This window comes from Mobula birostris, chromosome 14 (genome assembly GCF_030028105.1).
Source record: "Mobula birostris isolate sMobBir1 chromosome 14, sMobBir1.hap1, whole genome shotgun sequence".
NCBI lineage: Eukaryota > Metazoa > Chordata > Chondrichthyes > Myliobatiformes > Myliobatidae > Mobula > Mobula birostris.
Genome location: NC_092383.1, coordinates 53,620,885 through 53,742,780, shown reverse-complemented (window position 1 = coordinate 53,742,780; position 121,896 = coordinate 53,620,885). Strand labels below are relative to the sequence as shown.

General features: G+C 41.3%; 2 protein-coding genes across 5 annotated transcripts in view; both read right to left on the bottom strand.

Annotated features, from left to right (window-relative positions):
* Positions 1-359: 359 nt before the first annotated feature.
* LOC140209905 (zinc finger protein 76-like) lies at positions 360-94,721 on the bottom strand. 4 transcript variants are annotated; one of them, XM_072278561.1, is made up of 15 exons: positions 94,597-94,720; positions 64,697-64,782; positions 62,326-62,406; positions 60,789-60,869; positions 44,100-44,299; positions 42,355-42,429; positions 40,152-40,268; positions 29,559-29,634; positions 26,679-26,804; positions 21,762-21,941; positions 19,574-19,804; positions 16,931-17,082; positions 16,362-16,526; positions 14,834-14,968; positions 360-946 (listed from the first exon to the last, which is right to left on the bottom strand). In XM_072278561.1, the coding sequence occupies exons 2-15, from the start codon at positions 64,767-64,769 to the stop codon at positions 842-844; spliced, it is 1,797 nt and encodes a 598-aa protein (XP_072134662.1). In that variant the 5' UTR covers positions 64,770-64,782; positions 94,597-94,720; the 3' UTR covers positions 360-841. The 4 variants fall into 4 exon arrangements, with proteins under 4 accessions (XP_072134662.1, XP_072134663.1, XP_072134665.1 ...); XM_072278562.1 differs by lacking the exon at positions 94,597-94,720 and adding an exon at positions 85,436-85,532; XM_072278564.1 differs by lacking the exon at positions 60,789-60,869 and having other exon boundaries at positions 94,597-94,721.
* A 22,275-nt stretch (positions 94,722-116,996) lies between these two features.
* The window catches only part of LOC140209904 (signal peptide, CUB and EGF-like domain-containing protein 3), a 373,983-nt gene continuing 369,083 nt past the window's right edge, over positions 116,997-121,896 (bottom strand). Inside the window, exon 22 of the mRNA XM_072278560.1 lies at positions 116,997-121,896. This exon is cut by the window's right edge and continues 204 nt beyond it. The gene's annotated coding sequence lies outside the window, so the exon portion shown is untranslated.

Sequence of the window (121,896 nt, the reverse complement as noted above, 5' to 3'; positions counted from 1 at the left end):
GAGCTCACGGCAACAACTTTGAAGATGTGTAACTAAGCACTGGTCCAATGCCTTTTCTTACACAATGGCAACTTGCCCTACAAGCAGGTGTGCCCTTGATTGGTGATTTAATTGTTTCCTGATTGTACATCAGAAGTCTGGGTGCAATTCATGCAAAACAAAGACTTTTAAGTCACCAAAACCATACCACCAGAATTGGCACACTAGTATGGACAATGGCATTACTACAGGCAAGAAAATTTCATGAATGAGAACTTATAGCAGCAGATATCTAATCAAAGCCAATAACAATTCACTACATGTTACTTAACACATGGTTAAAAAACAACATTTAAATTATAAGCAACAACAAAGCAGTTTTTGAAATTTATTTTCATTTACACATATACAGATTTATATAGCATCATCTTAGATTTCAAAATGCAGCGTACACATTCCAAAAATGTCACTGATTGCCATTACTAGGTCCAGCCTGATGCCAGTCCCAACTTTGCATGGAAACCAACCCTACACCAGTTTCAGTAAACATTTTATCTTCAATAAAAAGCAAAACTATGGAAATTTCAATAAAACTATACTTTATACTGTACAAGTGAATCTGAAAGCTTATCAGTCAGCACAGCAGCTCTAAAATTCCTTTAGATCATAAAACCCTTACCATATTGTGTAAAATCACCTGAGTTGAGATCAACATACGCACAGTAAATTATTAGTCCTGAGAACAGACTGATTTAGTCTGAGTAGTTTCTGTTTGGCTCCCAGGGTTTTACTGGACAGTACGAGATACCAAGTCACAGTTTATACATTCCTGTGTGTGGCACTTGTTTCTTGGTCCTCACTGTTATTGGCCATTATCAGTCATCGCTGTATCTTGTGTCATTCCGTCATGTTGAATTGCTGCTGTGGCCATGCCAATAGCTTCCTCCAAAGTCTGCTGTTCCTCCAGCTAGAAACAAAAAAAGACAGGATGACCACAAAAATCAGGTGAGATAAGGGAGTTAGTTTCTGGTGATTTAGTTAGTACCATATTGTTTAAAATCACAACCAAAGTGATGATAGACACAGCAAATTATTAGCCCTAAGAATAGACTGATTTAATGTGTGAGTTGTTTATGGTTGGCCCCCAGGATTTTACTGGACAAGACTAGGTAGCAACACACACTCATTGGCCACTTTATTAGGTACAGCTGTACACCTGCTCATTCATGCAACTATCCAATCAGTCAATCATGTGGCAACAACTCAATGCATAAAAGCATCCAGACATGGTCAAAAGGTTCAGACCAAACATCAGAATGAGGAAGTAATGTGATCCAAGTGGCTTTGACAGTAGAATAATTGTTGGTGCCAGAAGGGATGGTTTGATTATCTCAGAACCTTCTGATCTCTTGGGATTTTCATGCCCGACTGTCTCTGGAGTTCAGAGAACGGTGTGAAAAACAAAAACAGTGGCAGTTCTGTGGGTGAGAGAAGTCAGAGGAGAATGGCCAGACTGGTTCAGGCTGACAGGAAGGTGACCAGTAACTCAAATAACCACATGTTACAGCAGTGGTGTGCCAAAGAGCACCTCTGAAAGAGCAACACGTTGAACCTGAAGTGAATGGGCTACAGCAGCAGAAAGCCACGGACAAACACTCAGTGATCACTTTATTGGGTATAGGGGGCACTTAATAAAGTAGCCACTGAGTGGAGATTACCCAAGCAGTGCAATCAGAACATTAAAAATGACCTCAGATAGAGTACTGTAACACCACATCAAAAGAGATATCACCAGAGAAAGAATCCCAAGGAGATTTATGGGGCTTTATTCTTTGGAACAAAAACTGATGGAGGGTTTAAATGCACAAATGATACAAGAAGGTTTGTAAACTGAAAAGACCAGCAAATGGAAGCTTTGGTGGAAGGATTAGCAAGGAATTGATTTAAAAAAAACACTAAATGAGTGCTGGAAGTCTGAAAAATATCAATTCCTGAAAGGAGGGGAGAATGGAACATGGAAGAAATGGAAGGAGGAGGGCAGCAGAGGCAGGTGAAAAAGAGAAGGGATGAAAGGATAACCAGAATGGGAAATGGAAAAAATAGAGAGAAAGGGGAGAGAGGAACATGCAAGGAAACATACTATTTTAGATCTGGTTCTGTACAATGAAACAGGTAAAATTAATGATCTTGTATTAGGGATCCTCTTGGAAAGTGTGATCACAGTATGATTGAATTTCTCATACAAATGGAGGGTGCAATAGTTTGATTTAGAACCAGCGTATTATGCCTAAACAAAGGAGACTACAACTGAATGAGAGAAGAGTTGGCTAGGGTAGACTGGGGACACAGACTATAGGGCAAAACAGTTGAAGAACAGTGGAAAACTTTCAAAGAGACTTTTCACAGTGCTGAACAAAAATATAATCCAGTTTAAAGCAAGGACATAAGGGTGTGGAGAGCCAGACTTGGTTAACAAAGGAAATAAAGGAAGGCATCAAACTAAAAGCTTATCCATACAAAGTTGGCAGGTTAGTGAGAAACCAGAAGATTGGGAAAAACTTAAAAAGCAACAGAACCACTAAGGAAGCAATATGGAAGACAGATTTTGAAAGTAAATTTGCACAAAATCTAAAAACAAAAAGTACCAGTATTTATAATTATATAAAGCAGAAAAGGGTGGCCAAGGTGATCACAGATCCCTTGGAAAAATGAAAAGGGAAAATTAATATTCCACAAAAGGCCAAGGCTTTGAATATCATTTTTTGTTGTTGTGTGAAGGACACATCTAACATGTCAAAGAGAGATGTTATGGATGCGGTGTGAGGTGAGGGCTTTGATTCAATTGCTATCATTAAAGAGGTATTGCTGAGAGAACTAGCAGACCTAAAGGTAAATAAGTCCCCCGGTCCTAAAGGAAAGTATCCCAGGAGACTGGAAATAATAATGTTATAGAGGAGGCGTTTGTGATAATTTACCAAAATTGTCTGGACTCTGATCAAATCCTGGCATATTGGAAGACAGTGAATATCTCACTACTATTTAATAAAGTACGTAGGCAAAAGGCAGGTAACCATAGTCCAGTTAAATTAATGTCTCTAGTCAGGAAAATACTTGAAGCTATCTCTTAGGGAAGAATTTCGAGACATCTGGATCAAAGTTGTTCCATCAGGCAGGCATAGCATGGATTCAGGAAGGGCAAGCCCTGTTTGACAAATTTACCAGAATTCTTTGAGGATCTAAAAAGTGCCGTAAATAGAGGGGGACAGGCAGGTGGTGGATATTTCCATAAGGCATTCAGTAAGGTGCTGCATAAAATATATATCCATAAGATAAGGATGCATGAAGTTGTGCTCAACAAACTCAAAATGCTGTGGGAGGGGAAGGCACAGATCACGTTTCCGGCCAAAACTCTTCATTCAGTCCTGATGAAAAGACTCAGCCCAAAACGTCAACCGCTTATTCCCCTCCACAGATGCTGCTTGACTTGCTGAGTTCCTCCAGTATTTTCTGTGTGTTGCTCAAGAGTTCCAACACGTGTAAAATCCCTTGTGTTTATGGAGTTGGGATAATGTATCGGCATGGATAGGAGATTGGTTAACTAAATGAAGGCAGAGAATTTGGATAAGTGATTGGGAATCCGTAGTGAGCAGAGTACCAGCAGGGATCAGTGCTGGACCCACAAATATTCACAATATATATTAACCATTTGGAAAAGGGAACCGGGTGCAGTGCATCAAAGTTTGCCAATTATGCTAAATGGAGTGGAAAAGCAAATTATGCAGAGGAAGTTGAGAGCCTGTAGAGAGATATAGTTAAGTTAGCAGAGTCTGTACAGTGATATAGTTAAGTTAGCAGAGTCTGTAGAGAGATATAGTTAAGTGAGTGGACAGGCGATGGCAGATGGAGTACAATACTGTCCACTTTGGAAAGAAAAATAGAAGATCAGATTATTATTTAAATGGTGAAAGATTGCACTGTGCTGCTGTGCAGAGAGATTTAGTAGTTGCGCATGGATCACAAAAGGTTGGTTTGCAAGTGTAACGGATTAACAAGAAGACAAATACAATGCTGTCCTTTATTCAACACACACAAAATACTGGAGGAACTCAGCAGGCCAAGCAGGATCTACGGAAAAAAGTACAGTTAACGTTTCAGGCTGTAACCCTTCAGTAGAACTGGAGAAAAAAAAAGGTGACGAGTAGATTTGAAAGGTGGGGGGGCTGAGGGGAAAGAGAAACACAAGGTGATAGGTGAAACCCGGAGGGGGAGGGATAAATTAAAGAGCTGGGAAGTTGATTGGTGAAAGAGACGAAGGCCATGGAAGAAAGAAAAAGGGGGAAGGAGCACCAGAAGGAGGAGATGAGCTGAGAGAGGGAATAAGGGATGGGAAATGGAGAAGGGGAGGCGTTGAGGGTCATTACTGGAAGTTTGAGAAATCGACGTTCATACCATCAGGTTGGAGGCTACCCAAATGGAATAGAAGGTGTTGTTCCTCCAACCTAAGTGTGGCCTTATCCTGACAGTGGAGGAGGCCATGGATGGACATATTGGAATGGAAATAGGAAGTGGAATTAAAATGGGTGGCCACTGGGAGATCCCGCTTGTTCTGGCGGATGGAGCATAGATGGTCGGCGAAGCGGTCTCCCAGTCTATGTCGGGTCTCACCGATGTACAGGAGGCCACATTAGGAGCACTGGACACAGTATATGACCCCAACAGACTCACAGATGAAGTGTCACCTCACCTGGAAGGACTATTCAGGGCCCTGGATGGTAGTGAGGAGGAGGTGTAGGAGCAGGTTTAGCACTTGTTCCGCTTGCAAGAATAAGTGCCAGAAGGGAGATCAGTGGGAAGGATGAATGGAAAAGAGTATCACGTAGGGAGTGATCCCTACAGATAGCAGAAAGTTGGAAAGATGTGTTTGGTGGTGGGATCCAGCTGGAGGTGGTGGAAATTTTGGAGAATTATGTGCTGGACACAGAGGCTGGTGGGGTGGTGGGAGGATGGGGTGAGAGCAGACGTATGTGAAATGGAAGAGATGCAGTTGAGGGCAGCGGTGATGGTGAGGAAGAGAAGCCCCTTTCTTTGAAAAAGGAGGACATCATTCTAGAATGAAAAGCCTCATCCTACAAGAAGTAGGGTTGGACGAGGTAGCTGTGAGAGTCCGTGGGTTTGCAATAGATATCAGTAGATAAGCTGTCTCCGGAGACAGAAACAGTGAGATTGATAAAGGGAAGGGAGGTGTCGGAAATGGATCAGGTGAATTTGAGGGTAGGGTGGAAGTTGGAGGCAAGGTGGATGAAGTTGACAGGTTCAGCATGGATGCAGGAAGCAGCAGCAATGATGTAGCGTAGGTAAAGTGCAGGGCGGTCACCGGTGTAGGCCTGGGTCACAGACTGTTCCAGGTGGCTGACAAACAGGCAGGCGTAGCTGGGACCTATGAGAGTGCCCATGGCTACCCTTTTCATCCGAAGGAAGTGGGAGTAGCCAAAGGAAAAATTATTGAGTGTGAGCACAAGTTCCGCTAGGCGTTGGAGAGAGGTAGTGAAGGGGAATTGGTTAGGTCTGGTGTCCAGAAAAAAACAGAGAGCTTTGAGGCCTTCCTGGTGGGGGATGGAGGCGTTTTGGGACTGGGTATCTGTAGTAAAAATAGGATGACAGGGACCAGGGAACTTGAAATCCTTGAAAAGACCAAGAGCATGTGAAGTGTCAGGGATGTAGGCAGAAAGGGACTGAACTGTGGGTGGGGGGGGGTGGGGTAAAACAGAGTCGAGGTATGCCGATACGAGTTCAGTGGGGCAGGAACAAGCTGAAACAATGTGTCTACTTGGACAAGTGGGTTTGAGGATCTTGGGCAGGAGGTAGAAATGGGAGGTGCAGCATGTGGGAACTATGATGTTGGTGGTGGTGGATGGGAGATCCCCAGAGTCAATAAGGTTGGTGATGGTGTGGGAGACAATGGCCTGGTGCTCCTTTGTGGGGTTCATTTCTAGAGGGATTGAATTTAAGAAGAGGAAGATTATGCTGTAACTGTACAGGATACTGTGCAGTTGTAGCATAACTACCCTGCTCGCTCTTGTGTCTTATGATACTGGTGAGGCTGCACCTGCAGTACTGCATGCAGTTCTGGTCTCCTTACTTTGCCTGGGACCAAACTCACTGGAATTCAGAAGAATGAAAGTGTATCTTGAATAAATCTAAAAAAAAATCATGAAAGGGCAAGATAAGATAGAGACAGGAAAGTTGTTTCTACTGGTAGGTGAGAATGGAATAAGGGGAGAGAGCCACTAGATAAGGGAGTAGATTTAGGACGGAGATGAGGAGGGAACTGCTTTTACCAGAGAGTGGTGAATCTGTAAAATTCTCTACCCAGGGAAGGAGGAGACACTAGCTTATTAAATATACTTAAAACACAGTTGGACAGACTTTTGCATAGCAGGTGAATTAGAACACTGGGGAAATAGGCAGGTAAGTGGAGCAGAGTTCACAGCCACAGCAGCCATGACCTTATTGAACGGTGGAGCAGGCTTGACAGGACAGATGTTCTACTCCTGTTCTATCTCTTATGTCCCTATAACTTCTCTTTTCTGATTGATTTACCTTATCTTACATTCACCCAACTAAGAGTAGTAACAGTAGTTGATGTATTTTCATTATCCTGCTTGAAGCAAACGCAACAAAGGTGAATGCAATTGAGTCATCATGTGACTGGATTGTTAAACACTATTGGCTTTGAATGTAACTCCACTACAATTTCAAATGGAGCTTACAGCTACTGGGCTTTGTTATCAAATCTCATTTAAGTATACTTGAGATGTTCTCAAAATAGTTAGTTCTTATATGTAAGAGTCAGATTCGCAATGGTCAACGTAAATCAATAGATATGAAAACTGTAAGTCAACAACCAGGACTCTCGCTCTGAGTTTGGCTTTGTGGCTCAAAAGGGAAGTGAGGTGGGGGGGAGGAAGAGGAGAGCGGTGGTGATAGGAGATTCAATAGTGAGGGAACAGACAGAAGATTCTGTGGACGTGAAAGAGACACCCAAATCGTATGTTGCCTCCCAGGTGACAGGGTCAGGGATGTCTCAGATCAGGTCCACAGGGAGGGTGAGTAGCCAGAAGTTGTAGTACATATTGATACCAATGACATAGCTAGCAAAAAGGATGAGGTCCTGAAGCGCAAATATAGGGAGCTAGGTAGGAAGCTAAAAAGCAGGAGCTAAGTGTAGTAATCTCAATTGCTGCCTGTTCTACATGGCAGTGAGAGTAAGAATAGGATGATTTGCCAGGTGAATGTGCGGCTGAAAAGTTGGTACAGGGTTTCAAATCTGTGGATCATTGGGATCTCTTCTGGGGAAAGTACGACCTGGACAAAAGGGATGGGTTACACCTGAACCCCACGGGGACCAATATCCCATGTGCAGGTTTGGGAGAGCAGTTGGGCATGGTTCAAAATATGCTGCAGGGGGATGAGAACTAGAGAGATAGGTTGAAGGATGGAGCGCTTGGTGTAAAGGTAGATGCAACATATATACAGACTGTGAGGAAGTGGATTGGGAATTAATGCAGTCAGTTGGATGGGTTAAAATATGTCTACTTTAATGCACAAAGTATCAGGAATAAGGGTGATAAACTTAGAGCATGGATGAATTACGATGTTGTGGCCACTACAGAGATTCAGCTGTCACAAGGGCAGGAGAGGCTGCTGGATGTTCTAAAGGGACTGGAAGGGAGGTAAGAGAGGAGGGGACTGGCAATGCTAATTAGGGATAGTATCACATCTGCAGAAAGGGAGGATGTTGTGTAGAGATCAGAATCAGAATCAGGCTGAATATCACTGGCATATGTCGTAAAATTTGTTGTTTTGTGGGTGCAGTGCATAATAATATAAACTATAAATCACAATTTTATATATATAAATAAATTAAATGAATTGTGCAAAAAGAGGGTTAGAAAAAAAGAAAACAGTTGTGAGGTAGTGTACATGAGTTCATTGGCCATTTGGAAATCTGATTGCGGAGGGGAAGAAGCTGTTCCTGAAACATTGAGTGTGTGTCTTCAGGCTCCTGTGGCTCCTCCGTGATGGAGCCAGTGTGTGTGGAAGTCAGAAACAGGAAGGGAACAGGGACTCTATTGGGAGAACTCTATAGACCTCCCAATAGCAATAAAGACACTGAGGAACAGATCAGTCGGCAGGTTTTAGAAAGGTGCAAAAATAACAGGGTTACTGATCATCATGGGTTTCTTAAAATAAATCATGGTGACTTCAACTTCCCTGATTGGCACTTCCTCAGTGCAAAAGGTTTATATGGGGCAGAATTTGTTAGGTGTGTCCAGGAAGGATTCCTGACTCAATACAAGGACAGGCCAACTAACTGGATCTAGTACTAAGAATTGAACCTGATCAGGTGACAGATCTCTCAGTGGGTGAGCATTTCAGAGGTAGTGACCACAACTAACTGACCTTTGGACATAGCTTTGGAGCAAAGAGTACAGGAAATTATTTAATTGGGGGAGATCAAACTATGATGCTACTGGGCAGGAACTTGGGAGTGTAAATTGGGAAAAGATGCTCTCAGGGAAATGCACAATGGAAATGTGGAGGTTGTTTAAGGAGCACTAGCATGGGGTTCTGAATAGGTTTGTCCCTTTGAGGCAGGGAAAGTGAAGGAACCATGAGATGTGGATCACTTAGTAGAAAATCATATTGAACATTTACAAAGGAAGGATCAAACAAGGCTCTTGAAATTTATAAGGAAGTGAGGAGGGAGCTCAGGAGAGCTACAGGGGGACATGAGAAAACCTTGGCGAGTAGGGTTAAGGAAAATTCCAAGGCATTCTACACATAGGTGAAGAACAGGAGAATGATTAGGGTGAGGATAGGGCTGCTCAAGAAGAAAAGAGGAAAGGGGTCTGGAGTCGGAGGAGGTAGCAGAGGTCCTTAACGAATACATTGTGTCAGTATTTAACCAGCGAGAAGAATTTGGATGAATGTGAGGTCAGTGTAGAACATGCTGGAACATGTCAAGCTTAAGAAAAAGGATGTGCAGGAACATTTGAAATACATCAGGATAGATAGGTTCCTGGGACTAGATGGGATATACCCCAGGTTACTGTGCAAAGTGTGGGAAGAGACTGATATGTCTTTGGCGATGACCTTTGCATCCTGACTGGTCACAGGAGTAGTACCAGAAGATTGGAGATGGTAAATATTATTCCTTTATTCAAGAAAGGTAATAGGCATAATCCTAGAAATTATAGACTGGTGAGTTTTACATTAGTGGAGGGCAAATTATTAGAGAGGATTCTTAGAGACAGGAATGAGCATTTGGAGAAGCATAGTGTGATATGGAATGGTCAGCATGGCTTTGTGAGAGACAGGTCATGCCCCACAAGAATGATTGAATTCTTCAAGGAAAGGACACAACAAAATGAAGATAGAGCAGTGGATGTGGTGATTATGGATTTTAATGAGGCATTCAATAGGGTTCCCCATGGTAGGTTCATTCAGAAAGTGAGGAAGCATGGCATCAAAGGAAACTTGGCTGCATGGGTTCAGAAACAAGAGAAAATCTGCAGATGCTGGATGCAACACACACAAAATGCTGGAGGAACTCAGCAGGCCAGGCAGCATCTATGGAAAAAAGTACAGTTGATGTTTCAGGCCAAAACCTTTCAAAGCACCGGGTGATAGGTGAAACCTACAGGGGGAGGGATGAAGTAAAGAGCTGGGAAGTTGATTGGTTAAAGAGACAGAAGGCCATGGAAGAAAGGGGGAGGAGCACCAGATGGAGGTGATGGGTGGGCAAGGAGGTAAGGTGATGAGGGGAAAAGGGGATGTGAAGGGGGGGCATTACCAGAAGTCTGAGAAATTGACCCTAAGTGTGGCCTCATCATGACAGTGGAGGAAGCCATGGATGGACATATCAGAATGGAAATGGGAAATGGAATTTAAATGGGTGACCACTGGGAGATCCTGCTTGTTCTGGTGGACGGAGCGTAGATGCTCGGCAAAGCGGTCTCCCAATCTATGTTAAGTCTCAGCAGTATACAGGGGGTCACACTGACCCCAACAGACTCACAGGTGAAGTATCGTCTCACCTAGAAGGATTGTTTAGGGCCCTGAATCGCACCAGGAAATTGCTGGAGCCTTAGCAGAGATACTTACATCATCCTTAGCAACAGGTGAGGTACCAGAGGATTGGAGGATAGCCAATGAAATTATAGCCCGGTGAGCCTGACATCAGTAGTGGGAAAGTTATTGGAAGGTATTCTGAGGGACCGGATATACTGTATAAGTATTTGGATAGACATGGACTGATTAAGAATAGTCAGCATGGCTTCGAGCATGATAGTTCGTGTCTAACCAATCTTATAGAGTTTTTCAATGAAGTTACCAGGCAAGTCGATGAAGGCAAGGCAGTGGATGTTGTCTAGATGGATTTCAGCAAGGCATTTGACAAGGAGCCACATTGGAGGCTGGACAAAAAGGTTCAGTCACTCAACATTCACAATGAAGTAGTAAATTGGATTAGACATTGGCTTTGTGGGACACACAAGAGCGTGGTAGTAGATGGTTGCCCCTCTAACTGGAGGCCTGTGACTAGTGATATGCCACAGGGATAGGTGCTGGGTCCTTTGTTGTTTGTCAACTATATCAATGATCTCAGTGATAATATGGTTAACTGGATCAGCAAATTTGCGGATGGCAGCAAGATTGGGAACGTAGTGGACAGCAAGGAAGACTATTATACCTTGTAGTGGAATCTGGATCAGCTGGAAAAATGGCAGATGGAATTTAATGCAGACAAGTATATTTCCGTAGGACCAACCAGGGTAGGAATTACACAGTGAATGGTAGGGCACTGAGGAGTGTGGTAGAACAAAGCGATGTGGGAATTCAGGTCCATAATTCATTGGAAATAGCAGCACAGGTAGATAGGGTTGCGAAGCAAGCCTCTGGCACATTGGCCGTTGTAAATCTAAGTACTAAGTACAGGAGATGGGGTTTTATGTTGACATTGGTGAGGCCTAATTTGGATTTTGCATGCAGTTTTGGTCACCTATCTACAGAACAGATGTAAATAAGATTGAAAGAGTACAGAGAAAACTTACAAGGATGTTGCCAGGTCTGGAAGATCTGAGTTATAAGGAAAGATTGAATAGGTTAGGAGGGTATTCTTTGGGATGTAGAGGATTGAGAGGAAAATTGATAGAGGTATACAAAATGATGAGGGGTATAAACAGGGTTAATAGTAGCATTGAGGTTGGGTGGGACTACAACCAGTGGTCATGGGTTAAGGGTGAAAGGTGAAAAGCTTAAGGGGAACATGAGCGTCCTGAGTATGTGGAACGAGCTGCCAGCACAAGGTGCATGTAAGCTCAATTTCAATGCTTAAGAGAAGTTTGGATAGACACGTAGATGGTAGGGATATGGAGGGCTATGGTCCCGGTGCAGGTCGATGGGAATAGGCAGCTTAAATGGTTCAGCGTGAACTAGATGGGCCAAAAGGCCTGTTTCTGTGCTGTACTTTCCTATGATAGAATGACTCTAGGACAGGATGCAGAGCTGGGCTGAGAAGTGGCAGATGGCGTTCAATCTTGAAAAATGTGAAGAAATACACTTTGGAAGGTCGAACTTGAAAGCAGAGTACAAGGTTAATGACAGGATTCTTAGCAGTGTAGAAGAACAGGGGGATCTAGGCATGCACAACAAAGATCCCTCAAAGATGCCACACAAGTTGATAGGGTGGTTAAGAAGGTGTATGGTGTGTTAGCCTTCATTAGTTGGGGGACTTGTTCAAGAGCCTTAAGGTAATGTAGCAGCTCTATAAAACCACACTTAAGGTCGTTCAGTTCTGATCGCCTCATTATAGAAGAGATGTGGAGACTTTAGAGAGTGCAGAGGAAATTTATCTCGGTGCTGCCTGGTTTAGAGAACGCATATCTTATAAGGAGAGGTTGAGCAAGATAGGGCTTTTCTCTTTAAAGCATTAGAGGATGAGAGGTGACCTGACAGAGGTGCACAAGATGATAAGAGGCATAGATAGAGTGGGTGCTCAGCACCTTTTTCTCAGGGAGCCAATGGATAATACAAGAAGACACCATTTTAAGGAATTGGAGGGAAGTATAGGGAGATATTAGGACAAGCAACACACATAGAAGCTGCTGGTGAACGCAGCAGGCCAGGCAGCATCTCTAGGAAGAGGTGCAGTCGACGTTTCAGGCCAAGACCCTTCGTCAGGACTAACTGAAGGAAGAGTGAGTAAGAGATTTGAAAGTTGGAGGGGGAGGGGAAGATCCAAAATGAAAGGAGAAGACAGGAGGGGGAGGGATGGAGCCAAGAGCTGGATAGGTCATAGGCAAAAGGGATACGAGAGGATCATGGGACAGGAGGTCCAGGAAGAAAGACAACGGGGCGGGGGGACCCAGAGGATGGGCAAGGGGTATATTCAGAGGGACAGAGGGAGAAAAAGGAGAGTGAGAGAAAGAATGTGTGTATAAAAATAAGTAACAGATGGGGTACGAGGGGGAGGTGGGGCATTAGCAGAAGTTAGAGAAGTCGATGTTCATGCCATCAGGTTGGAGGCTACCCAGACGGAATATAAGGTGTTGTTCCTCCAACCTGAGTGTGGCTTCATCTTTACAGTAGAGGAGGCCGTGGATAGACATGTCAGAATGGGAATGGGATGTGGAATTAAAATGTGTGGCCACTGGGAGAACCTGCTTTCTCTGACGGACAGAGCGTAGGTGTTCAGCAAAGCGGTCTCCCAGTCTGCGTCGGGTCTCGCCAATATATAAAAGGCCACATCAGGAGCACCGGACGCAGTATATCACCCCAGCCGACTCACAGGTGAAGTGTTGCCTCACCTGGAAGGACTGTTTGGGGCCCTGAATGGTGGTAAGGGAGGAAGTGTAAGGGCATGTGTAGCACTTGTTCCGCTTACACGGATAAGTGCCAGGAGGGAGATCAGTGGGGAGGGATGTGGGGGACGAATGGACAAGGGAGTTGCGTAGGGAGCGATCCCTGCGGAATGCAGGGGGGGGGAGGGAAAGATGTGGTTAGTGGTGGGATCCCGTTGGAGGTGGTGGAAGTTACGGAAAATTATTTGTTGGACCCGGAGGCTGGTGGGGTGGTAGGTGAGGACCAGGGGAACCCTATTCCTAGTGGGGTGGCGGGAGGATGGAGTGAGAGCAGATGTACGTGAAATGGGGGAGATGCGTTTAAGAGCAGAGTTGATAGTGGAGGAAGGGAAGCCCCTTTCTTTAAAAAAGGAAGACATCTCCCTCCTCCTAGAATGAAAAGCCTCATCCTGAGAGCAGATGCGGCGGAGATGGAGGAATTGCGAGAAGGGGATGGCATTTTTGCAAGAGACAGGGTGAGAAGAGGAATAGTCCAGATAGCTGTGAGAGTCAGTAGGCTTTTAGTAGACATCAGTGGATAAGCTGTCTCCAGAGACAGAGACAGAAAGATCTATAGAAAGGGGAGAGAGGTGTCGGAAATGGACCAGGTAAACTTGAGGGCAGGGTGAAAGTTGGAGGCAAAGTTAATAAAGTCAACGAGCTCTGCATGCGTGCAGGAAGCAGCACCAATGCAGTCGTCGATGTAGCGAAGGAAAAGTGGGGGACAGATACCAGAATAGGCACGGAACATAGATTGTTCCATAAAGCCAACAAAAAGGCAGGCATAGCTAGGACCCATACGGGTGCCCATAGCTACACCTTTAGTTTGGAGGAAGTGAGAGGAGCCAAAGGAGAAATTATTAAGAGTAAGGACTAATTCCGCTAGACGGAGCAGAGTGGTGGTAGAAGGGAACTGATTAGGTCTGGAATCCAAAAAGAAGCGTAGAGCTTTGAGACCTTGCTGATGGGGGATGGAAGTATATAGGGACTGGACATCCATGGTGAAAATAAAGCGGTGGGGGCCAGGGAACTTAAAATCATCGAAAAGTTTAAAAGCGTGAGAAGTGTCATGAACATAGGTAGGAAGGGATTGAACAAGGGGGGATAAAACCGTGTCGAGGTATGCAGAAACAAATTCAGTGGGGCAGGAGCAAGCTGAGACAATCGGTCAGCCAGGACAGGCAGGTTTGTGGATCTTGGGTAGGAGGTAGAAACGGGAAGTGCGAGGTGTGTGAACTATAAGGTTGGTAGCAGTGGATGGGAGATCACCTGAGCGGATAAAGTCGGTGATGGTGTGGGAGACAATGGCCTGGTGCTCCTTAGTGGGGTCACGATCGAGGGGTAAGTAAGAGGAGGTATCCGCGAGTTGTCGCTGTGCCTCGGCAAGGTAGAGGTCAGTACGTCAGACTACAACAGCACCCCACTTATCGGCGGGTTTAATAATAAGGTTAGGATTAGTGCGGAGATATTTGGAGTAGGTTTGTTTAACATCAAGAGTGGTAAGTGCAAGGAACGCACTGCCAGTGGTGGTGGTAGAGACAGATACATTAGGGACAGGGATTTAGGAAAGTGGTGGACTACGTGGGAGAAAAGAGTTAGTTTGATCTTGAAGTAGGTTAAAATGGGAGAGAAGAGTTAGTTTGATCTTCAAGTAGGTGAAAAGGTCGGCACAACTTTAGGGGCCAAAGAGCCTGTACTGGTCTAAGCTCACCATTACCCCTGGGGTGAAGGAACAAACTTTTCTTGGAACTTTCCTATTAAATATGAACAAATACAGTCAAAAGAAAGCAATACCTTGGAGAGTACCACAACAGTACTAAAAATACACGGCCTCAGCAATGAACTAACTGGATAAAATAAGCTTCCGATGCCTTTATTTGTTTTTTTTTCCCACGTTTTTTTGGTCTTGAATACAGAAACCATATCCAGGTTGAAACATCAAAGTTACCCACCTGTACTGCTATCTGGGTGCCATTAGCAGTAGCTACTAATGCTACTTGCTGATGGTGCTGCACCACTTCTGCCGCATGAAGAGCTGCCAAAGCAGAGTCTCCGGTTACCATCCCATCTGATGTCACTATGGCAACCTGGCAAAACAAAGTTTAAAAATAAAAGTAAGTGAAGGCTGGCTTATATATAAACATTATCAAACCACTAGTCTCATTTCATTCTATAGAATTTTATTGCATAAATTGTCAACCTAGAATCTTAAAACCAATTATAAATAATTAATATGTAAAGAGGAAAATATTGTATTGTGACATTGTCATACTTCTTCCCTTATTTATGTATTTATTTATTTAAGCAGTACAGCAAATAAGCATGCAATGCTATCCATGAATATTATGTCAGGACTGTAAGAGCTGAGCATGAAATACACCTATTTAGTTTAGGTAATGTTCCTCATCATTCGATCACAACACCTTTAAAACTCTTTGCTAATGGTAGGACAAAGGGTTTTCACCAGAAAATCCACCAGCTATTCCCACCCAGACGTAGAGTGAACCACCCATTTGTTTGCTGATACATTATTTTCCTAATTTAAATGTTAATGACAATTTAGAAAATTCCAAATATGTTAGCAACAAATTACTTTGATTCTAAAAAGTTAAATCTTTCTGAGACTGACATTAGTGACAATCTCTTCTTTCATACAACTTTCTGTAACATTTCTTTGTAACACCATGTTTTTGCTTTCATGTTGCTTCACTAAAATGTTAATCCAAAATCATTTTTAATTTTTAAATTGATTATAAATATCGACAATTTTTTCAACTCTAGTGGGGAAAAATGGAGAAGCACATTAAGCAAAAAATGAAGTTGAAGTATACAAGAAAGTTTCTAATGAGTGTTGCAAAACAGGAAAGAAAAATGTTGAAAGTATAGAGAGAAGAAATTTCAGAACCTGGGGCTTTATTACCTAAAGGCACAGCCTCCACAGCGGTGAATAAATCTGAGGATGACCTAAAGACTACAAATAGAGGTGAGCTCATATTTTTGAGGATTGTACCCTTTGAGGTGTATCCAGAGACCACAGAAAAATCTGAAAACAAGAGCAAAAGTAGTCCTCTTGGTGAGTTGCTAACTTAAAATACTAACTGTATTTCTCTCACCACAGATCCTGGCCGATCTGCTGAGTATCTCCAGCACTTTGTTTGGATTAAGAATATTAAATTCAAGTGGTTGTTTAACAGGAAGGACTAAGTGGACACGTTCATGGGATGCTGCAAGTTATTGATGATTTCAAGTTTACAAAGAATTGAAAGAAACATTCAAACTAGGAAGCATTGGAATTGGCAAGCCTGGAAGTAAGAAAGGTGAATGACTATTTCAGCAACAGACAAACTGACACAGGAGTAGAATCAAGCAGCTACAGGGACAGTATTAGGAATTATTGTTGATGGTGCATTTAATTACAAAATATATTTTGAACATTTCTGATTATCTGCATTTTAATGGATGATGTAATGCATGACATACCTGCTGTGTTTCAGTACCATCTGCTGTCACCATGGTAACTGTATGAGCACCTGGTGATCCTGTGAGGTCACCTTCATGTGTGGGTACAGCAATTGTAGTACCATCCTGAGTTACCATGGTGATAGCTGTTCCCAGAGCCTGCAAGTCTTCATGCGATAGACTAACCTGCAATTAACAATGTTATTCTTTTAGGAAAATCTGGGATTGGTTACTGCAAAGTAATAAAAAAAAAATCCAAATTTAAAAAAAACAAATGAGTTTACAATGGTTCCATAAAGTAGGATTAATCACTGGGTATTCAGAGGGTTGATAACAACAGAAAGAGTATTTTAAAATTCATTTGTCTTCCATATTGATTCTGACAACAAATTAACCTACTAACACACACAAAATGCTGGACGAACTCAGTAGGCCAGGCAGCATCTATGGGAAAGAGTACAGTCGACGTTTCGGGCCGAGTCCCTGCTGACCTGCTGAGTTCCTCCAGCATTTTGGGTGTGTTGCTTGGATTTCCAGCGTCTGCAGATTTGCTCTTGTTTGTGATATTAAAGCTAAAAGCTTTCTCTTACCTGCTGAGTTCCATCCTGCGATATAAGTGCTACCTGAGATCCCAAACCATCTTGGGTTACCATGGTAACCTGGGTAGGAATTCCACCATCACCTTCCACACCCGACAGGTATGCAATACGCGACCTTTTCAATGGAGGTTCTACAACAGTGGCTAAGAATGAAATATACAGGATTAGAGCACCATTCAGCACAAATTCAAATAAAGCACGTCTCATGAGGGCATACATTCAAAACGTATTTAAAGATCATGGCTAGAGCCATCGAACATGGAAACAAACACTTTGGCCTGACTTGTCCATGCCAATTGAGATGTGCGTCTACACTGAAGGATGTAAATTCCATATATTTGATCAGATACTTTCACTTTCCTTCAGAGAGAGTTTGATCTTTTTATTTGAATGGAACCAAATTTCAGGAGCTGATTACAATATTTTATTAGAAGTGGCTGAGGACCCAACACCATTATCTTACACGAGACATAACTAGGGGCTGGTACTAAGCAAATTAGTTATATTAGCTTTAAAATAGATAATTTTCACCTTTTCTTTAAGACTTCTCAGCATCGTTATTTTTCTCTGTTACGCTCTACGGACTTGCCCTATGCGTGATTTACCTGGCCAACATTAGCCCTACACATGACATTACACTACATCCCATTTGATTCCATTAAATGATAACTGCCAGCTGCATCTTCCTTATGCTGGATTTGAAATTATGCCATCCATATTATCTAAATACTAAAGGCAATGAACAGCAGCAGTCCTAACATGATCCCAGAAACAACACCATGTAGGACCACTTCTATTAATACCAACTTCCTGCTTTGAAGGTCATCAGTTTTAAACAACATAGAAGTCTATTCTTCAATCCCTCTTTTGATTATGTGCAATACCTTGTTGAAAATTTCTGAAAATGCATGTGTGCAGATCCCCAGAATTTATGTCTCTCTATATTTTCAATTCCTTGGGCAGTGTCTCATGATCCCAGATTTCTGGCAGCCTCTGCAACCTCCATAACTGATCTCCAAAGCTTTTCTATGTTGAACTGCTTATCTCTTTCTCATGTCACAACTCTCCCTATCTCTCCGTCTCTGTTGAGTATGCATGAGCCTGCAAGAAAGGTGGAACTTTATCCACAATACCACTTGGTGCTTCAAGCCTGGAAAGGATTACACTTTCTAAACAATTTTAAAAGCCTTACTGCACACTTGTGCACAGCCATTATCAGAGACAAGGTGTAATCCTTCGAACACGTTATACAACAAAGAAACAGGTTCTTTGGCTCACCATGTACCCATTCACACTAATCCTACACTAACCCCAATTTATTCTCCTCAAATTCCAATCGATCTCCCCAAATTCTACCACTCACCTAGACGAGAGACAAATCCAGTGGCCAATTAACCTATTAACACCCACACCTGACGAAGATGGAAGCATCCGTAGGAAGCTCATGTAGTCAAGTGGAGAATATTCAGGATCAGAGTCAGGTTTGGTATTACTGTTTTATCCAATGTGAAATCTGTTGTTTTGCGGCAGCTGTACAGTGAGAAGTCACACTCAAACTCCATATGAGCACTAGAGATCAGTATTGAAACTGGAAGACTGGAGCTACAAGAGTGCAGCACCATCACACCCCTAACACTGACAACCCTTCATCAGAGCCAAGCACAGGTCTCACAGGTAACAACAACAATCGGGAATATTTATATTCACCATGAATGTATGGATAACACAAGTCTAGATATTTCAGAAGTGCTTAACACTCAAATTCAAGTTCAAGCTTAATGTCATGCAATCATACACATGTATACAGCCAATGAAACAACATCCCTCAAGGAGCAAGGTGCACAACACAATACAAATATCACACACAGCAGATAAAGTATTAACATGATAAAAAAATTATGTATCATATTAAAATACTTTTAACAGATTTTAAAAAGTACTTTGTATACTGCTACTGGTGCTGTCATAAATAATGTGTACTGGGTGGTAGCATCTCCAAGAGGACAATAACCTTGTCGTGGTTTGGAGGTTTGTGTGCCTCAATGACCCGGAGAACTATGCTGGTTGGAGTCAGGGCTTTAAGCCTCATCCCTTGGTAGGGCTAAACAGATCAAAGGGTAGAGGCCAAACTAAGAGTGATCCACTGGTCCTCCAGGTTCAGGGGTTCAGCTCAGGGCTAACAATGCTGACTGGTAAAACAAAATTGATATGGAAACTGCAATGAAGAATCCTTCTACCTCTGACTGCGATGGCATTCGACACTCCGTCCAGGCCTTGCATGACTGACAGAAGTGAAAACTGAGAGGAATCTACTTGCACAATGAAGGAAGCCCTAAACACCACCAGAGATAAAGGACCTTCATTACTGTCCTAAACACCAGCGACGTTTAGTAAGTTAGAGTGGTAGCAGGGTGTTCAGAAGTTCCACAGCTGAGGGAGAGAAGCTGTTACCCAGTTTAATAGTCTTCATTCTTATACTGAAGTACCTTCTGCCTGACAGAAGGAGATCACAGATTGTGGAACAGATTATAAGACAACTCATCATTACAACTAAAAGACCACTTCAAAGGAAGATTCCTGAAAAGGGAAACCTACTACCAAAGAGACTGCTTACACTGTGCCTCAGGAACCTACCTTGCTGTTGTTGCTCAAACAGGGCCTGCTCACTTTCCTCCGTTGCTTCCATGTCACCATGTGCAGTACGTTTATGCGTAGCTAGCGTAGAAGTCTGTCGGTATGTCTTTCCACAGTGGTTGCAGTTATATGGCTTGGAATGTGTGTGGACCACATGATGCTTATATAGGCTTGAGTATTCTGTGAAACATTTCCCACAGCCTGGTACTGTACAAACATAAGGCTTCTCTCCTGTGGATAAATCAGTCAGACAACATATCAACTTTCCATACCACAACCATACCACAATCTTTATTTCTATCTTTCTTACAACTAAACCACATTTTTATTATTATATGTTGTAATGTGTCAAATTGCTCATATCACTGAAACATTGTTACAGAATTAAAGCAAACTGCATATAGCTTAATTATTAGTCTTGAAAAATAAATGTTCATTGCCAAGACCCTCCAAATTACACTGATAATATTGCATCCAGTTTTCTGTCCTCTCGAGATCCTGCCCATTACTGCACTGTGGTATCAAAGAAAACTATAAGCCACAGTCAGGATATGAAATGAATATATCAGAAGAAACTTTTGTTTACGGTGAGGGCAAGGGACAAAAATACATAAGGATGTGGTTGAATAGGAGTAGTGACTACAGATACAAAAGTTAGGAAATGCATGGGCAGAAAGGGATGGTTGCAACTGCAAGGAAAAGGGTGTTTGGGGGTTCGGAGTAGAGTTGAAAGGGTAGATTGATATTGCTGGTGTAACACATAGAAGGTAATTGAAAGCACCACTGAATTTACATGAACTTGTGAAATCATTAAACTGCTTTCAGCACTGAATCCAAGAGAAAGAGATCACACACCTGGTATTGGCTCTGGACATTATTGGCAATCATACATAACCAATTTATGTCTGACACTGGAATGAGAATAATGGGATTAGACTATCTCAAAAAGAAGAGGAAACATTACCTCATTATTCCTATCTTTTTGAACTATTTATTTTGTAATTTTATTGTTTATGTCTGTGCACTGCACTGCTGCCACAGAACAACAAATTTCATATCCTACAAGACAATGATAGACCTGATTCTGAATCTGAACTACTTACATTATTTGGTTGAAAGTGCAATAGTGTTTACATCTCAAACATTTGCTCTGGCTTCAGTGGTGTTTATGTTGGCACAATAATCCTATAAAATGCCCTCATATTTAAATAATAGTCAATTAACAATATGCTCATTACCAGAACAAAGTTTCTGTGAATATCCATGATGGCAATCAATATTTTTACATGTTGGACTTAACCCTGCAATTCTGACCTTGTCATTCATGCCAGCTAGACCAGCAGAGGGGCATTCATTCATCAGGTGATGAATAGCGGGTATCAGTTCGTTTAGATTCATTGTATTTATTTAAAGTTATTTAAATGTCTGCGGCTTTTTTAAAATTCAATTTTATTCAAAAAAATTGCTCTAATAAGTTTTTGACAGCTGCTGAATGTTAGTTTATTCTATGTCAGCTAAACAGGAGGGGATAAGGCTCAATAGATTATGAATATTTTGGCTGTTTCATGAGCAAGATTCATTCTGCCCCTTCTCAATCCCATTTCCTGCACATTCTGTCACATCACAGGATTTGTAGGTCCTGATATTTGCCAGCTTTTTCCTTAAAGAAATTCTCGACAGGGAATTTGAACAGGTAAGAGATCTTATCAGCAAGCTCGTGTTATCACTGACCACAAAATCTGAGCCATGAAGTCCTTAAAAATATGATGTTCACATTGAATCAAAAAGCATTGTCTTTTCACATGAAACAAGGATACAAAATATGCCTCAAAAACCTTTTTGGGCTAAGACACTGTGTTCTACAAAATTAGGATTAAAACAAGCCAGTATATGTCCTGGAATTTTCTCCGCTAGTTCTAGTAAAACTGCAAAACCATTTTTCAATGAGAAACATTTGATGGCTTGATGGCTCTGGGCCTGGACTCACTGGAATTTAGAAGAATAAGGGAAGATCTCATTGAAACCTACCGAATGTTGAAAGGCCTAGATAAAGTGGATGTGGAGAGGATGTTTCCTATAGTTGGCGGGGGTGGGGGGGAAGAGTCTATGACCAGAGGACACAGCCTCAGAATATGTATATTATATATTACTTTAGCTTCATTTACTAGTGCTCAGCTTTGCAAATTACCTGTGTGAATTCTCATGTGGTTCTTGTAATTAGTAGCACTGGCAAACCCTCGACCACAGCCTGGTTCACAGCAGATGTATGGCCTCTCTCCTGTATGCGTTCTGATGTGAACTTTACGTATATTTGAAGTAGTAAAAGAACGGCCACATCCCTCAAATGGACACTTGAAAGGTCTTTCGCCTGTTGAAAAGCAGATACAATATTATTCAGAAAAGAAATTTAAAGCAAGACCCTTTGAATATTGCCGCACATCTTTGATTCAACGAGTAAGTTCACAAATCAAATCACGAAAACATAAGAAAATAGACCAGCAGGCCCTTTATTCAACATGATATAAGCCTGCTCCATTATTCAATATGATCATGGCTGAACTCTGTTGGCATCAACTCCTCTAATATACCAGTTTTCCATAATCCTCAATTACTACCTTAAAGACAAGACCATACAACACAGAGCAGGATCAAGCCATTTGGCCCATTAAGGATTCTCTGCCATTTCATCACAGCTGATCCATTTTCCCTCTCAACCTCATCATCTTGTCTTCTTTCTGTTACCTTTCAAGCCCTGGCTAATCAAGAACCTATCAAACTCCGCCTCAATGACCTGTCCTCCACAGGCACCTGCGGTAATGAATTTCACAGATTCACCAACCTCTGGCTAAAGAAATTCCTCCTCATCCCCGTTCTAAATGGACATCTCTCTATTCAGAGGCTGCGTCCTCTGGTCATAGACTCCTGCCATGATAGGAAACATCCTCTCCACATCCACTTTATTTAGGCCTTTCAACATTGGGTGGGTTTCAATGAGATCTCCCCTTATTCTTCTAAATTCCAGTGAGTCCAGCCCAGAGCCATCAAATGCTCCTCATACGATAACCCTTTCATTCCCAAAATCATTCTTGTGAACCTCCTCTGAACCTCCTCCAATATCAGCATATTCTTTCTTCGATAAGGGGGCCAAAACTGTTCACAATACACCAAGTGAGGCCTCACCTGTGCCTTATAAAGTCTCAGCAATATATCCTTGCTTTTACATTCTAGTCCTCATGAAATGAATACCAACACTGCATTTGCCTTCCTCACCACCAATTCGACCCGAAAGTTAACCTTTAGGGAATTCTACAGAAGGATTCTCAAGTTCATTTGCACCTCAGATTTTTGAATTTTCTCACTGTTTAGAAAACAGTTTAAGTTTTTATTCCTTCTACCAAAGTGCATGGCCATACACATCTCAATATTGTATTCCATCTTTGCCATTTCTTTGCCCATTCCCCCAATCTGTTCAAGTCCTTCCGTAGACACCCTGGTTCCTCAACACTATCAACCCCTCCACATATCTTCATATAAGCCACAAACTTGGCCTCAAAGCCATCAATTCCGTTATCCAAATCATTGACATACGATGTAAAAAAAAAGCAGTCCTAACGCTGACCCATCCATAAGGACCATGAGTTATCGGCAGCCAGCCAGAAAAGGCTGCCTTTATTCCCACTCTTTGCTTCCTGCCAGTCAGCCAGTCCTCTATTCATGCTATTATCTTTCAGTGATGCCATGGGCTCCTAACTCATTAAGCAGCCTCATGTACATCACCTTGTCAAAAGCTTCCTCAAAATCCAAGTTCACAACATCCACCAGTTCCCCTTTGACTATCTTGCTTGTTATTTCCTCAAAGAATTCCAACATTCATCAGCCAAGATTTTCCCTTAAGGAAAAATGCTGACTTTAGCCTATTTTATTATGTGTCTCTCCACAGACATTCTCGAAACAGAAGAAAAACCCCCAAAGAACGAATGACAGAAAAAAGACGCAAGAACCCCAAAGTCCCCTGCACCCTCCCACACACAAGCAGCGTCAACTCTCCCCCCTCCCCTGAGACCCAATTCTTAATAATCAGCTCCAGTATCATGCCAACTACTGAGGGCAGGCGAACTGGCCTATAATTAATTCCCTTTTTTCTGCCTTCTCCCTTCTTAAAGAGTGGAGTGACATTTACAATTTTCCAGCCCTCCAGAAGTATTCAACATCTAGTCTAGCGATACTTAAAAGATCATTAAAATGCCTCCACATTCTCTTCAGCTGCTTCTTTCAGAACCCTGGGGAGTAGTCCATCTGGTCCAGGTGACTTATCTACCTTCAGATCCTTCAGTTTTCCAAGCACCACCTCCCTAGTAATAGCAACTGCACCCACTTCTGCCCCCTGACACTCTCAAACTTCTGGCACACTGCTAGTGGCTTCCACAGTGAAGACTGGTGGCACCAAAGGCTGACTTCTCTCTCCCAGGTTATCAGCGAAACAGTTAAATTCTTCCTGCTCTAATGTCTCTATTTTCCTTTTCTGGGTGGCTGGAGTCCTATCGGGATCTTTGATCTACAGTGTTGCCGTTCCTGCAGCTCAGCGATTGGCTGCATTTCGGCATGTCCAGGTTTGGCCTGAAGTCAGGCATCTTTGGGGCCTGAGTGGCCCTGTGGACACAAATTCTTGCCAGCGAGCCGGTACATCAAAGACAGTGAGGGCAGCTGTCGGAAGGCTCTGCACTCAGTAATCGATTTGCCTATTCTCGAGTCGGGGAACTCAAATTAAAAAAGCAATGCTTCAGATTGACTGTAACATTAAAAGAGCGATTGTTGTCTACCCTGTCGCTGTGGAAGGAGAGATAGCTGTCTCTCCCTTGCCAGTGAGAGAGAGAACCTGTGGGAAGTCAAAATGTTGGAGCAAACAGCTACTTTTTGAGGGACTGTAGACCATGGTCTCTCTTTGGGGGGCTTTGCTGCTGCTTGCATGGTGGGTGATGGGAATCCTGATGCTTTATGTGAGAATAATTTGGGGAAGGGGGAGGGAGGAGGGTTGATGCTGTTTGTGTGTGGGAGGGAGCACAATCTGACTACTAATTTTTTACCAACAGAATAACACCACTGTCTTTGCCAACCTTCCTGTCCTTTCAATATAATGTGTATCCTCGGATGTTAAGCTCCCAATTGTAAGCTTTCAGCCACGACTCAGCGATGCCCAGAACGTCATACCAGCCAATCTCTAACTGTGCTACAAGATCATCTGACTTACTTCATATACTGCGTGCATCCAAATATAAACCTGTATTTGTTACCTTTTTAAATTTTGTTCCACGTTACACTGCAACTCATCCCACTGACTGCTATTTTTCCCTAACACCTACCTGCCTGTCCTTCCTAACAGGTTCACTACACACTGCATCTGCTTAAATACCGACTGCCCCATTTTCAGCCCTATCACTCCGGTTTCCACCCTCCCCCTGATAAATTTGTTTAAACCCTCACCAACATCTGTAGCAGCCCTGCCGACAAGGATATTGGTCCCCATCAAGTTCAGATGTAACCCGTCCCTTTTGTACAAGTCATACCTTACCCAGAAGAGATCCAGAAATGTGAAAGTTCAGCCACACATTCATCTGCCCAATCATCCTATTCTCACCTTCACTGGTGCATGGACAGGCAGTAATCCAGAGATTATTACCCTGGAGATCCTGCTTTACAGCTTTCTATCTAGCAACCTAAATTCTCTCTTCAGGACCTCCTCCCTTTTCCTACCCATGTCATTGGTGCTAATACATACCAAAACTACTGGCTGCTCACCCTCCCCCTTTAGAATGCCTTGGACCTAATATGAGATGTCCCTGATCCTTGCACCTGGGAGACAATATACCACCTGGGTGTCTCTATCACATCCATAGAATCTCACGTCTACTCCTCTAACTATAAAATCCCCTATCACTACTGTAGTCCTCTTCTCCCATCTTCCCTTCTGAGCCACAGCACCAGGGTCAGTGCCAGAGACCTGGTCACTGCAGCTTCCCCCGGTAGGTCCCCTCAACCCCCAACAGTACCCTAAGCGGTTTCCTTATTATTGAGGGGAACGGCCACAGGGTACTCTGCACTGGCTGCCCATTCCCTTTCCCTCTCCTGACAGTCACCTGGGTACCTGCCTTCTGCAACATAAGGGTGACTACCTCCCTGTAGCTCCTATCTCTCACTTCCTCTGTCTCCCGTATGAGCCAAAGGACATCGGGCTGCAGCTCCAGTTCCTTAACACGGTCTCTGAGGAGATGCAGCTCGGTGCACTTGGTGCAGATGAGGTTATCCAGGAGGCTGTAGGCCTCCCAGAATTCCCACATCTCACACAGAGAACACAACACAGCCCCTGGAGCCATCATCACTGCTCTAACTATGTACTAACAGATGAAGAATAAGGATTGAAGAAGATACTTACCAGATATGTTCCTCACCCAAACCTGTTCTCACCAAAGCCTGATGAACCAAAGCCTCCCCACTCTAACACTAGTCCACCCACCCAATGGCCACTTCATTATTTCACCTTTGATTATTGACTCCAGCATCTTGCCAACAATAGATGTTAAACTGATAAAGCTCCTTGCTTTCAGCCTTCCTCCTTTTGTGAACAAGGAATAATATTGCCTGTGTTTCTTATCTGGTACCCTCCCAGAATACAGCAGGTTTTCAAATTTTTCAACCAGTGGGTTTACATCTTTGTAGCCACATTCTTAAAACCATCTGGCTACAGGCCATCAGGTGCTGGGGTTTGTCCATCTTTAGCCCCAATTTACTTTACCATTCTCCACAAGATAATAATTGACAGAATTCCTAAACGCAACCCTCTCACTAACTTGTTATTACGTACATTTGAATTTTGGTCAGCTTTTCATCAATAGGAGCCTCACTATCAAACTGAACCCTGATCTCACCTGAGGTCTTGATTTTGATCACTTGGTTGCTGGGAAGATCAGGACTGAGGATACACAGTCCGGACTAAGCATAGTACGGACAGTTGTAACAAATTATATGTTTCAGCTGATAGCAAAACAACAAGTATATACTGTTATAATCCACAATACTCCAGGAAGGTGCTGTAGGGTCATTACATTACCTGTGTGAGTCCTAATATGTTTTTGTAAGTCTCCTGATGTTTTGAATGCTTTATTACACGTGTCTTCAGGGCATTTATATGGTTTTTCTCCTGTATGTGTTCTGGTATGGCTTTTCAATCCATAACCTGCAATTGAACAAAGGAACTATAATTTTGTTTACATTTTATTGAATACTTCTTGCAACTGGATTAAATTACCATTAAAATATACAAGAATGATTTAAAAATAAAGCTCAAATTAAAAAGGGAATGGCCTAGAAATTATACCACATGCACAACATTTTTAATTGGCTAAATGAAGAAATTTAAAAAAATCCCAACTGAGCACTTTATGCCCTGGTAACAACCTTCTGATTTTTTTGAGCCATGTCTTCTGTGTGAAAGATGCATAACTTTATTGAGACAGTTAATTATGTGCAGTGATGGCAAACAGTGCACAAAACTTAATATCACATCATGTGTGAAATACACTACAAACATGAAGCTCACGAGCAACAAGAATTGCAGACTAGAGAGGAATTTAGCTATCATGTGGTAGGAAGTCCAGAAAACACACTCAAAATATTCCTCATGAAAGATGAAAGAAATGCATGCATATTTAGAATATCCCACTAATTTAATTTCTTTCTGATTTTAAGTCAGTTTCCTGATCTCCTGAATCAGGAATATTTCCGTGGATACAAGCCACTCTTCCACATTTTGTTCAGCTTGACCATCTTCCATCCTAAACATCAAGACTATTCATAGTAACCTAATATCACCATGTTGAAAGTCATTGTGTGGGAATTTGGCAAAATAACGTTCTTCTTTATCTGGATGGTCTGGTTGCAGCTAGATAAATTAACTAAATATAAAGTGTGGAACCATCTACTTAATGGCAAGTAAGGTGAAAATAAATCCAGAAGGTTTCTACAGTTATATTAATAGCAAAAGGATAGTGAGGGATAAATTTGATCCCTTAGAGAATCAGAGTGGACAGCTATGTGTGGAACCAAAAGAGATGGGGGAGATTTTGAACAATTTCTCTTCTTCGGTATTCACTAAGGAGAAGAATATTGAATTGTGTAAGGTAAGAGAAACAGGTAGGGAAGTTATGGAAACTATGATGATTAAAGAAGAGGAAGTACTGGCGCCTTTAAGGAATATTACAGTGGGTAAGTCTCTGGGTCCTGACAGGATATTCTCTAGGACATTGAGAGAAGTTAGTGTAGAAATGGCAGAGGCTCTGACAGAAATATTTCAAATGTCATTAGAAACGAGGATGGTGCCAGTTGATTGGCGTATTGCTCATGTTGTTCCATTGTTTAAAAAGGGTTCTAAGAGTAAACCTAGCAATTATCGGCCTGTGAGTTTGACGTCAGTGGTGGGTAAATTGATGGAAAGTATTCTTAGAGATGGTATGTATAATTATCTGGATAGACAGGGTCTGATTAGGAACAGTCAACATGGATTTGTACATGGAAGGTCATGTTTGACAAACCTTATTGAATTTTTTGAAGAGGTTACTAGGAAAGTTGACGAGGGCAAAGCAGTGGATGTTGTCTATATGGACTTCAGTAAGGCCTTTGACAAGGTTCCACACGGAAGGTTAGTTAGGAAGGTTCATTGTTAGGTATTAATATTGAAGTAGTAAAATGGATTCAGCAGTGGCTGGATGGGACACGCCAGAGAGTAGTGGTGGATAACTGTTTGTCAGATTGGAGGTCGGTGACTAGTGGTGTGCCTCAGGGATCTGTACTGGGTCCAATGTTGTTTGTCATATACATTATTGATCTAGATGATGGAGTGGTAAATTGGATTAGTAAGTATGCAGATGATACCAAGATAGGTGGAGTTGTGGATAATGAAGTAGGTTTTCAAAACTTGCTGAGAGATTTAGGCCAGTTAGAACAGTGGGCTGAAAGATGGCAGATGGAGTTTAATGCTGATAAATGTGAGGTGCTACATTTTGGTAGGACTAATCAAAATAGGACATACATGGTAAATGGTAGGGCAGTAGAACAGAGGGATCTAGGAATAATGGTGCATAGTTCCCTGAATGTGGAATCTCATGTGGATAGGGTGGTGAAGAAAGCTTTTGGTATGCTGGCCTTTATAAATCAGAGCACTGAGTATAGGAGTTGGGATGTAATGTTAAAATTGAACAAGGCATTGGTAAGGCCAAATTTGAAGTATTGTGTACAGTTCTGGTCACCAAATTATAGGAAAGATGTCAACAAAATAGAAAGAGTACAGAGAAGATTTACTAGAATGTTACCTGGGTTTCAGCACCTAAGTTACAGAGAAAGGTTGAACAAGTTGGGTCTTTATTCTTTGGAGCGTAAAAGGTTGAGGGGGGACTTGATAGAGGTGTTTAAAATTATGAGGGGATAGATAGAGTTGACGTGGATAGACTTTTTCCATTGACAGTGGGGGAGATTCAAACAAGAGGACATGATTTGAGAGTTAGGGGGCAAAAGTTGAGGGGTAACATGAGGGGGAACTTCTTTACTCAGAGAGTGGTAGCTGTGTGGAACGAGCTTCCAGCAGAAGTGGTAGAAGCAGGTTCGATATTGTCATTTAAAGTAAAATTGGATAGCTATATGGACAGGAAAAGAATGGAGAGTTATGGGCTGAGTGCAGGTCAGTGAGACTAGGTGAGAGTAAGCATTTGGCATGGACTAGAAGGGTCAAGGTGGCCTACTTCCGTGCTGTAATTGTTATCTGGTTATGTGGTTATATTTTCACAGTAGATTGATTTACACCCCAATTTCCTTATATTCAAAACCAAAAATATATTTTACAACTTGACTAATCCAACACATCTTTTCCAGTGCATTTATTTCCCTTTCTCTGCAAATGAAACCTTACTTTCTGCAAAGGACATGCTTCTGACATTACCTGTTGCAAATGCTTTTCCACAGCCCGGTTGCTCGCATCGGTACGGCCGATCGCCTGTATGCGCCCGTTCATGAACCTGCAAAGTTGAGGAAGTAAAGTGCTTTAAAGCTCATCACTCCTTCACATATCTGTCACAATGCTATAAATAGTAAAGCAGATTTTGAACAACAAGCACTAATCTGAACTGATGTTAACGGGATGCTGTTTTTTGAATTAAGAATTCAACAGCTTACTGAACATCAGCCACACTTAGGTTCACTATCCACATCTGATGTTGGTCCAAGTGCCTCTCCATGAGTAACTGTATACTTTTATTAAAATTCCTCAATTTTCTCTTCTGCTATTGCTGTATCCTCCTTCCTTGGCTCCTATGTTATAAATCCATGATCTGGCGATCATTCATGCAATGATTTTGACAGTGCCAGTGAACCTATAACGCATAGTAAGCACCAACATAAAGTGATAGTGGAAACATGAAATAAATGTGAAAATGCTGGAATGCATCAGCATGTCAACCAGCATTTATGGAAAGAGAAATAAGGGTTACTGCTAAAAGTTGCAATCCCTTTGCCGTCAGCAGCATTGGTACAGGTGAAGAGAGTGTATGAGGAACTATTCTAGACAGTGACCTGAAATGTTAACTCCATTTCTCTTTCCTTAGACGTTGCCTGACCTGCTGAACGTTTCCAGATTATCTGAAAGCATCAACCTGCTGTTCTGGTCCAGTACCATGTGAGATTCACTGACAAGGTTGGCATTTCTTTACCACTCATAAATGACTTGAGAAAATAATAGTGGAGATAACAAGATAATGGTGGAAAATAATAGATATTACTTCTCGAACTGCTGTAAGTATGTAGGGAAGATGCTGTCATTGTGTCATTAGCAAGTACTTCAATCAAATGAGGGTCTATTTTTTACCCCAGCTAGTGCTATCAAAGTGCAGCACACAGCATGTGTTGCTGGATAATAATTAGAGGTGAAATTGTGCTTTTGCGTCAAAGGAGACAAATGAATGCCAACCTTCAAGCATTTTTTTTTTATATGACTTCTTTCCCAATCCATTTTATTTATCTCAGGTTCCCATCACCACCCTCTAGTAACTTAAATGGGAAAGCTGGAAGCAAAGTATGTTAAAAGGAGTGGGGAATAGAGTGCCTGGTGAGCCAGATGCCAAATCATTGGGATTTCCAAACAATTTGGTAGAAGATTATCACATCAGAAGTCCATTTATCTTATTCTCCACCCACCTTCTCCAATACTCCCAACAAGATATTCTTCCATTCAGATGGTGGATAATTTTCATATACCTACTTTGGTTCTATACCCCGTTACACCAATAACTAAAATAAAAACTATCAACCTCAGCTTTGAAATTTTTATTTGACCTTACCTTGTTGACTTCTTGGAAAAAGTGAGAGACACAGTATTCTAGATATTCCTCTGCACATTGTATGAAGCATCATGTCACAGGGGAATGCCATACTAGATCTACTATTATGTAACGAACCAGGTCAGGTCACAGATCTCTCAGTGGGTGAGTACCTGGGGGACAGTGACCACCGCTTCCTGGCCTTTAGCATTATCATGGAATCGGAGAGGAGAGGAAAATTTTTAATTGGGGAAGGGCAAATTATGAGGCTATAAGGCTAGAACTTGCAGGTGTGAATTGGGATGATGTTTTCGCGGGGAAATATACTATGGACATGTGGTCAATGTTTAGGGATCTCTTGCAGGATGTTAGGGATAAATTTGTCCTGGTGAGGAAGATAAAGAATGGTATGGCGAAGGAACCATGGGTGACAAGTGAGGTGTAAAATCTAGTCAGGTGGAAGAAGGCAGCATACATGAGGTTTAGGAAGTAAGGATCAGATGGGTCTATTGAAGAATATAGGGTAGCAAGAAAGGAGCTTAAGAAGGGGCTGAGGAGAGCAAGAAGGGGGCATGAGAAGGCCTTGGCGAGTAGGGTAAAGGAGAACCCCAAGGCATTCTTCAATTAAGTGAAGAATTAAAGGATGACAGGAGCGAAGGTAGGACTGATTAAAGATAAAGGAGGGAAGATGTCCCTGGAGGCTGTGGAAGTGAGCGAGGTCCTCAATGAATACTTCCCTTCGGTATTCACCAATGAGAGGGAACTTGATGACGGTGAGGACAATATGAGTGAGGTTGATGTTCGGGAGCATGTTGATATTAAAGGAGAGGAGGTGGTGGAGCTTTTAAAATACATTAGAACCGATAAGACCCCGGGGCCTGACGGAATATTCCCCAGGCTGCTCCATGAAGCGAGGGAAGAGATTGCTGAGCCTCTGGCTAGGATCTTTACCTCCTTGTTGTCCTCGGGAATGGTCCTGGAGGATTGGCGGGAGGCGAATGTTGTCTCCTTGTTCAAAAAAGGTATCAGGGATAGTCCAGGTAATTATAGACCAGTGAGCCTTACGTCTGTGGTGGGAAAGCTGTTGGAAAAGATTCTTAGAGATAGGATCTATGGGCATTTAGAGAATCATGGCCCGATCAGGGACAGTCAGCATGGCTTTGTGAAGGGCAGATCATGTCTAACAAGCCTGATAGAGTTCCTCGAGGAGGTGACCAGGCATATAGATGAGGGTAGTGCAGTGGATGTGATCTACATGGATTTTAGTAAGGCATTTGACAAGGTTCCACATGGTAGGCTTATTCAGAAAGTCAGAAGGCATGGGATCCAGGGAAGTTTGGCCAGGTGGATTCAGAATTGGCTTGCCTGCAGAAGGTAGAGGGTGGTGGTGGAGGGAGTACATTCAGATTGGAGGATTGTGACTAGTGGTGTCCCACAAGGATCGGTTCTGGGACCTCTACTTTTCGTAATTTTTATTAACGACCTGGATGTGGGGGTAGAAGGGTGGGTTGGCAAGTTTGCAGATGACACAAAGGTTGGTGGTGTTGTACATAGTGTAGAGGATTGTTGAAGATTGCAGAGAGACATTGATAGGATGCAGAAGTGGGCTGAGAGGTGGCAGATGGAGTTCAACCCGGAGAAGTGTGAGGTGGTACACTTTGGAAGGACAAACTCCAAGGCAGAGTACAAAGTAAATAGCAGGATACTTGGTAGTGTGGAGGAGCAGAGGGATCTGGGGGTACATGTCTGCAGATCCCTGAAAGTTGCCTCACAGGTAGATAGGGTAGTTAAGAAAGCTTATGGGGTGTTAGCTTTCATAAGTTGAGGGATAGAGTTTAAGAGTCACAAGGTAATGATGCAGCTCTATAAAATTCTGGTTAGGCCACAATTGGAGTACTGTGTCCAGTTCTGGTTGCCTCAGTATAGGAAGGATGTGGAAGCATTGGAAAGGGTACAGAGGAGATTTACCAGGATGCTGCCTGGTTTAGAGAGTATGCATTATGATCAGAGATTAAGGGAGCTAGGGCTTTACACTTTGGAGAGAAGGAGGATGAGAGGAGACGTGATGGAGGTATGCAAGGTATGAAGAGGAATAGATAGAGTGGACAGCCAGTACCTCTTCCCCAGGTCATCACTACTCAATATAAGAGAACATGGCTTTAAGGTAAGGGGTGGGAAGTTCAACGGCGATATTAGAGGAGGTTTTTTACTCAGAGAGTGGTTGGTACGTGGAATGCACTGCCTGAGTCAGTGGTGGAGGCAGATACACTAGTGAAATTTAAGAGACTACTACACAGATATATGGAGGAATTTAAGTTGGGGGCTTATATGGGAGGCAGGGTTTGAGGGTCGACACAACATCGTGGGCCGAAGGGCCTGTACTGTGCTGTACTATTCTATGTTCCATGCAAGACTATTACCACATAAAACCTTAACCCTTTCCTTTCTGTTACAGAGGTGTATTTTTTTTTTACAAGGAAACTGCTCATTCCTTTCATAACTTACAAAGATAAGCAAAGAGAATCACAGGTTATGTGGCTGGTGTAGGAAAGTGGCACTGAGAAAAAGGATTAGCTATGACCCATATTGAGTATCACAGCAGGCATGGGGACAACCTGTTACCATTTGTTTTTCTTGCATTCTAAGTGCAGAAAAACTATATGCACAGTTAATAATGTTCTCCATTAGATAGTAATGACCTCTTGCTTCATGCTTTTAAGACAGGGGTAGGCAACCTAGGCAAAGGTATTTTGACTGGCCCTTGAGCAAATATTGAGATACTATGCTTATCCGGCCCACGAGCGATTTTTTTCCCCCTTATTCTGCCTGTTTCACGCGACCACACTGACGGACATGCATGGCGTCTTGTTACACTGGCCCCAGGTTCTGTTTTGTTCCAAACCAAACACTGGTACACTATATACGAATGACGGGAAGGCAGCCTACCTTATTAATATGTATTAGATACTCTCCGTGCACATGCAGGTTTTCAGATAGGATCATTCAAATTTATAAACAGAAACAGCGTTACTGTGTTTTAACAAGAAATCCATGCTAAATATCCAGATATTTACATATGATACGATACTTGTTCAATAACTCGTGTTTCGAAATAAAATCAAAGAAAAAAAATTCCAATGGCAATGAATGCAAAACGCAGGAAGGTAGACACTGAGTGCCGAAAAAGCAGTGAAAATGAAGGAAATACCCGTGCCAGCTACGAAGTCTTAAAACGGATTGCAGAAAGATGAAGCCTTTTACAAATGGAGAGTTTGTCAAAGAATGTTTACTGGCAGTGGTGGATATTGTTTGTCCTGAAAAGAAATCTTTATTTGCATCTATCAGCTTGTCAACAAGAACAATCACACGGCCAGCTGAAGAAATGTCAGCAGATGTTAAAAGTTGTTTAAGGGATGCCTGCAACGAATTGCATTTTTTTTCAATTGCGCTTGATGAGAGTACAAACTTGAGAGTCACTGCTCAACTTGCAGTGTTTGTGTGAGGAGTGACCTCAACTTTTCACATTTTTGAAGAGTTTATTCAATTAATTCCTATGAAGGACACAGTTACTGGAACAGACACTTTTGAAGCTTTGTTGAACATGATGTCAGAAATGAAACTTAATGTGTCGAAGCTAATTGGCATCACAACTGATGGGGGACCAGCAATGGTGGGACAGAAAAACTAAACTGAGTTCTTTGATTACTAATTGGTGTCCTTGGTTAAGCACAAATGATTTTCTAGCATGTGTTATTCATTAAATTGAGGCAAAACATAACTAGATGTATTTAAATGGATAATTTCCATATTTCAAGATTTTTATGGCACTTGTCTGGCCCACCGTCCACTCATTAATACACGATCCAGCCCACAGAGGCAAAAAGGTTGCCGACCCCTGTTTTAAGATAATCTCATGGTACATTTCAAGTGGTGTGAATGTTAAGTTCAAACACATATCTAATTCATTCATCAACTGTAACTCCAGGCTTCTGTGTTAATTTCAATTCCCCACATTGTAATTTGCACTAGAAAATAAAGTCAAATGAAAAGTTGAAAGAAGAACTTTGTACCATTTGTTCATTCAAGCCATACTTGTCTTTATTTCTGATCAAGCCTAAGCTCATCTGAAACAGGCAGAAGCAGTAAATGCTTAAGTGGGATCTCTGGATCTTGTTAAATCCAGAGAAGTTCCATGGACTCATGAGCTTTGTGTATGGGGTGCCATTGTGAAATGGATATTTAAATAATCCTTGCATGTCCCACTCTTTCTCTCAGCAATTCATATTCCATTATTATTTTGCAAAGTGATTAAAACCACAAGTAACTCATATAATTTTATGTATTGAGGTCAGACTATTAACAAGTATTTTATAACCACTCAGCAGCTCAAAAAAGGTGATAGAGTTAATTATGTTGGTAATGTTATGTTACATTACACTGTAATATAATCAGTCCCAACCATTCAGCTAATTAGCAGAACTGCATTTGCATTTCCCCGATATGAATCTTAAAAAACTGATCATCTTAACTTAATCTTTTAGATTTTGACATTTTCAGCTCTCACTCTACAAGTCCTTTCCTCTAGATTTTCATTTATTTATAAAATGTTGAATTCCCAAGGTTTCTCCATCCTGATGGAACATCATCAACTTGAAACATAAACTTTGTTTCTCTTTGCATGGATGCTGTCTTCTGAGTACATCCAACGTGGTCTGTCTTAAACTCAGAGCTTCAACAGATGCATCAACTACAAAAACATTGTCAAAATCAAGGGCAGGTAGGTTTTAATAAATTACTAACTTAGCAAGGATAGTTATAATTATTAAATTTGTTCTTACAATATGAAAAGTTAGATATTTAAAATTATTGTTCTAAATAAAATTGACCTTTCTTTGACCTTTTGAATCACATAATTCCATTGATAGTTTTGTAAAACAATATAACAAAATGATATATAGTAAAGAATCGTCAAGCATTAATGGAATCAATAGAATAATTATAACAGAAATGGAGAATGAAAAGAGAACTGATACAATAGATGGCCTATAAAATCAGATTTTCATTCTGTTGTATATTCAAATACAGAGAGAACTGATGCAATAGATGGCCTATAAAATCAGATTTTCATTCTGTTGTATATTCAAATGAAGAGAGAACTGTTGCAATCTTGTCCTTCCTGTAAGTAGGTGAGTAAAACTGCACACAATACTATAAATTAGGTCTCATCTACATCTTACACAACTTCAACATAACATCCCATTTCCTGTACTCAATACTTTGATTTATGAAGGCCAACGTGCCAAAAGCTTTCTTTACAACCCTGTCCACCTGTGCAGCCACTTTCAATACATTATGGACTTGTAGTCCCAGATTCCTTTGTTCTACTACACTTTCCAGTGCCCTTCTGCTCAATGTGTAAGACCTACCCTGGTGCACCCTTCCAAAGTGCAACACCTCACACTTGTCTGCATTAAATTCCATCTGCCATTTCTCAGCCCATTTTTCCAGCTGATCCAGGTCCCGCTGCAAGCCCTGACAGTCTTCTTCACTGTCCACTACACCACCAATCTTGATGTTGTCTGAAAATTTAGTTAACCACATTATCATCCAAGTAGTTGATATAGATGACAAACAGCAATGGACCAGCACCGATCCCTGCCACACTCCATTAGTCACAGGCCTCCAGTCAGAGAGGCAATCATCTACTACCACTCTCTGGCTTCTCTCGCAAAGCCAATGACTAACTCAATTTATTACCTCACCTTGAATGCAAAGCAACTGAACCTTCTTGACCAACCTCCCATGCAGGACCTTGTTCAGTGCCTTGCTGAAGTCCATGCAGACATCAGAACATAACAACATGAGAAATGGGAGCAGGAGTAGGCCATCTGGCCTGTCGAACCTGCTCCACCATTCAATAAAATCATGACTGATCTGACCATAGACTCATCTCCACCTAACTGCCTATCTCCATAGCCCTTAATTCCCCTACTATGCAAAAATCTATCCAACCTTGTCTTAAGTATATTTCACTTTGCCAGACAACATTCACTGCCTCAAATTTCCTGGTAACGTTCTCAAAAAAAAGTCTATAAGATTGGTCAGACACAACCTACCATGCACAAAGTCATGCTGACTATCCCTAATCAGTCCATGTCTATCCAGATACTCATATATCCAGTCCCTTAGAATACATTCCAATAACTTTACCGCTACTGATATCAGGCTCACTGGTTTATCTTTAGAGCCTTTCTTAAACAGAAGCACAACGTTAGCTATCCTCCACTCCTCCAGTACCTCACCTGTCGCTAAGGATGATTTAAGTACTTCTGCTAGGGCCCCTGCAATTTCTTCACTTGCCTCCCTCAGGGTCAGAAAGAACACCTGGTCAGGCCCTGGGGAATCGTCCACCCTGATTTGCCACAAGACAACAAACACCTTTTCCTCTGTAATCTGCATAGGGTCCTTGACCTTGCTGCTGCTTTGCCTCACTTCTACAGACTCTGTGCCTAAGTCCTGAGTAAATACAGATAAAAAATATCCATTTAAGATCGCCCCCATCTCTTTTGGCTCCATGCATAGATTACCATTCTGATCTTCCAGAGAACCAATTTTGTCCCTTGCAATCCCTTTACTCTTACCATTTCTGTAGAAGTCCTTAGGATCTCCTTCACCTTGTCTGATAGGGTAACCTATGCCTTCTTTTAGCCATCCCCGATTTCCTTCACGTGTTCTCTTGCATTTCTCATACCCCATAAGTACCTCATTTGTTCCTACCTGCCTATACCTGCTACGCACCTCCTTTTTTTTCTTAACCAGGAAATCAATATTATTCAAAAACCAGTTAACTGCTATCCTTGCCTTTTATTCTGATAGACACATACAAGCTTTGTACTTTCAAAATTTCACTTTTGAAGTCCTCCCACTTACCGAGTACACTTTGCCAAAAAACAGCCTGTCCCAATCCACACTTCTTGGATCTTTTCTGATTCTCCAGTTTAGAATCTCAACCTGCAGACCAGACCTACCTTTTTACATCATTACTTTCAAACTCATGGCATTGTGATCACTCGTTGCAAAGTGTTCCCCTACACAAACTTCTGTCTCCAGCCTGTCTCATTCCCTAATAGCAGATTAAGTATCACACATTGGGACTCTACATACTGATTAAGGAAACTTACCTGAACACATTTGACAAACTCGATCGCATCTAGTCTTTTTACAGAATGGAAGTCCCATTCAAATGTGGAAGTTAAAATCACTACTATAACACATTATGCTTCTTGCAAAAGTCTGTGATCTCTTTACAAATTTGTTCCTCTATATCACCTCCCCTCCTACTCTGTCACAATGGAACCCCGGAACAATGGAATATTGAGCTGCCTCTCTTGCACCATGTCTCACTAATGGCTACAATATCATAATTCCAGGTGCTGATCCATGCCATGAGTTCATCTGCCTTTCTTACGATACTTTATACTTCTTCAATTGAAATATACGCAGCTCAGGGCATTATCCACACCATGATCGACCTTTTGATTCCTGACTTTGTCTAAGGTCTTAACAACATCTGCCTCTACAACCTATCCACTAACTGTTCTGGTGGTCTGGTTCCCATCCCCCTGCAACTCTAGTTTAAACCCCACAGTGCAGCACTAGCAAACCTTTCCGCTAGGATATTAGTCCCCTTCCAGTTCAGATGTGAATCATCTCTTCAGTAGAGGTCCCATTAATCTGGAAGACAGCCCAATGATCCACACATCTTATGCCCACCTTCTAACACCACTCCTTAGCCACATGTTAAACTGTACAATCTTCATAATTCTGGCCTTGCTAGCACGTGGCAATGGTAGCAATCCTGAGATTACAACCCTGGAGGTCCTGCCCTTTAACTTAGCACTTAACTCCCCGAACTCCCTTTACAGAACCTTGTCACTCTACCTTCCTACTATGTCATTGGTACCTACATGGATCGTGACCTCTGGCTGCTCACCCCCCATCTTAAGAATGTTGAGGACTTGATCCGAGATGTCCGGGACCCTGGCACCCTGGAGGCAATATATCATCCAGGAATTTTGTTCTTGTCCACAAAACCTTCTTTCTGATTCCCTATCTAATGAATTCCCTATCACCACAGCTCACCTCTTCTACCCTTCTGAGTCACAGGGTCAGACTCCTGACCGCTGTGACTTTCCCCTACTACGTCATCCCACCTAATAGTATCCAAAGATTTATACCTGTTGTTGAGGGGGGTGGCCACAGGGGTACTCTGCACTGGTTGTTTAACTCCTTTCCCCTTCCTGATTGTCACCCAGTTTCCTGTGTCCTGCATCTTGGGTGTAACTATCTTTCCATATCCTATCACCACCTCAGTCTCCTGAATGATCAGCAGTTTACCCAGTTCCAGTTCCTTAACATGGAGTATTAGAAGCTGCAGCTGGTTGCACTCTTGTAGGTGTAGTCATCAGGGATACTGGAGGACTCCCTACTTCCCACATCCACTATACTGCCTGGCATCCCTACTGCTCTAACAGACAAATATAATGAAGAAAATAATAGATACATTTAAAAAAATCTACCTGCCATTTTTCACCTTCTTTCGCTCAAGCCTCTCCTCACTGAAGCCTTAAAATCCCCACTCAAACACTGAAACTCCCGCGAAGCATTGCTTTTTAACGCACATTCGCCAGCCCGAATGAGTTGCTTCTCTCATTCCCGATCTCTGATTGGCCACTGTTCAAATGCAACAACTCCCGTGAAGCACTGCTTTTTAATCCACACTAGCCAAACTCTCGTTCGCGATCTCTGATTGGCCGCCATTCGAACACAACAACTCCCGCGAAGCACTGATTTTTAATGCACACTAGCCAACCTGAATGAGTCACTCCTCTCATTCCCAATCTCTGATTGGCCACTGTTTGAACACATCTCCCGCAAAGCACTGATTTTTAATGCACACTAGCCAAACTCTCGTTCTTGATCTCTGATTACCGCTGTTCGAATGCCTGTAAACATGTTAGAGGCTAATCTCAATGAGACTGCTAATTAGGGCCTGTTATATTATATTCTATCAGTCAAACTCAGATCTCAAAGGTTAAGAGAAATTGCACCGCTCTTGTCTTTTAGTAAATATCTGCTAAATTTAAATATGTACATAAATGAATGGGTGAAGGGTAAGCACTCTCCAGAAGTAAGACCATGAACATAAGACGTGTCTTTACCTTTAAATGATGTGCAGTTGTGTAGAGCCGCCCACAGCCCTCAAACCCACAGCGGAATGCCTTCTCCCCTACTTGCTGGCCTTTTGCACTGACTCGAACTTCACCATCAATCACCAGCTGTTTAGGAATAAGAAGGGGGAAAAGTATTTTTAAATCTATTAAATCAATTTCTAAAGAACAGCACCCATGCATACCTGGACTTTCATGAGAGATTAAGCTAAAATATTATAAATGTTTAAAAAGTACAAATCATTTCAAGAATTAGTTTTCATGCTTGCTGTTTTGGGAGATTTCTCAAGATACTAGAATCTATGTACACAGTATAATCGTAGATTTGACGTGAGAGAGGCTGTTAAGCAATAACTATGACACAGTATACACTTAAAAACTCAAAATGAAAATGTTCTCATAATTTCTCCTGCATTGATGATAAATATCTCAGCAGTTCAATTTATGCAGATTACTTGGAGAAGCAGCAAAAGAACGTATTAGCAGCAAGGGCAGATGCTTAAAATAAATAAATTGATTAATTTCTCTGTCAATTGTACTTGTATGTGCAGCAGACATTGATGCCAGATTTCCCCAATAAGAATAGACAAATAAAACTAACAGTCAAAGAAATTTGTGCATGGTAGGTCATGTCTGACCAATCTTATAGAGTTGTTCAAGGAAGTTACCAGGAAAGTGGATGAAGGTAAGGTATCTACATGGACTTTCATGAGACGTTGGTCAAGAAGGTTCAGACACTCAGCATTCAAGATGGATTAGACATTAGCCTTGTGGTGAAGCCAGAAAATGGTGGTAGTTGGTTGCCTTTCTGACAGGAGGCCTGTGACTAGTGGTGTGCCGCAGGGATCAGTGCTGGATCCGTTATTGCTTGTTACCTATTTCAATGGTCCGAATGATAATGTGGTTAACTGGATCAGCAAATTTGCAGATGACACCAATATTGGGGGTGTAGTGAACAGCAAAGAAGGCTGTCATGGCTTGCAGAGGAATCTGTGTCAGCTGGAAAAATGAGTTGAAAAAATGGCAGAAGGAATTAAATGCAGACAAACACTTCGGTAGGACAAATGAGGGTAGGTCTTACACAGTATACGGTAGAGCAGTGACGAGTGTGGATCTGGGAATACAGGTCCATAATTCATTGAATGGGGCATCACAGGTAGATAGGGTCATAAAGAAAGCTTATGGCACATTGACCTTCATAAATCAATGTACTGAGTACAGGAGAAGCTGTACAAGATGCTAGTGAGGCCTAATTTGGAGTATTGTGTGCAGTTTTGGTCACCTACCTGCAGGAAAGATGTAAATAAGGTTGAAAGAGTACAGAGAAAATTTACAAGGATGTGGCCAGGTCTGGAGGACCTGAGTTATAAGGAAAGATTGAATAGGTTAGGACTTTATTCCTTAGAACATAGAAGATTGAGAGGAGATTTGATAGAGGCATAAAAAATTAGGAGGGGTATAGATGGGGGGGATGCAAGCAGGCTTTTCCCACTGAGGTTGGGGGAAACTACAACCAGGGGTCGTGGGTTAAGGGTAAAAGGTGAAAAGTTTAAAGGGAACATAAGAGGAAACTTCTTCACACAGAGGGTGGAATGAGCTGTCAGCACAAATGGTGCATGTGAGCTCGATTTCAACATTTAAGCGGTTTGGAGAGGTACATGGATGGGAGGGGTGTGGAGGGCTGTGGTCCCTGGGCAGGTCAATGGGAGCAGATAGTTTAAATGGTTCGGCATGAACTAGAGAGGCTGAAGGGCCTGTACAGTACTGTACTTCTCTATGTCTCTGTGACACAAAATAATATTTTGTAAATACTGTGCTGTACTGTACTTCTCTATGTCTCTATGACAGTAAATAATATTTTTAAAGACTGTGCTGTACTTCTCTACGTCTGTGACACAAAATAATATTTTGTAAAGACTGTGCTGTACATCTCTATGTCTCTATGACACTAAATAAGACTGAAGGTGCCTTGATATTGCAGATAAACCTTCAATCAAAATTACATCTCAACTCCCAGCAAGTAGTTAATGGATCACTCAACTGCCATTAGCATGTTACAATACCCAATGCAAAATACTTGTTTTGTTAAAACTATATCAAAAAGTTGTGCCTTTATTACATGTTTGGATATTACCCACGAAGTCTCCCACTGGCAGTTCATTGATGCATATTTAAAAGCATAATAAAGTAATACCTGCATAGGTTTGTCCTTTTTCGTATCAGAGGGCAGTCCAGTGGTACTGCTGACTCCTTCATCTTCCTCAGACACCTGATAAAATAGATGTATATAACTACTGCCACTTTACTGCCACAGAACCTGAAGGGGAACTAATATCCTTGCTCGAGCTGTTGGGGAGGGTTTAAATTAACTTGGCAGGGTGGTGGGAACCACAGTGATAGAGCTGAGCATGGGGCAGTTGGTATACCAGTAGATGCAGTGTGTAAGATTGTGAGGAAGGACAGGCAGATGATAGGGCAAAATTGCAGTCAGTGGGATGAGCTGAAGTGTAATATCGGGGCAAAATCGAAAAGGATGATGAATACAGGACTAAAGGCAGTATCTGGATAAGGTAGATGATCTTGAGGCGCAGTTAGTGATTGGTAGGTATGACGTTGTGGGCACCTCTGAGCCACGGCTGAAAAACAATCAAAGGTATAGACTATTTTCTAAACGGGCAGAAAATTCAGAAATCAGAGGTGCAAAGCGACTTGGGAGACTTCCTGCAAAATTTCTTAAAGATTAAATTGCAGTTTAGGTCAATGATAAAGAAGGCAAATGCAATGTTAGCATTAACTTAAAGAAAAGTAGAATATAAAAGCAAGGATGTAATGCTGAGGCAGTTTTGGGTCCCTTATCTAAAAAATGATGTGCTGGCATTGGAGAGGGTCCAGAGGAGATTCACAAGAATGATTCCAGAACAATAGGTTTAATGGACGAGGAGCGTTTAAGGGCTCTGGGCCTGTACCCCCTAGAGTTTAGAAGAATGAGAGGCAGATCTTATTGAAACCTATTGAATATTGAAAGACCTAGATAAGAGTGGATGTGGAGAGGATGTATCCTATTGTGGGGGAAACTAGAACCAGAGGGCACAGCCTCAGAACAGAGGGACATTTATTCAGAACAAAGATGAAGAGGAATTTCTTTAGCCAGAGGGTAGTGAATCTGTGGACTTCATTGCCACAGACAGCTGGAGGCCAAATTATTCTGTATATTTGAAGTGGAAGTTACATGTTCTTGATTAGTCAGTGCATCAAAGGTTACGGGGAGAAGGCAAGAGAATGGGGTTGAGAGCGAATAATAAACCAGCCATGATGGATTGATGGAGCAGACTTGAATAGCTTAATTCTGCTCCTATATCTTATGGTCATTATTGCAAAAGGGCCAAGAATTTGTTATATAGACCTTGATGCTACACTTGGTACTGGCCTCAAAAGAAAGTAAGCCATTCACAAATGACCTGATGTATGAATTTCCCCATCTACACGTTCAGCAACTTTGAAATTATTCAGCTTGCTTTGCAGCCAAAGCACACTGACAAATTTTCACAGAGACAAACCAGGAAATAAGAATACAATTTTTAGTAATCATTAAGATGTTTTTGAGAACTTGGAACATGCACATGTGATAAGATACAAGTTGAAAATGTCTGAAGCAAATATTAAGATATTAAAATTATACTTCAAAATATTTATCTAAAGGAGTTATACATGAAACAAAAACAATTTAGATTCTTAAAGCCAGACAATTTCTTTAAAACTGTAGGTGTTTGAACCTATGGAATTTACCCCTTTCTATGAAGTATGGTCAGTTAGTCACGACGATGTAATATTGACTTCCAGCAGAATTGGTTTGCAAGTCTGAAAACTGATGAGTTACAGTGAGGGAGCAAGTTTTTAATTGAAGATGCCAAAGAGTACTGCAGCTCACAGAAGGCATACCTTGTTGGCGTAATGTTCAAGAGCACTGATGGTCTGATGATCAACGGCGTCATCTGTTGTTGCGTGCAGAGCTTCCAAACCTGCTTCTGTCTGCACTGCCAAGATGGTGTTGGGACCTTGCATGGAGACTGGGTGATGAATAAAAGCTGTTGTGCCATCCTCTAGTTGTACTGCTTGTACTGCATCTGGGTCAAAGTCATCTGCGGAGGAAAATGTAGCAGTAGTCACGATATATCAATTACCAGGTTTGCAATTGCATTTGTGTATCTGTGGTTTGTACAACCACCTCCTAGGCAAGCACAAAAACATGACATCCAATAAAATCCAAAAATGAACCATTATTGGTGGTTATATTTATCTGCAACCATGATGTAGCAACCTCAGTCCAATGATTTGGATTTTTTCCTAGATTCAGTACCACTAGTTTAGGATCAACTTATGTAACATACAGAGTTATTCCGCAGTTCTGGACATAGCTGAGCTCATTACAGAAACGGCCTCCCTTCTATGGACTCTGTCTACACTTCTTGCTGCCTCAGTAAAGCAACAACCAGCATAATAAAAGAACACACTCACCATGAATATTCCCCCTTTCACCTCTTCCACTGGGCAGAAGATACAAGAGCCTGAAAGCATATGGCACCAGGCCCAAGATCACCGTTATCAGACTCTTAAACGGACCCCTTTATAAGATGGACTCTTGACCTCACAATTTACCTTGTTATGATCTTGTACTTTATTGCTTACCTTACTTTCTCTGTAGTTTTTACATTTTATTCTGCATTGTTATTGTTTTATCTTGTTCTAGGTCAATGCTCTGTATAATGATTTGATCTGTATGAACAATACACAAGACAAGCTTTTCACTGTACCTTGCTACATGTGACAATAATAAACCAATACCAATAGCTAGAAGTTCAGTTAGCACCAGGGGTGCAGGGCTAGCCGGAACGCACCGGAGCACGTCCGGCACCTCTTCAAGAAAAAAGCTGAAATAAACAAGCTAATTAATTAGGTGCTGCCTAGGGTGATTTGAGTATCTCAGAAACTGCTGATCTCCTGGGATTGTTACTCACAACGGACTCTGGAGTTTACAAAGAATGGTGCCCAAAACAAAAAAAATCCAGCAAGTGGATTTATCAAGATGTTTTTGTTTTCGCTCACAGAACAGCCACTCGCTGGATGTTTTTTTGTTTTTGGCACCATTCTTTGTAAACTCCAGAGTCTGTTGTGCATAAAAATCCCAGGAGATCAGCAGTTTCTGCGATACTCAAGTCACCCTGGGCAGCACCTAATTAATTAGCTTGTTTATTTCTGCTTTTTTCTTAAAGAGGTGCTGGACGCGCTCCGGCTAGCACTGCACCCCTGGTTAGCACAACAGATTGCAGCACCAGCGATCACCAATCAGGGTTTAATTCTCACTGCTGATTATAAGGAGTTGTGGACCATGTGAGTTTCCTGCCATATTCCAAAGATATACGGTTGGGGTGAGTGAGTTGAGGGCATGCTATTTTGGCTTCTGAAGCGTGGCATCACTTGTGGGCTGCCTTCAACACAATCCCGGTGTCTTGATTTGATTCAAATAATACATTTTTACATGTACATCAAAACACTGTATGTTTTGATGTACTGTATGTGTACCAAATAAAGCTAATCTTTGCTTTACTCTTCCTTGCTTCACAAGGTGTTTTTCACCTGGTTCACCATTCACTCATTCAACTCATTCAGCTCTTCACTTCATCCCTCCCCCTTCAGGTCTCATCTATCCCTTGTGTTTCTCTTTCCCCTTCCCCCAACTTTTAAATCTACTCCTCACCATATTTTCTCCGGTCCTGCCAAAGGGTTTTAGCCTGAAACATTGACTGTACTCTTTTCCTAGATGCTGCCTGGCCTTGCTGAGTTCCTCCAGCATTTTGTATGTGTTGGTTGGATTTCCAGCATCTGCAGATTTTCTCTTGCTTGCAACAACTTATCACATTGGTTGGCATCACTATAGCCACATCTTGGATTTACCTTTACAGTCAGAGTCATGAAGTCATAGAGAAGTACATCTAGTCCATGCCAAAACAATTTAAGCTGCCTACTCCCATCAACCTGCACTGGCACCATAGCTCTCCAAAGCCCTACTATCCATGTACCTATCCAAACTTCTCTTAAATGTTGAAATCGAGCTCGCATGTACCACTTGTACTGGCAGCTCATTCTACATTCTCATGACCTTCTGAGTTAAGTTTCCTCTTATGTTCCCCTTATATTTCTCACTTTTCACCATTAACCCATAACCTCTGGTTGTAGTCCCACCCAACCTGAGTGGAGAAAGCCTGCTTGCATTTACCCTATCTATACCCCTCACAATTTCGTATACCTCTATCAAATCTCTTTTCAATCTTCTAAGTTCCAAAAAATACAGTTCTAACCTATTCAATCTTTACTTAAAACTCAGGTCCTCCAGTCGCAGCAACATCCTTGTAAAATTTCTCTGTACTCTTTCAACCTCGTTTATGTCTTTCTTGTAGGTAGGTGACCAAAATTGCACACAATACTCCAAATTAGGCCTCACCAACATCTTCTACAACTTCAACATAACATCCCATCTCCTGTACTCAATACAATCATTTATGAAGGCCAATGTGCCAAAGGTTTTCTTTATGTCCCTGCCTACTTGTGACACCACTTTCAATTAATTATGGACCTGTATTCTCAAATCCCTTTGTTCTCCCACACTCGCTAGTGCCCTACTGTTCACTGTGTAAATCCTACCCTGGTCGGTCCTACCAAAGTGCAAAACCTCGCACTTGTCTGCATTAAATTCCATCTGCCTTTATCCAGCTGATGCAGATCCCTCTACAAGCCATGATGGCCTTCCTCGCTGCCACTACACTCCCAATCTTGGTGTCATTCACAATTTTGCTCATCCAGTACACCACATTATCATCCAGATCATTGATATAAATGACAAATAACAAGGGCCCAGCACTGATCCCTGTAGCACTCCATTAGTCACAGATCTCCAGTCAGAGGAGCAACCCTTTACTATCAGCCTCTGGCTTTTCCCACAAAGCCAATGTCTAATCCGACTTACTACCTCATCCTGAATGCCGAACAACTGAACCTTCTTGACCAGATTCCCATGCAGGACCTTGTCAAATGCCTTACTCAAGTCCATGTAGGCAACATCCATTGCCTTGTCTTCATCCACATTCCTGGTAACTTCCTCAAAAAACTCTAAGATTGATTAGACATGACCCACCATGTACGAAGCCCTTCAGCCCTTCAGAATACCTTCCAATAACTTTCCCACAAGTGCTGTCAGACTCACTGGCCTATTATTTGCTGGTTTATGTTTAGAGCCCTTCTTCAACAGCGGAACAACACTGGCTACCCTCCAATCCTCTGGTACCTTCCCTGTCGATTTAAGTATCTCTGCTAGGGCCCTGACAATTCCTGCACTTGCTTCTTGTAGGGTCCGAGGAAACTTTATCAGGACTAGGCCCAAGTGCTAGGGTAAGGAAATAATAGGCTTGTAGAGTTGTCTCCTCTCCACGCAATGATGAACTCACAGTGACAATGAATGCTCACTTTCCATGCAAGTCTTATCATTGCTAAGACTGGTATATTTGGCCACATCTAACTTTACGTGATTGCTGTAGGATTCTCCCAAGGGTGAAATTGTGCAGATACCAGGGCCTTTACAGTTGTATTATACATTAGTATCAGAGCAATTCTTTCTCCATTTTTGATAGCCCTATCTTTCTGTCTTCAAACAAAATCCTGCAATTTCAACTGTATGCAATGATTTAAGGAAAACTGCATCAACAAATGCATAAAATAAAGCAAAGATTAAATCAATACAGAAATTGGCACACTTTCTAATCATGTTGATACCATATTAAGAGTCACCATTTCAGCATGGTAACAAAAATCTGTAACTAACCCAGGTTCAATCCCTGATGGTCAGTGCAGACTGTGAGGAGTTGTATATTCTCCCTGTCCCTGTCTTCTGGGTGCTCTGGTTTCCTTCCATATTTCAGAAGGGTACAGGACGTTAGGTAATGGGTCACTATAAATTGCCCCTCGTGTGTAGGTGCACAGTAAAATCCAGACAGGAAAGGTGGTGAGAGTTGATGGAAATATGGGGCACAACGGTAGCATAGTGATCACAGCATCGCGATTACGGCTCAGGGCATCAGAGTTCAGAGTCGAATCCCAGTGTCCTCTGTGAGAAATTTGTACATCTTCCCCATAGAATGCGTGGGTTTTCTCTGGGTGCTCCGGTTTCCTCTCAGTCTGGTCAGTAAGTTAATTGGTCACTGTACATGCATAAACTCACGATTAGGCGTGGGTTAAATCAGGGATTGCTGGGCGGCATGACTCAAAAGGCCGGGAGGGCCTATTTTGCGTTGTATCTCTAAATAAATAACAATATGTGCCAGGGAACGATTAATTTAAAAATGGGTGCTTGATGGCTGGCATGAATTCTGTGGACCAAAAGGCCCAAATCTGTGCTACCTCTGCTTATAACTAAAATTTAATTAAAATCCTTTCATTTAACACAAGGGGAAAAGAGACATTAAAATGCAAAGGGCATGCATTATTGGACTCAAATATCACTCCAGTTTAATAAAAAAAGATTGCAAGTCATTAAATGGCAGGAAGCATAGAGCCAGGTTCAAGAATGGTTACCTCTCTTAACCACTTGTATTTTGAACCAGCTGGCACAAGCCTACACACTGGGGTTTAGCAACAGAATGACTAATTTGATCATTCTGCATTAAAATAGGACCTTGATTTGTTGTTTCAATTGCATTATACAGTCACAGAACATTACAGCACAGAAGCAGGCCCTTTGGCCCATCTAGTCCATGCTGAACTATTAATCAGCCTAGTGCCATCGACCTCAATACCCATCCCAACCATGTACCTATCCAAATTTCTCTTAAATATTGAAATCAAACCTGAATCCACCATTTCAGCTGGAAGCTCATTCCATACACTCACATCCTCTAAGTGAAGAAGATCCCCCCCCCATATTCCTCTCAAATATTTCACCTTTCAACCTTGATCCATGACCTCTAGTTCCAGTCTCACCCAACCTCTGGAACAATCCTGCCTTGCATTTACCCGAGCAATACACCCCATTCTCCTACTTTATAGGGATTAAAATTCTTCTACTCTCTAGGGAATGAAATCCTAACCTATTCAAACTTTCCCTAGAACTCAGGTCCTCAAGTCGCAGCAACATCCTTGTAAATTTTCTCTGTACTCTTTCAATCTTATTGCTATCTTTCCTGTGGGTGGGTGACTAGAACTGCACACAATACTCCAAATTAGGCCTCACCAACATGGAACATAGAAGAGTACAGCACAGAAACAGGCCATTCCGCCCACAGTGTTGTGCCTAACCAGCTAAAAATCAAATCATAAACACCCAAACACTAATCCATCCTACCTACACCACGGTCATTTCCCTCCATCCTCCTTATATACATGTGCCTGTCCATATATCTCTTAAAAGCCTCTAATGTATTTGCTTCTACCACCATATTCCAGCCATCTACAACTCTCTGATATCCCCCTTAAACCAAATCCCTCTCACTTTCAACGCATGCCCTCGGGTATTAGACATTTCAACCCTGGGAAATAGATACTCTCTGTCCATTCTACCTATGCCTCGCATAATCTCGTAAACGTCTACCACATATCCCCTCAGCCTCTGCCGGTCCAGAGAAAACAACACAAGTTTATCCATCTTCTTGCAATAACCTCTAAACCAGGTAGCATCCTCTTCTGCACCCTCTCCTACACCTCAAGATCCTTCCTATAGTTGGGTGACCAGAACTGTACACAATACTCCAGATGTGGCCTAAGCAGAGTTTTATAAAGTTGTAACATAACCTCCTGACTTTTTAACCACCTTACTGATCTGTGTAGCTGTAAACTTGGATCCCAAGATCTCTCTGCTCAGCAACACTGCTAAAGACTTTGCCCTCAACAGTATACTGTCTCCTTGCATTTGCCTTACCAAAGTGCAACACCTCACATTTATCTAAGTTGAACTCCATTTGCCATTTCTCAGCCCATATCGGCAACTGTCTATATTGTGCTGTATCCTTTGCCAGTCTTCTACACTATCCACAACTCCATCAATCTTGCTATCACCCAGTCTTGGCATCAAATTTACTAACTCACCCATCTACATTTTCATCCAGGTCATTTATACACATTACAAATAGCAGAGGTCACGACACTGTCCCTGCAGAACTCCACTAATTACAGACCTCCAGTTCGAATAAGTCCCTTCAACCACTACCCTCTGTCTTGTACGTGCAAGCTAGTTCTGAATCCAAACAGTCAATTCGCCATGGATCCCATGCATCTTAACCTTCTGGATTAGTAAACACGAGGAATTCTGCAGATGCTGGAAATTCAAGCTACACACATCAAAGTTGCTGGTGAACGCAGCAGGCCAGGCAGCATCTCTAGGAAGAGGTACAGTTGACGTTTCGGGTCTCGGCCCGAAACATCGACTTCTGGATTAGCCTCCCATGAGGGACTTTGTCAAACACTTTACTAAAGTCCATGCAGACAGCATCCACTGCCCTACCCTCATCAAACTCTTTTGTCCCCTTGTCAAATAACTCAATCAAGTTGGTAAGACACAACCTGCCACACACAAAGTCATGCGGGCTCTCCCTAATTAGACCATGGGTTTCTAACTGCTTATATATCCTATCCCTAAGAACTTTCCCCAGCAATTTTCCTACAACTGACTTCAGTTCCCAGGATTTTCCTCTTGTTCGCTTCTCAAACAGAAGTCCAACACTAGCCACTCGCCAGTCCTCCAGTACCTCGCCTTGGCAAGAGAGGACACAAAGATGCTTTGCTGCTCAAGGGCCCAGCGATCTCACCTCTTGCCTTCTTCAATGCACTGGGATAAATCTTATCAGGTCCTAGGGACTTATCCACCTTAATACTCCTCAGCAGGCCCAACACTTCCTCCTCCTTGACTTCTAAATGCCCTAATGTACTAATGATCTCCTAGTCCTCCATTTCCTTTTCCTTGGTGAATACTGAAGCAAAGTACTCATTAAGTACCTCACTCACATTCTCTGCATCCAAGCAAATGTTACCCCCTTTATCGTTGACAGGCTGCACCTTCTCCCTAGTTATCCTTTTACTCTTGATGTATGTATAGATTGCCTTGGAATTCACCTTAATCCTACTTGCCAAGGACTTCTCATGGCCCATCCCGGTTTTCCTAATTCCTTTCTTTAGTTCTTTTCTGGCTTCTTTAGACTCCTCATGTGCTTCATTTGATCCTGACTTCTGAAGCTATACATCTTTTCTTTTTGATTCTTGACTAAATTCATCACCTCTCTGGACATTAGATTAGATTAAATTATGAGGACACTCAGTCCTCGTTCATTGTCATTTAGAAATGCATGCATGCACTAAGAAATGATACAATGTTCCTCCAGAATGACATCACAAAAAAAAAGGACAAACCAAAGACTAACACTGACAAGACCACATAATTATAACATATAGTTACAGCAGTGCAAAACAATACCATAATTTGATAAAGAGCAGACCATGGGCACGGTAAGAAGAAGTCTCAAAGTTTCGATTGACTCCCGATAGTCCCCAATAGCAGGCGGCAGAAGGGAGAAACTCTCCCTGCCATAAACCTCCAGGCGCCGACAAATGTCGATGCATTGGAAGCACCCAACCACAGCCGACTCTGAGTCTGTCCAAAAACTTTGAGCTTCTGACCAGCCCTTCGACACCAAGCACCATCTCTGCTGAGCGCTTCGACCCCGTCCCGGCCGCCAAGCAACAAGCAAAGCCGAGGACTCGGGGCCTTCCCCTCCAGAGATTCTGGATCACACAGTAGCAGCGGCAGCGAAAAATGCATTCCAGAAGTTTCTCCAGATGTTCCTCCGTTCTCTCACGTCTATCTCCATCAAATCAGGATTGTGCACAGCACCCTACTTGAAAGATTACAGATATCATTCACCGGAGTGTCCACGCAAGCTGCGTCACGCCGCCATCTTCTCCTCCTCCTTCATCCAAGGTTCTCATATCTTTCCTTCTAACAGGAAGATACCTTTCCTGTACTCTGTGCAATTGATCTTTAAACACCCTCCACGTGTCTGGTGTGGACTTGCCAGAGAATTGCTGTTGCCAATTAATGCTTCTTAGGTCCTGCCTAATGCCCTCATAATTTGCCCGACTCCAATTTAAAACTTTCCCACAAAGACCATACCTATCCTTATCTATAGCTATCCTGAAAGTTAAGGAGTTGTGTCACTGTTCCCTAACTGTTCATCCACTGAAAGGTCAGTCACCTGGTCAGGCTCATTAACCAACACCAGGTCCAGTACAATCCCTCCTCACATTGGACCATCAACATACTGATTCAAGAAACCTTCCTGGATACATTAACAAATTCAACCCATCTAAAACCCCTTACACTAAGAAGGTCCCAGTTTATACTAGGGAATTTGAAACACCCCCATGACAACAACCCTATTATTTTTACACATTTCCTTAATCTGATAACATATCTGTTCCTCAATGTCCTACTGGCTATTAGGGGGTCTGTTGTGCCATCCAATCAGTCTGATTGCATTCTTCCTCTTCCTGAGTTCCAGCCAAATGGACTCAGTATCTGACCCTTCCATTATGTCTCCTGAGTGCAGCTGTGATATTGTCCCTGATTGATAGTATACCTCCCACCCCATCTTTTACCTCCTTCTCTATCTTTTCTAAAACTTCCAAAACCTAGCATATTAATCACCCATCCCTGCCCCTCTCTCAGCCAAGTTTCAGTAATGGCTACCACGTTGAAGTTCCATGTACTGATCCATGCTCTAAATTCATCACCCTTACCCATAGTATTCCTGGCATTAAAATATACACACTTCAAACTATCTGACCCATCAGACCAATTATTTTGATTTTGCCTTTCAATACTTTCCCTGACCTTTACCTTCCAGTCCGATCCTTTCCTTACTAGTTTAAACTCTCCCGAGTAGCTTTTGCAAACCTCCTGGCAAGAATATTGTTTCTCCTCCAGTTCAGATGCAGCCAGTCCCTGTTGTACAGGGCACCCCCTCCCCAGAAAAGGTTCCAATGATCCAAGAACTTGAAATCCTGCCCCCTGCATCATCTCCACAGTCACTCATTCATCTGTGCTATCACCCCATTCCTACCTGCACTAACCCATGGCACAGGGAGTTTTCTGGAATTTACTACCTTGGAGGTCCTTCTTTTCAGCCTCTTTCCTAACTCTATATACTCACTGCATAGGACCTCTTTCCCTTTTCTGCTTAACTCATTGGTGCCAATATGCACCACGACCTCTGGCTGTTCACCCTTCCCCCTTGAGAATTCCTGCAGCCACTCCGATACATCATGGACCCTAGCATCCAGAAGGCAACACACCATCCTGGTGTCTCTTTTGCAGCCACAGAATCCCTTTTCTGTCCCCCTAAAATTCGAGTCCCCTATAACTACCGCACTGCCTGACTTTACCCTTCCCTGCTGAGGCTGAGAGCTGCCACAGTGCCATCAGACTGGCTGCTGCTGCTGTGATCTAGTGGGTCATCCCCTCGAGCAGTATTCAAAGGGGTATACTTATTACTGAAATGAATAGCCACAGGGGAACCCTGCACTGAATTCTCAATCCCCTTAGCTCTCCTGGTAGTCACCCATCTACTGTCCAAAGCCTGTACTCCGGGTATGACTGCCTCTTGAACAGTCTCATCTACAATATCTTTGGCCTCCCAGATGACCCTGAGTACATCCAACTCCAGTTCCAACTCCTTGACCCGGTCAGTTAGACGCTGAAGTTGGGTGCACTTTCCACAGATGTATTCATCAAGGAAACCATCCCGAATTCCTACATCTGACAGGAGAAGCACTCCATCCTGACTATACCAAAAAAAGAAAAAGGCTTGCCTCTTCTTAACTGTGCTTTCACCTGTTCTCGCTGAAGCCTGTTAAGCCAAAGCCTTTGCACTCTATCACTAGCACACTCCGACAATGACTGCTCCAGTTAAGCCTACTCTCCTTTTACTTGCAACTGAGGTTAAGCCTCTGATGCCAAAAACTCCCATGCCTGTGCAGTCCAAAATGACTGGCCTTGTCTGAATCTGCTCCTTTTATCTCTTCTCCTGACTTCCGTAGGGTTCTGACCCAATACACACTCCTCTCACCTGAGCTGCCAAGAAAAAAAATAGGGAAAAAAATCTTATACAACTTCAACATAACATCCCAACTCCTGCATTCAGAAGAATCAGAATCAGATTTATTATCACCGGCATGTGACGTGAAATTTGTTAACTTAGCAGCAGCAGTTCAATGCAATACATAATCCAGCAGAGAAAAAAATAATAAATAAAATAAAAATAATAAATAAACATGTAAATCAATTACATATATTGAATAGATTTTAAAAAGTGCAAAAACAGAAATACTATATATGAAAAAAAGTGAGGTAGTGTTAAAAGATTCAATGTCCATTTAGGAATCGGATGGCAGAGGGGAAGAAGCTGTTCCTGAATCGCTGAGTGTGTGCCTTCAGGCTTCTGTACCTCCTGATGGTAACAGTGAGAAAAAAGCATGCCCTGGGTACTGGAGTTCCTTAGTAATGACGCTGCCTTTCTGAGACACCACTCCTTGAAGATGTCCTGGGTACTTTGTAGGCTAGTGCCCAAGATGGAACTGACTAGATTTACAACCTCCTGCAGCTTCTTTCAGTCCTGTGCAGTAGCCCCCCCCCCCCCCCACCACCACACAGTGATGCAGCCTGTCAGAATGCTCTCCACGGTATAACAATAGAAGTTTTTGAGTGTATTTGTCGACATACCAAATCTCTTCAAACTCCTAATAAATATAGCCGCTGTCTTACCTTCTTTATAACTACATTGATATGTTGGGACCAAGTTAGATCCTCAGAGATCTTGACACCCAGGAACTTGAAACTGCTCACTCTCTCTACTTCTGATCCCTCTATGAGGATTCGTATCTGTTCCTTCGTAATACCCTTCCTGAAGTCCAAAATCAGTTCTTTCGTCTTACTGACGTTGAGTGCCAGATTGTTGCTGCGACACCATTCCACTAGTTGGCATATCTCACTCCTGTACATCCTCTCATCACCACCTGAGATTCTACCAACAATGATTGTATCGTCAACAAATTTATAGATGGTATTTGAGCTATGCCTAGCCACACAGTCATTTGTATATAGAGAGTAGAGCAGTGGGATAAGCACACACACCTGAGGTGCGCCAATGTTGATTGTCATCGAGGAGGATATGTTATCACCAATCCGCACAGATTGTGGTCTTTCAGTTAGGAAGTCAAAGCTCCACTTGCAGAGGGAGGTACAGAGGCCCAGGTACTGCAACTTCTTAATCAGGATTGTGGGAATGATGGTATTAAATGCTGAGCTATAGTCGATGAACAGCATCCTGACATAGGTGTTTGTGTTGTCCAGGTGGTCTAAAGTCGTGTGGAGAGCCACTGAGATTACATCTGCCATTGACCTATTGTGGCGATAGGCAAATTGAAATAGGTCCAGGTCCTTGCTAAGGCAGGAGTTCAGTCTAATGACCAACCTCTCAAAGCATTTCATCACTGTCAATGTGAGTGCTACAGGGCAATAGTCATTAAGGCAGCCCACATTATTCTTCTTAGGCACTGGTATAACTGTTGCCTTTTTGAAGCAAATGGGAACTACCGCCTGTAACAGTGAAAGGTTGAAAATGTCCTTGAATACATTAGTTGGTTGTCACAGGTTTTCAGAGCCTTACCAGGTACTCCATCGGGACCTTCCGCCTTGCAATGGTTCACTCTCTTTAAAGGCAGCCTAACGGCGGCCTCTGAGACAGAGATCACAGGGTCATCAGGTGCAGCAGGGATCTTCACAGTTGTAGTTGTGTTCTCCCTTTCAAAGTGTGCATAGAAGGCATTGAGTACATCTGGTAATAAAGTATTGCTGCCATTCATGCTATTGGGTTTTGCTTTGTAGGAAGTAATGTCTTGCAGACCCTGCCAGAGTTGCCATGCATACGATGTCACCTCCAACCTCATTCACCTTTGTCTCTTCACCCTTGAAATAGCTCTCCGCAATTCATACCTGGTTTTCTGGTATGGGCCGGGGTTGCCAGATTTGAATGCCACAGATCTAGCCTTCAGCAGACGATGTACTGCCTGGTTCATCCTTGGCTTTTATTTTGGGAATGTACAGTAGGCCTTTGTGGGCACACACTGATCCACACAGATTTTAATAAAGTTGGTAACAACTGCAGCATGCTCATCCAGGTGCAAAGATGAATCCCTGAATACAGTCCAGTCCACTGATTCAAAGCAGTCCTGTAGACGCTCCTGTGCTTCCCTTGTCCAAATCTTCTTGGTCCTCACTGCTGGAGCTGCAGTCTTCATTCTCTGCCTATACTCAGGGAGTAGAAGTACAGCTAGGTGATCAGACTTCCCGATGTGAGGGCGTGGAATAGCACAGTAGGCATTCTTGATGGCGGGGTAGCAATGGTCCAGTGTGTTGTTTCCTCTGGAATTGCAAGTGATCTGTTGTTGGTAGTTGCTTAGTGATTTTTTCAGACTGGTCTGGTTAAAATACGTTGATTTATGAAGGCAAATGTATCGAAATCTCTTGACTATCTTATCTAATGTGACGCTACTTTCAAAGAATTATGGACCTGTATTCCCAGATGCTCTGTTCTACTGCACTCCTCTGTGCCCCAGCACTCACCGTGTAAGTCCTCTCTGGTTTGTCCTCCCAAAGTGCAACTCCTCACACGTGTCAGCATTGAATTCCATCTGCCATTTTTTCAGCTGGTCCATATACCACTGCAAGCTTTAATAGCCTTCCTCACTGTCCACCACACCCCAAGCTTGGTGTCTTCCACAAATGTGCTGTTCTAGTTTACTATATTATAATTCAGATGACAAACAAAAACAGACCCAGCACCAATTCCTTCAGCACACCACTTGTCACAGGTTTCCAGTCAAGAGGCAACCATCCACTATTACTCTCTGATTTCTTCTGAAAAGCCAATGTCTGATTCAATTTACCACCTCATCCTGAATGCCAAGCAACTGAATCTTCTTGACCAACCTCCCATGTGACACGTTGTCAAAGGAATTGCTGAAGTCCATGTAGACAACATCCACTGCTTTGCCTTCATCAACTTCCCTGGTAACTTCCTCAAAAAACTCTATAAGATTGATTAAACATGACCTACCATACATAAAGCTATGCTAACCATCCCTAATCAGTCCCCGTCTAGCCGAATACTTATATATCTGATACCTTAGAAAACCTTCCAATATCTAATCCTCTACTGACGTCAGGCTCAGTAGAGGGTAAGATAATTCTATGGCTTATTTTTATGAGGGGTGATGGCCGGTTGGTGGCACAGTGGCATCAGTGCTGGACCTTGGAGCTAAGGCTCCCAAGTTCGAATCCAGGTCGGGCCACCCCCCGAGCACGCTTTCCATCCATGCCAGGTTGAGTGTTGAGCTAGCCACTCGGCCTCGTGAAAAAAAAGGGTCGAGTCAGGAAAGTTCATACTGTGACCCGGGTAATCCGAAAGGAGACCAATCCTGACACCACTTGCCAGACAAGAATAGCTGACTGTCTGGTGCAACACGCTTAAAAAAAAGAAGAGGGGTGATTGATAAGTTCATGGCCTAGGTAGAAGGAGTCAATTTTAGAAAACCTAGCACATTTATTTTTCAACATAGTCCCCTCCTACATGTACACACTTAGTCCAGCGGTCATGGAGCATACGGATCCCTTCTTTGTAGAAGTGGTCCACAGCAGGGGTGATTGATAAGTTCGTGACCTAAGGTAGAAGGAGATGAGTTATACAGCTCTCGTTACATGCACATGTAGGTCAACTCTTTGAGTGATTATGCAGAAAGTTTGAAGTTAGTAACTCATCTCCTTCCACCTTAGGCCACGAACTTATCAATCACCCCTGCTGTGGACCACTTTCTGGAGGTCCAAGATGCCGACTTCTACAAAGAAGGGATCCGTATGCTCCACGACCACTGGACTAAGTGTGTAAATGTAGGAGGGGACTATGTTGAAAAATAAATGTGCGAGATTTTCTAAAATTGACTCCTTCTACCTTAGGCCACGAACTTATCAATCACCCCACATACAGCCTTGCTTACACAAAGGAACAGCATTAGCAATACTCCAAACCTCCGGCATCTCACCTGTTACTAAGGACATTTTAAATATCTCTGTTGGAACCTCTGCAATTTATGTACTTGCCTCTCACAAGGTTTGAGGGAACACCTTGTTAGGCCCTGGCAATTTATCCACACTAATTTGCCTCAAGACAGCAAACACTGGTTTGTCTGTAATCTGTATACGAAACATGACCTCTCTGCTGTTTTGACTCACTTCTATAGATTCTCTGTCCATCTCCTGAGTAAATACAGATGCAGAAAATCTATTTAAGATATCTCCCATCACTTCCGGCTCCATGCATAGAAGTTCACTTCGATCTTGAAGAGGAGCAATTTTGTCCTTTATTTATTTATGTTTAAATAAATAGCACTGAGTAGGCACTTCTGGTCCTTTAAGCCACGCCCTGGACAAACCCATTTAACTCTAACCTAACCACGGGACAATTTAAAATGACCAATTAACCTACCCGGTGTGTCTTAGAGCTGTGGGAGGAAACCTGAGGACCAAGAGAAAAGTCATACATTCCGCAGGGAGGATGTACAGAGACTCCTTACAGAACGGCACTGGAATTGAACTCCGAACTTCGAAACACCCAAGCTGTGATAGTGTCACACTAACTGCCACGCTACGGTGGTGTCCTTTGCTATCCATTTGCTCTTAATATATATGTAGAGCTCGTCCACCTTTGGTCCCCACCTGGTGCTCAGCTCTCACCTGTGGCTCCAAGTAGCTGTAACATGCGCATCAGCCACACCCTGGTAAACCGTCTTGGCAGACGGGCCAAACCATGTGACGGTAGCTGATGGTAGGGGATCTGTCTATCTCAGCGTGTGAAGTCTGGCCCTGGCAGATTGAGCGGAGGAGATCGATTAATGGTCCAACAGTCCAGGCCCAGCAGGCGTTGTGGAGCGCTAAGAGCACGACAAGACACTTAGACGTCCTGGTCATCCACTGCAGCAGGAGAGGTATCCAGCGGTAATGGTTGCCCGTGCCACTGGATCAAGGTCTCTTCTGCCGAGAGTGGGATTGCCCCTGTGCAACGGCTGTTCCACTTAAAACTCCATCACACACAGGTTTCAAGTGTCTTCTTCGAATCTGAAGGACTACCACTATATGTAGAAGCCCTCATACCTTCTTTTTGTCCTCCTGACTTCCTTCTTAAGTGTTCTTTTACATTTCTTTTTAGTAAAAAGTTAAGTTTGTGTTTTTCTTGTGAATGGTGCTTACATGATGCTATGTGCCTGTCATGGTGCTGCAAGTAAGTTTTTCATTGCACCTGTGCATACGTGGACTTATGCATATGAGAATCAACTCTTCGAACAAAACAGAAGCATGCATTCTGTCTTTCACAGTTTCAGACTGTCTCAAAACAATCCAGTTAATCAATTACTTCTATATTGCTGGGACTGGGACTGTCATAATGTAAGAAAAGCAATAAGTACCCCAAAATTTACAAGCATTATAGCTTTAAGTAAAAAAGTACAGAATTTGGATACACAGAAAACAATTATCAACTGTCTCTTTTAGACCAACTTAAAAATGCTTGTTTTTTAATAACCCAACAAATTGATGATGAAATATTCTACTGCCAAGAAACTAATGACAATCTTTCCTAATAATACGTTAAAAATGTGGGGTGCTTTATGTTCCATTACATCTCACGACAACATACCAAGGACCAGCTGTATAATGACATATGAGACGATGCTTTGGTAAAAAGAGCATACAGTGGAAGGAAGAATTTGTTCTTATAATAACTGTTTTTCACCTTTTACTTCTCTGCAAATCTAACTATTACAAATTGTAAAACCCACTCAACGTGTATGAAATATCAGCAAAATTCACTTATTATACCAGTTCTAAAGGTCTATACGAGTTCTATTCCAGTTCTAAATAGTCATGGAGTATCAATTATTTCCTCTCAACCTATTGGTTATTGCCTGCATTTTCTGTTTTGGTTTGTCTAATTTCATGAACCCCTGTCCTTTCATCCAGGACAGGATATCAGACAGTGCACATCAAATTTGTCAATAATTAGATATTAAAATGACAAAAATAAATACAGCTGAATTCTTAATTATCTACACTTCCAGTATTTTGTAATCTGCTTTCATTGTGAGAAATCAGATCAAATGCAGAACTTTCAATTATCTAATGTAATTGTAATAACTAATCAGAAACTGCAAGAACTCATTATTTCTACTTTATTTAATTCTCGGAGTCCTGAATTTTGTTACTACATGTAAATGTGCATATCTGTATCTTCTCCTGTGTTTGATTGTAATGTTACTGAGTTGAATGTTTGATTGTAATGTTACTGAGTTGAATGTTTGATTGTAATGTTACTGAGACGAATATTTGATTGTAATGTTACTGAGATGAATGTTTGATTGTAATGTTACTGAGATGAATGTTTAATTGTAATGTTACTGAGAGGAATGTTTAATTGTAATGTTACTGACCTTTAGGAGTGTGATGGATGTATGCAGTGCTGCCATCTTCCAGCTGAATAGCCTGCCCATCTTCAAATGGGACAGATTCACCTGAAATGTTATGTCAAAATCAATAAAGATTAATAAAAAAGTTGCTGTAGATTTGAAATAAATATACAAGATGCTGGAGGTATTCAAAGGGTCAGGCAGCACCCGAATATAGTAAAAAGGTAAAATTTCAAGTTTATTTAAACATCTTTGAAACTGGCATCTAGCTTACAGTTTCAGAAGTACCAATTGAACAATCCTAATCTCCACTGCCACTCTGCATCTCCTGACTTCACTCAAAGGCTGGGCAAATAGCCTGTTCCTTTGCAACACACACAAAATGCTGAAGGAACTCAGCAGCCATTGAAATGGATAAACAGTCTATGTTTTGGGCTGAGACTGGAAAGGACAGGGAAAGATGCCAGAATAAAAAGGTGAGAGGAGGGAAAGAAGAAAAGCTAGGAGGTGATAGGTGAAGCCAGGTGAGTAGGGGAGCGGGGGGGGGGGGGGGTTGAAACTGGGAGGTGAAAAGTGGAAAAGCCAAAGGACTGGAGAAGGAGGAATTTGATAGGAGAAGAGAGCGGACCATGGAAGAAAGGGAAGGAGGAGGGGAAACAGAGGGAGGTAATTGGCAGGAGAGGAGATGACGTAAGAGGCCAGAGTGAGGGATAGAAGAGGGAAGGGTAGAGACAAAAAATTACCAGAAAGAGAGACTAAAGTTCATGCCATCAGGTTAGAGACTACCTAGATGGAATAGGAGATGTTGTTCCTCCACCCTGAGAGTGGCCTCATTGTGGTAGAAGAACAGGCCATGGATCAACGTGTCGGAATGGCAATGGGGATAGAAATTAAAATGATCTCCTACTGGGAAATTCTGCTTTTTGCCGATGGAGTGGAGGTGCTCAACATTTCCCCACTTTATGTCAGGTCTCACCAATCTGGAGGAGGCTGCATCAGGAGCACCCGATACAGTCAAGGGAAACACAGACGGAGTGATCCGTGCAGAAGGCAGAGAGTGGGGGGGAGTGGGGAGGTAAAGATGGGTTTGGTGGTAGGATCCTGTTGAAGATGGCGGAGGTTGTGGTGAATGATGTGTTTGATGCAGAGACACTTGGGGAGGTAGGTGAGACGAAAGGAACTTTATACCTGTTAAGGTGGCAGGAAGTGAGCATGGATGTCCAGGAAATGGAGAGATGGGGATGTGGGTAGCATTAATAATGGAGGAAGGTAAACCCCATTCTTTGAAGGAGGAGAACATATCCGATGTCCTTAAAAGGAACAAATGCAGCGGAGTTGAAGGAATTGAGTAAAGAGAATAGCATTTTTATGGGAGACAGGGTGGAAAAGGGTATAGTCAAGATAGCTGTGGGAATTAGTAAGCTTATAGAAGATATCAGTAGACAGTTTGTTGAAAAGATCAAAAGCATGTGAAGTGTCCTGGATATAGGTGTGAAGGGACTGAACCAAGGGGGATAGAATGGCTATTTTTGGTATAAACAGAGGTCCTGTCTATAATTACCTTTTTGCACTGTAACTTGTTGGATGTAGGCTGTTGTGCCATCCTCCAGCTGAATAGTTTGCCCCTCAACCAACTTTGCATCTGTTAAATATATTTATAAATTAAAAGGACGTTAAAAAACTGGAAGATAAGCACTCAGCACAAAAAACAAGCACAGAAGTTAGATTATGCAACATTAATACTGAACATTTTCATGTACACTTTTATTTTCGCAGAAATTGCTGCTTTATTGAATTTCAGATAAAATAATTTCAGTCTCACTAATAAAATTATTAAAATTGCACAATATGGCTTTTATTATACATAGCCTATAATATACAATATCTGCTGATACATTTTAGATTAAGCATATCAAAAATGTAAGAATTTGGATTAATAACCAGACTCTAAACCCCAATCTAAGTACAACAAAAACAGAAAATGCTGGAAATAATAAGCAGATTAGGCTTTCATTAACAGTAAGAGAAACTTTATTAACTTTGCCTCCAACTTTCACCCTGCCCTCAAGTTTACCTGGTCCATTTCTGACACCTCCCTCCCCTTTCTAGATCTTTCTGTCTCTGTCTCTGGAGACAGCTTATCCACTGATGTCTACTATAAGCCTACTGACTCTCACAGCTATCTGGACTATTCCTCTTCTCACCCTGTCTCTTGCAAAAACGCCATCCCCTTCTCGCAATTCCTCCGTCTCCGCCGCATCTGCTCTCAGGATGAGGCTTTTCATTCTAGGACGAGGGAGATGTCTTCCTTTTTTAAAGAAAGGGGCTTCCTTTCCTCCACTATCAACTCTGCTCTTAAACGCATCTCCCCCATTTCACATACATCTGCTCTCACTCCATCCTCCCGCCACCCCACTAGGAATAGGGTTCCCCTGGTCCTCACCTACTACCCCACCAGCCTCCGGGTCCAACATATTATTCTCCGTAACTTCCACCACCTCCAACGGGATCCCACCCCTAAGCACATCTTTCCCTCCCCCAGTCTCTCTGCATTCCGCAGGGATCGCTCCCTACGCAACTCCCTTGTCCATTCGTCCCCCCCATCCCTCCCCACTGATCTCCCTCCTGGCACTTATCCATGTAAGCGGAACAAGTGCTACACATGCCCTTACACTTCCTCCCTTACCACCATTCAGGGCCCCAAACAGTCCTTCCAGGTGAGGCAACACTTCACCTGTGAGTCAATTGGGATGATATACTGCGTCCGGTGCTCCCGATGTGGCCTTTTATATATTGGCGAGACCCGACGCAGACTGGGAGACCGCTTTGCTGAACATCTACGCTCTGTCCGCCAGAGAAAGCAGGATCTCCCAGTGGCCACACATTTTAATTCCACATCCCATTCCCATTCTGACATGTCTATCCACAGCCTCCTCTACTGTAAAGATGAAGCCACACTCAGGTTGGTGGAACAACACCTTATATTCCGTCTGGGTAGCCTCCAACCTGATGGCATGAACATTGACTTCTCTAAATTCCACTAAGGCCCCACCTCCCCCTCGTACCCCATGCACACATTCTTTCTCTCACTCTCCTTTTTCTCCCTCTGTCCCTCTGAATATACCTCTTGCCTATCCTCTGGGTTCCCCCCCCCCACCCCCGCTCCTTGTCTTTCTTCCCGGACCTCCTGTCCCATGATCCTCTCATATCCCCTTTTGCCTATCACCTGTCCAGCTCTTGGCTCTATCCCTCCCCCTCCTGTCTTCTCCTATCATTTTGGATCTCCCCCTCCCCCTCCAACTTTCAAATCCCTTACTCACTCTTCCTTCAGTTAGTCCTGACGAAGGGTCTCGGCCTGAAACGTCGACTGCACCTCTTCCTACGGATGCTGCCTGGCCTGCTGCATTCACCAGCAATTTTTATAGGAAATGTAACTAGTAATATGCATTTGGAAAATACATAGCCTTTACATGTACTCTCTATGTGTACTTCTAGAGGTATGGTGAGTTTCTGGTGACCAGGTGGCTACAAAACTTTGCCTTACTTATATCGTTTGCACCACTAATGACTACTGACCCACTAGTGTGATAGAATCTTAATGGATCTCTAATCTAACAAGCTATTCAGATCAAGAGCTAATTATTGATAGGAATTAAATATTGATCTAATGAGCTTTATGGTAAGCCACTTTCCATGAGCTTCCTTGACCATGTACATCCTATGACACTGTTGAACTATACACCTCTCCTCTTTATGACTTGTGTTCGGGATGAAATCTCCTAGTTCACGTTGATATGGGGAAGTTTTCCAGTCTCCCTCTGCCTCCCATTAACAATTTGGTGGAGTAAGAATTCAAAACTCTGTCCAGACACATCTCTGCGCTTCATGCTTGGGCAATTTATTTTAATTTTAGTTCATTATTGGGTGCTCACCTTTCAGTGTATGTTGGATGTAGGCTGTAGAGCCATCTGTAAGAGTTACTGCCTGCAGGCTCAGGCTCTCCATCTTTTAGTATAACCTAAAAACAAAAACACAAAACACTTTTTTAGTAGTTACAACTGCTGAACAATTTACTTGTTCACTACCTTTAAAAGATAAACCTCAAGAAATGTAATCTAGTGGCACTTAATCACCTAGACAGAAGAGCAGAATTTCAGAGTTGAGATTAGAGTAAATAATCTCAACACCAAGACAAAGTACAGCAAGTTAAAACGTAGAAGTACAGCAAAGTACCAAGTAAAATTCAATTTGGTGGGAGTTAGGGAGAACTCTCCAAAGACTAGAATCGCACTTAAATTTGGGTCACCAGGCTATGCCTTTTCTTCCTGAATACTAACAAGATGACACGTGAGGATCCAATACAATGGTGATCTCAGGAAATAGATAAAGTTCTACGTCACTGCTTTGAGTTGGTAGACTGGTCCATACTCAAAGACTTAGCACTCAGCCTACATCTCCTCCTCGCTGACGATCCACACTGGTGCACCTCAGGGGTGCGTGCTTATCCCACTGCTCTACTCTCTCTATACCCATGACTGTGTGGCAAGGCATAGCTCAAATATCACCTATAAATTTGCTGATGATACAACCATTGTTGATAAAATCTCAGTGAGGGCATACAGGAGTGAGATATACCAACTAGATGTCGCTTCAGCAACCTTGCACTCAACGTCAGTAAGACAGAAGAGCTGATAGTGGACTTCAGGAAGGGTAAGACGAAGGAAAACATACCAATCCTCATAGGGGGATCAGAACTGGAGAGAGTGAGCAGCTTCAAGTTCCTGGGTGTCAAGATCTCTGAGGACCTAACCTGGTCCCAACATATCGATGCAGTTATAAAGAAGGCAAGACAGCAACTATGCTTCGTTAGGAATTTGAAGAGATTTGGTATGTTAAAAAATACACTCAAAAACGTCTATAGATGTGCCATGGAGAGCATTCTGACAGGCTTCATCACTGTCTGGTATGGGGGTGTGGGGGCTACTGCACAGGACCGAAAGAAGCTGCAGAGGGTCATAAATTTAGTGGGCTCCATCTTGGGTACTATTCTACAAAGTACCCAGGATATCTTAAAGGAGCGGTGTCTGAAAAAGGCAGCATCCATTATTAAGGACCCCCAGCACCCAGGGCATGCCCTTTTCTCACTGTTACCATCAGGTAGGAGGTACAGAAGCCTGAAGGCACACACTCAGCAATTCAGGAGCAGTTCTTTCCCCTCTGTCATCCGATTCCTAAACGGATGTTGAACCCATGGACACTACTTCACTTTTTAATATATATTATTTCTGTTTTTTCACGATTTTTAATGTATTCAATATACGCATACTGTAATTGATTTTTAAAATTTACTATATTATGTATTGCATTAATTTGCTGCTGCTAAGTTAACAAATTTAATGACATATGCCAGTGATAATAAACCTGATTCTGATTCTACATGAGCATGACACCACTGTCACGGAGTTTATCAGCAAGTCTGACAATCCAGATGTTCCAAAACTGGAAACGATGGATGAACCATAACAACTTCTCTCTCACTCAATGTCAACAAGACCAAGGAGCTGATTACTCACTTCAGGAGGAGGAAAACAGAGGTCCATGAGCCAGTCTTCATTGGGGGATCAGAGGAGGAAAAGGTCAGCAACTTTAAATTTCTCGGTGTTATCATTTTGGAGGATCTGTCCAGCATGTAGATGCAATTACGAAGAAAGCACAGCAGCGCCTCTACTTACTTAGAAATTTGTAAAGTACCAAGTAAAATACAATTCAGCAAGAATTAGGGAGAACTCTTCAAAGACTAGAATTGCACTTAAATGACACAGCATGACATCTCAAACTTTGACGAACTCCTATAGGTGTGTGGTGGAGGGTATATTGACTGATTGCATCATGGCCTGGTACGGAAACACTAATGCCCTTAAACAGAAAAGCCTACAAAAAGTGATGGATACAAATGATATCGTACACAAAGCCCTCCACACCAGTGAGCACATCTACATGGACTGCTGTAGTAGGAAAGCAGCATCCATCATCAAGGTCCCCCAACATCCAGGCCATGCTCTCTTCTCACTGCTGCCATCAGGAAGAAGGTACAAGAGCCTCAGGATCCACACCACCAGGGTCAGGAACAGTTATTACTGCTCAACCATCAGGATCTTGAACCCCCCAGAGGGGATAACTTCACTAACCCCATCACTAAACTGTTCCCACAATCCACGGACTCATCTTCAATGACTCTTCATCTCATGCTCTCAATATTTATTGCTTAGTTATTTATAATTTTTTTTCCTTTTGTATTTGCATAGTTTGTTGCCTTTTGCACATTGGTTGTTTGTCCGTTCTGTTGGGTGTGGTCTTTCATTGATTCTATTGTGTTTCTTGGATTTACTGTGTATGCCCACAAGAAAACAAGTATCAGGATTGTATATGGTGACATATACGCACAAAGTAATAAACTTACTTTGAACTTTGAACCAGAAATTCCACTGAAGTCTAGCACTGCAGTGTTCAAATCAGGTCACTTTGATCTTTACAAGAAATTGAAATATTACCTTTGTAAAGCTATCAAGGATGTTAAGAGAGAATACAAGTCCAAAATATAGTCCCAGACCAGACCAGCCATCAGTTATAACAGTACTTACACACTATAACAGACTACAAACAAAATCAGGCAACATCACTGACAATAGCACATCCCTTCCCAATGAGCTTAATGCATTCTATGCTCATTCTGAACAGAAGGGGATTGAAATGTCACCAGCAACACACCTGAACCACAGTCGCCAATGTGGAAATAAGATCAGTCTTCCAGAGAGTGAACCTGTTAAAGCATCTGGCCCAGATTATATACCTGGCCATGTCCTTAGATCATATGCAGGTATTTTTTTACTTCCTGCTTCAGCTTGAGGTTCCCACTGCTTTGTTCTGAAATTCTCTCCTGCTTTAAGAAGACCACTATCATTCTAGTACCCAAGAAAAGCAAGTAATAAGCCTTAAGGACCACCGTCCCGCAGCTCTGACTTCTACCATCACAAAGAGCGTTGAGAGGCTAGTCATTGCGTGCATTATCTCCAACCTCCTAGAGAACCTCCACCTACTGCAGTTTGCCTTGCGCTGAATCAGGTCTACAGCGCACATCATCTCCGTAGCCCTACACTTACCTCTGGACAGTGAAGACACCCACATTAGACTAAAGCTCCATTTTCAATACTATAAAGCCATTCAAACTCATCTTCAATCTCCTAAACCCAGGACTCAACACCTCCTTTTGTAACTGGATCCCTGACTTCCTGACCTACCGACCACAAAGAGTACTGATAGGCAGCAATGCTTCCACCACAATTACCCTCAACACTAGCATCCCACAAGGCTGCGTAGTGAGCCATCTATCAAATAGCAATGAGTCAGCGTAAAGGAAGGAGACAGAGAGATTAGTGACATGGTGCCACGTCAACAACCTTTCCTTTAATGTTAGCAAGACAAAAGAACTGATCATTGACTTCAGGAAGGGTTTCTGGTGCACATGTTGTTGTTTACATCAATTGTTGAGATTGAGAGGGTTGAACTTTCAAGTTCATAGGATTGAACATCACTAATAGTCTCTTGTGGTCCAACCACATTTAAGTTACCGTCAAGAAACCTCACTCACAATTCTCCTTCCTTAGGAGGCTAAAGAAATTTGCATGTTCCCTTTGATCCTCACCAGTTTTTACTGATGCACCATAGAAACCATCTAACCCGAATACATCATGGCTTGGAATGCCAAATGCTCCACACAGGAAGGCAAGAAGCTGCAGAGAGTTGTGGACATAGCTCAGCATTTCATGGCGACCAGATTCCTTTTGGTGAACTATACTTCTCACTGCCTCAGTAAAGCAGCCAACATAATCAAAGATCCCACCAACCAGGACATTCTTTCTTCTCCACCTGCCCATTGGGCAGAAGATAAAGGCCTGAAAGTCCATACCAACAGGCTCAAAGATAGTTTCCATCCTGCTGTTATAAGACTTTTGAATGATCCCCTAGTAAAAAAAGGTGGATTCTTGACCTCACAATCTACCTCGTTGTGATCTTGCGCCTTACTGTTTATCTATACTGCACTTTCATTGTAAGGTAACACTTTATTCTGCACTCTGTTACAGTTCAGATTATGATCACAACCATATAAGACTATGGTGTGGAAAATATTCTTCTCTCAACGGGTTGTGAATATTTGGAGCCCCCAGAAAGTTGGGAAAAGTTGAATCCTTAAATGATTTAAAACTGTGATATATATAGATTTTCAAATAGTAAGGGAATTGAGGGTTACCGAGAGATGGCAGGAAAGAGGATTTGAAGAAACTGGATCAAACTGAATAGTGCAGCAGGACTGAGTAGCTAATGAAGTTCCCCTGTCCCATTGCTGAAGCTCTTATCATTGTATATTTTCAGATAAGTGCTTAAGTTGGAGGCCAGTTGAGCAGGGACAGGGATTAGGTTACATGGGGAGATTTTGCAGTTGGTGGGTGGCATTGATCAGGTAAGTGGGCACAGATCAGGTAAGTGGCTTATCAGACAGAGGTACAGGTAGTTAGACATCAGGGCTACTAGCTGTTCTGATGTACAAAAATACATCAAGCCAATAGTCATGATTCAAAATTGTAAGCATCTAGTCAAATCCAGTGATTTGGTTTAGCCAAAAAATGTTTGCAATTGCTTTGCAGTTTGGGAAGCAATCTATTTTCAGTGGCATGGTGCAGAAAAAAAGTGACGTTATGTGTCCAAATTTCCTCTGATTGGGAATGAAGCTTCCCTAGCCTTTTTTTCACATTTCTGTTCACACTTATTAAATTGGAAGAATTAATTTAGTATGGTCCATCAAAAGTAATTAAATGTTTTTCCCATAAATTGCTTTCATTTGCAACTACTTAAGAACTTACAGTACGGTACTTTCTGTCTTTTTTACTTCCCACATCCTCTGCTCGATTTGTCTGGCTTGAATGCTTTAGTTATTAGTACAGCTTCTCCCCTCTTTTGCCCCCGACCCCACAGATAAGAAACAAACACCCACTGATGCAGCGCTATTTTTTTTTAGCCTCCGCAAATGAAAATCATTGCTTTTCAGAATAAATTACAAAACTGAAGTTGGAGAAATTTGACCCATATCAAGATGATCAGTCATGTTATACACCAGCATGCTTCAGATGTGTAACACTTTGGATGCACGAAGATTGATGTAAATTTTAATGCAATTTATGTTTGAAAAAAACATGAAATTTGGTCACTTTTATTTGTTCTAAACAAATCAATATGCACCGATTGTGAAGAATGTTTTCATCGTACTCCTTTAACTGCAACTGCATAATTTAAAGGGAAATTTGGACACAGACTGATTTTTTTTTTATATATACTAAAGAAATCATGGGGTTATGGGGTTAGGGCAGGGAAAGTAATAAACACAAAAAAAATCAGCTATCATCTCATTAAATGAGGGTCTGGATGGTCTACTTTTGCTTCTATATCTTATGTTCTCAAAGAATTTCTATAAAGAATTCTGGAATATAGCAGGTGATTCAGAGGGGGGTGTTTAAAATTCACTGGAATTCATTGCCACAGACCGTGATGGCAGCCAAGTCATTGGATATATTTAAAACAAAGGCTCTTGATTAGTAAGGGCATCAAAGCTTATGGGGAGAATGCAGGAGAAAGGAGTTTAGAAAGATAATAAATCAGACATGATGGAATGACAGAGCAGATAGAAATAGTCTAATTATAGTCCTACGACTTATGGTCTTATACTGGAGAGTTATACTGGCATTTTGCCTCAGTGTTGTCTGTTTTGATTCACTGTACTAGCTGGAGAGTCAGTCCAGGCATGAGAAGGCTAGACAGGTATACCAGTAACTCAAAGGAGCAGGGAAAGAAGAGCTTAGGTCTTCAGACTGTACTCTCCTGTTATGTTCGAGAATCATGCTCCTGTGATTAGTTAGAGAATTGTGACTGTCTGCAGACAGGTCTACAATCAAGCATTAGTAACTGGAAAGCTCTGCCCAGAGAACACCATCACCATAAGGTTCTCCTTACTGAATCAGTATACATAGTTGATGCTACATATCCAAGTATGCTGAAAAAAATGTTCCTGGTTCCAGATGAAGCTTTGCAAGAGATTGGCTACAGATCACTCAAACTGCTCTAATTATGTTGTATACTATCTGACAGGTAGAGAAGGCAGCAAGCATTTCAATGTGGATCTGTATCAGCTTTCCCATGTCCGTTCTCCCTTCATGGATCTTACCAAGTCCCAAGAATGGTCTAAGAAGTATAAGAGTGCCAGATGTGGGAAGTGAGTGTTTTTCCTTGCTGAACAACTACAAATTGAAATGATAAATATAAATTTTGGTGGCACATGGCATTGACGGACAAAGTGGCCACCTCATTGGAAGATACATAAAGTTGGTGCTTAGAGAGATGGATGTGGTAAAGGTACAGATCTTTGCATAACTGGAATATCCATCACGTCTACAGCCAAGCCAATCATTACAACCTCTGTCACATTCTCTATCTGGCAGGGGATCCTTGAGTTTTCTGTAATTGATGGGATCTCCCTCCTGTGATGGGCAACTTTAGCCTGAAAACAAGAGGGAAAGGTTTTTTTCTAAGTGCATATACCTGTGTTGCTGAGATTAGCACTGAAAAATGTTAGAGGGCAGCTGAAGCAATAGCTACTCATTGTGTTAAAGATGTGTGTGTGAGCAGAGGGCTGAAAGGAAGGAGAAAGATGCAGTTCAGTCAGGTTTTTACCTTGAAAGGTCATGGAATTTCTTGCAAAAGTGCTCCCAGCTGCAGTGGAACGCACCTCTGCTGCCACTTTTTAATACAGTTCTAGGTTTTCTCCTGTTACTCCTAGCACACACACCATGTCTCCTGTGCTTTACTTGATCCATCTGGATGTCGAGGGTCACATTGAGAAACATGAAACATGCTCCCTGTACTGCAAAGCCTCTCCAGCAGTTGTCACCAGAGACAAGGTCAACACTTACATTTCTGACAATGCCGCCTGTTAATGAAGTGTTCTTTAACAGATGCTGAAGCTCTGTGCTCAATTAGTGTAGTAACATGCTGGCACTGAATTGCATTAGTGATGGTCAAGACTTGCACAGATAGCTTCTTCAGATCTCACAGCTTTGGCATGCCAAAAAACACCTGCTTATTTGCTAACTGATCATGATGAAATCTCACAGCCAATCTATACTAAAATGAATTGGATGTTCAGGATTAGCAGTCACATTTAAGTGCAGTCCAGTTCTCTGGCAATTGTTCTTTAACAATATTTATACTATAAAATACTAATTGTAATATTTTGTCACAATGTTCAGACCTTATTACATTGTTGAACTGTTTTACAATGAAATACTCCATCCAATTACATTGGCCACTCAACAGGGGGGTCTTATATGGTGATTTGGTAGGCCTACTTAAAGCAAACCTTTACTATTTAAAGCCATTCTGTACCTGTAAGATGAAGTGCATTACAGATCTAAGATACTGTGGCTCCTTCCATTTACAAATAACTTTAATTGAATATTATGTTGATTAGACTGTTTAATTGTTTTCTTTATAGTTCGAATTTCGTATGCCTGCTTGCATTTTATATCATTACCTTTGTATATGCAATTGTTCAGTGCATCCTTTAGTGGATACAATTCTTTGTATTATTCTGGAAACATTTTACGTATCACATTATTTGAATAGGGGCTTGTTATGTTATATAACTCCATAACATAAAACTAATTGAAAAAAAACACGGAGTCAGGAGAAGCAAGTGTACTTTGGTTTACTTGAGTAAGGAGCACATTTATGACATGGTGGCATAATGACGTATGCCATTCGCATACTTTTACTTATAACCCATGATTAATTATTTATACAAAGAATGCTTAATCAAACAATACAAATACAATATTACTCAAATATTACAGAATTATGAAATACACAACACTCCTGCCTACTTATTCCAACTCAGTATAGAATGCAACTCAATTTACACATATACACTCACATAAAAACAAAAAATAAATATATATTATAATAAAATTGCTACAGTCAACCTTCACTAATCCGACTACCTGTAATCCGGTTCCTTCGATAATCCGGCACTGATTATGCTTAATGTGATCCTTCTGTAATTTGGCATTTTCACTAATCCGGCACTCCTCAGGTCCCAATGGTGCCAGATTAGTGAAGGTCAACCTCTATATAGATATCTACATCATAGCAAATTTTAAATTGCCCCATTCAGGCCTAAGGATTTAATTACTGTTCTGAGGCCTTCTCTGTGGTGGTTGTAGATTACTCTAGGACTGCAGGAAATGGTTCTGAAAGTGTTCTTCTCTAACAATTGAGTCTGCTCTCCTCAAATGATTGATGTGATGTCTCCAGATAACATCAGACATAATCTCCACTGTGTAGGAAGGTGGTCCATCTCTGTTCTTAATCTTTCTAAGTATCCACTTTTGATCACCTCTGTATTCCCTTGCTAAGACTGCTTTTCCAGGAACAAAACATTGAAATTTCTTGTTTGGGGGAGCCCTCAACTTGTCTCAGCTATTTGTCCTGCACACAGCTTCTGACATTTGGTTTCAGCAGATCTGAGTGTGAGCACAAGGAATGACCCATGACTCATAGCTGGTGAGTTGCTGGTCGTGGAGTGAGCTGCACTGCGATATGCAAGGAGGGAATTGTCGAGTTTCTGATTCAGTGTCTGCGTAGTGTGTTCTGCTGACATTGCTCTCAGTGCATTCTTTAGAATCTGAACAAACCTTTCTGCCAAGCCATTTGTAGCTCGGTGGTACCGTGCAGATGTAATATATCTTATTCCATTCATTTTCGGGAATGACTGAAACTGCTCCACAACAAACTGTGGCCCATTATCACTGACCAAGTCTTCTGGAACACCAGTCATTAAGAAGAGGCTTGTCAACACATCAATAGTGTTTGAGAATGTAGTGGAGGCTATTGGGAACACTTCTGGCCACTCTCACTGCATCTACTACTACCAAGAAATTTGCGTCCATGAATGGTCTGGCAAAATCCACATGAACCCTCTGTCAGGGCATTCCCAGAGATGGAGAGGCACTGCTCTTGGCATCTTCTGAATATGTTAGCGTCCCGAAAAGCGCATGGCAAGACACTCGAGCTGGTGTTGTATCCCAGCCCACCGGACTGCTCTGAGCCAACACTTCCATTGTGACCACGCCTAGATGACCGGCATGTAGCTCCTCCAACACTTTAGCTCTCAGCAACAACTCTCAAACCCCACATGAAGCAACCCCCATGAAGGGGAAGTTCATTCTGGCAATGGTAAAAATGAGTGAACTGGAATTTCTGCTGCACATTCCAGCCATTTTGGATTGCCATGTACACCTGAGACAGAGGGGGATCTTGTCTGGTTTCCCTTTGGGTCATCTACACTGTACTAGGGAGACTTCTAATTTGCATCAAGAGGAGTGTCCTCTTTTGTAAATTTTTTCAGATATTTCATTTTCCAAGGGTGAATGGGTTGAATTTGATTTTAGAATTGTGGCCTCCAAGAAAAAGGGCCCATCTCTGAATTTGTGCTGCTGCTGTTAGTGGAACACCCTTCTGTGGATTGAAAATGGACAACAGTGGTTGATGATCAGTAATAAGGACAAACTCTTTCCCATACAAGTACTAGTTGAAACGTTTTGCACCTCAAAGCAGACTCAAGGTCTCTCTGTGCATAATTTTTACCTGCAGCAGTAAGGGAACATGATGCAAAGGCTATGGGGCGTTCACTTCCACCACTCATAACATGTGACATGACTGCACCTATATCACAAAGCAAAGCTTCGCAGGCAAGCTTCACTGGACAGTGTGGAACATAATGTGTGAGTACAGTCTGACGTCACCATTTCCTTTATCCTTTGTTCTTTGAAGAAATAACAAGCAGGATAGACAAAATGGATGTTGTGTACTTGTATTTTCAGAAGGCCTTTGAAAGGGTGCTGCATATGAGGCTGCTGACAAGGTAAAAGCCCAGGGTGTTACAGGAGAGATATTAGCATGGATAGAACATTGGCTGATTGGCAGGAGGCAAAGGTTGGGAATAAAGGGATCCTTTTCGGGCTGTCCTGCCAGTGACTAGTGGTGCTCCATGGGAGCTGTCTGGGGATTGCTTCTTTTTATGTTGTATGCCAACAATCTGAATGATGAAATTGATGGCTTTGTGACCAAGTTTCCAGATTGAGTCAGTAGTGAAGAATGCGAATGCAATGTTGGCATTCATTTCTAGAGGAATAGAGTATAGGAGCAGGGATGTGATGTTGAGGCTCTATAAGGCGCTGGTGAGACCTCACTTGGAGTTCTGTGGGCAGTTTTTGTCTCCTTATTTAAGGAAGGATGTGCTGATGTTGGAGAGGGTACAGAGAAGATTCACTAGAATGATTCCGGGAATGAGAGGGTTAACATATGAGGAACATTTGTCCGCTCTTGGACTGTATTCCTTGGAGTTTAGAAGAATGAGGGGAGACCTCATAGAAACATTTCGTATGTTGAAAGGCATGGATAGAGTGGATGTGGCAAAGTTGTTTCCCATGATGGGGGAACCTAGTACGAGAGGGCATGACTTAAGGATTGAAGGGCACCCATTCAGAACAGAAATGCGAAGAAATTTTTATAGTTGGAGGGTGGTGAATCTATGGAATTTGTTGCCACGGGCAGCAGTGGAGGCCAAGTCATTGGGTGTACTTAAGGCAGAGATTGATAAGTATCTGAGTACCCAGGGCATCAAAGGTTATGGTGAGAAGGCGGGGGAGTGGGACTAGATGGGAGAATGGATCAGCTCATGATAAAATGGCAAAGCAGACTCGATGGGCCGAATGGCCGACTTCTGCTCCTTTGTCTTATGGTCTAATACAAAGATAGCTGGAAGGGCAGGTAGCGTTGAAGCAAAGAAGCTGCAAAAGAACTTAAGACAGATTAGGAGAATGGGCAAAAAAGTGGCACATGGAATAGTGTAGGGAAGTGTATTGTCATGCACTTTGATAAAATGAATAATTTCTAAATTTCTAAATGAGGAGAAATTCCAAAACTCCGAGGTGCAAAGGGACTTGAGTCCCCGTGCAAGATTCTCTAAAGGTTAATTTGCAGGTTGAATGCAATGCTAGGGCTATTTAAGGCACTGGTGAGACCTCACTTGGAGTATTGTGAACAGTTTTGGGCCCCTTATTTAAGAAAGGATGCGCTGACATTGGAAAGAGTTCACAGGAAGTTCATAAGAATGATTCCGGGAATGAAAGGATTATCATATGAGCAGTAATAGAAGGCTCTAGGCCTGTACTCGCTGGAATTGAGAAGAAGGTCGGCAGGGGAATCTCATTGAAACCTATAGCATGTTGATATGCCTAGATAGAATGAATGTGAAGGGGATGTTTCCTTTGGTGGTGGAGTCTAGGACCAGAAGGCACAGCCTCAAAATAGAAAGACATCCAGTTAGATCAGAGATGAGGAGAAATTTCTTCAGCCAGAGGGTGCTGACTCTCTGGAATTCACTGCCATGGGCAGCTGTGGAGGCCAGGTCACAGGGTGTATTTAAGGTGGAGTTTGATCGGCTCTTGATTAGTCAGGGCATGAAAGGTTATGGGGAGAAGGCAGGAGACTAGGGTTGAGTGTGCAGAGCAGACTCGATGGGCTGAATGGCCTAATTCTACTCTCATGTCTTTTGGTCTTATCTGTTGGAAAGTCACCTGCTTTGTCCATTGCCATTTCTTCCTGATCTGCAGTAATGATTTCAAGGAGTGGAGCACAGTAGCCAGGTTTGGCAGGAACCTATTATAGTAATTGATCAATTCTAAAATGCACTGCAATTGTGACATGTCCTTTGGCCTTGGGTTGCTCACCACTGCTTGAAATTTCTCAGCACACTTGAGTAAGGCTTGCGCATCAATGGTGTAACCACAGTAAGTGATGCTTGGTTTTTAAAAATTCACACTTGTTACATCGCGCTCTGAGCGTATAATTGTCTAATCTCTTTAACACTATTTTGAGATTTTGGACATGCTCCTTATCATCCTCACCAGTAACAATGATGTCACTGAGTGCTTGGGCAGCCTTGCAGCCCCTGGTCCATAGCCTTCTGCCAGACTGCAGGTGCAGATGCTACTCCAAAAATAAGCCTATTATAGCAATAAAGCCCTTTGTGAGCATTTATGGTGAGAAACACTTTGGACTCTTCTTCCAGCTCCATCTGTAGGTAGGCTTCAGCTAAGTCTAAATTGCTTAAGTGTTTCTTACCAGAAAGGTTTGCAAAGTATCCGTTATCCTGGGCAGAGGGTATTGATCTACTTTCAGTACTGGGTTAATGGTGACATTGAAATTACCACAGATCCTGAGAAAATACAGGCTACTGGGACCACTGGTGTTGCCCATGGGCTCCAGTCAACCTTGGAAAGACCTTCAGCTTCCATGTCAGTCATCTAGTTCACTGGCTACTTTAGTATAGATGGTATAAGGAACTAGATAGGCTTTGCAAAACTTGAGTGTGGCATTTTCATTTAAAGCTATTTTAGCCTTGATATGTTTGAGATTTCCAATGCCATCCTTGAACACTGCTGTGGCACCAGCCAATAACTTTCTTAATTCACTTTCAGTTGACTCTATTGCAGGGGGTGCGGTGTGCAAACAGTGGATGAATCTCCAATCAAGTTGTAGTTAGCTCAGCCAAACACAACTACACAATGTAACCCTCCTGTTTTTAACCACATACAAGCACAATGTGGCTTGTTGGTTGCTGTATTCTGTTGTTACAAATGTCATCCACAGTAGTTATCTTTTCTCCAGTACAATTTTTTTAGCTGGATATCCACAGGCTTCAGCTCAGTATCTTTGAAATGCCATTCAAATTCATTTTATGGAATGACTGTCCAATTTCATTTTAATTAATTTGCCATTCCCTTCTGGTGTAAGTCATAGTGCTTCTCTTTTGTTAGCTTTCACATTGTAGATCCCAGTCCTGTGTCACTCTCAATATTATCAGATATTTCGTCAACAGAATGCAGATCAGTGCTCTTTTTGAAACTGCAACTTGACTTATTTTTTTTCTCTTCCCTGTGCAGTCCACTTATTTTTGTATTTATCCTACTTTATGACATCTTCTGCAAGTTTTGCCTTTAAATCTACATTGGTCTGGTGTATGTGAGCCCCTGCCACAACTGTAACACAATTTGTTTGGCCAGGCTGGTTTCTGTTTAGGCATTGCAATTTTATTTGTGCTCACTTTCATTCCTGACTGCAACTCAATTGCATCTTTGTCTGGGGTTCCTATCGATACAGCCACTTCAACTGCTTTTTTAAATGTGAGTTGAGCTTCAGTTAGGAGCTGTTTTTGAATGCTTTCTTGTAAGATTCCACAAACTAAACAATCTCGCAGAGCATCCTTAAGCCCATTACTGAACTAGTAATCTCTTCAGCCATACACTGAAATTGCCTCCCCTTCCTTATGATTCCACTGATGAAACCTAAAGTATTCTGCAATCAACAATGGTTTTGGTTCTAAATGTTTCTGCATATCTTTCATGATATCAGCAAAGCGCATTTCAGCTGGTTTGGTTGGAACAGTCAAACTTCTAAGGAAACTATACACCTTTCCATCCAATGCATGCAGCACTTGTTTCTCAATGGCTATTCCATTTGCTTTAAAATAATGATCAATTTGTTCAATGTACAATTATCTCTTGTGAAATTGAACACATCTATCCAATGTAGCCAGCCATATCTACTTTTTTAAAAAATTTATGATTTTTATCACCCAGCACTCAGTTTATGAGTCCATGAGTTTGTCCATTTCAGCCATTTTTTAAACTCTACCATCTTTGTTTTCCTCTTGCAAAGAAACAAATATGTTGTGCTCTTCTTTAAACTTGAACATCTTGCTGTGCTTTTTTTTTTCCAGCTTGAATATCTTGCTACGCTTCAATAGTTAAGTAGTCATCATATTAAAGCTTACTCATCATCACTGTTATGTATGGTGACTCCAAAACATAAAATTAATTGAAAGAAAAACATAGAGCTGAGAGATGCGTATGTACTTTGATTTATATAAGTGGAGCGCACATATGTGACATGACGGCATGATGATGTATGCCATTCACATACTTTTACATAATACTCATAATGAATTATTGAAACAAATAATTCTCAATCAAACAATACATTTACAATATTGCTCAAATATTAAATACACAAAAGGGCCATCTGGTTGGTTAACTCTTATCTACAAATTTAAATGGTATGTGTGTTATCTACGGGGCACTGCACATTGGCTCACATTCTTTCTCTATTGTCTTCTTTGTTCTTTTCTGCCATCGTCTTCCTTTTCCCAATTCTTTTGTTCTATTAGTGCTTAATAAAAGGATCTTGAAGCAACAACTTTTATGCTTCCTTCGTGACTTCTGAAAAAACCTCATCAAAAACATCAGAACCAATAAATTGGCATCGTCAGCAGATTGGCTACAAAGACTGAAGGACTCGGAGGTATCCCAGATGAAATGGAAATTTAGCACACAAACCTAAGAGGTAAGAGCTTCCTTGATAATTCCAAATCATCTGAAAAAATGCCCTAATTCGTGCTTCAATAAACCATCTAGTGGAGGTGTAAGAGTGAGGAAACTACTATATGTTGCAATTCTTAAAAAAAACAGACCAACACTGCAATTAATATTGTGTGCAAATTAAATTCATACAAGCTGGTGGAGTGCGGAGACATTTTCCAGTTAAAATTTAGTGCTCAAAAAAACATAAAGATTGTGATCTAGTAAGATCCCACAAACATTCAGTTGTAATCTGATAATATTTCAGAGTGCAGTCCAAGTTATAAAAAGTAAATACAATTCATATGTTACAAAAGAATAAATTAAGACAATGGCCAAAGTCATAAATCCTACTTTTAGAATCTCCACTTACATGTGAACAGATGACTGAGGTTTTGAGCTCTTACCTGAATAAACTACTTGTTTGATAAGATTAATGAAAAATTCAAAATGAAAAATACAATTAATGTTAAGATTATTAAGAAGACATGTGATAAGAACCAGATAATGTCTCAGGGGAGAGGAAAACACTAGAATATGTGAGTTAAAAATACAAATACACTTTCAATTTAATCAAATGTGTGTCAACGAGTGAAAAAGCAAACAAAGCAAGCAAAGAAGTTCACTAAATATTTGGGAAAACTGAAACATGAGAGAAATTTACAAAAACGGTTTATCATAAAGAAAAAGATGGGAAATAACAGAGGGACCCAGTAAAGATACGGCCTGATGTCCTGAAGCAAACACATTCCAATCAGTGTATCAACAGAAATACTAAAGTGCAAAACACTATTCCTGAAGGCCTAGCGGGGCCAGGTTCTGATGTATCCATACAGATTGAAGGTATTTATGCTAGAGCTACTTTATTCTACTGATCATTTTACGACAGGTATTTGACACATTTACCATTGACTCCTATCACTGTCCTTGAGGTTTGGGGCTTAGTGCTGATGATTACCCATATGATGGTTATTTGTCATTGAAACTGGTATTTTCCGAAGCAGATAATGGAGTAACTGAGACTACTGATACATTAGTGTCGGTCTGCCTGGATCTGGTCGTCAAAGGTAAAGCTTCCATTCTTGTAGGAACAAACAGTACCATTGTCAGAAGGCTCATGGGAGCATGTAAAGAGAGAAAGGGAGAGAACTTTGAGAACCTTGTCAATTCACACGGTACTCAGAGCCGCCTTTGAGAATGTGCAACTTTCTCCTCTGCGGGATGATAAGCATAACAGAGGAACTCTCTGGTATACTCAGTCTGAGCCAGTCACTTTGCATCGTGGTCGAGTAGCTAGAGTGATGAGAACACCCAAATTTCCAGGAGTGCCCAGCACCCCAGCTATTCTTTTGGATGCTCCTGACCAGCAGGAAGAAGAATTACTCTTGCCTGCGGGAGTGCTGGTGAAACCTGAACTACAGAAATCTTCAGCTGTCCACTCTAAAAGGGAAACAGATTGTCAGGAACACCTCAGGAAGAGATATTACCCTCAAATGTAGAATACAGATTGCACATCCTTTTCCTGTGGCAGCAGTTCCCAGTTTTCGGGTGAAGAAAAGGGAAAAGAAAGTCTCTTGTACTGGGAAGCTTGACATTAAAATCATTCAACTTTGACTCACCAATAGCAGAGGAATGGAAAAGGAGACTAACTGATAAGGTGTGTTGGCACCTCTAGTGAGGATGTGCCACAGAAAACTTCTCAGGTATGTGTCCAAAAAGAAGAAAGAACTGCAAAAATCTTACAAATTAGCTGAGGTTTCTGCTAGCAAACAAAACCAAGAAAACAAGAGGAGATACAATCAAAAGATTGTTTTCTCAGCTGATACCTGGAGATAAAGAGTTCTAATAAGAAATTTAGGACTACAAGGAAAGTTTAAGTTGGCCATTCGCTGGATTTCTACACCTTATGTACTAGAGAGTCAGATTCCAAACTTGTCAATTTTTCAGTTGAAATTAGAAGATGGAAATGATCCTGTAAAAATTCTCTATCAGAACCATCTTTTACCTCTAGGGCAGGGAGTACATATGGATCGAGAGTCTGCACCTAATAAAAGAACTCTGCAATGGAGAAGAAAAAGGAAACACCAGATGAATCAATGCTGTACGGACCCAGAAGATGAGGAAATTGGTATATGGTATGACTTACCTTATGCCAGCTTCCCAAGAGGAGTTAATGAAGAGATGCCAGAACCGTTCTGTCTAGTCCTGGGTATAGTGAGGAATACAACCCTCAACAACCAGAAATGATTACAGAGGGAAAGGGAACCAGACTCCAATATAATTGAAGATGAAACCAAATCTAGTCAGAGGGCAGGAGAAACTGAGTTCCAGGAAGGCACAAATGATAGGCAGGATGAGACACCTCAAAAGTCTCCAGAAAAGACTGAAACTGATGAAATAGTAGCCGAGAATCAACTATAATGGCTGAAGAAGAAACTGAAACTGACATAAGAAGATCTCAGGGAGTTAGGAAACCTCCAGGTAGGCAGGTATATGATGCATCAGGAAATCAGAATGTTCTGTCAGATATGTTACTTCTATTTACAAATGGATTGGAGATCCTGTAATCACTTGAATCTGTAATTTGAATTCTGTAAGCCATATGCCTGAATACTGTCACAACATAAGTATGAACACAACTATCTCAAGCAGTAGTAAATCAAGGCAACTGGACTTGCTGTGTTGTCTAGAAGATGTTTCGCCACTCATCTAAGAGGCTTCTTCAGTTCTAATCCATGGTGGGTAGTTTTCCCATTTATAAACTCTGAAAGTTGTTTTAAGGTATAGTATTCACATGAGGGTCGTTAAGAGTCATAGAAGAAATGAGAGGGTAATTAGTCTTATCTTTGCAAGAATGGAGGTGTAAACTGTTGTGGAGATGCCAAGGTAGAGATGTTAAGACTGCATTGTAAGTAGCTGATAGGTGGTGTCATACCTCACCCCTCTACCCAGGGACAGGTTTTCCAGTTTGACAAAGATGGCTTCTTTAACTTCTCTTTCAAACCACCTGTTCTCCCTGTCCAAAATGTGCCCATTGTTACCAAAGGAGTGTCTCTTGTCGTTTAGGTGTAGATATACAACTGAATCTTGACCTGTTAGCCCTCCTATGTTGGGTTGTTTTGACTCACCGATATACATTATCATTACATTGAGAACTGCACAGATATGGGGCCCGATCAATAACCTCTCGGATGAGTGGCGAAACATCTTCTAGACAACGCGCCAAGTCCAGTTGCCTTGATTTACTTCTGCTTGATACACAATGACCTGGCTGACTGAGAACCTTCACAGACATATGAACATAACTGTTATTGTTACTGAGTATAAGTGTTCTGTTATTAATAATATGGTTGATAAGTGTCAAAGGTTTACAAAAGCACAAAGACATGCCCATTTTGGTGGGGGGAGAATGCAACACCCTGGTTTAAGACCATGCTTTATTTTATTGATAGTTATGCTGTTGCATATTTTGTTTTCTGAAAATACAAAGAACATTCCTTTAACTACATTATATAATCGAGCATTTCATTTTTGCTGTTTAAGATAAAAGAAAAAGTTGATAAGTTAGGCATGCTGAATTAGCCAATCGGATTTTGTGTTAATGTTTTGTTTTTGGAGAAAGCATGGGATCGAAGAAGCAGGAAGGAGAATAAAAATGGACAACGAATATCAGAACATGGTGAAACATTCACAGAACTTATTTGGAAAGACAGATACACATGTTGGAAAATCCTCGTGCAGACATTGGTCTCACGGAAAATGTGCAGATAGCTTTTAGTTAGCTTGTTAGAACATGACGTTGAAGGAAGTTAGACTTTTTTTTTCCTTGGAAGTTCCAAGAATATTTGTTTACTGGGGCAGCTTCTTCAGCACAAAACCGTTTCATGCCGTGAGAAAACAAAGTGAAGTAAACTGAATTGATTACACAACAATAAGCTCCAATATTACATGCACAATATAGACTATTTATATATGATGGGCATGTTCTTTATTCTGTACTATATAACATTAATGTGCTTGCCATAGTTTAAAATTTTTTGTCAAGACTAAGCCTGCACTGTTCCTTGCTACTATTGATGGCGAGGATGTGGATGAGGTGAGGACCTATAAGTACCTGGGGGTGCACCTGGATGACAGACTTGAATGGGGCACCAACACAGAGACTGCGTACAAGGAAGGCCAGAGTCACCTCTGCTTCCTGAGGTCCTTTGGAGTATGCCGGCCTCTCCTTCACATGTTCTACCAGTCTGTTCTCACCAGTACAATCTTCTATGCAGCGGTGCGCTGGGGCAATGGCATCAACACAGGTGATACAGCAGGCTCAATAAAACGATTAGAAAGGTTGGCTCTGTTGGAGTCAAAATGGACACACTGGAGGCTGTGGTAGAACAAAGGACCCTATGGACAGTGTTTCTCACCCTCTGCATGCCACCTTGGCTGGACAGAGGAGCACTTTCCAGGAATAGACTAAGACAACTGTGCTGCTCCAAACAGCACTATATGAGGTCATTCTTACCCTTGGCCATTAGACTCTATAATGAGTCAACCTATAGCCAGAGAAGTGATGCCCCTCTCTTGAGAGACTGTTTGAGGTAACTTCCTTTTTATTCTATGATACTTCTCTTCTAATATTTGTATCTGTGCACTTGTAATGCTACTGTGACACTAATTTCCCTTTGACATTAATAAAGTATCTATCTATAATTTCAATCTAAGTGTATACTGGTGTGAGTTATATTACTGACCAGCAAACAGTAAATTTGCATGGGTGTTAGTATTCATACAAGTATTTGGCTTTATTTTTCCATAGAAGGAATATTCAATCTTTGTTTACCAGAATCATATTTACCCTTGACATGTTTATTTACTGGAAGTGAACTTCTCATTGTTATTCCCATGCACTGGTGAGTTAGGTTGCTGTTAGGTTGGGTTCACAGTAATAGCTAACACATTACAAGTCTACGATGAGAGGGCACACTTGAAAAGAATCATGTAAAAGATCTTTAACAGACAATATTGACCATCTGTACAGTTTTATTCTGGTAATGAAAAGGATATTGAGGTACAGGTAAAAACAAAAAATAATTTACAGAAGGAAATACCGTCCTTCTGTAAACAACAGGAATTCTGCAGATGCTGGAAATTCAAGCAACACACATCAAAGTTGCTGGTGAACGCAGCAGGCCAGGCAGCATCTCTAGGAAGAGGTGCAGTCGACGTTTCAGGCCGAGACGAAGTAGTCCTGACAAAGGGTCTCGGCCTGAAACGTCAACTGCACCTTGTCCCTCTGTAAATTATTTTTTATCCAGAGGGTCAATTATTAGCTACATCAACATACGACTTTATAAATGGCATTGAGGATAAATTAAGAGATGTTTTCACTTGAATAGAGTCCAAACAAGTCATTGTAATTACAGAACAGTCACTTAAAAGCCAACAAGGAAGAAACTTTTCCTGTTATCAGACTGGAGAATTGAGCATTCAACGAAGATGCCCTGGACATCTTAAAGTTATGTTAACACTAGAGACGTAATTAAAGATCAAACAAAATGCTAGATGAGGCGGGGGAATAGGAATAATCATGACGTCTCACTTAGCCAAACACCTTTTACTGTGCTGTTAATCCAACACACTTCTATGCAACTTGCAGCACGATTCTATACTGCCTGAATTACTTTACTGATACTTCAAATGCAACAGGATCAAAGTAACTAATTGCCTGGCTGCCCAGGTGAAGCATGCACATTGGAACTAGAATAGTTACTGGTACAGGGAAGAAAACTTGGTAAGATTTCTATCAGTTAGTCATTTTCCCCATCTATTGTCTTTTCATGTTAGCTTGTTGGAACATTTAGCCCTATAGGATTACAATGGTTTTCCAAAAGCATCTTTTCCAATCATGTTTATCCATTGCAGAAAACAATTTAAATATTCACTGAAAAGAACTATGATCTTCGCTTCAAAGTTTGCACAATATTCTGATTATCCACTGAATATAATTTGTATATTTGTTAAGTAGCAAAAGTAACAAAATTGGTACCTATAACACCGTGCTACAGAATGAAATCAAATTAGAAATTGACTTGCCTGTGGCTCATGGTAGTAATTATTTCATCCCTTTTGAATGGTTCTGTGCATTTGATATGACATCACTTCTAACTGGGAAGGAGACTGCAATGTACTTCCCAATTTCCTGATCCTAGGGGCATATGAAAACTTGCTAATTATTTCCATGCCTACAGCTTGGCAGTCTATAGAGAATTACATTAATTGCTTTTAATCATCCTGAAATCCGTAAAAATGCATTATTGAATCAATGCACATCAGATGTTAAAATATGCAGTAAAACTGGTCCCCAACAGGAAATAGGGTTTCATTTAAAGACTGCTGCATATCCAATAGAAAATAAGTTGATACCTTGTGCTGCCTTTTATCCATTAAGAAGAAAAATCCACCCTTGCTATAAGAAATAAGTGTATGAATACTTGTTTATTCCTAAAGAAATTTTTTCTGGGGAATAAATAGTGGCTTAATTATTCTAACTGTACAGTTATTGAAAAGGTTATCATGTAAATGCTATGATAACAAAGTACCCTGGTTAAATTTACCTAAAATTAATATGAAAAATATATTTTCCCTCGTACTAATTGTGGCAGCTGTACTCCAATACCGATAGGGTAATTCTATAGGCTGTGTAGAAACTGGTTGTCATTGTCATTAATGAAGTTTCTTAATCTCCACATTTTGGAAATGTTCAGTTTCTTTGTTATCGATCATTATACACATTTAAAGTGGCAACTGTAGAACACACCTACTGTACCCAAAGTAAAAATGGTGGAAATTCTGAAAAGAATTTTGTTGAGACAATATACTTTGCATAATTTATATGTAGTCTGCAATGGAAATTACATCTATTAAAACATCTTTGAGAAAGTTTTTCTCATTAAAAATTTTAAGCACAAATATAAATTTAGTTGGATTGTAATTTAGGTTCTTTGAATGCTAACTCAAAGAAAACAAGCAACAGTTTTGGAAAAACAAGTGTTTTATTCTACTCATCAACTACTTGAAAGGAAGATTTTCATCACTATACTGCCCTTATAAGCAATCACATTTAGGGATACAAATACTGTATCTTTTTCTCCTGACTTGAACGGAGTGGAAACCAACAGGAGCAGAAAGGTATTCATGGTTCTGCCACTTAATCAGTTGAAAAAAAAACTTCAATACGAGTCTTGTCACTGAATCTGATAAATTATGAACTGTACTGCACACAATCTGATGTTAATGTATCACAAAAATTAGAAATACATTTTGAATTAAATGCTTGAAATGAAAAACTAGCAAGGGTGATGTCAGCCTGATTCAATATGGCTGAAATCTACTTAGACTTTTAAAATGTATTTCTTCAATACAAGTTAAATTAAATCTTGCTTTCTCTCAAACATTTCAGAACTATATATTACAAAACTGATCAAGAGTTCAAGGTATATACAGTGGACTCCAGTTAATTGGGGAGGCCACTTATTTGGGACAACTCTTAGGGAACAAAAACTAATCAAGAGGATAGTCAGGACTCCCTTCCTTGATTTGGAACACTAAGCCACTTAATTGGGACAAGAGATTTAAAGTTTCTAATTAGCATTAGTCGTGTGCATTTGTGTGGTTGTTAGACACTACACCCTGCTTACAGCAAACAGCTTTTAAAGATTTTCATGGATGCTGCCTGGCCTGCTGAGTTCCTCCAGCATTTTATGTGTTGCTCAGCTTTTAAATAGTATCAGTTGCACATGCTTGTGTTCAAAATGCAGTGATTTTTGTCATTGATAGCTGGCAAGAAACAAGCAATAAGACAATTCAGCAACAGTTTTGCTCATTGTAGTTTCAAGCATTCAGGTTTAGAGATGCAAGACATGCTCTGAAGTGAAAATGAAATGATTTCACTACTTCAGCAAATTAGGAACTGCGAAAAATTTGAAGGTATCAACAATCATCCTGAATGTTACAATGAAGGTTCAGAGGATGCAATCATCGAAAGCATTGTATGACAGCAGTTCATTATCTGTATTAGGTGTCTGTGCCGAATTTGTTCGTTTACAGAATTAACACGGCAGCATTCACTGGATTAGTTCTTCCATCGATAACTATTAGGAACTAACAGTTTATCGTCCTGTAGTAGTACTGATACTGTTAAAATTTGTTCTGCATTTCATTTAATAGATAATTTGTTACTCAGTTAAAAGGTACTTTGTCTCGTTTTGAAAAATACCTTTTTAACCATTTCCATGAAACTTTGGAAAATTGGGGCAACCACTCAATTGGGCCAAAATGTACTGGTCCAAATTAACCAGAATACACTGTATATTTTGAACGCAGTCTTTTTCCTTGAGAAAGAGAATCAAAAACTAGAGGGCACAGGTTTACGTTAAGAGGGGCAAGATTTAAAAGGGATTTGAAGGATAACTTTTGGCCTAGGTGGTGGTGCGGATCTGGAACAAGTTGCCAGACGAAGTGGTTGAGGCAGTTACTGTAACATTATTTAACTTGAACAGGTACATAGACATGAAAGCTTTAGAGGTATACAAGTAAAATACAGGCAAATGTGACTAACTTAGATGTGGATCTTAATGTTGTGAACAACAAAGGACCAGTTTCTGTGCTGTGTAATAGATGCAAGTTAATTACAGAAAATAAAACTTCACTGCAAGATCCTTAACATTCTAAAATCTAGCTTCAAAGAAATAAAGATTACCACCATTACCAAACTGTTAAGTTCAAGCATCAAACCTTCACCAGTATCCTCTCGTTCTAACATACAACTATCTTGGCCGAAAGGCATTGCGAACTGGTTTTTTGCTGACAATAATTGGGCTCAGTTTCCTTATATATGCAAATTGATGTTCTTCTTGCACAACTGGCCAGTCATTGACAGCTTCTTCTTTATGTCTGGACTGAATTAAATGTTTATCTGAGAATCTGCAGGACCTGCCTCAGGAATACTCTCAGAAAGGTGTTAGAGCCTTGATGGAATCACACTAAACTATTCAAACATATTGCGACCAAAAAAAATTCAAACTTTTGTCAATCCCAAATAATACTGGCTTGTGACCACAGCAGTGTATATGCCAGTAACAGTAGAGTCCACTTAGTGAACCTGCAGCATCCCAGTCTTTTGAATGCCTATCCATGGCCACATTCCACATGGCCTCCTGGTCATATACACCTTTTACCCGAACATTTCTCAAAGTTATTCCTGGTAATAAATAACCTGCCCAGATGCTATGGGAAAATTCATCTCTTTTAGGTTGCTCGAGACTTTCAGTTCAGAACTGCACTAAAAGTTCTTCACTGCATCTCACCCATTTCCCATACCTCTGCTCTCATCTGCGGGATAGAATGAAGATATTGAGATTCCCTGCACCACCATCTTCCATCCTACTAGCTTTTGCATTCAACAGATCATTCTCTGCCATGTTCCCAACCTTCACAGAGATTCCAACACCAGACATAGCTTTCTTTTCCACCCTTTAAGCATCTTACAGCGACAGACCCTTCGCAAATACCTCATCCACTCTTCCTTTCCCATAATACGCTCCTCCATCTTCTCAAACTTCCCCTTGCAATCATAGGCAATGCAACACTTCACCTTTCATCTCTTCCTTGTCCACCAGAGACCCACACAGTCCATCCATGTGCAGCAGCATTCATTTTGCTTGCACTTCTTGCAACTGTATTCCACATTCACAAAGTACAGTATTCAATTGTACGTTGGACACCATTTTGCGGGGCACCTGGATTCGGTCCACTTGGTCAATCCCAAGCTTTCTGGTTCTCACAATTTTAATGTCTATTCCACTCCCATTTTGACCTATCAATCTGTGATCTTTACACTATCAAAATGAGGCCTTTAGCAAGCTTCAGGAACAGCTTCTCATTGTCTGGGCATGTTGCAGTCTTCTGAATTTAATATTGAATTCTATAGGTTGAGCTAATTTAATTTCTATTTGTCTCAGTTGCTCAGCTGTGATACTGGATCAGCATTTTCCCCTCCTTTTTAAAGGAGTGAATGATATGGGAAGTCTCACCTGCCAAGCACATCGTCCTACATTGCAATTTGCGACTGAGTCTTATGTCTACATTTTCATTAATTGCTTCCAATCATCTAGACTAGATAACCACATATAACTTATTTCATATTTACCAGTTTTACGTAACAAACACATTACCACACCCTCAACTCCATCCTCCCTGCAGCTTAAACTTCTTTTGGTCTCCTTCCCAGTTCTGAAAGTCTTTGACCTGAACTGCTAATAGTATTCTTCCCACCGTTGTGCACTACCAAGTAGGTATTTTGCAACATGTTTTTATTTTATGCATTCCCTTATTTGCTATATCACACTTCCCACACCTTCTCATGTATTGCAATTGCTGTTATGACCTACCCTATGACAATGATAATATCACTCAACCTCTAGAATATCTCTGCTTTTACCATATATGGAGCAAATAGATAAATGGCTTGATGAAGTCTCAGCCCAAAACAAACTGTTTATTCCCCTTCATGCTGCTTGACTTGCTGTATTCTCCAGCACTGTGTTGCTGGATGAACAGGCCAGCATATTGAAAGTTCACCAACCTTTCTTAAATATCCACTGCCTGCTATAATCGTTATGCCTAGCACCTAACTCACACTTTCCTTGACACTAAGTCATTGCCCTGTTACTCCCTCAAGCATCAATGTCCCACCGAGCACCAAAAGAACACTTGTAAGCTCTTTAATGTTGCTGCTCCTACAAGCAAATAAGAGTTCTAGGTATCAAATTAACTTCCTTTATACAAAGTGCAGTTCTCAGTTTACAACAGTTCTGCTACGACATGCCAGTCATACCACAACAGACTACGATATTTTAATTCGTGCATTGACAGAAAAAGATCTTGTTAAAATCCCCTTGACTATTGAATAGAAGTGCAGTAGAGAATATAATATTTACCCAATCAGTAATAAAAGCTGAATTGTTAATTTTTCTCCTGTGGGAACTGATTTCCCAATTTCATATTTTTCGATTTATATTTGAGCATTTGATGTGCTATTAATGCAAGACAATGGTTCTAAAACTGAGTTTAGATGAAAAATATATATTTTTAGCCAGTATGATATGTATTAAATGGACTCATGTACAATAGTTTTCCTAAAGACCCAAGAATGGCACTGAAATGAGGAGCAAGGCTTTGTCTGTTTAGTCAAGAACCTGTCTATTGCTTGGAACATTAGTTTCCTCGGACAGGGAAGATTACTTTTCTCCTGCCTTTAATTATTTCATTGCTCCGTTTTGCTCATCATCCTTGAATGACACAAAGAACTACCTGGCATTTATCAACGTTATTCTGCAACTAGTTACTTAAAGCTGCAAAGCTTCCTCCAGTCAGTTTGTTGTCTCCAAATGAAAGCCTTATCTATTAAGAAAGATTGGAACTGACCCATCCAGCTGCAACAACTAACAACCCCCAATTTCACACAGCCTAATCACAGGACAATTTACAATGGCCAATTAAACTACTAACCTGTACGCCTTTGAACTGTGGGAGAAAACCCACAAACTCCACAGGGAGGATGTATAGACATCTCAGAGGTTATGCTGGAATTGAACTCTGATGCCCCCAGCTGTAATAGTGTCATGCAAACCTCAACACTACTGTGGCATTAAGATAGGAAATTTATGTAGACAAATGTAAAATGCAACAACAGATTGTCATGTCCTATCTACATTTAGCTAGTGTAACTTTGAACTGTTTATCATATAGTTTCAGCAACAGCAACCAATATCTTGTAATAAATTATTAACACTTCTTGTATTGTTGATATTTGAGATCATGTAAGCCTTAAAGTTTTACTCATTGACTGTGTATTTGAAGTTTTCTATGCACTTATTTTCCTCAGATCAACCCCAGTCCTGTTCAATGTACCATGACATTTTGTTGATTTCCAATTTGTAATCCATAATCAAGACCATCTAATTCAAACTTAACTGTCTTTCATCCCTGTCTCATTTATAACCTCATTACTTCTGTCTCCCACTAACTGGCTAGGTATGCTAACTCCTACACGACAACCTATTGCACCACTTTTGTTCTATATTAACCTGCTTATAAATGATCAATTACACTGGCCCGCCGCAACGCAATGACTTTGAATCTGCAATCATTTACACTACCTTCCATTACCTTACTTCACCATACTGTTGCAACCTTCTCCAGATGTCCAAGTCTGGCCTTCTGCTTTAAGCTTATTTGCTAATCTCTCAATATGCCCCTGCATCCTAACATCTGATCTCTCCCCAATTTGAAAAAGTCTTGTAATTCAGCCATAGCTTCAATTTCCAGTAGCTCCTCTTATGATGTTGCAGTGTTCGCCAAGCTTGGCAATTAGCTTGCAGAAGTTTCGTCACCAGTCGTTACCCCAGTGTACAGTTGCTGGTGTTTCTATCTGGGGGTGCGTGTTTATATAGCACCCTGTTAGCTTGCCTCGGTCCAGATTGGCTACCCCTTCAGTTGACCTGAGTTCTATTGGCTCAAGTTTCTTTTGCACTTAGGGGATCGCAGATGACGTTGATTTCGATATGTTTGTTTACAGTTATAAGAGAACCATAATTCTAAGAATTTTCATGCCTGCCAGCACTAGAACTTCTGCTGACGAAGGGTCTCGGCCTGAAACGTCGACTGCACCTCTTCCTACAGATGCTGCCTGGCCTGCTGCGTTCACCAGCAACTTTGATGTGTGTTGCTTGAACTTCCAGCATCTGCAGAATTCCTGTTGTTTCCAGAACTTCTGCATTGTCCCAATTCAAGTAGCATCCTTCTTGGTCTTAAAAGTACTGAGATCAGCGACAATGGACCATGTCTCTTTGCTGCCAGTCTGTGTTCCCATAAACGAGTTGAGAGTTTACATCCTGTCTGGCCTATGCAGGTCTTATTGCAATATCCACAGGTGATCCCGTACACCACATTGCTTTTGTCGATTGTTTTTAAGGTCGTGCAGACACTACTCAACATGCAATGAAATGCATGACCTTGTCCTGCATCAAGAATATATCAGAAATGACAGCTCAAAGATCACAATTGCACACAAACAGCAACTTTAAGAAAGCTTGTCTCAAGAACCAAGGTACCATTAAAGACAACGGACAAGGCAAGCGAACAGGGTGCAGTATAAACATGAGCTCTCCCAGAGAGAAACACCAACTGCGCACCAACTGGTGATGAAACATCTGCAAGCTAATTGCCGAGCTCAGCAAACACCGCAACATCAAGTGCCCCAACTCGAACTACCAATATTCACCACCATCCTAGCTCCTCTATTTCCCATCCAATGTTAATTCCTACAGGTAAAACATGAACAAAATATACTTGCTTCCTGCACTGTATTAATTCTTAACTGTACTCAACATCGTAGGCTATACATAAATGCAATTAACTATTAGCCCCAATGTAGACTTTAAAGTACAATTTTTCTTAAATCCCATTTAACTCTTATTATCACTCTAAAAAGTTAAAAGGTAAATACCTACGAGCAATACATGCAAATGACCAACTGAATATACTTCACCTATCGAAATCAGTGTATATTGCCCCTAAAAATTAAAGATAGTTTTTTAAAATGAGTTTTATTGGTCTCATGTATATCGAGGCATTCGGTGAAACACGTCGTCTGCACTGACAACCAATACAATCCCAGGATGTGCCGGGGCTGCCCACAATTGTCAGCATGCTTTCAGTGCCAACACAGCATGGCTACAACCTACTAACCCCGAGCTCTTTGGAATGTGGGAGGAAACCCATGCAATAACGGGGAGAATGTACAAACTCCATTCAGCATGGCCACAACCTACTAACCCCTAGCTCTTTGATATGTGGGAGGAAACCCATGTAGTGACAGGCAGAACGCACAAACTCCATACAGACAGCAGCAGGAATTGAACCTCGATCACTGTGCCACAAAGCATTACACTAGCTGCTACACAACTGCACTGCCTCCAGATGAACCAGAAAAATATCTGGTTACAAAAGATAAATGCCTTGGTGCTTTCAGGTGCTAAAAATGGAACTATTAACACTAGACATTCCTGCAATAATAATAATTTTGCATTTTATCCTTAATCTGAAAAAACTCCCTTAGAAAATTTGTATTGAAAAATTCATTGAACAAAGATTTTAATATGTACTTTGATGTTTAAATTGGTGAAAAGACCTGATCAGACTTTGTATACTAAGTACTCCAGTTTCTACCATCTATAAAAATCAAAGCATTCAGGAATACCAAGTAAAATATTACAATTTTTAAACATAATTATCAATTAACTTAATTGTAAGAAATACAATAAATGTCAAAAAATTATTTACAGGATAATCAGGTCACAAATACTAGTGTAATGTATAGTTATTTGAATTTTATTGTGAATTTGCATTGGCATATTGGCTAGAATACACTTTCAAATTTTAATTTTGCGCATTGCAAAAAATTTACATCACTACATTAGACAAAGTTGAAAATTTGAAGCTAGAAATGGGGAAAATAAAACATGCCCAGGCTGGAACTGGATTGGTACAAATAAGCGCATTATAAAACTCATTATGAAAGACACCCAAACCTCGTTAACTCCTAGTAATTGGTGATAGAAAAGAGCAAGACTGAAAGTCAACACTTCGTGTTCAATAAATTGAAAACCAAAAACAGATACACATTTACAAGTGTCCGAAGGCAGTAATCAGCACCCATTCCCTTGCCACCTCAGGCGCAGGCTGCACCCTCCACGCATGAAGGTGCTTGCTCCCTCTCCGTAGCTACTGAGCGGCCTGCAGTGTATCCCCGACAGTCCTGTGTGTTCACCTCGTACCGACGTGCCGCCCCGAGCCGGGTCAGTCACCGGTAAACTCGCCTGCCACCACTGTCCGACCCGGCCTCAGGTTCGCCGTCGCCATCGGCCCAATGACGCGGGGTTTTACATTACTCCCAAAGGGTGGGGGTGGGGGGAGTGGGAGTTTCTCCCACAAGATTTGATCCATTAGCGCAGGGCAGCGGGGAGAGCCGCGTGGACTGGCCTGAGGTAGGCCCGAGTCAGCTGGGGATTTGAATGGGGAGGGCAGCGGGAGGTGGGGCTGCCTGGGCCGGCAGCGCCTCGCCCGCCTTCCCTCCCTTCGCCTCTCCGAGCCAGCGGCTGCTGCAACGCAGACTGGGAAAAATTTTTACTAACCTTTTTTTCCAACAATTCCTCCGTGCGACCGCCATGCACCAGGGCAGGAAGCGCTGTGGCGGGAATCGCCGGCCCCCGAACAAGCATCGACCGCTGTCATCCACACCGCGGCAAAGCTGATGATGCGTTAATTCAGAGTCCTGGGCTGACACTGGCTGCCCCGCCCCGGCGTCTAGTCGCGTTCCAAATGCTTCACGCGCAACAGGGCGGACAAAACGAACGGCACATTCAGCGCCCGGGGTCCCGAAGGCCTTTTTGGTTCGCCCCTAATCTAGCACTTTGAACTCGTACTAGTTGCGTTGGCGAGAGCAGAGATTGACCTATTCAGATTCCTGGGCTGCTCACCGGTCACAAAGCCGGAGAACCGCCTCGGAACCTGTATAGATAAATTAGTAACTGAACTGAGTTCGCGTATGTCAATCAGGGTCCAGGATAAAGTTTTCTTCTGAACGCCAATTAACACGTTGAATGAAATGTTCGGTTGTGTAGGAATTTTGGTATATTTGCGGACTCGGGAACGGGTGGAAATACAACGTCGGACTAGTGAGAGACAGGCCAGCTGCTGCTGCTGTTACTCTGAAGGTGTGCATTGTTTGCAGCTGGGCCTGGGCAGAATCATAATGTAGTTTCCTGGTCGGACGTCTTACTAACCAGTGGCTTTTCTTTTTTTCCCCCCACTTCATTTAAAAGATAACTGTTAGCATTAGCAATAATAACACTACAGCTCAAGATACAGATACATAGAATAGAAAATGCTGGGAAACCACGGCAGGGTAGGTTACATCGATGAAGTTTAAGATTGAAACAAACCTTTCCACGCAGATTCTGCCTAACCTGCTGAGTAGTTTTTCAACTCCATGTTTTGTGTTCGGATTTCCGTCGTGTAGCAATTCGTTTTTGTGCACCTGAGTTTCCACAGTGCTTTTCATAACCACTGCTGTTCCTCAAGCCAGTTGATTACTCGCTAAATGTAATCACTGTTGTGGGAAAATTAATTGCAGGGTCAGTGTTAGGACTGAAATTTCCGCAATTAAAGTGGCTGATGTGGATTCTGAGCCTAAATTTTAGTAATCTTAATGGTGATCTTAGCATGAATCTTAAGTTTTAAATCTTCAGCAATAATTTAATTGCATTATCTAAGAAACATGTGGTGTCCTGAATTTTGCACTATATTGCACTTAACTACATTGAAATTCAACTGCCAATTGTGTAACCTTTTTTGTGATATTATTGTCACAGTATTATCCATAGTTTCTCATACAGTGTCACAGATTTATAAATTATCCTTAATTGGGATTGTCATTGTCTTAAAACATTAATGTAGAATTTATGACATTTGAATGAACAGAGAACATGGTCTAATCAGTTTGAGTACAGGACTCTTGGCCTAGTATAGAAAGTCAGAATCAGAATAAATATCACTAGCATATGTTGTGATATTTGTTAACTTTATGGCAGCAGTACAATACAATACATGATAAATATTGAGAAAAAACTGAGTTACATTAAGTATATATATCTATTGAATAAGTTAAAATAAGTACTGCAAAAAAACCCCAAAAAAGTAGTGAGTTAGTGTTCATTGGTTCAATGTCCATTTAGGAATCAGATGGCAGAGGGGAAGAAGCAGTTTCTGAATTGCTGAGTGTGTGCCTTCAGACTTCTGTACCTTCTTCCTAACAGTAACAATATGAAGAGGGCATGCCCTGGGTGGTGAGGTTCTTAATGATGGATGCTGCCTTCCTAAGGCACCACTCCTTGAATACAATGCAGACTAGTACCCATGATGGAATTGACTAATTTTACAAGTTTCTACAACTCAATTTGATCTTACGCAGTAGCCTCCCTCCCCTCCCATACCAGACGGTGATGTAACCAGTCAGAATGCTCTGCATGGTACATTTGTAGAAGTTTTCAAGTGTTTTAGTCGGCAAACCAAATCACCTCAAACTCCTAATGAAATATAGCCTCTGTCTTGCCTTCTTTATAGCTGCATCAATATTTTGCATCCACATTAGGTCCTCAGACATACTGACACCCAGGAACATGAAACTGCTCACTCTCTCCTCTTCTGATCCCTCTGTGAGGACTGGTATGTGATCCCTCACCTTACCCTTCTTGAAGTCCACAGTCAGCTCTTTAGTGTTGCTGACGTTGAGTGCAAGGTTGTTGCTGTGGCACCAGTCCATTAGTTGGTATATCTGGCTCTTGTATGCCCTCTCATCTCCATCTGAGATTCTGTGAACCATGGTGTCATCAGCAAATTTATTAGTGGCATATAAAGTGTTGTTTCTAAAGCAGAAAAGTTAAGTTCTTGACGGCAACATTTTAAAGTTAGCAGTGAGTTTCAGGTTTTAAAATAATCAGAAAAGGAGGTTCAATTTGGGAAACCTTTCTTTGTCTTTTGGGTTATTGGAGTTTGCAGGGAGCTGCTGACGATCAGTATAAACGTGGGGAGTGGATGGAGGGACCTGTTTTAAATCCTTACGTACTTTTCTGTTGTATAGACTTCCAAGTGTTCTGTGTCTTGTGCTAGCTGCATGACATCAGCTCAGTCAGGAGACCTTTTGAAAATGCAGTCATCTCATACTTGCTCATTACCTTTGTCCACCTTGACTTAAAAAGAATTCAGTCAGAGCAGTTCAACATATTTTCCTTTGAAATCTATGCTTTCAACTCTTGATTCTATTTTCATATGATTATTATCTTAGAATAAAAATTACATTATCTTTCCTACATGTCGAGTTGAACAGGTAATCAATTCCTTGGGTTTTTCATCTTCCTTTTAAATAAAGATGACTCATACTCCTTTAACGCTTTCCTTTCACAAGGATTTTTCTTAATCTATATGTTTTCCTTGACTTTTAAAATGTATTAAGATGAACTGTCAAAGTCTCTGAATTTACTTAGTTTGTTCAGGGTGTTAACTAGAAAATTTCAGAGGGAGGACGTATCAATGTACAAGGAACAAGATTGTTCCGGATGATAAGTTCCCATTGTAGCCAATTCTATTTTATTCAATCTTTGCAGGTTTTGATATGTATATGAGCAGGTTCCAGATGCTGAATCTTTGTCAGAAAGGTGGAGGAAAGTTTCCTCTAGAAGTAGCTGATTGCCCCTTGCACTGGAGTGTTGAATCACAGCTGAAAGAGCATTCTGTGATAGAGAGCGATGAGCTGGAGCTGAGGCATAATAGATGTTCTGACCGCTTTCCCCCTGCTGCTGCTTTCGCTCTTCCTGCTGTGCGGCAACCCCCTGCCGCTGCCTTGATTTCTTGTGCATCGCCGTCATGGCGATCTGCCTCCCAGATTTTCTTTCTTGCTGCTGACTGAACTGAAGACAGAACAACCCGTTGGTAGTATCTTCCAGTCGGAGTTGGTCTTGATTGATGTCTGTGTCCCTGATCGACTCTGAACAGGAGAAGGTGTGAGGGTCAGTGAAAGAAGATATCACACCATACTAGGTTAAAGCTTGTAGGGAGCCTCTGACTGGATCTGTGTGAGCAAAAGAGTCTGAAGGAAGAAGTCAAGGCAGCTCAAAATCAGATTATCATCACTGTCATTTAGAAGGAACATAGAGTATAGACCACTGCAGCACCAAAACAATCCCTTTGGCCCTCAATCTTGTGTCAGACTAGTAGTCAGATACCCAATTAAACTCAACTATTCTGCCTAAACAATTCCAATATACTTCCATTTCTGTATATTCTTTACTGTACCGAAGAGCCTCTTAAACACCTCTATTGTATTTCTTCCACCAGCACATTTCCTTTGAATTTACCCCCTCTCACCTTCATTGCGTGCCCTCTAGTATTAGGCATTTCAACCATGGGAAAGGTTACTGGCTGTCTGCTCTACCTATGCCTCACATTATCATAAAAACCCCTATCAGATCTCCTTTCAGCCTCGGCCATTCTAGAGAAAACAACCCACGTTTGTACAACCTCTCCTTATAGAACATGCCCTCTAATCCGGACGGCATTCTGGTAAACCTCTTCTGCACCCTCTCCAAAGCCTTGCATCCTTCCTATAATGTAGTGACCAGAAATGAATGCAATTTTCCTGACATGGCCTAACTAGAGTTTTAAAAGCTGCAAGATAATTTCCCAACTCTTGAATTTGGTACCTCAGTAATAAGGGCAAGCACTCCATAAGCTGCCCAATCGACCTGTGTAGCTGTGAACTTGGACCCCAATGTCCCTCTAATCATCAACATTGTTAACTCTCTTTACAACACTGCTTGTAGATGTTCTCAATGGTGGGGAGGGCTTTGCATGTGATGGATTGGGTTTTTGTAGGCTTTACTGTTTAAAGGCATTGGTGTTTCCATATCAGTCCGTGATGCAACCATTCAGGATACTCTCCATTGTGCATTGATAGAAGTTTGTCAAAGTTCTAGATGAAATGGCAAATCTGTGCAAATTTCTAAGAAAGCAGAGGCTCTGCCATGCCTTCTTTGTAATGGCAGTTTTGTGCTGGTCCCAGGATAGATCCTCTGATATGCTAACTCCAATGAGCTCTCCACTTCGATCCCTAATGTGGACTGGCTCTTGGACTTTCAGTTTATTCCTCCTGTAGTCAATAATCAGCTCTTTGGTTTTGTTGATGTGAGTGAGAGGTTGTTGTTGTTGTGGCACCATCCAACCAGATTTTCAATTTCCTTCCCATATGCCAATTCGTTATCACCTTTGATTTGGCCAACAACCGTAGAATGTGTCATCACCCTTGATTTGGCGAACAACAGCTATCAGAGAAAAATAGAGTGTCAACTAAGACAGAATTACATGAGTTATCCCTTGACACACCAATATATTGGCAATTTGAAATTATATGCTCCATCAGTAAAGATAAAGCAACTAATTCAAATAGTAGAGCTATTTTCTAAATATACAAACATGAAATTTTGACTAGGTTAAGTGCAGAACATTAAACATAACGAAAGGTGCAATAGAGTTAGTAGAATAAAAAACAGAGCAGCTGGATACAATACAACTGATGGATGAATACAAAACACATACGAATCTGGGATATCAACAAACAAAGAAAATAGATCATGGTGTGATAAAGGGAAGACTTTTGACAGAATTGAATTCAAGGCTTAAGAAAATCTGCCAGACAGAACTCAGTTGTAAAAACATAACAAAGGCAATAAACAGTTTTCACTATACCTATATTAATGTATTTTTTGGCATAATATCTTGCTCCAAACCCAAGCCGGCTTCTGCTAAGTACACACCACTAAACTTAAATGAAAGCACAACTCAGAAAAATGAAGAAAAAGTTAACCATTGAAGATCATGGCCCTCCGCGGAAGACATCCCACGATCTGGGCAAACGAGGTATCGACAAGGAAGCGCCGAATGCCTGGCTCAGAGTTGGAGACCTCTTCCCAGAAACAGAGGGACTCCTTGTGGCAATATAGGACCGGGGGTTAACACACAAAAAAAATCAAAAATGCATATAACACTGTAAATGCAGAAAATGCCAAGGGAAACCAGAACAATGCAGCACATTTCAGGATTTTGCAGCAGTTTAACTCAATCTGATTACTTACACAGGGACAATTAATTGGCAAACATCATTCACTAAAATCTTGCTTTAAAATACAAACTCATAAAAAAACCCATACCTTACTATCAATACAAGCCTGATCCAATTTTAGAGTCAAGAGTCCTCCAAATGATATTACAGATAGGGCCTAGATATAATTCTACAAGATATAGAAACATAGAAAACCTACAGCACACTACAGGTCCTTTGGCCCACAAAGCTGTGCGGAACATGTCCTTACCTTAGAACTACCTACACTTACCCATAGCCCTCTATTTTTCTAAGCTCCATGTACCAAGCAAGAACAACTGACTTAACAGATGTAGCCAATCCAAACACGCATAACGTACAGAAATCAGTAAGTGAATAACACCAGAAATATGCTGAATTGAAAGAGGAAATCGAAAGATTATGGAACATGAGCAGGTTATAAATTGGCCCAATAGTAATATCTGTAACTGGTATCATCCCAAAGTCATTACACAATAGCATTAAACAATTAGACTTACACAGCAATATTTATGTAAATCTCCAGAAAGCCACATTACTAAACACCACTAGAGTAGTTTGAAATTTCCTAGCAATTGAGAAATGAGTGTGTTTGGCTATACTGTACCTGTACCTCAGGTTTTACCAGTTTAGGCTGATTAAGAATAAAAATAATAGTAATAATAAATAAGCAATAAATATTGAGAATATGAGATGAGGTGTCCTTGAAAGTGAGTCCATAGTTGTGGGAGCAGTTCAGTGAGGCGAGGGAAGTTGAGTGAGTGAATGAAACCTCTTGCACTAAGTTGGTCTCAGTCTAGATAAGGCGATTTGAAGTCATCCTCCACAACAATGCTCATCTGCCTACATGTCTGTTTCTCATTGTCCCAGTAGCTATTGGTGTGGTGGAGTGGGGGGGAGGGAGGGGGAGGGTGCTGTCTTTGGTATAATTTCATTAGAGTGATTGCACTTTTCTTATTTTTGAGTTCTACCCACAAAGACAAAGTGTATGACGTGGCGTGAAACTTGCTGTTTTGTTCTTCAATACAGTGCAAAGACAAAAATCTCTAAATTAAAAAAAATAGTGTAAAAAAGAAGAAATAATGAAGTAGTGCTTATGGGTCATTCAGAAACCTGAAGGCAGAGGGGAAGAAACTCTTTTTGAATTGTTGATTGTGGGCCTTCAGGCTCATCTCCATGATGATAGTAATGAGAAGATGGATGGTGAGGCTCCTTAGTGATAAATGCCACCTTCTTGAGACGCCGCCTCTTGAAGATGTCCTCAATTTTGGGAAGGCTGTGCGATGATAGAGCTGACTGAGTTTACAACTCTCTGCAGTTTCTTTGATCCTGTGCATTGGAGCCTTCACCTCAGGCTGTGATGCAACAGTCAGGTTGCTCTTCACTGTAAGAGTCTTTGATGTTATACGAAATCTCCTCAGACTCCTAATGAAGGAGAGCTACAGGTGTGCCTTCTTCAGGATTGAATTGATGTGTTGGTCCAGGGTAGAGCATCTGTGATGTTGATGCCTATGAACTTGAAACTGCGCAGCCTTCTTACTACACCCAGCATGAGGACTGGTATGTGTGCTCCTGATTTCCCCGCCATGAAGTCCACAATCAATTCCTTCATCTTGCTGACATTGAGTGTGAGGTTGCTGTTGCAACACCACTCTGAAGATACTGAGCCTGAAGATAGACAAGTCCCCTGGTCCTGATGGAATGCATTCCAGGGTACTGAAAGAAATTATAGTAGAGGCTTTGCTGATGACTTACCAGAATTCTCTGGATTCTGGGCAGGTCCCGGCAGATTGGAAGAGGCGAATGTCACGCCACTGTTCAAAACAAGATATAGGCAAAAGGCAGGTAACTATAGGCCAGTTAGTTTAACATCTGTCATTTGGAAAATGCTTGAAGCTATCATTAAAGAAGAAATAGTGAGGCATCTGGAAAGAAATGGATCCATCAGGCAGATGCAGCATCGATTCAGCAAAGGCAGGTTCTGTTTGACAAACTTACTGGAGTTCTTTGAGGATATAACGAGCGCAGTGGATAGAGGGGAACATTATTTACTTGGATTTGCCGAAGGCATTCGATAAGGTGCACATAAAGACTTATCTATAAGATAAGGATGCACAGAGCTGGGAGTGATATATTAGCATGGATAGAGGATTAGTTAATTAATAGAAAGCAGAGAGTTGGGATCCATGGGTGTTACTCTGGTTGGCAATCAGTGGTGAGTGTTGTGCCACAGGGGTTGTTGCTAGGTTTGCAACTATTCACCATATACACTAACAATCTGGAAGAGGGGACTGATTGTAGTGTATCTAAGTTTGCTGATGATACTAAATTGAGTGGAAAAGCAAATTGTGCAGAAGATACAGGGAGTCTGCAGAGAGATGTAGATAGGTTAAATGAGTGGGCAAAGGTCTGGCAGATGGAGTACAATGTTGGTAAATGCAAGGTCATCCACTTTGGAAGGAAAAAATGGAAGATCAGATTATTACTTAAACACCAACAGTGGTCTTCTAGTAAGGAAGATAAGGATCCAGTTGCAGAGGGAGGTCATAGTCATAGTCATACTTTATTGATCCCAGGGCAAATTGGTTTTCATTACAGTTGCACCATAAATAATTAAATAGTAATAAAACCATAAATAGTTAAATGGTAGTATGTATATTATGCCAGGAAATAAGTCCAGGACCAGCCTATTGGCTCAGGGTGTCTGACCCTCCAAGGGAGGAGTTGTAAAATTTGATGGCCACAGGCAGGAATGACCTCCTATGACACTCTGTGTTGCATCTCGGTGGAATGAGTCTCTGGCTGAATGTACTCATGTTCCCAACGAGTACATTATGTCGTGGATGGGAGACATTGTCCAAGATGGCATGCAACTTGGACAGCATCCTCTTTTCAGACACCACCGTCAGAGAGTCCAGTTCCATCCCCACAACATCACTGGCCTTACAAATGAGTTTGTTGATTCTGTTGGTGTCTACTACCCTCAGCCTGCTGCCCCAGCACACAACAGCAAACATGATAGCACTGGCCACCACAGACTTGTAGAACATCCTCAGCATCGTCCAGCAGATGTTAAAGGATTCAGTCTCCTCAGGAAATAGAGACAGCTCTGACCCTTCTTGTAAACAACCTCAGTGTTCTTTGACCAGTCCAGTTTATTGTCAATTCGTATCCCCAGGTATTTGTAATCCTCCACCATGTCCACACTGACCCCCTGGATGGAAACAGGGGTCACCGGTGCCTTAGCTCTCCTCAGGTCTACCACCAGCTCCTTAGTCTTTTTCACATTAAGCTGCAGATAATTCTGCTCACACCATGTGACAAAGTTTCCTACCGTAGCCCTGTACTCAGCCTCATCTCCCTTGCTGATGCATCCAACTATGGCAGAGTCATCAGAAAACTTCTGGAGATGACAAGACTCTGTGCAGTAGTTGAAGTCCGAGGTGTAAATGGTGAAGAGAAAGGGAGACAAGACAGTCCCCTGTGGAGCCCCAGTGCTGCTGATCACTCTGTCGGACACACAGTGTTGCAAGCACACGTACTGTGGTCTGCCATTCAGGTAATCAAGAATCCATGACACCAGGAAAGCATCCACCTGCATTGCTGTCAGCTTCTCCCCCAGCAGAGCAGGGCGGATGGTGTTGAACGCACTGGAGAAGTCAAAAAGCATGACCCTCACAGTGCTCGCTGGCTTGTCCAGGTGGGCGTAGACACTGTTCAGCAGGTAGACGATGGCATCCTCAACTCCTCGTCGGGGCTGGTAGGTGAACTGGAGGGGATCTAAGTGTGGCCTGACCATAGGCTGGAGCAGCTCCAGAACAAGTCTCTCCAGGGTCTTCATGATGTGGGAGGTCAATGCCACCGGTCTGTAGTCATTGAGGCCGCTGGGGCGCAGCGTCTTTGGCACAGGGACGAGGCAGGATGTCTTCCACAGCACAGGAACCCTTCGGAGACTCAGGCTTAGGTTGAATACATAGCGAAGTACTCCACGTAGCTGAGGGGCACAGGCTTTGAGCACCCTGATACTGACACCATCCAGTCCTGCAGCCTTGCTTGGGTTGAGACGTTTCAGCTGTCCTCTCACTTGTTCAGCTGTGAAGCCCACCATGGTGGTTTCGTGTGGAGAAGGGATATAGTCATGAGAGCAGGGTGGGGGACTGTGAGAAGGGGTAGGAGGGGAGAGTGGAATATGTGTTGGTTGGGGGCCGACAACAGATGACTCATGTGGGGGATGGGCAGGGGCCACAATTTCAAATCTGTTAAAGAACAGTTTAAGTTCGTTGGCCCTGTCCACACAGCCTTCAGCTCCTCTGTTGCTAGTTTGTCGGAACCTAGTGATGGTCCTCATCCCACTCCAGACCTCTCTCATGTTGTTCTGCTGGAGTTTCCACCCAAGCTTCCTCCTGTACCTGTCTTTAGCCTCCCTGATCCTGGCTTTCAGGTCTCTCTGTATTGCCCTCAGCTCCTCCCTATTTCCATCTCTAAACACCCTCTTTTTAGCGTTCAGAGGTACAGAGGCTTAGGTTTTTGTGCTTGTTTACTAGTATTGAGACAATGATGGTGATGAATGTTGATCTGTAATTGATAAAAAAAAGTTGTCTGAGATCTGTCTTGCAGTTGTATATTGCCCAAAGCAGACTGGAGAGCCGGTGAGATTGTGTCTGCTGTAGATCTGTTGTGGTGATAGGTAAATTGCAGCAGATTCAGCTCCTCCATCAGGCAGGAGTGCATTCTAGACAGCCCTTTGAAGTACTTCATCACAAGAGATGTCAGTGCTACTGGGCGATAGTCATTACTGAGACAGCCCTGTGAGCCACACCGCCCAGCAACCCCTGATTTAACCCCAGCCTAATCACGGGTCATTTTACAATGAACAATTACCCTTCCAGCCGGCACGTCTTTGGACCGTAGGAGGAAAGAGGAACACCTGGAGGAAACTCACACAGTTATGGGGAGAACATACAGACAGCAGCGGGAATTGAACCCAGGTCACTGGTACCTGTACTGTAAAGTATTATGTTAACCACTGAGCTACCGTGCCTCCTCTGGAAAGGAAATGAGAAAAGGCCAGAATAAGAAGGTGGGAGTACAAGCTGGCAGGTAATAGGTGAAGTCGGGTGAGGGGGTAGGTATGTGGGTGGGAGAGGGGAGATGAAGTGAGAAGTTGGGAAGTGATGGGTGGAAAAAGGTAAAGGATGACAAAGAGGAAGAAATCTGATAGCAGAGGCTGTCTATTCAGATTTCTTCAGTGCTTTATTCCCAATCTTTGCCTCCTGCAGTCAGCCAATCTACTATCCATGCTAGTATCTTAACTGTAATAGAAGATAGGAAAGATAGTATCTTTCTTGTCTGACTGGCAGGAGACAAAGAGTGGGGAAAAGGGGTCCTATTCTGGTTGGCTGCTGATGACTAGTGATGTCCCACAGTGGTCGGTGTTGGGACTTCTTTTCACATTATATGTCAATGATTTGGATGACGGAAATGTTGGCTTTGTGACCAAATTTGTGGGTGATACGGAGACAGATGGAGGGACAGGTCATGTTATGGAAGCAGGGAGTCTGCAGTCTTTGCTTTCTGCCAGTCGGCTAATCTTACATCCATGCTAGTACCTTTCATATAATACCATGGGATCTTATCTTGTTTAGCAGCCTCACGTGCAGCACCTTGTCTCACCAACCACTGGAATCAACCATACTGTTTCCCCCTTGATGCCCCCTAACCAGCTCACCCTCCGCTTCTGAGGCATTGGAGTGATTGCTGCCCATTTGAAGCAGGTGGGAACCTCAGACGGCAGCAGTGAGAGTTTGAAGATGTCCTTGATATTCTAGCAGTTGGTTGGCACAGGTTTTTCAGTACCTAAGTAACAAACATGATATGCTGGAACTCAGCAGATTAGGCAGCATCTGTGGAGGGGAATGAGCAGCCAACGCTTTGGACTGGGACCCTTCTTATTCATTTATTCATTCATTCATTTATCCATTTATCCATTTATTTATCTATCTATCTGTATCTATCTATCTATTAAGATACAACGTTGTCCCAAGGAAAAACATCTTGTTTGAAAGATGTAAGTTCTTTTCCTGTGATGAGAAACGAGGTGTTAGCTTTGACCTATAGTTAGCTGAGCTTCACACACTAAATCCTGAGAGTTTGGATATTTGAGAGCCTCACTCATTAGAGGCGAAATAATCTGCAGAACTTCAGTGAGAAAGATTGCTTTGTGAAAAAGATTTCTTTTTCCAATATTTTTATTATTAATTTTACAAATAAGAATACAGAGTACAATAAAAAATATGTATCAATACATTATACTAGATCGCATATAAAGACTCCTTACCCTATATTCATACAGATTAACTAATTTGTAACATTGAAATATAGTAATTTTATTATATTAAAAAAATCTAACCCATTACCAAGACCGAAGCTGATTAGTAAAGAAAAAAAGGAAAAATTACGGTTACCTTATAAGGTAGCTGGAGAATGCACCCTAAAACATGTATGTAACAAAGTAATTAGTCATCAACTGTGCTTTAACAGCAAATCAAAGGTTTTGAAAATTCAAAAAAGGTCCCCACAATGTTTGAAAGTCTTGGCTAGATTCAGAGATTGAACATCGAATCTTCTCTAAATTTAAACATGACATCACATCACTTAACCACTGAGCGCTAGAAAAGGTTGTAAATATGTGTTGGGCAGCCAAGACCGCACGATCACAGGCTAAGGAGCTGCACAGAGCGGAAACAACAGTGCATGCTGTGTAAACAGTGGGACCGAACACAAGGCTTTTCCCAAAGCAAAAGCGTAGCAAAGAGGTAGGTTCAAGCAACAAACACAGCAAATGTAGAAGTAGGCATATCCCAAAGACACGTTCTGCTTGTGGAAAGTCCTGCAATAATTGTGGGAAGAAGAATCATTTTGCAAAATGCTGCAAAGCTGAAGCTGCCAAGAGAAAGATGCAAGTGACTTCTTCTGACAGGGTCCTGAATTACCCCTATGAACTGTGCTCGATTACCCCTATGAACTGTGATTTTGAAAAGAGAGAGAGAGTTATTTAACACCAACAACTTGTTTTTAAAAGAGAGAGAGAGATGAAGACTAACTGTTGGACTGTCACTTTAAGGAACGAGAAAGAACTGGTTAACTTTTGGATTTCTGCTGAGTTGGAGACAGCACCGAGCAGCTTGTAAGTTGCTATGGTGACCGAGGGCACTATTAAATGGACAATTGATGTTATGATTTTTGGCAGGTTGTTGATACTTCTTCAAGGACTTTTGCCTGCTTGCATTTCTTTCACAGAGAGAGGAAGGAGGAGTTATTTGAGTGACAGTTGATGCTCAGCACGGGAAGATAAAATAGGAGGTCAGATGATACAGACCTCAGGCACATGTTTGGACACTGAATGAGCATTGTTGTGCCCGCAGGAAAAGTGGGTTTTGGAGGATTGATCAGGCGGATCGATCCATCGCTCTTGCAGTGAGAAGAGGAAAGGGGTTGACTGGTGGGGAGTTGTCCATGTGTCCACCCTCACCTGGGGGATAGCTCCACCACAGAAAACCAGTCTTCTTTGTTAAAGTCACAGTCGGTGACTTTTAAAGGATTACGAAGGACAATGAGAAGATCGACGGCGTCAGCTCACCTGAAGACTCAAATCTCTCCCCCCTCTCTCTCCATCACTACTCAACTTAATACCACAAACTGAACTGAACTTTACTCATCATCGTAAGACTGTATCTCTTTACCCCTAGACTTAAAGAAGCTTGGTTTCTCATACATATGTATTTCCACACTTACTGATATACTTACTTATATATATAAAATCATTGCTAACCTGTTTGATTTATCTACATTTATATTACTGTATTGCGTAGTTACTAATAAATGTTATTAGTTTATAGCAATACTGGACTCCAAAGTGTTTTCCATCTCTGCTGGTTCTTTATTCCTGTCACGGGGTACATGACACTTCTGAGGGAGTTAGGAAGTATTTGTGGATTCTCCTCAGAATGTTGGTGCTGGTAAAACAAAATGGATTGTTCCAGTGACTGAATGAGACAGTAACTTCATTCGAGCTTGAAGCTGAAGCCCAGGTGAATCTGTTATCCATTGATGATTACAAGACTCTCTAAGTTAAGAGCAAGATTTACCCAGTGAAATTAAAAGTGACAGGCTGTACTGGAGAGAACGTTCCAGTAAAGGGAGATTGCATAGTGACCTTCAGGCACAAGGGACAGCAGCTAAAGGCACAGCTACTGATCGTAGGAAAGTGAGTACAGCCAATGTGGGGCTGAGGAGGGGAAGAAAGGATCAGACATGATTGAATTGTGGTGCAGATTTGATAGGCCAAATGGCCTAATTCTGCTCCTACGTCTTATGGTCTTGTGGTCTAATATTAGGTCTGAGTGCATGTGAAAAGTTCAACTCAGTGAAAAGGGTTTCCATGTGGTTTCACAGTCCAAAGATGACCACACTTCACTCATGAAAGAGTATGCAGATGTCTTTGAGGGGCTCAGATGCCTACCTGGTGTAAACAAAATTCATATAGATGAGTCAGTGGCTCCTGCTGTCCATCTATGCAGGAAAGTTTCATTTACTCTTCAGAGACAAACTCAAACAGGAGCTAGCATGCATGGAATGGATAAATGTCACACAGAAAATGAAGAATCAGCAGATTGGGTGAGCTCACCAGTCATTGTGCAAAAGAAAAATGGTGCATTGCGCATGTGTCTAGATCCAAGAGATCTTAATAAAGGCATCAAGAGAGAGCAGTTAACATTGCCCTCACAGGAGGAGATTATATCCTGGTTTGCAGGTGCCAAGTGGTTTAGCAAGCTCGACGCATTGTCTCTGGTTTTGGCAGAAGAAACTTGATGAGATAAGTTCGAGATTGCGTACTTTTAACACACCAGAGAGGAGATATTGCTTTCTTTGGTTATCATATGGGATTCTGTCCACACCAGAAAACCATCCACATAATCTCTGAGGGTATACCTGGTGTCAACACCATCATTTGGAGGTCTACCAAGGAAGAACATGATGCACAACTGAGACAGATGCTAGACATGATATGGAATGTCAATTTGAAATTAAATAAAGAGAAATGTGAGTTTGGTGTTAAGACACTAGCTTTCATAGGAGTTGTCATATCGGAAGAAGAAGTGAAGTCTGATTCAAGAAAGACATCAGCCATTGAGAACACGGAGAGGCCCCAAAATAAAGAGGAGATAAGACGTTTCCTGTGGATGATGACTTGCCCGGCTCAATTCATCCCTCGACTGTCTACTGTGTTAGCACCACTTTGGTACCCCTTGAGCAGTGAAATGAGTGGATTTGGTCTCATGAACAAGAAGAGTGTTTCCAGAGGCTGAAAAGAATCCCAACTGAAGAGCTTGTGCTCAAGTTTTATGATCCAGAAAGACGTACTAGGATCTTGGCTGATGTGTCCCGGTAGGGCCTTAGACAGTGCTACTGCAGCAGCACAATGACACATGGCAACCTTTTGCCTATCCTATGCATCAAGGGCTTTAACAAGTGCGGGAGCAAACTATGCACAGATAGAGAAAACGTCTCACCAGCACATATGCATGCAAAAGGTTCTATCAGTATATCTGTGCACAAGCTTTTGAAGTGGGGACAGACCATAAACCACTGATCTCAATTATGTCCAAACCACTGAATGACTGTCCCATGAGGATACAGCGCATGTTGATAAGGCGGCAGAAATATGACATGAAGATGATCTACACATCAGGAAAATATATCTTTGCTGCTGATGCATTGTCTCGAGCAGTCAACAAGAAAGAAAAGAGTGACCAAGAAATTAACACTGATATAAGGTCCCCATGTTGACATGATTCCCACTTTGATTCTAGTATCTCCTGATAGAATAGAGAAGATTAGGATGGCAGCAGGGACAGATGAAACAATGAAAGTACTCACAGAGACAATACAGAAAGGATGGCCAGCAGCTAAGAATGACTGTCCAATGTCTGGGATTGTTGGGCATGCAGAGTTGAACTGTCAGTAGTGGAAGATATGGTTTTCAAGTGGAACAGGTTTGTGATTCCAGTGTCGCTACACAAAAAAATGCTCCAGAAGATACATGAAGGGCATCTTGGTGAGGAAAAATAAACGAAGAGTTTGTGAAGTGATGTACTGGCCAAGAATGAACCAAGACATCAGCCAGACCACTGCTTCATGTAAAATAAGTCTTACCTACAGACCAAAGCAGCAAGCAGAACCACTTGCACCATTCCCTGTACCAGACAGGCTGTATAAAGTTGGAGTGGATTTGTTTGGTTGTAATGGGCAGAGTCATTGTTGTAACAGATTACTTTTCCAATTACCCAGAGGTTGTAACATTGCAATCAACATACAGCAAAACAATCATCACCTTCCTGAAAGCTGTGTTTGTGAGGCGTGGAGTTCCATGTGAAGTGGTATCAGGCAATGGTCCACAATTTCCGTACTATGAATTTGAGTGCTTTGCCAATGATTGGGGGGGTTCGACATATAACTTCAAGCCCACATCACCCAAATTCTAATGGCCTAGCAGAGAGTTCAGTCAAGGTAGTGAAGGGCCTCATGAAGAAAGCACGTGATGAATGAAAGGACTTTCACAAAAGTCTGATGATTTACAGAAGTGTGCCACTGCAGAATAGCCTTTCACCAGCCCAAATGCTGATAGGTTGACACATACACACTAACCTTCCAGTACACACAAACCTGTAGACACCTAAAGGAGCACACAGGGTCAAATTGGCTGCAATGAAAGGGAAAGGAAAACAGAAACAGCATCACCATCACAACAAGACTGCAAAAAGCCTACCAGTCCTGAAACCTGGAGACCAAGTGCGAATTGAAGATCACAATTCCAGCACATGGTCCATGCAACGATACGTGCAAGAGGAAGTTGCTCCATATTCTTACCAGCTCCAGGTGGAGGAAGGAACAGTATGGATCTACGACCACAGGCTCCAACCATAGCTATGGCACATCGCCTGTCAGTACATCAAAAGCTCCAGCACATGTGATAAATGAACTTGCTGTTCAGCGTTCTCAGAAAAACACTAATATTAACAAGGCAAGTGAAAGCATTATATCTGTGGAGGCAAATAGCTGACAAAAAAAAGGATCATCAAACCACCTCAGAAACTGAGAGTTGATGAGGGACTGTATTTGCTCATTACAATTGAAATTAATGTAAATATCTTGTTGGAAAGCATTATTGTTCCTTGCAGGTTTATGAGGACATAGTATTGTGTTTTGTTTTTCTTTAAATTGGGAAGATGTTTATTATGTGTGTATATAATAAAGAACTTCAGTTCCCCGTGTGCAGTGCCAGTTCACCCAGGACCGGAAGTGGCGTTGGTGAGCTTGTTGCATGTGCTCAAGTCAAGCTGAAGCCATGACTGGAGTGTCCAGTAAATAAATACTTTATGTGCTAGCATTTTTACCCATGCTGTTTGTCTTTATTAAGAACAAATGTCACACTTGGGAGCCCTAGAATTTTTATATGGTTTCAGATGGAATGGCCTCCATAGAGCCCTGATCTCAACATAATTAAGGCTACCTGTGATTACCTGGAGAGACAAAAGCAAGCAAGACAGCCAAAGTTTGCAGAAGAACTGTGGCAAGTTCACCAAGATGCTTGGAACAATCTACCGGCAGATTTTCTTATAAAATGGCACGGCAGTGTACCTAAGAGAATTGATGCAGTTTTAAAGGCAAAGTGTGGTCACACTAAATGCTGATTTGAATTAGTTTTTAACTGTTTGCCGTTCTTTGTAGTAAATTTTTAGGTACTTAGAAGCTTTTCATTATTTTTGAAAATGTCTTCACTTTGTAGAATTTTTTACATGTGCCTCAAGACTTTTGGACAATACTGTATGTTGATAGATAAACTTTCCAAACTGAAATATCTTCAGTGAGAAACAAAGCATATCTATTGGTAATCTGGACCTCCCTTGTGTGCTTTCCCTCAATTGAAGTAAATTCATTGTTTTGTTATTGGTATCTTAAGAAACAGGTCCTTCATCAGAACACCAAATTTGTAGCAAACATTAATCTCCCATTTGCACGAAGTTGAAACCTATCTCCTGTTTATTGTCCCACAAATTAATGTTGCCCCTCCCAGATTCTAGTACTCACCAAATCACCAGGCAATTTACAAATGCCAGTTAACTTACCAACCCTCCTGTCTTTAGCATATGCCAGTAGGGAAGCTACAGGTCCCTACAGAGAATAGTAAAATCTGCCGAGAGGATCACTGGGATCTCCCACCCCACTATTTGTGACATTTACCAGGAGTGTTATACGCGAAGAGCCTGACACATTGTTGAGGATCCCTACCACCCGTCCCAAAATCTCTTTGACCCACTACCATCAGGAAGGAGGTATAGAAGCATCAGGACTAGGACTAGCAGACTGTGTACCAGCTTCTTCCCTCAGGCTGTGAGAGTAATGAATTTACTCTGCTGTCACCAAGGCCTTGTTACTAGGTCAGTGTACTGTATACTGTACGGTTTACCTGTGCTGCGTGCATTCTGATTTGTATTTTCTTAACTTATGGTAGTATTTTGGTTTAGGTGCTGTGAGTGTTACACGTTTTGCAGGGTGCACCATCGTCTGGAGGTACGCTGTTTCGTTTGTGTGTATATATATATATATATATATATATAGTCAAAAATAGTAATCTTGAACTTGACTTTGAATAAAGTGTCTGCTGATCACGAAGCAGCAGAGAAATTCATTGAAGTATTTGCAAAGATCCTCACTGATGAACATCCAACATTAAGTCTAAAATGCTGATTGTTTTTATACCTTACATAAAGGTAAGAGTTCTTCCTCTAGCTTGTGAGACTAATGAATATCCAGCTGCTACTGAGCCCTTGCCACTAGAAGTGAACTGTTTACTGTACTATTTATTGTTGACCTGTGTTGCACACTTCATATGCATTTTGAATTACATTTTATTAGTTGATTTTGGTAATGTTTTATTTGCTGTCTGTGATATACGTACTGTGGTCTGGAGGAATGTTGTTTTATTTGGTTGTATATATGAACAGTCTGATGACGATAACTTGAACCATGTGCTCATAGGGGTGATGTGCAAACTCCACAGTGACAGCACCAGAGGTCAGGATTGAATCTGGGTCACTGGGGCTGTGAGGCTACAGCTCGGCCAGCTTCTCAAAAAGTCATCTTTAATTCCACATCCGTGTGAACACCCTTTAATTCTAATATGTCACATGAATTAGATCCTTCAACCCACTGGGTCTGAGCTGACCATCAAGCAATGGTCCCAGTTCAGTCTCCCCATGTTCCAAAGATTCATCTCTTCCTTTTTAATTAAGGAATAATCTGAATTCCTGAATCATATGATGAGGAAGATTAAGAAGGTTTTATTTAACCTGATCAGGTAATGGAAGTCAGACTGTACTGCAAAATTTTCCTTTCAGCGACCATGGCAGATTTGCATTGTCAATAATATGCATGTTTTAAAACCGAGGAACAATTAGATTGAACTGCTTAAACAGTCTTTGCAACATCAATCTTTTCATTTTTTACTCCCGATGCAATAGCTGCTCCATGCAGATCAGACGTGGAAATTAATGAATAGTTAAGTTGTAGGGCCTCCGTTTAATATTTCAGCCAAAGATAGTATTCCCTTTTCACTATATTTAAATATTGGGTAAGATTATGACCTGATGCCAACTTGGATTCATGACCTCTCTGATGTTTAAGTTCTATTACTGAGACAATTTTTTCTTTGTTCCCTATTCCTGAAAACATTTTTCAGAGCTTTCATCTTGGAGGTCATGTCTTGCAGCAACACTACAAAGAAATTTGTTTTCTTTTTCATGTCCCGATCATAACCAGTATTTTGAATATTTACTGTTCATTCTTCAGCCATAGGCATTATATTCTTTTAGGTAGCAATGCAATTTATGATTTTAATGTGGATGAAAAATATACTAATGGAAAATGGGTACACCAATGAGTATTTTGATAAAAATCCTTAAGAAATCGCCGTCCCTGGGATGAAGATGTGCACTGAAAATAGAATATTTAGTCCCTTAGTTTTTTACCATATGGTGGAGGTCTGACAAATTATAAGTCAATGCATTGACTAGCAATGTTAATACAAAATACAGTGCCTATAATAAGTGTTCACCCCCTTGGAGGTTTACATGTTTTATTGTTTTACAACATTGAATCACAGTTCATTTAATTTGACTTTTTTGACACTGATCAACAGAAAAACTCTTTTGTGTCAAAGTGAAAACACATCTCTACAAAGTGATCTAAGTTAATTACAAAAACACAAAATAATTGATTGCATATGTATTCACCCACCTTTAATATGACACACCAAATCATCACTGGTACAGCCAGTTGGTTTTACAAGTACATAATTAGATAAATGGAGATCACTGTGTGCAGTCAAGTTGTTTCAACTGATTGCAGTAAAAATACACCTGTACATGGAATGTCCATCTGCTGGTGAGTCAATATCCTGGCAAAAACTACACCATGAAGTCAACAGGACACACCAAGCAACTCCACGAAAAGGTTATTGAAAAGCACAAGTCAGGAGATGGATACAAGAAAATTTCCAAGTCATTGAATATCCCTTGGAGTACAGTTAAGTCAATCATCAAGAAATGGAAAGAAAATGGCCCAGCTGTAAATCTGCCTCAAGCAGGCCATCCTCAGAAACTTAGTGATTATGCAAGGGGGCTAGTGAGGGAGGTCACCAAGAGACCTATGACAACTCTGGAGGAGTTGCAAGCTTCAGTGGCTGAGATGGGAGAGACTGCACATACAACAACTGTTGCCCAGGTGCTTCACCAGTCACAGCTTTATGGGAGAGTGACAAAGAGAAACTACTGTTGAGAAAAACTCACATGAAATCTCGGCTAGGGTTTGCCAGGTGTGTGGGAGACTCTAAAATCAGCTGGAAGAAGGTTCTATGATATGATGAAACCAAAATTGAGCTTTTTGTCTATCAGACGAAATGCCAAGATACACATCATCAAAAACACATCATCCCTACAGTGAAGCATGGTGGTGGCTGCATCATGCGGTGGGGATACTTCACTGCAGCAGGCCCTGGAAGGCTTTTGAAGGGAGAAAGTAAAATGAATGCAGCAAAATACAGGGAAACAATGGAAGATAATCTGATGCAAACTGCAAGAGAACTGCGGCTTGGGAGATTTGTTTTCCAGCAAGACAGTGACCCCAAGCATGAAGTCAAAGCTACACAGGAATGACTTAAAAACAACGAAGCTAATGTCCTGGAGTGGCCATGTCAAAGTTCAGACCTCAATCCAATTGAGAATTTGTGGCTGTACTTGAAAAGGGCTGATACTCACAATCCCCATGCAATTTGACGGAGTCTGACCAGTTTCATAAAGAAGAATGGGGAAAAATTGCAGTTTCCAAATATGCAAAGCTGATAGAGACCTATCCACACAGACTCAAGGCTGTAATTGCTGCCAAAGGTGCATCTACTAAATACTGACTTGAAGTGAGTGAGTAATTATGCAATCAGTTATATTGTGTTTAATAACTGTAATAAATTTAGACCAATTTGTAGAAATTTGTTTCTAATTTGACATTAAAGAGTCTTTTCGGTTGATCAGTGTCAAGAAAGTCAAATTAAATCCACTGTGATTCAATGTTGCAAAACAATAAAACATGAAAACTTCTGGGGGAGGGGCCGAATACTTTTTATAGGCACTGTATATAAGAGTAGATCCAAACGAGTATCCTGCTCATATTCATGTTTCAGTCTATAGCAAAACCTTCTATCACAATACTTATTTGTTAAGTGATTGAAATATTGGTATTTTTAATTGGGCAATGTGAAACAAAAAGATAAACTTTTTGTAACTTTAGCTCATTTCAAGATAAGAGAGCACATAAAAAAACTTTCATTCAAAGCATTACAAAATTCAACATTGAATCTGATAGAGGAACACAGAGTAAACAGCAAAGTCTCCCTTCTGTCAAGCTGTATGCAGTATGTTGTAGCGTCATTTATTCAATTTACCAAGGAAGTTTGTAATCAAATTATATTTTATCTGGACCACTATTTTGAGTAATATAATAAAATAGTACTCAAAAGCTTAATAGGATTTGTCATTTTAGACTAAATGATGTTGTACATGTCTAAAGTTGCTTGTGTTTCTGGATGCTATTCTTTTGCTGTTTTTGAGCAGTTTGATCGGGACATTTCAGCAAAAGACGGCTCTGGGGACTGAACCGAAGCGGACTAAACCCGCTGCTACTGATCTCCTGGTTTGATGTTCGATATTCTGTGCGCTGCTTGCTGCCATTTGCGCCGTTTGTTTTTCCGCGCGTTGTGTGCTTGACGTTTTCTTGAACATGGTGTTACTTTGGTTTGTGGCTGCCAGCAGCAGGATGAATCTCAGAGTTGTACTCTGAATACATACTTTGCTAATAAAGGTACTTTGAATCTCTAACTATATTTAAAAAATCAGAGGTGCTGGAATTGCTAAAGTGATAATGTGGGCACAATTTGTATCTGGAAGGATATGTAATTGTGATATAAAACACATACTCTTAAGGAATTAAGTAAACTTGATCCTCACATTTTTATGACCATCTTTCCTGGTACTGTCTTGTCTTATTGGAGAAGCTAAGCCCTATGCTGAAAAACTATACATTTCCTACAAATGCCATTTTAAAGTGGATGTAAAATTAACTCCAGAAAGCTAACTGCAATAAAAAAACCCCTCATGTTTTTGGTGCTTTATTGCAATTAAAAATATATATATTTCTGCTCATTAAATGCATTCATATTTCCTATTCCTTTGAACATCATTTTTATTGAATCAATATAAAGAGCATCCACAGTTCTAAAACAGGTTGTGACTTTTGTACACAGGGAATTAAATGAATTAAAACTATTCAAGGTATTACAAAATGTAACTTAGGTTCTCATGAAGACGTACCACTCCACATAGAGTAAAAGGCAAAAAACACCCTCTAATCCAGTAGTAGAGGATTCAGCATCAGCTCTTGTGAAGACAAGTTCTGTTTAGCCAATGTGCCAAGAAATTTCCTTGTGAAAAAAAATTCTCTTGACCTCTCATGTCTGGGCCATCAGAAAAAAAAAACCCTGGTGACCAGATAACACATGCACAATGTTGTTAGGTGTTATAGCAATGCAGTTGAACTCAACAATGCTCTGGTTCAACACCTGTGAGTCCAATCTCCTCAGTATCGACTCACTTAAATAATTTGCATGTTTATACATATGATAATTTAAAATTTCTGGTCAAGTGAATCTGTACCACATACAGTAAATGAATTAGGCAATCTGCTTGAGCTAATGTTAGAGAACTTAGTAATTGTAGTAAAAGCAAGATTGGTCTTGATATAGATAGAACCATAGAACATTACAGCACAGGATCAGGCCTTTTGGCCCTTCTTAGCTGTGCTGAACCATTTTTCTGCCTAGTCCCACTGACCTGCACCTGGACTATATCCCTCCATACACCTACACCTCTCATCCATGTACCTGTCTAAGTTTTTCTTAAATGTTAAAAGTGAGTCCACGTTTACCACTTCATCTGGCAGCTCATTCCACATTCCCACCACTCTCTGTGTGAAGAAGCCCCCCTTAATGTTCCCTTTAAAATTTTTCCCCTTCACCCTTAACCCATGTCCTCTTTTTTTTCTCCCCTAGCCTCAGTGGAAAAAGCCTGCTTGCATTCACTCTATCTATACCCATCATAATTTTATATACCTCGATCAAATTTCCCCTCATTCTTCGACGCTCCAGGGAATAAAGTCCTAACCTACTCAACCTGTCTCTGTAACTCAGTTTCTCAAGTACCGGCAACATCCTTGTAAACCTTCTCTGCACTTATAACTTTCGCCACTAACACTGTGTGAACTGCAACATTGGACATGCCACATGCCACAATGAGAGATAGCCATTTCCTGCTTAGCAATATGTGCTTTTGACCCACTGGAATTGAGCTGATTCACATATAATATTTGCATTTCTCTTTCTCATTTATTTTTAAAGCAGTTTTAAAAATTTCCCCCAGGTGCATATAAATCAAAAACCATTTTTTAATAAGTTAAGTTTATGCTTCTGTCCAGGATAGAATGAAGCTGCATGACTTAGAGATGGGAAAGCAGAAATTAGGCAGAATTTTTTTTTAAATCATTGCCTTTTGTAAAGTCAGAAATAAACAGTACAGGAATTAGTGGGGAGTGGAAGAGGAGGAAGGTGAAGTGTGTGGTGTAAGATGAGGGCTTCAGTACTCATGTTTGGGTTTTGTTGATTTCAGGACACATTTGTAATGGAGTGACTGTTTTTACAAGGGAAGCTTGAACAGGTTGGGTCCATACTCTTTGGAATTTAGAATGAGAAGCCATCCAGATTTATAGAAGCTGGATAGCATAAGTGTTAGAGTCTAGAACCTGAGTGCATTGTCTCAGAATAAGGGGGTTTTCATTTAAGGCTGAGCTGAGAAAGAAACACTTCTTTGGTAATGCTTGCTCCAGATAGCCAGAGAGGCTGAATCCTTGAATGCAAAGCTGAAAAAGATTGACTTCAAGTTATTAAGTTAATCAAGAATTATGGGGATAAGGCAAGAAGGTAAATGAGGAAAGTTGGATCAGCCACAATCTTATTGAATGGTAAAGCAATTTCCAGCGGTCAGATGGCTTACTGATGTTCTCATATTGTACAACATAGTGGAGAAAAGTCCGTCCCATTTTTCAAATCATACTTATTATGTCTGATTTACATTTCAGATCTTCTCAGACATTTCAAAAACGGCACCATTTGTTCTAAATTTTGTCAGTAGCCTTCTGCATGCCAGTGTCTGCAGTGGGTACATCTAGGCACAAAAACTGCTGCAGTCATAGACAATGCTAACAGTGTTGTTACCCAAATGGCATTACTATGCATCCATTTTGCAAGGACATATAAAAGCAAAGATGAGATGCCACTAACTTAGTCTGCTGTAGTCATCTAAAACTTGCAGCTGAAGGGCTGTATTAACATGGATTTTTAAACTCCGCAGTACGTAAAGTTCATTTTAGATTTGAAGCAGGAGATGAATTCACACCTTTGTACATTAAACTTTGGTTTAGTATATTCTAAAGTTACAATTATGTTAACAAAAGAACTTCACTAACAGTTCCTATCCTTATCTGATTTATGGTGGTACAGCATTATTTATACCTGTGTCCAAACAGAAGCCAACCAGAGACTAAGAAATAAAAGACAAATGTAATCTTGACAACAGAATGAAATATTGAACACAATGACCAGTGGGTTCAGTATATTGAGACACAATGTTTTTAAACTTTAGGCATCTGTAGGTTCCAGTCCAGTCAAAATAAACTTTTTTTTGTCCTACGGCTCTTTTTGGTCTAAGCTCAATTCAGTTTCCATTATGCTTGACATTACAACATGATGTTCCTCTCAAATCACAAATGGCAGAGAAAACCATTTATACAGAACTCTATAGTTTACATCTTGAGTTCTGTAATTGAAGAGAAGTGTAGACAATATGAATATTATGCAGCAGTAAAGAGGAGAATTTGCAACTGTTGATCTTGGTATCTCATAAATAAGTTATCACCTTAAATAGCATTAAGAATTTGATACTTACGCCCCAAATATTCATGTAATATTGCAGGTCTATAATTTTTTTTAATGTAAAAAGAAGCAAAATTTAGTAAGTATTTTAGCAATGCTCAGAAGATCAGTCTATTGTTCTGCAACTTGGGTTTATGATTAATATTTTAGTTACCATTTGAAGTGTATTCAAAGAATACTATGTATATTTTGGAAGGTATCTTGCATGTTTAATATAAAGCTACATTCATCATGGATTATGTATTGATGTAGGCTTGATTGGCTGAGTTTGATATTAAAGTAACAAATCTAAATATTTAATCTAATTTACTCTTATGTTAGCAAAATGCTAGTTTACTAAATCCAAAGCCAGTACTCAGGTATAAAACTTTATTCATTGAAAAATCTGATCTGGCAACAACTTTGAAACAAAATCCTCAGTGGATTAGGGACAAAGAAGTCCAATCATTTCCTTCTTCACTAAACTAGAAAATACAGATGACCCATGACCTAGGTACAGAGTTATTTCCACTTCTATTAAAACTATAACGAGGCAGCTTGCCAACTTCCTAAAAGCACCAGGGGCTTTTCATCAGTTATCTAGATCAAGTTACAGGAGACAGACATTTTTGTGGCAGGTCAGAAGTTCAACATGCTCAAGAATGACTCCAATTGCAGCGTCAGAATTGTTGGCATACAAAATATTGATATATATAGTCCTTCAGACATTGGTGGGACCAAAGTACAATGTTTGGGTCTTCCCTGCATTTTTGCCCCATCTGTCTAGGTGTGTTGACCTCTGATCCCTCCATGACTTGCGCTTCAGTGAGACTGAGGGCTGCTTTTGTGCATCAGGAAACTGCTAAGTTGCCAAACATTCAAACTGTTACTATTGATGAGCAAATAGCCAGATTTTGGAAAAAAAGTACTAGTTGAGCACTTTAAAGCCTTTCCCACCTCCTCATCATAACTTTAAGGACAATGCATTTCAAATATCTCATGACCTAGACTGTTTTTCCTCACCATATGTCTCCTCTCATGGATTCTGGTTATTTTAGAAACAGTGCCAGCTAAAGTACTAACGTTATGTTGGATCACCATTGCTGCTTCCCATTAGAGCTTCTATTGATTGACTAATGTACATTGCGGCTTTCCATCTTAACACATTAAATGCAAAATTTCAAAAATTAAACATTTACACATTTACTAAGGATGCATTATATGCACTATTTTTAATACATGATACATGTTTTATTTCAGGATCTTGAAATTGTGGTGTCCCCAATACCCTGATGTACCTCAACATAGGTGTCGAGGTAAACAAATAAACTGTCTAGAAACATGAAATATATTTAATATATTTGAAAAGTATAAAAATTGCACTAAAATGATAACATATAGTCCATGGACCCATGGCAGAGCCAAAAGAGCTAGTGTTTGCATCATCAGAACTATACTTGAAATTATTAGAAATTTTTAAGTCCCTTTCATTTACCGAATAGTTGAATGATACAAACTTCAGCATTATGAAAAATTGGGACAAACTAGCACTAAAAAAAAATGGAAAAAACAAAAAGTGAAAATTTAAATTCAATCAAAACAATGAAAATACAAAAACCAAACTTTTGTACATGGTCAAATATAATTCTCAAGTGCAAATAAATTCCAAAGTTATATATGCGCAACATTGCAATCCTGCCACTTTTCATTATGATGTGATTTGTGGGTGATGTTGTTAAACTGCAGTGGAGACGAGAAAGGCTTCCTTGCAGATATAAATATTGCCATTTTTCTGTAGAAAAAAAACTTCCATTCAAACATCCAACAGGATAAAAGAAATCATTGCACTTTCTTTCTTATACAGGATAAAAAAAAAAACACACACAATGCAGACAGAAAGTCCTAGTGCATAAAGTATGCTTGCATATGGAGCAGGTTTTGTATATGCTCCCAGCAGTCATATATACTAGCGTACACATAAATATAAGGAATGAACAGTCTTCGTTATGATGGACTGAGAGCTATAAATAATGTACAGTGAAGTATGATCTGGGATCCTTTTGAAGAAAGCCACAAAAAAGTCAGCATAATGAAATATTATGGTTACAA

Bases quoted from the DNA above. Each gene is read 5' to 3' on its own strand.
- LOC140209905 (XM_072278561.1), bottom strand. From the start codon at position 64,769: ATGGAGAGCCTGAGCCTGCAGGCAGTAACTCTTACAGATGGCTCTACA. The intron at 19,805-21,761 runs GTAATTTGCAAA...ATTTATCCACAG, and splicing joins CCACATGAGAATTCACACAG to GAGAGAAGCCTTATGTTTGT. The intron at 947-14,833 runs GTGGGTAACTTT...TTTTGTTTCTAG, and splicing joins GCACCCAGATAGCAGTACAG to CTGGAGGAACAGCAGACTTT.